The 144179-nt window shown below is 33.9% G+C and overlaps 3 protein-coding genes, 1 long non-coding RNA gene and 1 pseudogene across 6 annotated transcripts; 1 reads left to right on the top strand and 4 right to left on the bottom strand.

Annotated features, from left to right (window-relative positions):
• Window positions 1–14949: 14949 nt before the first annotated feature.
• Window positions 14950–80737, bottom strand: LOC139874877 (S-adenosyl-L-methionine:benzoic acid/salicylic acid carboxyl methyltransferase 3-like). Its single transcript, XM_071862273.1, has 5 exons — window positions 80463–80737; window positions 76963–77109; window positions 60050–60469; window positions 15396–15650; window positions 14950–15309 (listed from the first exon to the last, which is right to left on the bottom strand). The coding sequence occupies exons 2-5, from the start codon at window positions 77035–77037 to the stop codon at window positions 14950–14952; spliced, it is 1110 nt and encodes a 369-aa protein (XP_071718374.1). The 5' UTR covers window positions 77038–77109; window positions 80463–80737.
• On the bottom strand, window positions 41097–41210 carry LOC139886807 (small nucleolar RNA R71; annotated as a pseudogene).
• LOC139839955 (uncharacterized mitochondrial protein AtMg00810-like) lies at window positions 77363–78732 on the bottom strand. Its single transcript, XM_071830173.1, has 4 exons — window positions 78409–78732; window positions 77944–78312; window positions 77563–77862; window positions 77363–77473 (listed from the first exon to the last, which is right to left on the bottom strand). Exons 1-4 carry the CDS (start codon window positions 78730–78732, stop codon window positions 77363–77365), a joined length of 1104 nt encoding a protein of 367 aa, XP_071686274.1.
• Window positions 80738–82744: 2007 nt separating the features above from the next.
• On the bottom strand, window positions 82745–88241 carry LOC139886619 (uncharacterized). Of its 3 annotated transcripts, none has more exons than XR_011772520.1 (3): window positions 87952–88241; window positions 86292–87587; window positions 82745–86167 (listed from the first exon to the last, which is right to left on the bottom strand). It is a non-coding gene; the product is annotated as an uncharacterized lncRNA (long non-coding RNA). The 3 variants fall into 3 exon arrangements; XR_011772521.1 differs by having other exon boundaries at window positions 86292–87269; window positions 87434–88241; XR_011772522.1 differs by having other exon boundaries at window positions 82745–84931; window positions 85431–86167; window positions 86292–88241.
• A 4093-nt stretch (window positions 88242–92334) lies between these two features.
• On the top strand, window positions 92335–92892 carry LOC139839967 (uncharacterized). The gene has a single exon (XM_071830184.1). The coding sequence runs from the start codon at window positions 92335–92337 to the stop codon at window positions 92890–92892; it is 558 nt and encodes a 185-aa protein (XP_071686285.1).
• Window positions 92893–144179: the final 51287 nt, after the last annotated feature.

Here is a 144179-nt window from a genome sequence, read left to right on the forward strand (position 1 = left end):
CCAGCAGCCGTTGACGTTTTCCGAGAATTTTCCGCAGACCTCTTTGAGATAAATAGTCTTTTTTGTGCAATTCCAAATGTGAAGTAAGCCTCCGTATCTTGTTGGTGAAACTTACTACTTGAAATTCAACAGATCCTCTGTTTTCTTTGTTTTCTTCTTGTTCTTGCAAAATAATTGAAATAAATGAATTTTTTACCATAAAAGAATTTCACACTCCCCTTTTTACAGATATTTATTTTATTGATTAGTAATAATAATGTCAGAAATTTTAATGTAGTATGTAGTATATACAATATACAATAATCATAATTTCTTTATACATTCCTAGTTTTAAGTTTTATCAATTAATCAATTAACATTAATAAATCCGATTTTTGAGTTCTTTTGTATAGTGATACAAATTGAATTTGTATGAAGATGGTTGTTCTTTTTAGTGAACAGATACATATATCTTGTGGATGTATAGTTACTGATTATTGAATCAGAATTTGTAGAATGTACGGTGTAACATATTAATGTGAAATCTAAATATTTCTCAGGTATTACCTACCCGTTAAAATATTTTCACAATTAACAGTTTGTACAAAAGAATTACAATCTTTATGAAGATATACGTTCATATATGTATTCTTCAGATAGGTTTAATGAGTAATATAATATTAAACTCATTTAATTTGCTGTTGAAACGAGAGTAAATAATCTCCAAAATCTTAGAGATTTCATAATTGTCGCGAAATATTTCGCTAATGAAGTTATGATTCAATAGTTCATCGTTCATTGTTATAGATATACCTTGGTGTATGATGTTGGTGCTCGTGTAATCCTTGTGAAATTCACAAGACACGAATAATGTTTTTCTAAAAAGTTTCGAGTATATCAAAAATGGAAGTATACAATCAATCTTATATTTGAGTAATACACTTGGTTTATTATGAAACGGAGTTTATTGTGTTGAAGCAGTGATTAACGATTGTTAAGTCGTTAACAAAGGATATATATCATAGCATATTGTGATATGAATTAACCAAGTAGTACATACTAGTTAAGATTCACACGTAATAGCTTAGTACGAAAAGATTTATTATTGTTCCAATCCATATATATAAAGTATACATATATAGTTCTTCAGGAAGAATGAGTCAATACATCTTAACTCATTATTACTAATATTCCTTGGTATCTATCGGGCGTATGATGTTGATGTTCGAGGTACTGAGTGTGATGTTGAGGCGTGGGATGCGGATGTTGTTGTTGGTGAAACTGATGCTGTTGGTGGTGATGCTGATGGTGCTGCTGCTGGTGTTCGTAGGTTTCGCACCATATTCTCCAGAGCCACCACTCGAGCGCGAAGCTCGTTGACTTCTTCTATTATTCCGGGATGATTGGCGGTTCGGACAAGTGGATGAATAAGATCTAGAATTTTAGATATTATATATTCATGACTGGATATCCTGGAAATGAGGGTGAAAATAGTGTTCCGAACGGGTTCGCCGGTAAGTGCTTCAGGTTCTTCACCAAGAGGTGAATTCGGTTGGTGGAAGGGATTACCTTCTTCTTGTCTCCATTGATTAAGTTTACTACGAACCCATCCCCAATTCATCCAAAATAGATGATGGCTGATTGGTTCGTTTGTTCCGGTTACGCTGCCATTGGAGCTCGAGGAATCGGTTGAGAAATCCATATTATGTGATTTGAATTAGGGTTTGATATGAGATTAGTGTTGAATACTGGATGATATATTCATCTCCTTAAATATGTATATGTAGCAAAAAGATTTCCATAATTTACGGAGGAAATTTAGGAAAAGTGTTAGACAAAGATTATTGGGATAGATACGATAAGATATAATAAGATATGATGTGTCTATACTCTAATAATGGTAGTATGACGTGTCTAGATGATAAGTATGTAATTTGATAATCTTTTGATTAAATATTTTCAATTCATAATGTCCTATTCAGGTCCAGGGGCTTGAGCTATAGGATCCTTTAAATTAGTAATCCAAACGCTTTCTATTCTATAGTTTCGTAGACGTCATCCGTCAGGAAAATTCAATGATCAAAACAACAAGAAAGCAAAGAAAGTAATGAATATGAATAGTGATGACATTATAATGTCTTTGAGATTCTCGATAACTCAATAACATTTTCTGGTTCGCAAACTGATGCATAAAGGCATAAGGCATATAGGTACGTGATATAACAGGGAGTTATATACGTTTGAGTATGAATAGTAAAAAATATAGGAGTTTCAAAATTCATGGATAATATTTCATGTAATACATATGTAATACACAAACCATGATAGATGACTTAGGAATATCAAGAATTTCAGAAATTGTAGTGTCGCATTTAAACGCGGTGGCGTAATTGAATAGTACTTAGAAAAGTGAACAGAGTTCTTAAATTGACTTGGCATTCTAAGATAAGTAAAGTTTCTAAAGTATAGTGTAGCATTTAACAATTAAAGGCAACAATTAAAGGCACTATAGTCAAGGAAAGTTGTAGTCCTACATTGCTAAGGTACCTAATTGTATAAGGCACACTTAAAATGCAATCCTGGTTCTCTACAACAGCACTGCTCTGAAACCAATCTGTCACACCCTCCAAAATGGACCAAGGGTAATTGTGACCAATCATATCATAACACAGTTGTATAAATGAGAACGACTCTATATGAGACTTTTTAAATAAAACCTTTTTTAATAAAACAGCGGAAGCAGTAATACATGTTTACATTATTATTAAAACGTAAAATAAATGTTTATGAACTAAAATATAATATGCGATGTGGACTCCATGCAAGCATCAAATCTATCATCACAAAGTTGTAAACAGCTAGCTCAATCATCACCTGAGACAAAACATGCTTAAAGTATCAACCAAAAAGGTTGAGTGAAATTCACAGGTTTATAAATAATATCCAAAGTTTTAGACCACAAGATTTAGTTTAAAGTTGATTGATATAGAAATATCAATCTAAAAGTGTTGCTGCATTTTGTAATATCGCTACTAAACAAGTTTACCCTATGACACCTTGTACTGTCAGTGTCGTGGAATCATTATTATGTAACCAAAGACCAACGGTCGAATGGTTAGAGACGTTACTCTCAATAGGCCTATTCACAATAATTAAGTTTGCATTTAAACGTAGCAATTAATGATATTACGGTAAGGATTTAGCATGAATCAAAGCATGACAGCATAGTTAACAATTTAGTACTCGTGTCTAAGCGTAAAACAGTTATAAAGCAAGCATGTGTCTCACCCCAAAAGTTATAAAACAATTATGAAACAGTAAAAAGTGGGGCTATGAAGTTCACCTTAGTAGAACAAAAGAGTATTCCATGAAAGAATTGAACGGAAGGACGTGACCGAGATCTCAACCTAGAGATAGAATGTATGATCAGACATTGCCTAACAGACAGTAGTATATAATACTATATTGATAGTAATGGTTCACTAAAGAATTTCCATTTTTGGAAGGTTACTATTTATGGAAAGTTTCCACTTATAGTAATTTTCCAATTTTAGAAAGTTCGGGTTAATCTTTAGCAAGACGTTGTATAACTTTACTCAAACTTTGTTGCTATCAAATAAGTCAGGAATGACCAGATGTAACCGGGGGCCCAGGACTCTTGACCAGAATCTAAGTCATGATATTCGAGATCCACAAGCTTACCCATAAATGGCAACCTAGACATCATTCACTTACGACCGTGAGTAGCGATGAAGTTCACATGAATTGTACATTATCTTTGATTAACCTTCACTTTAGGTTTATATATTATTATATATGTTATATTATATTTATTAATGTATTAACAATTTGATTATCTTATATTATATACTATAAGTTATTATTATTAAATTAGTATAGTTATAAAATAAGTGTTTATTAATAATGTATTGTTATTAACTTACATTATAAGCATTATACTTTATTATATAGTATACTTCGTTATTAACCGTAAGTTATAATAATAATATTAATTTAGTATATGTAATATACTTATGTTAATCAAAAATCATACTAATATATGTTAATTCGAATATTAATTCATTAAATATTATTTTTATAATTTTTATAAACTTAGTTAATTATACAATTCAGTAGGATATTTTATAAAAATAATTTTATCAAGTTTTTGTATTTATTTCCCACTTTTCTTTTTATATATACTCGGTTTATATTAATCAAATTTAATTAGGTAATAAATATTAAATCGACCTAAATAAATAATTTTATATTTTTTACAGGTTCTATAATATGTAAAAATGTTATAAAAATTATTAAATCAAATTTTATATCAAAATATTATTTATTTAATGTTTTCTAATTATTTAACCATTGTAATCGACCTATAATTAAATAAATAGGAAAAATAATTTAAAAATAATTTTTATATTTTTTTTAGAATCTAGTGATGCTACTAATCATATAAAAATTTTATAAAAATATTTTAATACACGTTTGTATTTATTTTGTATTTTCTTTATTATTTCTCTCGGTTTAGAATAATGCAAAAGTAAATTCTTTTTAAATACTAATCGTCCTATTTATTTAATTTTTATAATTTTTGCTTGTTTATAAAAGTATAATAATCTCAAAAAAAAATATAATTATTTTTATTACTGTTTAATATTTTATTACGAATTTTATATTTTTTTATGTTTAAATACTACATAATTCATATTTAATTATAAATAATATTCCATAAATTATCAAAATTACTTTTATACATCATAATACTTATAATACTAATTATTACATGTAAAAGTAATTTATATATATTAAATTCGAATTTTTAAAGAATATACAAAAAAAATAAAAGCAATTCGATAAAAAAATATAGAAAATACCTCAAGTACTTTCTCAAGTTTGTGAGAGAGTTTTTCCAAAGATTAGATACAAGTTTTTATGAAATGGAAGTGGGTATTTATAGGAAAAAAATGGTTGATGAAAAGAAAAAATATAAATAAAATAAAGGTGCCAATTTTGACAAAAAATAAAAACATGTTAAAAATGTTTTTAATAAGTTTTTGTTTTTGAAAATATTTAGTCAAAATTCATGGGCTCATTATTTAATTTATAAAAAAAATTCCTTTTTTTTATAAGCTAAAAATATATATACAATGATTAAAATAACTTATCATTTAATTAATAATTATGTTTCATATAGTTTTAAATATAATACACATTAATATTAATATTAACTAAAGTTATTTTATACAATTAGTGTAAACTTTAGTTAACAAAAAGTGTCGACTAAAAATAAATATTTGATCAATGTCAAATTTAATTATATATTACGTATGGATAACAACCCTATAGTCAAATTAGTCAATTCAGGTATGGAAATATGAGGGTTGTTATAATAGGACTCCTAGTTATCTATGATTTCTATCATTACATGTAGCCTAAATATGTAATATGGAAGAGGACATCTTTTTTTTTTACGATCAAAGAATGATTTATATAAATAAAACGATCCCTAGCAAGGCGCTAAGGGATGATTACAAAGGAATAGATAACCATAAGTTCCAATTAGAAACTAAATGGCCTCTATTTTTAATCCAACGAAATGAAAAAAGCCTAATTACATCAAATAAACTACTTTTAGAACAAAATGACTCATGGAAGACAACACCGTTCCTGAAACGCCATAGAACCCATAAAGTAGTAACCGTAACCGCAATAATCCGATTCTTTCACGTGACCGATAATCGAGTACCTTCAAGCCAAACCACAAACGAATCCCATGAAGATAAAACATGCATACCGCAATTGACCCAAACCTGAATTTTATGTCAAACATCTTGAGAAATATTACAATCAAAAAACAAATGCTCGCGAGTTTAACGCCATTGTTGCAAACGGGACAAACTATAGAGTCAATATCAATTCCTTTCGCGGATAGGTTCCAACGAGTAGGAATAGAATCTAACCGAAAACGCCATAAAAAGATGTTAACTTTTCGCGGGATAAATTTAAACCAAACCGTATCAACTTGGGACGAAGGAAGACAATGTCGATCAAAATGTTTCCTAGCGTCTTTCACTGTGAGGATACCATCTTTGTTCAGCCTACATGACCACGTATCAATTCATTCACCAAAAGCCGGCTGGCCCAGGCAATCAAGCATGGCAGATAACTGTTGCATAGTTCGGTCAACCGTAGGATCCCATTTCCACATAAAAGCCCAATTGCCATTGACCATTTTGCTAGCTATGGTTCCATTTGGGTCAGAATCCAAGTGGTAAATTCTATTAAAGTGAGACGAAAGTGGAGAATTACCATTCTATAAATCGTGCCAAAAAAGAATTAGCGTACCATTACCAACCACCATTTTAAACATATCTGCCGGAAGTAAATTCTCTATATAACATTTGTGACAACATGCGACAATGTTATTCCAAATGCTATTGCTAGAAAACTAATTCTTCTCAAAAATATTTCCATGAATGGATTTAATTACTTTCACACAGATGTCATTCGGTTTTATAATATTCTCCATCTCCACTTACAAAGATGAGCTAAATTAAAAGCTTTAAGGCTCCCGACATTAAGCCCACCTTTATCTAACGGAGCAAGAATTTTATCCCACTTAACCCATGATAATTTTTTAACTGAAGTGTTACCACCCCAAACAAATCTAGCCCGAATCGATTCAAGATGTTTGATGAACGTCTCGGGGCATTTAAAAAGGGGAAAAAAATAGATCCCAAGACTTCCCATAACAGATTTAATCAATGTCAATCTACCTCCCGAGGAAATGAGACTTGCCTTCCACGTCGAAAGCTTAGAACGTAACTTGTCACATAATGTATCCTAATTAGGGATTCAATTCATGCTAGACCCAATCGGAATACCAAGATAAGTAGCAGGAAAAGTTCCTACCCGAGCCCCCGCAACATTAGCAAGAGAAACAACATCGTTATCCACCACACCAATACCAAAAACATGAGAATTAGTAACGTTTAGTTTTAATCCGAACACACGATAAAAAAACTTCCAAAATTAAAAGAATTCGATTCAATTCAAGAGCACTCCAATCAGAGAATATAATAACATCATCTGCATAAATAAAATGAGATAAGTGAATATTATCCATACCAACTTTAATCCCACGAATAAAACCAATTTCCATAGTGCGGTGGAAAGCGAGATGAAGTCCTTCCATAACAATAATGAATAAGAAAGGACTTAACGGGTCCCCCTGTCTCAAACCTCTTTTTAACGTAAATTCTTGAGTCGGGCTTCCATTAATTAAAACCGAAGTCTTGGCTGAAAAAAGACATCCTTTAACCCAAGAACACCATGTATCACCAAAACCGAGGGATGAAAGCATAAATAAAATATACTCCCAATTTACTGAATTGTAGGCTTTTCGAAATCAACTTTGAATAGGAGCATCTTCTTGAATCTGTTTTTATACCACGGTAAAATTTCACTAAGCATAAGCGGTCATCAAGAATCTGACGCCCAACAATGAAAGCTGATTGAACCGGGCTAATTATTTACTCAGGTTAGTCACTTTAATAAAAGCTTTTGAGTATGGTTATTACGTTTTACATTAATTAACGTAAGAGTATATGTATGTATTTTGTGATTTACAATACGTTTGTTTTTTAATTATCTTGTTGCGAATAGTGTTTGTCTTCCAACATATTCTTGATCCTCATCAATTGGTACTAGGTAAATCGATCCATCCTATCATTATTCCGATTAGTTAGGTCTCTCCCAAGTTTAGATTTTGATAGTTTATCCCATATATCTTAATTCCGATTAGTTGATCTCTCCCGTTTTGATATTCTATCCCAAAAAAAAATCCAAATTCACTGTTCATTGTATAGTTCATCGGCAATCAGAAAATCACTGTTCATCCGTCAGGAATCACTATTCATCCGCCAGGAATCACTGTTCATCTGAAAAAGTAAAAAAATCTTCTTTCAATGGCTGACGATAAGGGTAATCAAAATCATGATCTCGCTATCGCCCGCAAATGACTCAAGAACACTCTAGATATAGTTAACAAATCCAATGAGAGTGCAAAACAATGATGGATTGAAGGAGAAAACCGAAGAGCTCCTTATGGTATACAACCTTGGGTCGAATCATAACCCTACTATCAACCTGCCATCAACCCTGCTATCAACCACAACTCTACCGGCATAGTCAACCTGTTAATGAGAATCTCGATACGGAAGAGTTCTTTGATACAATGAAAAGTTTAATCTCGAGGATGAAGAAATCCGAATCAGATCATCTGGATAATCGTGATAAAATAGCTAAAGAAGAGAGAGTCAGGTGGAGGTAGAAAATATGTCCTCGAATCCAGAAAAAGAAATTAATATCAAAGAGGTGTTGAGTAATATGAATGTTAGTGTTGAAGAAGGTAACGAGCCTGTAACACAAGATTCAAACTTGTTGGACTTTGCTTTAGAAAAAGAGAATTTATCCATATGTAAAGTAGCCGCGAGTTCTGAATGTATCGTTGCTAAAGGCTTTAATGTTGATGTTGAGAAGGATCAAAGTGTTTCACAGCATAAAAATTTCGCAAGAAGTCGTCACAAACTTATTAAACTTATTTGGGATGACAATGGTTAATTTGTTATTGTTTTGTTTGTCTTTGGTCCGGGCGTATCGTCTTAATGGAGTTGGAACTCGAGGACGAGTTGTTTTTTGGTGGAAAAGACTGATGCGGTAGAAAAATATGACTTCGACCCGGGTTGAGAAGTCAAGATCGGTTTGGCATGGAAGCAACAAAGAAGATTCTTAGTTGTTGTTGTTATTATTATTATTATTATTATTATTATTATTATTATTATTATTATTATTATTATTATTACTATTTAGATACTGAGTATTATTTAGATAATACTAGTTGGACGGCCGAGCTTTGCACCGGTTCTTCACCCTTGATTAACATTAATTACATAGATAATTATTGAAAAAGTAACTATTTATCATCTTTTTTGTTTATTTTTCGTTTTGTCGGGAAAGGACTTAAAATAGTTATGTGATTGATTTGTAATAAGCGTGAAAGTAATTATTCATCATTTTTTGTTTTAGTTTTCATCTTGTCAAGAGAAAAGACCCAAATATTCAATCAATAAAGTGAGACGTACATCAACAATTGGTACAAACTATTTAATAAAATCGGAAAAACTATTTATATAATATATATATATATATATATATATATATATATATATATATATATATATATATATATATATATATATATATATATATATAATAACAATAAAATAGTTATTAGAAAATGAGTTACGTGGTTAATTTGTAATAAGAAAAAAAAGTTAAACAATAATAAAGTGACAATTATGTGATTTAATAATAATAATAATAATAATAATAATAATAATAATAATAATAATAATAATAATAATAATAATAATAATAATAATAATAATAATAATAATAATAATAATAATAATGAATAGTTGTTAGATAGTAAAAATTATGTGGTCGATTTATAATGAATAAGAGGTTTTATGGTTACATTATAAAAAATTATGTGGTATTTATAATGAATGAGAGTTTTATGGTTAAATTATAAAATGTGAAAAGTTTGTGGTAAGTTTATAAAGCTATAAAGTTAACTATTATAAAGGGGTGATTGAATTTTAAAAAATATGATGATGATAATAATAATAATAATAATAATAATAATAATAATAATAATAATAATAATAATAATAATAATAATAGTAATTGTGACGACCCGGAAATTTCCGATCAAATTTAAACTTAATCTTTGAATGTTTCCGACACTATAAGCAAAGTTTGTAATGTTAAGTCTCAAAAATTTTAAACTATTTCATATATTCAATTACCCTTCGACTGTTCTCGACGATTCACGAACAACTATTTGTAAATAGATACATATATATATATTTAAAAATAAATATATATTAATTTGAAATGTAAATTGAAATATTATATTATTTAATTATTAGAATAAATCTTGTAAAATAAAATAATATATGATATAAATAAAATGTATTATTAAATTGAATCCATATGTAGATATAAAAGTTTATTGAATATATTTATTAATTAATTGTAATACTCGGTTGACAATTCGTTATTGTTCATATAGATCTAAAACAAATTTATGAATATTGAAAATAAAAGCTGAACTGTAAATCGATTACGAAGATTATAGGTTTGACGAAAATATTTTTACCTTTGTAGTTTAAATTTTAGTACTCCGTATATAGTACTTGGAATTAAAAACAAATAATGGACAAACATTTTTGATCAGGTTTCAAACAGGTAATGACCAGAATAAATAAATGGACTTAATTTAAAATTTTAGAATTTTTAGGAAGACTTTTAGACATTAACTGTTTAGCAATGGACACGATAGTATTCCGAGAAATAGTTTCGGTAGGAATCATACAATTTAAGTTCACGGGTTGAGTAAATAACTGCTTTTAAAATTGCAAGTAGGAACTTTTTGTTTTAACTCTTTCTCTATATACATACATATTCATAAGTATATAGATATAGATATAATCACATATCATTTCTTCTCCATTCTGTTTTCTTCTTCGTGAACAACCACCGTATACACCACTCCCGGCCACCATCTCCGGCCACCTCTGCTACTGTTCCGGTTGTCCACTGCCACCCGCCACAACCACCATTCATCACCACTCTCTCTCTCTATCTCTCTCTCTTTACCTCCCTTTCACTTTGCTAAATATACTCATCCAACACCATCACCATGTTAACTGCAGTTGCAGCTGCACCATTGCTGCGTTTTCGTCTTCTGTCTCAACTCCACGACCAGCATAACCCACCATAGACATCTTCTTCGCCACCCTATCTCACTCCTCTCTCTCCCTCTCCTTTTATTTCTCTCTTGGACGATAACACTCAAACGTCATCCTCTTTCTTCTTGATAATCGAATATTGAATAACCCTATACCTACTACTCTATACTATCGTTGTTACTGTTACGCTACTTATTATCTTTGTTTCTATCATATCCTTTCAGTTTGAATCAAATGATACCAACCTACAAACTTCTATTCATTGCTACTAAACTGCTGCAACTTCCATTCCTGTTTTTCCCCATCGATTTGTTATAGTTTAAATTGAACCAAGGATCTGCTGCAACTACTACTCACGATTTCTGTTGAAACGATGTTGATAAAGATAAAGATGATGGTATTATTACTTTGAATGAGGATGATGATTCAGTGAATTTAACTATTTAATGTTATTCGATAATGAGGCAACAAAGACTGAGGTATAAAGTGTTCGATGGGATCTAGTTGGGTATAACTGACTGACAGCTTTCTTTTATTCTATTTGCCTGATTTGTTTTTTTTGGGCTTATTCTACTTCCTATTGGGCTTGTGAGGGATTTTTGGGCTGTGATTTGCATTTCATGTTGGGTCACGAAGTTGCAAGAGTTGGTTTCTCTTCTCTAGTTTCTACTCAGAAAACAACACGTGAATAAATATTACAGGATGATGATAATGTCATGTAAGTGAGGAAATGATAATAATGATAATATGAAGTGACGATGATATGTTGAAAATAATGATACGCGAAGATAAAGATAAAATGAATATGAGATGATTATGATGATGAGGTTAAAAAGATTTAAGTTAGATAATATATGTATTAAGATGATCATAATCGTATGATTATGATGTGATCGTAATAAGATAATGATATCGATTAGTTTCTATGAAGAAGAAGCAGGGATATAAGGGTTAAAACCATTTAAGGTTTATAAAAATTCAGAAAGAAATAGATGGAGGAGTGGTTTGGAGCGTTTATGTTTAACCGAGAGGTCTCGGGTTTGAGCCTGAGTTGTAGCATTTTTTTTATGAAAAAGAAGAAGAAGAAGAAGAAGAAGAAGAAGAAGAAGAAGAAGAAGAAGAAGAAGAAGAAGGAACAGTTAATAGGTTAAACAAATTTAAGTGTGGTTATTATCAGAAAATACAAAATAGAGGAGTAGTTTGTGGTATTATTGGGTTAGCGGGACGTCGCGGGTTCAAACCCGGACTTGGGCATTTTTTTAGGACTACTTCCTTGAGGTAGTTTACTTATTACTCTTTATTATTATTATTATTATTATTATTATTATTATTATTATTATTATTATTATTATTATTATTATTACTACTACTAATATTATTATTATTATTAATCTTGATATCATAGTTATTATATTATTAATAACATTAAAACTAATATAATTAAGATTACGAATGTTAAGATAAAAACGATTAGGGTTGTGATCATGAATATAGTTAAGGTAATTACTACCTAAGAGTATAGTTATAAGTACGTTATGAGTAAAGATGAATATAAATACAATTAAGTCATGATTAAATAAAATTATCATTTAAATTACTATTAGTATTATCACTAAAATTATCATTTTTATTAGAAACTATCATTTTTATTAAAGTTATCATTATTAGTAAAATTATCATTTTATACAAAATTTCATTTTTGTTAAACATAGCATTATTATTATTATTATATTTATTATTATTATTATCATTATTAACATTATTTTTATCATTATTATTATTATTATATAAAGATACAACTTTTTATTATTATTTTACCAAATAAATATTAGTTATATAAAAACTTATTTAATACATATAACATAACTATATAACATAACTATATTAATATTTTTATAAATACTAATTATTTATTCAAAGTATATAAGATAAATATATTTAATTTAAATTATTAAACGAAACATATAATTTACTAAAATAACCATTAATAATAATATATAAATTGTTCGATTACAATTATATGTATTAATATATATACCTGATATAGGTTCGTGAATTCGAGGCCAACCCTGCATTGTTCAATATCGTCATATGTATTTTTACTACAAAATACAGTATTGTGAGTTTCATTTGCTCCCTTTTTAAATGCTTTTGCAATATATATTTTTGGGACTGAGAATACATGCGCTTTTTAAATGTTTTACGAAATAGACACAAGTAATCGAAACTACATTATATGGTTGAATGGATCGAAGCCAAATATGCCCTTTTTAGCCTGGTAATCTAAGAATTAGGGAACATCACTAATTTTGAGAATTAGTGCACCCCTAATTGACGCGAATCCTAAAGATAGATCTATCGGGCCCAATAAGCCCCATTCTGGAATTTGGAATGCTTTAGTACTTCGAAATTTATCATATCCGATGGGTGTCCTGGAATGATGGGGATATTCTATATGCATCTTGTTAATGTCGATTATCAGGTGTTCAATCCATATGAATGATTTTTATCTCTATGCAGTTTGCGAAATGCCTGATATGAGAATGATGTTTATGAAAAATGAAATCTTGTGGTCTATTAAAATAATGAAAATGATCGATTATGATAAACTAATGAACTCACCAACCTTTTGGTTGACACTTGAAAGCATGTTTATTCTCAGGTATGAAAGAAATCTTTCGCTGTGCATTTGCTCATTTTAGGGATATTACTTGGAGTCATTCATGACATATTTCAAAAGACGTTGCATTCGAGTCGTCGAGTTCATCAAGATTATTAATAAGTCAATTATAGTTGGATATATTATGAAATGGTATGCATGTCGAGTTCATCAAGATTAGTAGGTTGCTGAATATTTAGTATTACATGGTTACGTGGTTTTCATTTATTGTAGTAGTAGTATTATAAATAGGAGTTTTTTTTTTTTTTTTTTTTTTTTCATTTGTAATTTGCAAATTTTCAAGCAAGTAATATCATAAGAAAATTGCCCCAAGTGTGTGTTATATATTATTTATGTTTATAGTATGTAGCATAGTTACAACACTTGGTAACAAAAGCAAGTATTGTGAACATGTATGTTCCAACAGCCTAGTCATCTTATGATTTCTATCATTATCATTATATAGAGCCTAAATAGGTAATATGGAAGAGGACGTGAACGATTGAATTAATAAAAGCTTCTGAGTTTGAATATTACGTTTACATTAATTAACGTAAGAGTATGCGTATATATTTTTGTGAATTACAACACGTTTGTGTTTTAATTATCTTGTTGCGAAGAGCGTTTGTCTTCCAACACATTCTTGATCCTCATCAATTCATCGACTACTACGAGATATGCTCGTAAAACACGTGTGGAGTCTTCCACTTAATTATCGTATTCGACATAATCCGACAACAAATCCAAACAATCAAGATGAAGTGGGACCTTCACACATTTCCGATAACGAAGATAAAGAAGATCAAGTCGAAGAACAAGAAGATCAAGACGAAGACGAAAAATAGTTTGTTTATATTTTAGTGTAATTTTCAAATTTAATGTAATTTTCAAATTTAATGTAATTTTATTTTTTAGTGTATTTTTTAATTTAATGTACTTTTATTTTTATTTTAGTTTAAATTTAAATTTAATGAAAATATAATTTTAAAGTTTAAATTAAAATATATTGAGTTGAGGAAGTATGTCATTGTTGGTAGTGTTTAATAAAAGTATTAATGTGGCACTGATGTGACAGCTGGTCTTGGGAAGGAAGTATGTCACTGTTGTAAGCACTCTAACAACAATCAAACACAGAGCTACCATTGTTTCTTGTTTAATTTAGCGCAAAATAATGTATCCTCTGAATCAGCGTTTATCAATAACGAAAAAAAAAAAAAAAATGAAATGACACAATCACCCAAAATAAATAGTGTTCATCGACTTTACCAAATGATATACTACGTATTTGGTATGGTATTTAGTAATAAAGTGAAAATCATTTGTCAAATATTGAAATAAATGGACATATTTAAGCATAAATTTTAAGCTTAAAAAGCAACACTCTGAAAACAAATATAGAAATATGAACCCTTAACGGATCATACGTCTGACTGACTCAAAAGAGTTTAGATAAATATGAAATTACTAAGTTACACTATCCAGAGCTCAATTTTTAGTCAATGAAATGACTAAGTTACAGTATCGTGTTTTTTGGTTAGCTAGATGATCAACTACATGCTTCTCATACATCTTAAATAGCTCTTCAATTATGAACTCTCCAAAATGAGAACTCAACAACGGTTCTACAACAGCTCTCACCACTTTTGCTGCATTTTCGCCATGGGATTCATTAAAATCATTCGCATTTGCGTAATCTGCATCGAGTGGGTCCCAGTTGACTTGAAAAGTAGCTAATTTATCAAGAGAAAACGATCCCTCATTTTGAACAATATTCTTAACTTCATCCTTAAATGGAAAATAAATTGGCATATTGAACGAGTGAATATATGATTCTTGAACTAGCCCCTGTGGTATTAATTTGCTATTAGCATATATAATTAAATATTATGTATTTAAACTAACTGAAATAACTAAAGGATCACGAACGATACCATTTTAGCCATGTCTATAAGCGATTGTGCTAGTAGCTCCATGATACTGCAACAATCGTCCCTAGTTGCATCGACAATACTTCGACTAATAAATGTTAAAACCATGCATCCACCACGAACTATTTCCTCATAACGCATTTGCAAAAAGTTCATGAAGTCTATTTGAAATTGTTTTGCATATGCTTGTAACACATTTGGAGGACTTGTTTTCGCCAAGTAAATGTTTAATCCATTGCTTTCAAGGCCTTTGGGTACCTATCACATTTTGTCAAAAAAAAAAGAAGATGTTATTCAAAAATGTGTGTTGTAGATAATAGGCTTATAGTATCAAGTTCCAATTTGTATCTAACTTCACACGTTTTACTATTGTTTTACCATTTTTTTAAATGGGTAAACAGTTAAAGTTTTTTCACTGTTTAGATTACGTGAGATAGTCAAGTATTTGTATTCAAATGCACATAATCTAATTAGGTTATTTTGTGACCGTTCTCACCCTTTTTTCTAAGGGTGTTCATTTTCGGATTCAAATAGAATAATCTAGAAATTGAACCGGATGTCGAGCGGGATTTGAATTCGATATTTGATTAGGTTTCGGTTCGTTTAACAAGTCTAATATGTTTTTTATATTGATTTCAAACCAAAGTTGTTATTAATTATGATTATTTTAGTTAGATTATGATGATTTTATTTTCAATTTTAATCAAAATCAATCCGAGTTTAAATTTAATTTTGAGTTTTGCTCCAAAACTTCAAAACCGAACAAACCAACATGAATAATCAAAGGATACCAAAAACCAAACCGAAAAACACCCTTTTCTGTTCATGGCTACTTCAAGTTTTGGTTGATTACTTTTGAATCTCAAACCCCTTATGAGGTAGTAGGACACTAACAATGAGATTATCTTAGGATGATTTATTATTATTTTATTCTCTCTGTTCCAAACTAAATTTCCATCTTACTATATATGTTTGTCCCATAAAGTTGTCCCTTACTCAAAATAATCATAATTAAAAAATCATCAATGTGCCAATTATACCCTTCTATTATTGTATAGATAATATTAAATATGGAAATTCAACCCATATATATATATATATATATATATATATATATATATATATATATATATATATATATATATATATATATATATATATATCATGCAATCTTCAAGAATCTCCATGATCATCATCACCAACATGCTTGGCTAGTCTTCTTAACTTTATCCTTTCCATGAACAATTAAAATATGTATGATTTCATTCAAGATTATGTGGTTTGTGATGTTTTAATACTTATGGATTATGATATTGTGAACCAAATCAATTGTTGATTAATGCAAGTTCTATATTTTGTTATTACAAGTTAAATTATTGTGATTTAATAGTGTGTTCTTGATCCAACTTAGTGTTAATTAGATTAGGGATAAAGACACAGTGTCTAGGTTACATAGTTTAATCCCGAGATAATAGAAGTAACGAATTTAAGAAGTTTTGTCTATGAGATTTGATCAACATTTGGTAAACATAACACTTGTTTGAATGAATACATGTTAGATTGGAATTGTGAAAGGATAAAGGCTTTACTCTCATTGTTTACATCTCAACACTCTCAATTGCACTTTAGTTTAAGTTTTAAGTTTTAATATTAGTTGATAAATCTTAGTAGCTTTTAGTTAAACAACCAAACCAACCTTGAAATTGCTTGCTAGTTAACCATAACTTCCCGTGGAACGAATCCTGCTTACCCTATCTAAAGTAGAGTAATTAGGCTATTTTTGACCGGCCCTTCGACACCGATCAAATTTTGGCGCCGCTGCCGGGGAAGTGTGCGCTTGAATTGCAAGCTCTTATTTTATTGCTTTCGTGTTAAATTAGAAAAAACCATAAAATTTATAAAACCAATAAAAAAAAACAAAAATAGTTTTTTTGCTTATTTTGTTTTTGTCAGTTTTTACGCTCGGTATTCTTGTTTTTGTTGAAGTGCAGGTTAATGTATGCAAACTCGGAGTTCGGGTGATCAAAATCTTAAGCCTTTAGACCCGGAAATTGAGAAATCCGCAAAAGCTAATCGAAAAGCTACAAGAATCTTAAAGGGCTCGACAGTGGCTTCAGCTTCCACTCAACCACAGTTAGAGTCACATTTGATTGTTCCACCAAACTCTCCTAAATCAGATTCCGATACTGAAGAGGAAGTTTTTATCAACGAAACGAGATGTTTGAACGACAAAGAGGGGTAGACACCTACTACCAATCGGGTGATTATGAGGATCATTCACCCATTTTTTTTTCCGCACGAGCAGGGGGAAACACACGACGATTTGAGGTCCGACCTCAACTCATTTCGATCTTGCCAACCTACCGAGGTATGGCTAATGAGGAACCATATGAACACATTACTGAATTTAATGAGATATGTGTGATGACCCGGGAATTTCCGACCAAATTTAAACTTAATTTTAATAAGTTTCCGACATGATAAGCAAAAGTTGTAATGTTAAAGTCTCATAAACTTTGAACTGTGTTCATGCATTCATTTGACCTTTGAACTATTAATATGAATTCAGTTGCCCTTTGACTGTTCCCGGCGATTCACGAACAAATGTTGTAAGTAAATATGTATATATATGTATATGTAAATATATATAAGAGTATATATAAATATGTATATATATGTATATGTAAATATAAATAAGTGTATATGTAAAGTTTGGATAATAAAATACAATCTAATCATTTGAATTGAATTAGATATTTAAAATAACACATAAAATAATTAAGTTGCTATTCAAATGAATATATACATATATAATGTAATATATCATAAATATTCAAGATATATTATCATAGAATATATTATCAGTATGACATTAATAATAATATATAATAGTAACATATTTAATTTAATTACAAGTATAAACATAATTGGTATATTTTTTTTATTATATACATCATTATTAATAATAATATATGTATTATTAATATTATTATTCCGACATAAAACATATAGGTTTGAAAGTAGTTACATATAATTTGTTATATCTAAATTATTACTTGAAGTAGTATTATAGAGTATTATTATCTTTATCATCAACAATCATTATTTTTATTATTATTTTGATAATTACTATTATAAATATCATTATCTATTATTACTAATATTTGTATTAATATTATTAATGTTATTATTATTATTGTTAGAAAATAATACACTATAATCAATAACAATATCAATTGTTATTAGTATCACTACTATTATCATTACTAATATAATTATTAATTATTAATATTATTAATAATTCTATTACTATTACTATTAACATCTTTATTATTACTTTTGTATTTAAAACTTTTATTACTAATATTATTAGTATTAATAATTTAAAAAAAAAAGAAAAGAAAAGCTGTAAATACATTTATATATTTATAATTATTAAATTAATATTAATATTAATGGTATCTTTATTTATTAATTAATAATGATTATAAAAATTATAAAAGTCAAGGAAAATGTACGATTGCAGCTTCACATAGCTATCCAAACTATTGTAATTTTTTGTTTATGTCGGAGTTTGTTACAAATCATAGTCAAGCAAAAATTCGTGTACATACATATGCAATTGAGGATGAATTAAAGGAGAAAACTCAAGAAAAATAAACCAAAACCTCTGTCCTTCAACTTTTTAGTCAAAAACCGAATTCGAAAGAAATTACAAAATGTAATAATGTAGAAGTGATAGGAATCTCATACTAAAACTACCTGTGAAGTTTCAAATTCCAATTTTTGATATCGAGTACGAATTTTCGAGTCAAAGTTTTGCTTCAAAAAAGTCAAACATTATTCATCCTTCAAATTCGAGTTTTCTGCTACAAATCAAATTAAAATGATGAATTGGGAAGTTTATATGAATCATTTGAAGGGTAGTTTGTGTTGAAATAATTGTCCAAAACGATTGCAATATGGTAATCAATTTTTTTTCCCTCTTGCTCGTCGGACAGCAGCGATGGCTGTATATATATATATATATATATATATATATATATATATATATATATATATATATATATATATATATATATATATATATATATATATATATATATATATATATATATATATATTTTAATTCAAGAACTTATTATTATTTTAGTTCCAAGTTTGTTAATTTATCCTAAAACTAAAAAGTTGATTCGTTACTAGTGGTGTTTGATTTCTGGTTGATTCTTAGAAGTGAAGAAGATGAAGGATAAAAGAAATGAGTTAAATAAAAACGGGTTGAGTGTATAAACAGAAAAACAGCGGACAGTGCAGTGGTTAAGTGTTGTGGCGGGTGTGCAAGAGGTCATGGGTTCGAGTCTTGTGGATGGCAGTTTTTTTTTAAGAAGCCTTTTCATTGAGAGGTAGTTATTATTTTTATTATTATTATTATTATTATTATTATTATTATTATTATTATTATTATTATTATTATTATTATTATTATTATTATTATTATTTGTTGTTGTTGTTATTGTCATTATGATTGCTTTATTATTAAGGATTGTTATTAATTAGTTAATATAGATAATAAGAGTAATATTATTATCACTTTTGTTATTATTAATTAATATCACTAGGTACTATTAGTATTATTATTATTATTAATAGTTGTACAAGTATTATTATTATTATTATTATGATTATCATTATTGATTATTGATATTACTACAAGTATTATAGTTATCAGTACCATTATTATTACTAACATACGTATTATTATGATTTTAAGTATTATTATGATTATAGATACAAATAAGAATATTAGTATTATTATTATTCTTATTACTAGTAGTTGTATTATTATTATTATTATTATTATTATTATTATTATTATTATTATTATTATTATTATTATTATTATTATTATTATTATTATTATTATTATTATTATTAAATCATTAATATCATAACTACCATAAACAGTAAAATTAATACTGTTACATGTACCATTATTAATATCATTGTTATATTCACTAATAGGATTATTATTAACATATGTATATTATTAATGATATTATCATTATTTATTTTTTTTTACTAATATTAACTTAGTATAAAAGAATTACTATTTTGATAAACAATTTAAATACATACATAAATATATATATTTAACACATAAAATATAACAAAATTTAATATTTTTATATATATACAAACATATAAAACCTATACATACATACATATATATATATATATATATATATATATATATGTATGTATATATATTATTAACATAAAAATGATATAACTAATACATTTATATATATATATATATATATATATATATATATATATATATATATATATATATATTATATATATATATATATATATATATATATATAACTATGAATATTAATAAATACACAAATGATATAGGTTCGTGAATCCAAGGCCAATCCTACATTGTTCAGTTGTTTAATGTCGTTATATGTATTTTTACTACAAAATACATAAGGTGAGTTCTTTTGCTCCCTTTTTACTCTTTACGTTTTTGGGCTGAGAATATATGCGCAATTTTTATAAATATTTTACGAAATAGACACAAGTAATTGAAACTACATTATATGGTTGAATGATCGAAATCGAATATGCCCCTTTTTATTTAGTCTGGTAATCTAAGAATTAGGGAACAGACACCCTAATTGACGCGAATCTTAAAGATAGATCTATCGGGCCCAACAAGCCCCATCCAAAGTACCGGATGCTTTAGTACTTCGAAATTTATATCATGTCCGAAGGAGGATCCCGGAATGATGGGGATATTCTTATATGTATATTGTGAATGTCGGTTACCAGGTGTTCAATCCATATGAATGATATTTTTGTCTCTATGCATGGGACGTATATTTATGAGAAATGGAAATCTTGTGGTCTATTAAAATTATGAAATGATTATTTATGTTAAACTAATGAACTCACCAACCTTTTGGTTGACACTTGAAAGCATGTTTATTCTCAGGTACGAAAGAAATCTTCCGCTGTGTATTTGCTCATCTTAGAGATATTACTTGGAGTCATTCATGACATATTTCAAAAGACGTTGCATTCGAGTCGTTGAGTTCATCAAGATTATTATTAAGTCAATTATAGTAAGATATATTACGAAATGGTATGCATGTTGTCAATTTTCGATGTAATGAAAGACTGTCTTTTCAAAAACGAATGCAATGTTTGTAAAAGGTATCATATGGAGGTCAAGAACCTCGCGATGTAATCAACTGTTGTGAATCGTTTATAATCGATATGGACTTTGTCCGGATGGATTAGGACGGGTCCTTTCAGTTGGTATCAGAGCGGTGGTCTTGGTGAACCAGGTCTTGCATTAGTGTATCTAACTGATAGTCGTTAGGATGCCTTATTGAGTCTGGACTTCGACCGTGTCTGCATGTCAAAAGTTTTGCTTATTATTTCTAGTCGGAAATCATCTGCTTATCATTCTTAGTCTAGACACATCTTACTGCATTGATTGCATGAATAGTGTATAGACAAAATTCGTATCTTAGCGTATCTGCTAATTCATATCTTAGCATATCTGTTACAGTAGACTTTGCCTGACAGCTTCCGTAGATTCCTCCGTAACTTATGGGATTTTAGTATTATATATGCATATGTAAACTATGTATTGCAAGGTATTAATCTACATCCTATAATCTATTTCTTATCAAAAATTCTTCATCTGATTGTATGGGATGAATCCTTCAACCAGTTCGAGTCCCTCAAATTCCGATAGCTATTCCGATAGTTATTCCGACAGCTATTCCAACGTGGACGTTCATCTAAGCTCCGAAAGCAGCGTCACCAGAATGAATCAACCAACTAACCATCCTCAATTCATATGATGAGCTCGTAGTCGACTTAATTAATGGAGACGAGAAGAAGACAATCCCTTCCACCAACCGAATTCACCTCTTGACAATGAACCTGAAGCGTTTACCGGCGAACCTGTTCGAGACACCATTTTCAGTCTCATTTCTAGGGTAACTCGACAATATTATATTCTATCCACAATTTTGAACCTTATTCATCCGCTCGTTCCGACCGACAATCGTCCTGGAGTAATGAGTCAACGAACTTCGCGCTCGAATAATCAATTCGGAGAATATGGTACAAAATGTACCAGCTTCAGCAACATCACCGGCACCAACAGTACAATCAATAACAGCACCAGTACTATCAACAATCCATGTTTCAATATCATCATCTGTACTTTGAGTACGATCTTCGTTCTACGTATCGTTCTACCTCATTTATCTTCGTTCGACATGGCGAATATGTAATCTCTAAAGTTTTAGAGATTATTTATTCTAGTTCCAACCGAAAAGCAAATGAGTTCAATATCATATTAACTCATTAAATCCATGAATACATCTGAAGAAAATATATATGTATATATGTTTTCATAAAGTTTGTAATTAAAAATTCTCTTGTACAAACTGTTAATGGTGAAAATATTTTAACGGGTAGGTAATACCCGAAGAATATTTAGATTTCACATTAATAAGTTACATTGTACGTTCTTTGAATCTGTTTCAACAGTCATATACTATCCTACTTACATCCACCGATATACAAATCCGTTCACCACAGAATGACCATATTCATCCAATTTCATATTTGGATTTTGATTTATCAGAATCCAACAAGTGGCATAATGAAGAAAACATTTGACAAAATAAAATTTGTTAGAAACAAACAAATTAACTATGAGTAATTTTGTTAAGAATCCACGCTAACTGTTCCTAGATAATTATTCCTAGCTAACTGATTACATTTTATTTATCGCAATTTACATTCTCTCAATTTTATTTATCGTCATTTAATTTCTGTTATTTATTTTTACGTACTTTAAATATCAGGACACGTATACAAGGTTTTGACATATCATATCGACACATCTATATATATTATTTGGAATCACCATAGACACTCTATATGCAGTAATGATCTAGTCTGAGACGAATACGGGTCACGATACGTTTTAATAATTCGAATATTATATATTAAACTATATATGAATTATTGGACTATCGACTGTGGACTATCGATTGTGGACTAATAACATTGGACAATTAAAATGAATTAAAATATTGATTATAACATATGAAACTAAACAATTCTTCAAGTTGCCACTTGATTTCATCTTAAACCTCATTTGTATCTTGACAATTACAATCTGCGTTCAAACTTTTCATGATTCTTGAAAATACCTCAATCGAGAGGATGAACCAACCACACTTCATCTACAGAAAGAAAGATTGTTGCGTATAATTATGCACCTGAAAACACTCGGAACTTGAGTAAACGTTTAACACGTAGCTGTGCTAATTCCTTTAGCGTTATTATTACCAAAAATAACTTTGCATCTGATGTTCGAGATAGCCAGTTTTGTCACAGCTCCAGCAAGACAACTTCGACTTTTTGTACGAAACAACCTTATTATAACGGGATATATACGCGTGCTCTTTTATTGTTACCAGGGAACCTTTCATATTCCACCATATTACCATCAGCGTTTAATCATCTAAAAACACAATTTTCCTGAAACCACCTCGGATTAATAACCGATGATTCAGATATCATAGCATTAAATGCAGAGGAAACAGAAAAATGGTAGATGGTCTAAACGACCAAAAGTTTGATGATAAAGAAAGGAGTGTTAGGAATGCTCGATAGAAAATTGGGTATTGAAAAATAGATTGAGCTACCCATGAAGGGGACCAAGGACAAATACAAGGACCAAACCCTATATTCAAAGAATCCAGGTAATTCTGAATCCGATGAAATCTTTAGAGATTATCTTGCTCCGAAGTCATGTTAAAATCTTGCAGAAAATCTTTCTCCATCAACCATCGAACTTAGAAATTCCAAAATATCATCATCAATATCTTCGATATTTCTGAGGATATTTTCAAAAATATTCTAGTCCGAAATTATATACCTCTTCGTGCTTCCTGTGTATCATTATATTGAAAACATTCAAGAGAAAATTTAGTACCGAAAATCAGATTATGTGAAACTATGAAGAAAGCCGTGGACAAATCACAAAGAATAAGTTTGACTTCAAAGAATCCAAATGATTCAATGTCTGCTAAAGTCTTTAGTGAATATCTTGCTTCTAACTCTAAACTTTTGCAGACAAATTTTCTTTATCATCCTTCGATATTAGAAATTCCAAGATATGATCGTATCTTTCATTATAAATATCCTCCATATTTCTGAAGATATTTTTATAACTATTCTTATCTGAAATCATTAATCTCTTCATGCTATCAGTGTTACATTATATAGAAACTGTTAGTTTCTATATTTTGTAAACTTTCGAGCTTAAAATATGAATGTTATTGAAGTAATGTTGGGAACTGATGCATGAGTTAGTATAATATAATGACACTTGATCAACATGATTATATTATAGTAAGTCATGCTGAGTTTCTAATAGAACGTGATGATTCACAGATCATAACGTCATCATGCGCCATGTTACATGACTCGTTCATTCTACTTCACCTTCAGACATATCAAGAAAATATATTCTAGTTCTATTCTCAGTGATTCTGATAATTTGAAAAATCAAACCGTGCTATCACGTTCCTTCCTGCTTAGAACATTTTAATCATTCGAAACTCTATATCTACAAATTATGGACTATTATTCGCTTGACTTGAGGTCGGGAAGAGAAAACAAAAGCATAGAGCTTTGAAATATAAGGGAGAATATAAAGCCCGATAACAACACATAAATTACAAACCGTGTATATCAATGTTTAACGCAACATAAAGACACGGGAGAATTAAAAACATTATAATCCCAAGGGCGAAGTAGAAGAAGGCAGATTCCTCTGGTGGGAGTTGGAAAAGGAGAATGATTGTTGCGATAGTAAGAATGAGGATAAGGATCAGAACTGGATTAAGCATTTTCAAAAACTTTTAGATGAATGAAATAAGAAAGAAAGTATATGAATGGTGAGAATAATGGAACGGAAGAGTTTAATTTATAATGGAAATATCAGACAGAGTAATCGAGGCAGATCACTGCATTTAATTATAAGAGATCTTAATTTCCTTATTCACTGAATACTCAAATCTTATAGATTTCGAAGATTTTCTTTAAATCCCTTAAATTCCAGAATTCAACCGCGACTATGTCAAAAGTTATGAAAAATCTTCATTTCTTCATCTCGATCTCTTGTGATAGCTTCATTCATACGCTTCGATTGTAACAACCCAAACCAACCCGCGATTAAACCGTGTAAAATTACAACAACAAAAAAAAAATTTGCTGAACTGCCACCTGGCGCGGCGCGCCAAACCTGACTGTCCGGAAAGTCTTTAAATGCGAAAATGTTTGACTAGTTCCCGACGTATTTAGACAAAACGCTTTTAACCGCATGTTCAATATATGAAAACTAGCGCGTTCCATTAATAAAATTTAGTTTACGAAGCGGGGCCCACATTGACCCAAATTACCCCTTAAGTACCAAAATACAATTTTCGACCATACGACTTTTAATACAAAACAAAGCCGAGCATGGCGATTGGGGATACGCTACCCAATCCTAATAAATCCAAAAGCAAGCCTTCTACGCAAACTATGTAAGTCCTCTAATCCTCGCGCTTACCCGAGCCACCATCCGCATGCAATCTATAAAAAGAGTCAACAACGAGAGGGTAAGCTAACGCTTAGTGAATGATAATATACTACATACATATATGTATAAAATGGACACGCCACAGAATAACAAATACCACATACCGAGGCATCCATATATAAGGCACTACACTAAGCATACCGTACGATCTCTAAGCAACGAGCTAAAGATACAACAACAATATAAGTTCACCAATGACGATGTGAACAACGCCAAATAGCTACACCCGGAGGGTTAGCTACAACACAACAATACATTAATATATATAACAATATAAACGAACAAGGTTAACACCTTAACCCAATACCGTGAACCAAATACCACAATGAAGATTGGCCGAACTACACGAGCCTTAGTAATCCGAAACCACACGAGATTACTATCTTCACAACATCGAGGTTGGCCGAACTACACGAGCCTTAGTAATCCGAAACCACACGAGATTACTACCTCAATAAGATGACCGAACTACACGAGTCACCATGAATCCGAACTACACGAGATTCATTTCCACAATACAATAAGATGACCGAAACCACACGCATCATCGTGAATTCGAATACACACGCGATTCACTTCTCAAAATTATACCCTTCGCCATTGGGGTTATATCAACCACATCACAACCACGTGTGATAATGTACACGCGAACGCGTACTTCGCCAAAGATGGTCAACCAAAACGCACAACCGTGCCAATTGGACTCATACAAAAGTCCATCAAATCCATCTATATGTGAAGTGAGCTCTATAGCCGAGAATCACTTCACCCGACCCGCACCCATCCTATACATACATATGCACATAGGATATTATCACTCACCTTGAAGTCTTGAAGAATGCTTCCAAGTAATCCGCAACTCGCCAATGGAAAGTACCTATTCCATTATCACAATTACAACAATACACTTAGAGTGGATTTACAAATCAACCCAATTCGTCACTTAGTGCAATTTCGACCCAAATGCACTTCCAAGCACAAACCGTGCCCAAAACTAACCAATAATCACTAACACAAGTGAGAATGGTCCTAATACGCCAATTAAACCCGAACTCAAGTGTTAAACACGCGTCATACCCATTTTGACACTAAAACCCTAGTTTTGACCCATTAAGTCAAAATCTCACCATTTACAAGTTTTAACACCAAAACACATTTAACTCGGTTTAATACTTCAACTTAATCCATTTTAAGTTTATAAACCTCATTAAATCCCCAAATGGGTCACAATCACCACCAAACCCTAATTTGACCCAAAGTCAAAGTTAGTCAACAAAATAACCTTAAATGGGTTTCAATACTTCCATAATCACTAACTTAAGTGATTAAACTCAATTTCAAGTCCTAAACATGGCCAATTAGTTCACCAACCCAAAATCCACCAACAATTAACAATAAACCCAATTACTAGCATCACTAAACCCATTTCATCATCTAAAAGGGTTTTTCATCAAACTAACTCAAACCCTAACTTGAATATCAAATCAAATAGATGAAATTCAGAGTTTGAGCTTACCAATACCACCACAACGTAGCTAGGAACGAAAGGAACAACTTTAGAACTCGAGCTTTTGATCAATTTGGCCTCCTTCTTCACCAAAACCCTAAATCTCTCTCTCTCTCTAAAATAGTTTGAGAGTGATGAATGGATGTGAAAAGGATCCAAAACTGATCCAAACCAGCTAACATGGCTCACAAATCCGGCCCCAAGTGAAATTACCCAAATACCCTTCATTTAAACCAATTAAAACAAAGGATTCTGTCAGCGCCAAATGGCGCGGCGCGCCCCAAACCCGCGCGGCGCGCGATCCTACTGAAATAGTTTCTTTTGCATTTTAATTTATATACAATAAAACCCACACCCTTGAACACCATAATACACAAGTAAGTAAGATAATTATTCGGGTCTTACAACTCTTCCCCACTTAAACTCGATCACGTCCTCGTGATCCTCGTCACTTAACCAAACGGACCACACTCCACGGTCCTCAAACATACGTCCCAATCCGACTTTCCTAGGCAACTCTTCCCAATGAATCACCTCTATCAACCAAAATCGTCACACGCGATTTAACAAATCATAATCCGAGCACTAAAACCATGCTCAATCCCTCACATCGGGAAACTCAACCAATCTCGAACCGAGATATCAACCCTCTAGCGTAACATTACCAAGTACAATGCTAAAAGCAACCAAGTTTAAATCCTAAAGTTAACAATCCGAAACGATGAAGACCGAACCAAACGAAACCTTACGGATTACACCAATCACTAAACATCCTTTGTAGTGCGCCATACGACCAATACGCAACCACCGTAACATCATAATCCAACGGCTAGAACCGATAACGCCTAAAATGACTATGGAAACGCAAAACCCAAGGTGTACGAAATCAACTATCGTCACACCCGTAACAAACATGTGAGCGAAACACGGCTATCGCCTCACTAATCCCACAACATGGTCCTCACAACCCCACCATTGACGTATAAAACGACCGATAGTTCCCGCAACATGGTCCTTACGACCCTACCATTGGTGTATCAAACAACCAATAGATCACACGACACGAAGGCTGGCCGAAAACACACGCGCCCTAGTGAATCCGAACTACACGCGACTCACTACCTTCACCACAACAACAATCGGGAATGGCCGAACTACACGCGCCATAGTGAATCCGAACTACACGAGAGTCACTATCCCGAAGGAATGACCGAACTACACGAGTCAATTGTGAATCCGAACTACACGAGACTCACTCCTCAATACAATGACCGAAACCACACGAGTCATTTGTGAATCCGAACTACACGAGATTCACTTCCACAACATCGAGGTTGGCTGAACTACACGAGCCTTAGTAATCCGAAACCACACAAGATTACTACCTCAATAAGATGACCGAACTACACGAGTCACCATGAATCCGAACTACACGAGATTCATTTAGTTAAGATGACCGAAACCACACGCGTCATCGTGAATCCAAAACCACACGCGATTCACAATCTCAACATAGGAATGGTACTCGCATTTCCCACCGGTACTCGCATTTCCTGATAGTGTTACACCATACCGACATAACACTACTCCCTTGATGAAGTCAGCGGACCCTGAAGGTCATGCTCCACCAATCACAACACCGAATGAAGTCAGCGGACCCGAAGATCATGCTTCACCGATATAACACCACGCTCATGATGAAGTCAGCGGACCCCGAAAGTCATGCTCCACCAATCACGTATTCCCATGATGAAGTCAGCGGACCCTAAAGATCATGCTTCATCAAACAACCATACCATAATCGAGCAAGAACCACCTATACCAAACATAGGTACCAAACAATAATTCTCCACAAGAGAACCCGACACACACCTCCCTTAACCGGAGGATTTCACCTTGCTCGCCAAACACGTCCATTATCTCTCAACGAGATTTACCACGTTACCACCTCGGTGATGATTCAAATCCAAACCATAAGTACAATTTATCCGAAATTGTACTCTACCACAAATCGACCAAACCAGGTCTCGACAACATTTTCCGGATCTACCAATAGCATCATCCGAAATCTTACACTAAAACTTCCTCGTGCGGGAGTGTAACTCCCCCACTTAGAACCACGTTCCATATCCACAACTCGTACAACCGCACAATGCTACCACAGGTAGACTTTACCAACAATTGGGCTCACACGACCCATTACCACATCTTGCTCCAACCTTGAGCACACGAAGGATTTTAACCAACCCTTAAACACTTTGTACGAAAAGTGTACCGCAACTCAATCGGAGTCGAACACCACGCTAGTAGGTATAAAAGAGGCACCTAATGTCGCGTCATAAAGACTCCATTACCAACACACATCGAGATTTAAAACACTCTATCTCAAGGGTTCCAACCAACCGACGAACCTCATGATTCGTCACTTCAACATCAAATCGAACACGCGCTTAACAACCAAACACCAAAACCATTTCCGTGGCTTGGTAGAAACGTTTCCCAAATACTAAGGAATGCTTGGTTGCACCAAGTCTTACGCCCTTCGCCCGTCAATCAATCATCAACATAGGGTACTTCCATTAGGAACGTCACCCATAGCATAACATGCACAACAAAGGCACGCTACTCAAACTCAAACGGCATTTAATAAATAATCAAAAGACATATTTATCAAAATTAAACGTACCTTAACGTCTCCTGGCCGCACCCGTCCCCGCTAACTTGGGACATTCCGACTTACGATGTCCTTCTTTTTGGCAATTGAAGCACACCATACCATCACCCTTTGGTACCGAACATTCCCAAGACTTGTGACCCCTCACGCCACAATTGTAACATCTAGCCGCACTAGAATCCGACATACCCGTTCGCGTACCACCCGTGCTCACACTCGGACCCTTAGCCCTCTTACTCGGAGCACCATAAGAAACGACCCTTCGCTCACTTGAAGGTTCACCCTTTTTCGATCGTGAATACGACTCGAAACCTCTAGCCAAGTCGAATAATTCCGAAAACGATTTCGCTTGACCCCGGCTAATTTTACTTTTCAAGTCATCATTCAAGGTCCGATAGAAATCTCCCATCAACAAACGATCATTCCCCAAATACTCCGGACAAAAACGAGCCTTTGCCATAAAGGTCGTCTTGAGAGTACTCAAATCCATAGATCCTTGTCGCAAATTTCGCAACTCATTACGCAATTCGCATAAATCGGCCGAAGTCCGGAACTCCTCGAAGAATTTCTCCTTAAAGTCGTCCCACGATAAAGCCATAAACGTCTCGCCACCGACAAGATCAATCTTACCATCCAACCAATCCCTTGCCCTACTCCGCAACAAACTCATAGCGAGTCTCGTCTTTCTCTCGGGAGGGCAATCAATAGTACGGAAACACCCTTCGACGTCCGAAATCCAAGTTGTGCTTACCAAAGGATCCGGCTTTCCGTCATACATCGGGGGTTTAGTCCTCATGAAGCTCTTAAGATAACGCTCCATTTCACCACTACTTTGAAGTTCGGAATACCTCCTTTCCATTCTTTCTTCTAACGCACCCATTTGCTCCGCAACCCTAGTGTTAAACTCCGCGTCATTCGCATCGGTCTCGTTTCGCGTCGTCATTCTAAAGAATGCAAAACGATTAGTCCACGAACGTGTAAAACCGTACGCACGACACAGCCCCATCTTGCTAAACACTCATCGTACATCACTTGTTAGACATGATTTGCACCCGTAATAAGGTTTGCAAGTTCTTATTACGCACACATGCCGCATCGACTCGTTAGTACAACGACCGTCTCGCTCGATGATATACACAAACACAACCAAAATTCTACGCGGTACAAACACACGCGAGAATTATTATCACAACACAACAACATATTAATAATATCCGCATTACTAATATAAACGTTAGTCAACCTATAGCCAAGGCACTAACCAAACCCATTCCGAACCGTAATCCTACAAGTCCCGCAACAATTTAAGCACACACAAGTCTAAGTCTAGGCACCTATCTCAAGTCACCTAAATCCCTTAGACCATGCTCTGATACCACTTGTAACAACCCAAACCAACCCGCGATTAAACCGTGTAAAATTACAACAACAAAATTTTTTTTTGCTGAACTGCCACCTGGCGCGGCGCGCCATATAGGCCGCGCGGCGCGCCAAACCTGACTGTCCGGAAAGTCTTTAAATGCGAAAATGTTTGACTAGTTCCCGACGTATTTAGACAAAACGTTTTTAACCGCATGTTCAATATATGAAAACTAGCGCGTTCCATTAATAAAATTTATTTTACGAAGCGGGGCCCACATTGACCCAAATTACCCCTTAAGTACCAAAATACAATTTTCGACCATACGACTTTTAATACAATACAAAGCCGAGCATGGCGATTGGGGATACGCTACCCAATCCTAATAAATCCAAAAGCAAGCCTTCTACGCAAACTATGCAAGTCCTCTAATCCTCGCGCTTACCCGAGCCACCATCCGCATGCAATCTATAAAAAGAGTCAACAACGAGAGGGTAAGCTAACGCTTAGTGAATGATAATATACTACATACATATATATGTATAAAATGGACACGCCACAGAATAACAAATACCGCATACCGAGGCATCCATATATAAGGCACTACACTAAGCATACCGTACGATCTCTAAGCAATAAGCTAAAGATACAACAACAATATAAGTTCACCAACGACGATGTAAACAACGCCAAATAGCTACACCCGGAGGGTTAGCTACAACACAACAATACATTAATATATATAACAATATAAACGAACAAGGTTAACACCTTAACCCAATATCGTGAACCAAATACTATAATGAAGATTGGCCGAACTACACGAGCCTTAGTAATCCGAAACCACACGAGATTACTATCTTCACAACATCGAGGTTGGCCGAACTACACGAGCCTTAGTAATCCGAAACCACACGAGATTACTACCTCAATAAGATGACCGAACTACACGAGTCACCATGAATCCGAACTACACGAGATTCATTTCCACAATACAATAAGATGACCGAAACCACACGCGTCATCGTGAATCCGAATACACACGCGATTCACTTCTCAAAATTATACCCTTCGCCATTGGGGTTATATCAACCACATCACAACCACGTGTGATAATGTACACGCGAACGCGTACTTCGCCAAAGATGGTCAACCAAAACGCACAACCGTGCCAATTGGACTCATACAAAAGTCCATCAAATCCATCTATATGTGAAGTGAGCTCTATAGCCGAGAATCACTTCACCCGACCCGCACCCATCCTACACATACATATGCACATAGGATATTATCACTCACCTTGAAGTCTTGAAGAATGCTTCCAAGTAATCCGCAACTCGCCAATGGAAAGTACCTATTCCATTATCACAATTACAACAATACACTTAGAGTGGATTTACAAATCAACCCAATTCGTCACTTAGTGCAATTTCGACCCAAATGCACTTCCAAGCACAAACCGTGCCCAAAACTAACCAATAATCACTAACACAAGTGAGAATGGTCCTAATACGCCAATTAAACCCGAACTCAAGTGTTAAACACGCGTCATACCCATTTTGACACTAAAACCCTAGTTTTGACCCATTAAGTCAAAATCTCACCATTTACAAGTTTTAACACCAAAACACATTTAACTCGGTTTAATACTTCAACTTAATCCATTTTAAGTTTATAAACCTCATTAAATCGCCAAATGGGTCACAATCACCACCAAACCCTAATTTGACCCAAAGTCAAAGTTAGTCAACAAAATAACCTTAAATGGGTTTCAATACTTCCATAATCACTAACTTAAGTGATTAAACTCAATTTCAAGTCCTAAACATGGCCAATTAGTTCACCAACCCAAAATCCACCAACAATTAACAATAAACCCAATTACTAGCATCACTAAACCCATTTCATCATCTAAAAGGGTTTTTCATCAAACTAACTCAAACCCTAACTTGAATATCAAATCAAATAGATGAAATTCGGAGTTTGAGCTTACCAATACCACCACAACGTAGCTAGGAACGAAAGGAACAACTTTAGAACTCGAGCTTTTGATCAATTTGGCCTCCTTCTTCACCAAAACCCTAAATCTCTCTCTAGAATCTCTCTCTCTCTCTCTAAAATAGTTTGAGAGTGATGAATGGATGTGAAAAGGATACAAAACTGATCCAAACCAGCTAACATTGCTCACAAATCCGGCCCCAAGTGAAATTACCCAAATACCCTTCATTTAAACCAATTAAACAAAGGATTCTGTCAGCGCCAAATGGCGCGGCGCGCCCCAAACCCGCGCGGCGCGCGATCCTACTGAAACAGTTTCTTTTGCATTTTAATTTATATACAATAAAACCCACACCCTTGAACACCATAATACACAAGTAAGTAAGATAATTATTCGGGTCTTACATCGATTAATCGAATCATTTTATCCATATTACTCAATGATGATAAAACTCTATTTATCAACTCATATTTTCCATGAAAACATTTTTATTGTTAGCCATGACCACCTCACTCAAATTTCGGGACGAAATTTCTTTAACGGGTAGGAACTGTGATGACCCGGGAATTTCCGACCAAATTTAAACTTAATTTTAATAAGTTTCCGACATGATAAGCAAAAGTTGTAATGTTAAAGTCTCATAAACTTTGAACTGTGTTCATGCATTCATTTGACCTTTGAACTATTAATATGAATTCAGTTGCCCTTTGACTGTTCCCGGCGATTCACGAACAAATGTTGTAAGTAAATATGTATATATATGTATATGTAAATATATATAAGAGTATATATAAATATGTATATATATGTATATGTAAATATAAATAAGAGTATATGTAAAGTTGAGATAATAAAATACAATCTAATCATTTGAATTGAATTAGATATTTAAAATAGCACATAAAATAATTAAGTTGCTATTCAAATGAATATATACATATATAATGTAATATATCATAAATATTCAAGATATATTATCATAGAATATATTATCAGTATGACATTAATAATAATATATAATAGTAACATATTTAATTTAATTACAAGTATAAACATAATTGGTATATTTTTTTATTATATACATCATTATTAATAATAATATATGTATTATTAATATTATTATTCCGACATAAAACATATAGGTTTGAAAGTAGTTACATATAATTTGTTATATCTAAATTATTACTTGAAGTAGTATTATAGAGTATTATTATCTTTATCATCAACAATCATTATTTTTATTATTATTTTGATAATTACTATTATAAATATCATTATCTATTATTACTAATATTTGTATTAATATTATTAATGTTATTATTATTATTGTTAGAAAATAATACACTATAATCAATAACAATATCAATTGTTATTAGTATCACTACTATTATCATTACTAATATAATTATTAATTATTAATATTATTAATAATTCTATTACTATTACTATTAACATCTTTATTATTACTTTTGTATTTAAAATTTTTATTACTAATATTATTAGTATTAATAATTTAAAAAAAAAGAAAGAAAAGAAAAGCTGTAAATACATTTATATATTTATAATTATTAAATTAATATTAATATTAATGGTATCTTTATTTATTTATTAATAATGATTATAAAAATTATAAAAGTCAAGGAAAATGTACGATTGCAGCTTCACATAGCTATCCAAACTGTTGTAATTTTTTGTTTATGTCAGAGTTTGTTACAAATCATAGTCAAGCAAAAATTCGTGTACATACATATGCAATTGAGGATGAATTAAAGGAGAAAACTCAAGAAAAATAAACCAAAACCTCTGTCCTTCAACTTTTTAGTCAAAAACAGAATTCGAAAGAAATTACAAAATGTAATAATGTAGAAGTGATAGGAATCTCATACTAAAACTACCTGTGAAGTTTCAAATTCCAATTTTTGATATCGAGTACGAATTTTCGAGTCAAAGTTTTGCTTCAAAAAAGTCAAACATTATTCATCCTTCAAATTCGAGTTTTCTGCTACAAATCAAATTAAAATGATGAATTGGGAAGTTTATATGAATCATTTGAAGGGTAGTTTGTGTTGAAATAATTGTCCAAAACGATTGCAATATGGTAATCAATTTTTTTTCCCTCTTGCTCGTCGGACAGCAGCGATGGCTGTATATATATATATATATATATATATTTTTTAATTCAAGAACTTATTATTATTTTAGTTCCAAGTTTGTTAATTTATCCTAAAACTAAAAAGTTGATTCGTTACTAGTGGTGTTTGATCTCTGGTTGATTCTTAGAAGTGAAGAAGATGAAGGATAAAAGAAATGAGTTAAATAAAAACGGGTTGAGCGTATAAACAGAAAAACAGCGGACAGTGCAGTGGTTAAGTGTTGTGGCGGGTGTGCAAGAGGTCATGGGTTCGAGTCTTGTGGATGGCAGTTTTTTTTTTTTTTAAGAAGCCTTTTGATTGAGAAGTAGTTATTATTATTATTATTATTATTATTATTATTATTATTATTATTATTATTATTATTATTATTATTATTATTATTATTATTATTTGTTGTTGTTGTTATTGTCATTATGATTGCTTTATTATTAAGGATTGTTATTAATTAGTTAATATAGATAATAAGAGTAATATTATTATCACTTTTGTTATTATTAATTAATATCACTAGGTATTATTAGTATTATTATTATTATTAATAGTTGTACAAGTATTATTATTATTATTATTATGATTATCATTATTGATTATTGATATTACTACAAGTATTATAGTTATCAGTACCATTATTATTACTAACATACGTATTATTATGATTTTAAGTATTATTATGATTATAGATACAAATAAGAATATTAGTATTATTATTATTCTTATTACTAGTAGTTGTATTCTTATTATTATTATTATTATTATTATTATTATTATTATTATTATTATTATTATTATTATTATTATTATTATTATTATTATTATTATTAAATCATTAATATCATAAATATCATAAACAGTAAAATTAATAATGTTACATGTACCATTATTAATATCATTGTTATATTCACTAATAGGATTATTATTAACATATGTATATTATTAATGATATTATCATTATTTATTTATTTTTTACTAATATTAACTTAGTATAAAAGAATTACTATTTTGATAAACAATTTAAATACATACATAAATATATATATTTAACACATAAAATATAACAAAATTTAATATTTTTATATATATACAAACATATAAAACCTATACATATATATATATATATATATATATATATATATATATATATATATATATATATATATATATATATATATATATATATATATATATATATATATATATATATATATATATATATGATGTGGAACGCAACGTGAAATGAGCCTGAAGACTCGTTGGATTACTTGGAGACAAAGATTGCTAGTTTATTTTATTAAGATTATTAGATTATTATTATATATCTATATCTATCTATTAATTTAAATTATTTAATCACTTAAATTAGGTGTAGACTCATAGTAGATTAGAATTCTTAATCGGTTACAGTTTATAGTTTATTTTATTATATATACACCATATGTAAATGTTTCAACATAGCTATCTTTTGGAATTAATTAGAGCTTGAGTTTTATACTCGTTTTCATGTGTACGTGAGCCTTCGTACGTAACTTTTTTATAGGTTAATTCACGTTTGTGATTTAATCATCTGTTGCGAAGAGCGTTTGTCTTCCAACGGGTCCTTTGATCTTCATCAATTGGTATCAGAGCAATCGATCCAATCTATCATAATTCCAATTAGTTGGGTTTCTCCCACGTTTAGATTTTGATAGTTTATCTCACATATCTTAATTCGATTACTTGGGTCTCTCCCACGTTTGGGTTTTGACATCCTATCTCAAAAAAAAAAAAAGTTACTGTTCATCATCGAAACACTGTTCATCTCGTAAGATTTACTGTTCATCGTCGTAATTACTGTTCACGACTTGGCACTGTTCATCGCAAAAAAATTTTCATTTTTTTTTCTTGTTTCAATGGCCGACGATAAGGGTAATCAAAGTCGCGATCTCGCTATCGCCTTCAAAGAACTCAAGAACACGCTAGATATAGTTAATAAATCCAACGAGCGTGCAAAACGATGATGGCTTGAAGAAGAAGCCCGAAGAGCTACTTATGATGCTTGGGTTGAATTACAACAATACTATCAATATGAACTCCTAGAATACCATCCACCATATTATCAACACACCATCTTCTACCAACAACAACCACCCCGACGAATCCGACAACCAAAACATCATCATCGTCGCTTATATGATGATTATTCATACTCAAACTATGAATTTCAAGATATTTACAACGAGGATCGCATCCCTTATGAGCCGGAAGTATCATCACCATTGTACAATTTAAATGATGATGATGAATCATCTTCAAATGATGTGCTTCTAGGAGTTTCGGAGGAAGAACTAAAAGTTGAACAATTATTGAATGTGGATGTTCCTACTCCAGTAACACAAGATGGAGATTTAAACCCGATTTCTAATGAGCATGAACAATTACACGAATCACAATTTGTCAATGAAGATGAGTTGTCGCCACTACAACTAACTTCAGTTGGCAATATAGTTGATGAATTGAATATTATCGCTCAAGATGAAGTCAAGGAGGTGGAGAGTGATGAAGTTGTTATTAGTGTTAACGAAGGTAAAAAAGAGGAGAATTTAGCCATATGTAAAGTAGTCGCGAGTTCCGAATGTATCGTTGCTAAAAGTGACGATGTAACAATTTCCAAAGATAACGGAGGAAATAAGATTTTAATTGCTTCTATAAATAGCTCCTTGGATGCAAGCAAGAGGAATAATAAAGAAGATTTGCTTGTGTTTAGCATTGAGAACTCGAGGTCGAGTTCTTTTCAAGAAGGGGAGAATGGTCAAAGGGGTTTTGTGCATGAGATTTTTACAAGAGGTCGTCGCAAACTTACTAGGAATGACAATGATGAATTTGTAATTGGTGTGTTTGTATTTGACCCGGGCATATCATTTTATTTGAGTTACACTATTCTCTGAGTTGTCATTGATTGGTTTGTCTTTAACCCCGGCATATCGTTTTACTTGAGTTGGAACTCGAGGGCGAGTTCTTTTCAGGTGGGGAAGACTGATGTGGAACGCAACGTAAAATGAGCCTGAAGACTTGTTGGATTACTTGGAGACAAAGATTGCTAGTTTATTTTATTAAGATTATTAGATTATTATTATATATCTATATCTATCTATTAATTTAAATTATTTAATCACTTAAATTAGGTGTAGACTCATAGTAGATTAGAATTCTTAATCGGTTACAGTTTATAGTTTATTTTATTATATATACACCACATGTAAACGTTTCAACATAGCTATCTTTTGGAATTATTTAGAGCTTGAGTTTTATACTCGTTTTCATGTGTACGTGAGCCTTCGTACGTAACTTTTTTATAGGTTAATTCACGTTTGTGATTTAATCATCTGTTGCGAAGAGCGTTTAATGGTCAAAGGGGTTTTGTGCATGAGATTTTTACAAGAGGTCGTCGCAAACTTACTACGAATGACAATGATGAATTTGTAATTGGTGTGTTTGTATTTGACCCGGGCATATCATTTTATTTGAGTTACACTATTCTCTGAGTTGTCATTGATTGGTTTGTCTTTAACCCAGGCATATCGTTTTACTTGAGTTGGAACTCGAGGGCGAGTTCTTTTCAGGTGGGGAAGACTGATGTGGAACGCAACGTGAAATGAGCCTGAAGACTCGTTGGATTACTTGGAGACAAAGATTGCTAGTTTATTTTATTAAGATTATTAGATTATTATTATATATCTATATCTATCTATTTATTTAAATTATTTAATCACTTAAATTAGGTGTAGACTCATAATAGATTAGAATTCTTAATCGGTTACAGTTTATAGTTTATTTTATTATATATACACCACATGTAAACGTTTCAACATAGCTATCTTTTGGAATTAATTAGAGCTTGAGTTTTATACTCGTTTTCATGTGTACGTGAGCCTTCGTACGTAACTTTTTTATAGGTTAATTCACGTTTGTGATTTAATCATCTGTTGCGAAGAGCGTTTGTCTTCCAACGGGTCCTTTGATTTTCATCAATATATATATATATATATATATATATATATATATATATATATATATATATATATATATATATATATATATATATATATATATATATATATATAACATAAAAATGATATAACTAATACATATATATATATATATATATATATATATATATGTATGTATATATATATATATATATGTATGTATATATATGTACTCAAGTATAACTATGAATATTAATAAATACACAAATGATATAGGTTCGTGAATCCAAGGCCAATCCTGCATTGTTCAGTTGTTTAATGTCGTTATATGTATTTTTACTACAAAATACATAAGGTGAGTTCTTTTGCTCCCTTTTTACTCTTTACGTTTTTGGGCTGAGAATACATGCGCAATTTTTATAAATGTTTTACGAAATAGACACAAGTAATTGAAACTACATTATATGGTTGAATGATTGAAATCGAATATGCCCCTTTTTATTTAGTCTGGTAATCTAAGAATTAGGGAACAGACACCCTAATTGACGCGAATCCTAAAGATAGATCTATCGGGCCCAACAAGCCCCATCCAAAGTACCGGATACTTTAGTACTTCGAAATTTATATCATGTCCGAAGGAGGATCCCGGAATGATGGGGATATTCTTATATGTATATTGTGAATGTCGGTTACCAGGTGTTCAATCCATATGAATGATATTTTTGTCTCTATGCATGGGACGTATATTTATGAGAAATGGAAATCTTGTGATCTATTAAAATTATGAAATGATTATTTATGTTAAACTAATGAACTCACTAACCTTTTGGTTGACACTTGAAAGCATGTTTATTCTCAGGTACGAAAGAAATCTTCCGCTGTGTATTTGCTCATTTAGAGATATTACTTGGAGTCATTCATGACATATTTCAAAAGACGTTGCATTCGAGTCGTTGAGTTCATCAAGATTATTATTAAGTCAATTATAGTAAGATATATTATGAAATGGTATGCTTGTTGTCAATTTTCGATGTAATGAAAGACTGTCTTTTCAAAAACGAATGTAATGTTTGTAAAAGGTATCATATAGAGGTCAAGAACCTCGCGATGTAATCAACTATTGTGAATCATTTATAATCGATATGGACTTTGTCCGAATGGATTAGGACGGGTCCTTTCAATATGTGCTACTAATCAGGTAAACGGTTTCACCAATGATGAGGTACGTCTGCGATTATTTCCTTATTCACTTAAAGATAAGGCAAAACGATGGTTTCTCTCTTTGCCCGCCCGGAGTATTAATACTTGGGCGGAGATGAAAAAACGGCTTTTAGAGGAGTTTTATCCTATAAGTAAAACTTCAGACATGCGTACGCAAATAAAATCTTTTAGACAAATACCCGGTGAATTATTTCATGAAGCGTACGAGCGTCTGAAGGAGTTACTTAGAGCATGCCCGCACCATGAGATACCAAAGTGGGAATTGGTTAAAGTTTTCTATGATAGTTTGGATTCCCAAAATAGGCAATTTCTTTTGGCGGCTAGTGGTGGGGCATTTTTAACTCGATCTAGTGAGGACGAATGGACCTTCTTTGAGCAGTTAAGCAAGGGTTCGATAACCCAAGCTTCAGTTAATCGTAAACAACCTAGTACCTCCCGAGTGAATCATGTTTCCGACTCGGGTGGTTCATCTAGGAACTTAGAGCAATAATTAGATGATTTGAAAATGCTTATATTTAACAACCCAAACCAGGGTCTTGCTTGTAATGTATCGCAGGTTCAGGAGGTTTGTGAGATTTGTGGAGATCCTTCTCACTTTTCATATGGATGTAGAAATGGGATTCCACCGGTGAGTCAACAAATAGTGGAGGAACAAGTTAATGAAGTGCAGGGACGGAGATTTGATCCATACTCCAACACGTATAATCCGGTTTGGAGAAACCATCCTAATTTTAGTTGGAGCAATAATAATGCTCTAAATGCTACCCAAGGTAACCAACAAAGATCGCAAAAAAAAATTCAAAACCAAGGCAACTATCAAAGAAACTATCAAAATCCTTATCCCAACAACCGAAACCAAAACCAAAACCAAAATCAAGGCCAAAATCAAAACCAAAATCAAAACAATGCTCCACCCAATCAGCCATCTAGCTCGGATGCCAAGATGGATGCGTTTATCTCTGAAATGCGGAAAATAGTGGAAGTGAAAAACAAGTCAATTGGTGCATTGGCTAAGGAGATTGGTAATGTAGCGAAAAGTAAAGGAAATCGGGAGCCAGGTACAATTCCAAGTTACACGGTTCTAAATCCAAATCATAAGGACCAAGGAAGAGGACATGAAGTGAACATGGTGGGCACTTTAAGGAGTGGAAAGACATATGATAATAAGGTAAAAATGCCCAAGAAATCAGAAATCAAGTATGGTCCAGGTAAGTCTCCCATTTTAAATGATTTGAGTAATGATGCTAATGAGGTTCCCGTGGATTTTGGGGTTGGGTTAAATGTGGAAAAACCGGAAGTTGAAAAGTTTGAGGAAATGGATATGACTAATACTATTCCATTCCCCGAGGCTTTGGAGGCCCCAAACCAATTCTCTTATGGGAAAAAGGGATAAAAAACAGATGATATGTGGAAAACGTTTAAACAAGTAAAAATCAATATCCCACTTATTGATGCAATCAAACAAATCCCTGCATATGCTAAATTTTTAAAAGATTTGTGTGTTCAAAAACGGAAACTAAATGCACCATTGCCCAAAAAGGTAAAATCAACTGAAAAAGTGAGTACGGTCATTTCTGGTTCACTTCCACCGAAGTTTAAGGACCCGGGGACACCATTAATTTCGGTTACGGTGGGTAATGTTAATGTCAAAAAGGCTTTATTGGATTTGGGGGCTAGTATTAACATACTTCCATCAAGTTTTGTTGACCGGTACGAGTTGGGAACTTTAAAACGAACTGATATTTTCATCCAACTTGCAGACCGGTCAATGAGAACTCCAAGGGGTATGTTGGAAAATGTGATTGTGAAAGTGGAAGACTTTTATTACCCGGTAGATTTTATTGTTATGGACATTGAGACCACTTTTAGGGAGACCCAACCGATGATCATTCTTGGTCGTCCATTTTTGGCCACAACTGATGCTCTTATCAATTGTAGAACCGGGGTTATGGATATTTCCTTTGATAATAAGAGATCACGGATTAATATTTTTAATTCATTACATACACCGGATGTCCAGGATTGTTTTTTGTTGGATACTAACCATGAACAGGTTCAAAAGTATGCACCGGATGTGAAAGAGAAAGAGGATGTAAGGAAATTTAGTGAAGAGGGTATGACGAGTGAATTCATGGAATCTCAAATAAGAACTAATGCAGAAATTTTGATGAGTCAACAAGAATCGATCCAAAATCTTGAGCGCGAGTTGAAAAATCCGAGTCGAGTTCTTAAAACCAAGTTGAGTTCGTCTATTACCACCACTTGTTCATTGCCGGTGAAGGAAACCGTGATGGCAGTATCCACATTTGTTGGGGCAGAAGAAAAAGTTTCTAAATGCGAAGAGGACGAACAATTGGTAACTCCGAAGACGATTGAGCATGTATCTAGTGATAAAATGGCGAATATGTGTGTTCGGAATGTGTCTGATGCTACACTTGAAAAATCTGAACAATCCGATGGAAAGGTAGTCGAAGTAACGGGGGGAACCGTAGAAAAACTTGTTGAAAGGTTTGGAGGTCACAAGATCAACGTGAATAAGAATGTAAAGTTGAATTCTCAAGTTAATTATGAGGTGTCTTCAAATTTAGAGGATCTTGAGGGGCCTAAGTGTGGGAGAGACGAGGAAAATCCACCACGTATTTTTGTGAGATCGCATGATAAGGTAGAGGAAGATAACGATAACCCGGTGATTAATCGCTCCATGAGAAAATTACATAGACGGGTCCATGATGCTAGGAGTAGAGGAGATGAAAGTTTGAGTAACTGTCTTGTGTGTAACTTGTCTCCTAAAGAAAAAGATAAATTATTTGAGTTAATGCAAGTCACCAAGGAAGATGATGCATGGTTGGAGTCTAAGTTGTGAAAAATTAGAGTTAATGAAGATTCTCACAAAGCGAGAGAAGGAGGAATCTTCTACAGTCCCGGAATTAGCTGAAGTAGAGAACGAGTCGTGTGCACGACTCAGAAATAAAAACTTCACGAACTATGTGTAGAGTTTGTAAGTCTTCTTTAATTTATTTATATATTATTTTTCTTTATTTATTAGATAAATGAACTTTGTGGGTATGTTCACTGCAAGTTCTCACGAGACAAAACTCGTCCACCTGAGGGAATTGGGTGGTTTAAAGGCTTATTGCACATGCTAAGTGCAATCGTGTTCCCTACGAAAGTGGGCTAGTTAGATTTTATGTTTCTTTTGTTTTTGTTTTGTAAGAATAAAAAGGATGGAAGGAACATGTTGAAATGTCCCGTTCTTATTGATTAAAAACGTTCCATATTAATTGATTTCGTTGCGAGGTTTTGACCTCTATATGAGACGTTTGTCAAAGACTGCATTCATTTTAAAACAAACCATAACCTTTATTTCATCAATAAAGGTTTAAAAAGCTTTACGTAGATTATCAAATAATGATAATCTAAAATATCATGTTTACACACGACCATTACATAATGGTTTATAATACAAATATGTTACAACAAAATAAGTTTCTTGAATGCAGTTTTTACACAATATCATACAAGCATGGACTCCAAATCTCGTCCTTATTTAAGTATGCGACAGCGGAAGCTCTTAATAATCACCTGAGAATAAACATGCTTAAAACGTCAACAAAAATGTTGGTGAGCTATAGGTTTAACCTATATATTATCAAATCATAATAATAGACCACAAGATTTCATATTTCAATACACATCCCATACATAGAGATAAAAATTATTCATATGGTGAACACCTGGTAATCGACATTAACAATATGCATATATGAATATCCCCATCATTCCGGGATCCTCCTTCGGACATGATATAAATTTCGAAGTACTAAAGCATCCGGTACTTTGGATGGGGCTTGTTGGGCCCGATAGATCTATCTTTAGGATTCGCGTCAATTAGGGTGTATGTTCCATAATTCTTAGATTACCAGACTTAATAAAAAAGGGGCATATTCGATTTCGATAATTCAACCATAGAATGTAGTTTCACGTACTTGTGTCTATTTTGTAAATCATTTATAAAACCTGCATGTATTCTCATCGCAAAAATATTAGATTTTAAAAGTGGGACTACAACTCACTTTTACAGATTTTTACTTCGTCGGGAAGTAAGACTTGGTCACTGGTTGATTCACGAACCTATAACAATATATACATATATATCAAAGTATGTTCAAAATATATTTACAACACTTTTAATATATTTTGATGTTTTAAGTTTATTAAGTCAGCTGTCCTCGTTAGTAACCTACAACTAGTTGTCCACAGTTAGATGTACAAAAATAAATCGATAAATATTATCTTGAATCAATCCACGACCCAGTGTATACGTATCTCAGTATTGATCACAACTCAAACTATATATATTTCGGAATCAACCTCAACCCTGTATAGCTAACTCCAACATTCACATATAGAGTGTCTATGGTTGTTCCGAAATATATATAGATGTGTCGACATGATAGGTCGAAACATTGTATACGTGTCTATGGTATCTCAAGATTACATAATATACAATACAAGTTGATTAAGTTATGGTTGGAATAGATTTGTTACCAATTTTCACGTAGCTAAAATGAGAAAAATTATCCAATCTTGTTTTACCCATAACTTCTTCATTTTAAATCCGTTTTGAGTGAATCAAATTGCTATGGTTTCATATTGAACTCTATTTTATGAATCTAAACAGAAAAAGTATAGGTTTATAGTCGGAAAAATAAGTTACAAGTCGTTTTTGTAAAGGTAGTCATTTCAGTCGAAAGAACGACGTCTAGATGACCATTTTAGAAAACATACTTCCACTTTGAGTTTAACCATAATTTTTGGATATAGTTTCATGTTCATAATAAAAATCATTTTCCCAGAATAACAACTTTTAAATCAAAGTTTATCATAGTTTTTAATTAACTAACCCAAAACAGCCCGCGGTGTTACTACGACGGCGTAAATCCGGTTTTACGGTGTTTTTCGTGTTTCCATGTTTTAAATCATTAAGTTAGCATATCATATAGATATAGAACATGTGTTTAGTTGATTTTAAAAGTCAAGTTAGAAGGATTAACTTTTATTTGCGAACAAATTTAGAATTAACTAAACTATGTTCTAGTGATTACAAGTTTAAACCTTCGAATAAGATAGCTTTATATGTATGAATCGAATGATGTTATGAACATCATTACTACCTCAAGTTCCTTGGATAAACCTACTGGAAATGAGAAAAATAGATCTTTCTTCAAAGGATCCTTGGATGGCTTGAAAGTTCTTGAAGCAGAATCATGACACGAAAACAATTTCAAGTAAGATTTCCACTCGAAATAAAATTGTTATAGTTATAGAAATTGAATTAAAGTTTGAATATGATTATTACTTTGTATTAGAAAGATAACCTACTGTAAGTAACCAAGGTTTCTTGATCTTGGATGATTACTTGGAATGGATTTAGAAAACTTGGAAGTAAACTTGCAATCTTGGAAGTATTCTTGATTTTATGAAACTAGAACTTTTGGAATTTATGAAGAACACTTAGAACTTGAAGATAGAACTTGAGAGAGATCAATTAGATGAAGAAAATTGAAGAATGAAAGTGTTTGTAGGTGTTTTTGGTCGTTGGTGTATGGATTAGATATAAAGGATATGTAATTTTGTTTTCATGTAAATAAGTCATGAATGATTACTCATATTTTTGTAATTTTATGAGATATTTCATGCTAGTTGCCAAATGATGGTTCCCACATGTGTTAGGTGACTCACATGGGCTGCTAAGAGCTGATCATTGGAGTGTATATACTAATAGTATATACATCTAAAAGCTGTGTATTGTACGAGTACGAATACGGGTGCATACGAGTAGAATTGTTGATGAAACTGAACGAGGATGTAATTGTAAGTATTTTTGTTAAGTAGAAGTATTTTGATAAGTGTCTTGAAGTCTTTCAAAAGTGTATGAATACATATTAAAACACTACATGTATATACATTTTAACTGAGTCGTTAAGTCATCGTTAGTCGTTACATGTAAATGTTGTTTTGAAACCTTTAGGTTAACGATCTTGTTGAATGTTCTTAACCCATTGTTTATTATAACAAATGAGATGTTAAATTGTTATATTATCATGATATTATGATATATAATATATCTTATTATGATATATATACAGTTAAATGTCGTTACAACGATAATCGTTACATATATGTCTCGTTTCGAAATCATTAAGTTAGTAGTCTTATTTTTACATATGTATTTCATTGTTAATACACTTAATAATATATTTACTTATCATTTAACATAATTAACCAAGTGTATCAATATCTTAATATGATTCATATGTACCTAGTAAGACGTTGTTATAACGATAATCGTTATATATATCGTTTTCGAGTTTCTTAAATTAATAGTCTCATTTTTGTGTATATAACTCATTGTTAAAATACCTAATGAGATACATACTTATAATAAAATCATGTTACCTATATATATAACCATATATATGTCATCGTATAGTTTTTACAATTTTTAACGTTCGTGAATCACCGGTCAACTTGGGTGGTCAATTGTCTATATGAAACCTATTTCAATTAATCAAGTCTTAACAAGTTTGATTGCTTAACATGTTGGAAACATTTAATCATGTAAATATCAATCTCAATTAATATATATAAACATGGAAAAGTTCGGGTCACTACAGTACCTACCCGTTAAATAAATTCCGTCCCGAAATTTTAAGATGTTGAAGGTGTTGACGAATCTTCTGGAAATAGATGCGGGTATTTCTTCTTCATCTGATCTTCACGCTCCCAGGTGAACTCGGGTCCTCTACGAGCATTCCATCGAACCTTAACAATTGGTATCTTGTTTTGCTTAAGTCTTTTAACCTCACGATCCATTATTTCGACGGGTTCTTCGATGAATTGAAGTTTTTCGTTAATTTGGATTTCATCTAACGGAATAGTGAGATCTTCTTTAGCAAAACATTTCTTCAAATTCGAGACGTGGAAAGTGTTATGTACAGCAGCGAGTTGTTGAGGTAACTCAAGTCGGTAAGCTACTGGTCCGACACGATCAATAATCTTGAATGGTCCAATATACCTTGGATTTAATTTCCCTCGTTTACCAAATCGAACAACGCCTTTCCAAGGTGCAACTTTAAGCATGACCATCTCTCCAATTTCAAATTCTATATCTTTTCTTTTAATGTCAGCGTAGCTCTTTTGTCGACTTTGGGCGGTTTTCAATCGTTGTTGAATTTGGATGATCTTCTCGGTAGTTTCTTGTATTATCTCCGGACCCGTAATATGTCTATCCCCCACTTCACTCCAACAAATCGGAGACCTGTACTTTCTACCATAAAGTGCTTCAAACGGCGCCATCTCAATGCTTGAATGGTAGCTGTTGTTGTAGAAAAATTCTGCTAACGATAGATGTCGATCCCAAATGTTTCCGAAATCAATAACACATGCTCGTAGCATGTCTTCAAGCGTTTGTATCGTCCTTTCGCTCTGCCCATCAGTTTGTGGATGATAGGCAGTACTCATGTCTAGACGAGTTCCTAATGCTTGCTGTAATATCTGCCAGAATCTTGAAATAAATCTACCATCCCTATCAGAGATAATAGAGATTGGTATTCCATGTCTGGAGACGACTTCCTTCAAATACATTCGTGCTAACTTCTCCATCTTGTCATCTTCTCTTATTGGCAGGAAGTGTGCTGATTTGGTGAGACGATCAACTATTACCCAAATAGTATCAAAACCACTTGCAGTCCTTGGCAATTTAGTGATGAAATCCATGGTAATGTTTTCTCATTTCCATTCCGGTATTTCGGGTTGTTGAAGTAGACCTGATGGTTTTTTATGCTCAGCTTTGACCTTAGAACACGTCAAACATTCTCCTACGTATTTAGCAACATCGGCTTTCATACCCGGCCACCAAAAATGTTTCTTGAGATCCTTGTACATCTTCCCCGTTCCAGGATGTATTGAGTATCTGGTTTTATGAGCTTCTCTAAGTACCATTTCTCTCATATCTCCAAATTTTGGTACCCAAATCCTTTCAGCCCTATACCGGGTTCCGGCTTCCCGAATATTAAGATGCTTCTCCGATCCTTTGGGTATTTCATCCTTTAAATTTCCCTCTTTTAAAACTCCTTGTTGCGCCTCCTTTATTTGAGTAGTAAGGTTATTATGAATCATTATATTCATAGATTTTACTCGAATGGGTTCTCTGTCCTTCCTGCTCAAGGCATCGGCTACCATATTTGCCTTCCCCGGGTGGTAACGAATCTCAAAGTCGTAATCATTCAACAATTCAATCCACCTACGCTGCCTCATATTCAGTTGTTTCTGATTAAATATGTGTTGAAGACTTTTGTGGTCGGTATATATAATACTTTTGACCCCATATAAGTAGTGCCTCCAAGTCTTTAATGCAAAAACAACCGCGCCTAATTCCAAATCATGCGTCGTATAATTTTGCTCGTGAATATTCAATTGTCTAGATGCATAAGCAATCACCTTCGTCCGTTGCATTAATACACAACCGAGACCTTGCTTTGATGCGTCACAATAAATCACAAAATCATCATTCCCTTCAGGCAATGACAATATAGGTGCCGTAGTTAGTTTTTTCTTCAATAAGTGAAACGCCTTCTCTTGTTCATCCTTCCATTCAAATTTCTTCCCTTTATGCGTTAATGCAGTCAAGGGTTTTGCTATTTTGGAGAAATCTTGGATGAAACTTCTGTAGTAACCAGCCAATCCTAAAAATTGACGTATATGCTTCGGAGTTTTTGGGGTTTCCCAATTTTCAACGGTTTCGATCTTTGCCGGGTCCACCTGGATACCTTCTTTGTTCACTATGTGACCGAGGAATTGAACTTCTTCCAACCAAAATGCACACTTTGAAAACTTAGCGTACAGTTTTTCTTTCCTCAATACTTCTAGCACTTTTCTCAAATGTTCTTCGTGCTCTTAATCATTCTTTGAGTAAATAAGTATGTCATTGATGAAAACAATGACAAACTTGTCAAGATATGGCCCACACACTCGGTTCATAAGGTCCATGAACATAGCTGGTGCATTAGTTAAACCAAACGGCATGACCATAAACTCGTAATGACCGTAACATGTTCTGAAAGCAGTCTTTGAAATATCATCTTCTTTCAGCCGCATTTGATGATACCCGGAACGTAAGTCAATCTTTGAATAAACAGACGAGCCTTGTAGTTGATCAAATAAGTCGTCGATTCTCGGTAGTGGGTACCGGTTCTTGATGGTAAGTTTGTTCAACTCTCGGTAGTCGATACACAACCTGAATGTACCATCTTTCTTCTTGACAAACAAAACAGGAGCTCCCCACGGTGATATGCATGGTCGAATGAAACCACGCTCTAAAAGTTCTTGTAATTGGCTTTGCAGTTCTTTCATCTCGCTGGGTGCGAGTCTGTAAGGAGCACGAGCTATTGGTGCCGCTCCTGGTACAAGATCTATTTGAAATTCAACGGATCGATGTGGGGGTAATCCCGGTAATTCTTTCGGAAATACATCGGGAAATTCTTTTGCAATGGGAACATCATTGATGCTCTTTTCTTCAGTTTGTACTTTCTCGACGTGTGCTAGAACAGCATAGCAACCTTTTCTTATTAGTTTTTGTGCCTTCAAATTACTAATAAGATGTAGCTTCGTGTTGCCCTTTTCTCCGTACACCATTAAGGGTTTTCCTTTTTCTCGTATAATGCGAATTGTATTTTTGTAACAAACGATCTCTGCTTTCACTTCTTTCAACCAGTCCATACCGATTATCACATCAAAACTCCCTAACTCTACTGGTATCAAATCAATCTTAAATGTTTCGCTAACCAGTTTAATTTCTTGATTCCGACATATATTATCTGATGAAATTAATTTACCATTTGCTAATTCGAGTAAAAATTTACTATCCAAAGGCGTCAATGGACAACTTAATTTAGCACAAAAATCTTTACTCATATAGCTTCTATCTGCACCTGAATCAAATAAAACGTAAGCAGATTTATTGTCAATAAGAAACGTACCAGTAACAAGCTCCGGGTCTTCCTGTGCCTCTGCCGCATTAATATTGAAAACTCTTCCGCGGCCTTGTCCATTCGTGTTCTCCTGGTTCGGGCAATTTCTAATAATGTGGCCCGGTTTTCCACATTTATAACAAACTACATTGGCATAACTTGCTCCGTCACGACTTGCTCCGCCATTACTCGTTCCGACACCATTTGTTCCTTTCGTTCTATTAACCCCTGGTCCGTAGACCTCACACTTCGCCGCGCTATGACCATTTCTTTTACACTTGTTGCAAAATTTGGTACAGAACCCCGAGTGATACTTTTCACACCTTTGGCATAGCTGCTTCTGATTATTGTTGTTGTTGCGGTTATTATTGTTGTTGGGATGATTGTTGTAGTTGCTGTTGTTGTTGTTGTTGTTGTTGTTGTTGTTGTTGTTGTTGTTGTTGTTGTTGTTGTTGTTGTTGTTGTTGTTGGGATGATTGTTGCGATTATTGTTGTAATTGCTGTTGTTGTTGTATTGGTGATTCTTATCACCGTTTTCCTCCCACTTTCTTTTGACTTGCTTCACATTGGCCTCTTCAGCAGTCTGTTCTTTAATTCTTTCTTCAATCTGGTTCACTAGTTTGTGAGCCATTCTACATGCCTGTTGTATGGAGGCGGGCTCGTGTGAACTTATATCTTCTTGGATTCTTTCCGGTAATCCTTTCACAAACGCGTCGATCTTCTCTTCCTCATCTTCGAACGCTCCCGGACACAATAGGCACAATTCTGTGAATCGTCTTTCGTACGTGGTAATATCAAATTCTTGGGTTCGTAACCCTCTAAGTTCTGTCTTGAGCTTATTGACCTCGGTTCTGGGACGGTACTTCTCGTTCATCAAGTGCTTGAATGCTGACCACGGTAGTGCGTACGCATCGTCTTGTCCCACTTGCTCTAGATAGGTATTCCACCATGTTAACGCAGAACCTGTGAAGGTATGCGTAGCGTACTTCACTTTGTCCTCTTCAGTACACTTACTTATGGCAAACACCGATTCGACCTTCTCGGTCCATCGTTTCAATCCGATCGGTCCTTCGGTTCCATCAAATTCCAAAGGTTTGCAGGCAGTGAATTCTTTGTAGGTGCATCCTACACGATTTCCTGTACTGCTAGATCCAAGGTTATTGTTGGTATGTAGCGCAGCCTGTACTGCAGCTATGTTTGAAGCAAGAAATGCACGAAATTCCTCTTCGCTCATATTCAAGGTTTATCGAGTAGTCGGTGCCATTTCCTTCAAATAGTCAAATGAAACAAGTTAATCATACAGAATATTAAGAGCAGTCAATAGTATCTCATAGCATAATATGAACTCATTTATAAAAGCTTTTTCTTCATATTAGCGTTTTATAAGTTTAAATTCGGGTAGTACCTACCCGTTAAGTTCATACTTAGTAGCTAATATACAATTCAACTACTACAATTCTATATGAAAAATTGATTATAATAATATTTCGCGTTCAAACTTTTATACAATATTTTACAAACTTACAATACCGCTTATTTTACATATAGCATGAAATATAGCACACAATAACTTTGATACAAGATAGTTGTGAAGATAATTCTAGCTAGTACACAAGTCGTTCAGCAAAGGCAATAAAGACACGTAATTCATACGTCCAGAAACAAGTCATGCATTCTGGTTTTACTAGGACTACTTCCCATCCTTGGTCTTGTGGAACATAACCGTTATGGCCGTTGATAAGACAGCGTGTTGTAACGTCGTCAAAGGGATGAGGGTTACGTAATGACCAACAGTCTCGTAATAACCTAAAAACCTCATTTCTTACCCCAATTACCGACTCTGTCACTTGTGGGAATGTTTTGTTTAATAGTTGTATCCCGATGTTCTTTTTCTCACTTTGGTGAGAAGCGAACATTACTAACCCGTAAGCATAGCATGCTTCTTTATGTTGCATGTTAGCCGCTTTTTCTAAATCACGAAGTCCAATATTCGGATATATTGAGTCAAAATAATTTCTTAACCCATTGCGTAAAATAGCATTTGGGTTCCCCGCAATGTATGCGTCAAAGTAAACACATCGTAACTTATGGATTTTCCAATGTGATATCCCCCATCTTTCGAACGAAAGCCTTTTATAAACCAAGGCATTCTTGAAACGTTCTTCGAATGTCTTACAAACTGATCTCGCCTTAAATAGTTGTGCCGAAGAATTCTGACCGACTCTAGACAAGATTTCATCAATCATGTCTCCGGGTAGGTCTCTTAAAATATTGGGTTGTCTATCCATTTTGTGTTTTTATACTGTAAAATAGACAAGAGTTAGATTCATAAAAAAAAATACTTATTAATACAAGCAATTTTTACATATATCATAAAGCATAAGCACACTATATTACATATATTACACCACACGAATACAACTATCTTATTCCGACTCGCTTGTTTCTTCTTCTTCTTCGGTTTTGGTTCGTTTTACCAAGTTTCTAGGGATATATGATGTTCCCCTAATACGAGCCGTCGTTTTTCACATTGGTTTAGAAAAACCTGGTGGTTTAGAGGTTCCCGGGTCATTGTTACAACTTAAGGGCTTCGGGGGTTGACGATACATATAAAGTTCATCGGGGTTGGAATTAGATTTCTCTATTTTTATGCCCTTTCCCTTATTATTTTCTTTTGCCTTTTTAAATTCAGTTAGGGTAATTTCTATAACATCATCGGAATTCTCGTCGGAATCCGATTCATCGGAGAATTGGTAATCCTCCCAATATTTTGCTTCCTTGGCGGAAACACCATTGACCATAATTAACCTTGGTCGGTTGGTTGAGGATTTTCTTTTACTTAACCGTTTTATTATTTCCCCCACCGGTTCTATTTCCTCCTCCGGTTCCTCCTCTTCCGGTTCTGATTCTTCTTCCGGTTCTGATTCTTCTTCTGGTTCTTCTTCGGGAACTTGTGAATCAGTCCAATATATATTCGACTCTTTGTTATTATTAGGTGAGTCAATGGGATTTGTGCTAGAGGTAGACATCTATCACATAATATCAAACATGTTAAGAGATTAATATATCACATAATATATACATGTTAATAATATATAGTTTTCAACAAAAATGTTAAGCAATCATTTTTAAAGAAAACACGGTCGAAGTCCAGACTCACTAATGCATCCTAACAAACTCGATAAGACACACTAATGCAAATTTTTTGGTTCTCTAAGACCAACGCTCGGATACCAACTGAAATGTCCCGTTCTTATTGATTAAAAACGTTCCATATTAATTGATTTCGTTGCGAGGTTTTGACCTCTATATGAGACGTTTTTCAAAGACTGCATTCATTTTAAAACAAACCATAACCTTTATTTCATCAATAAAGGTTTAAAAAGCTTTACGTAGATTATCAAATAATGATAATCTAAAATATCTTGTTTACACACGACCATTACATAATGGTTTACAATACAAATATGTTACAACAAAATAAGTTTCTTGAATGCAGTTTTTATACAATATCATACAAGCATGGACTCCAAATCTCGTCCTTATTTAAGTATGCGACAGCGGAAGCTCTTAATAATCACCTAAGAATAAACATGCTTAAAACGTCAACAAAAATGTTGGTGAGCTATAGGTTTAACCTATATATTATCAAATCATAATAATAGAAGACAAGATTTCATATTTCAATACACATCCCATACATAGAGATAAAAATTATTCATATGGTGAACACCTGGTAATCGACATTAACAATATGCATATATGAATATCCCCATCATTCCGGGATCCTCCTTCGGACATGATATAAATTTCGAAGTACTAAAGCATCCGGTACTTTGGATGGGGCTTGTTGGGCCCGATAGATCTATCTTTAGGATTCGCGTCAATTAGAGTGTCTGTTCCCTAATTCTTAGATTACCAGACTTAATAAAAAAAGGGGCATATTCAATTTCGATAATTCAACCATAGAATGTAGTTTCACGTACTTGTGTCTATTTTGTAAATCATTTATAAAACCTGCATGTATTCTCATCCCAAAAATATTAGATTTTAAAAGTGGGACTATAACTCACTTTCACAGATTTTTACTTCGTCGGGAAGTAAGACTTGGCCACTGGTTGATTCACGAACCTATAACAATATATACATATATATCAAAGTATGTTCAAAATATGTTCAAAATATATTTACAACACTTTTAATATATTTTGATGTTTTAAGTTTATTAAGTCAGCTGTCCTCGTTAGTAACCTACAACTAGTTGTCCACAGTTAGATGTACAGAAATAAATCGATAAATATTATCTTGAATCAATCCACGACCCAGTGTATACGTATCTCAGTATTGATCACAACTCAAACTATATATATTTTGGAATCAACCTCAACCCTGTATAACTAACTCCAACATTCACATATAGAGTGTCTATGGTTGTTCCGAAATATATATAGATGTGTCGACATGATAGGTCAAAACATTGTATACGTGTCTATGGTATCTCAAGATTACATAATATACAATACAAGTTGATTAAGTTATGGTTGGAATAGATTTGTTACCAATTTTCACGTAGCTAAAATGAAAAAAATTATCCAATCTTGTTTTACCCATAACTTCTTCATTTTAAATCCGTTTTGAGTGAATCAAATTGTTATGGTTTCATATTGAACTCTATTTTATGAATCTAAACAGAAAAAGTATAGGTTTATAGTCGGAAAAATAAGTTACAAGTCGTTTTTGTAAAGGTAGTCATTTCAGTCGAAAGAACGACGTCTAGATGACCATTTTAGAAAACATACTTCCACTTTGAGTTTAACCATAATTTTTGGATATAGTTTCATGTTCATAATAAAAATCATTTTCCCAGAATAACAACTTTTAAATCAAAGTTTATCATAGTTTTTAATTAACTAACCCAAAACAGCCCGCGGTGTTACTACGACGGCGTAAATCCGGTTTTACGGTGTTTTTCGTGTTTCCAGGTTTTAAATCATTAAGTTAGCATATCATATAGATATAGAACATGTGTTTAGTTGATTTTAAAAGTCAAGTTAGAAGGATTAACTTTTATTTGCGAACAAGTTTAGAATTAACTAAACTATGTTCTAGTGATTACAAGTTTAAACCTTCGAATAAGATAGCTTTATATGTATGAATCGAATGATGTTATGAACATCATTACTACCTCAAGTTCCTTGGATAAACCTACTGGAAATGAGAAAAATAGATCTAGCTTCAAAGGATCCTTGGATGGCTTGAAAGTTCTTGAAGCAGAATCATGACACGAAAACAATTTCAAGTAAGATTTCCACTCGAAATAAGATTGTTATAGTTATAGAAATTGAATTAAAGTTTGAATATGATTATTACCTTGTATTAGAACGATAACCTACTGTAAGTAACAAAGGTTTCTTGATCTTGGATGATTACTTGGAATGGATTTAGAAAACTTGGAAGTAAACTTGCAATCTTGGAAGTATTCTTGATTTTATGAAACTAGAACTTTTGGAATTTATGAAGAACACTTAGAACTTGAAGATAGAACTTGAGAGAGATCAATTAGATGAAGAAAATTGAAGAATGAAAGTGTTTGTAGGTGTTTTTGGTCGTTGGTGTATGGATTAGATATAAAGGATATGTAATTTTGTTTTCATGTAAATAAGTCATGAATGATTACTCATATTTTTGTAATTTTATGAGATATTTCATGCTAGTTGCCAAATGATGGTTCTCACATGTGTTAGGTGACTCACATGGGCTGCTAAGAGCTGATCATTGGAGTGTATATACCAATAGTACATACATCTAAAAGCTGTGTATTGTACGAGTACGAATACGGGTGCATACGAGTAGAATTGTTGATGAAACTGAACGAGGATGTAATTGTAAGCATTTTTGTTAAGTAGAAGTATTTTGATAAGTGTCTTGAAGTCTTTCAAAAGTATATGAATACATATTAAAACACTACATGCATATACATTTTAACTGAGTCGTTAAGTCATCGTTAGTCGTTACATGTAAATGTTGTTTCGAAACCTTTAGGTTAACGATCTTGTTGAATGTTGTTAAACCATTGTTTATTATAACAACTGAGATGTTAAATTGTTATATTATCTTGATATTATGATATATAATATATCTTAGTATGATATATATACAGTTAAATGCCGTTACAACGATAATCGTTACATATATGTCTCGTTTCGAAATCATTAAGTTAGTAGTCTTATTTTTACATATGTATTTCATTGTTAATACACTTAATAATATATTTACTTATCATTTAACATAATTAACCAAGTGTATCAATATCTTAATATGATTCATATGTACCTAGTAAGACGTTGTTATAACGATAATCGTTATATATATCTTTTTCGAGTTTCTTAAATTAATAGTCTCATTTTTATGTATATAACTCATTGTTAAAATACCTAATGAGATACATACTTATAATAAAATCATGTTAACTATATATATAACCATATATATGTCATCGTATAGTTTTTACAAGTTTTAACGTTCGTGAATCACCGGTCAACTTGGGTGGTCAATTGTCTATATGAAACCTATTTCAATTAATCAAGTCTTAACAAGTTTGATTGCTTAACATGTTGAAAACACTTAATCATGTAAATAAAAATTTCATTTAATATATATATAAACATGAAAAAGTTCGGGTCACTACACAATGTAACCAAAATCCACTTCACCGAGCTTGTGGTATGGGGTATTTCTAATTAGACTTAGGGGGTTCATTGATGTCGGGACTTAGAAGCTATGCACTTAGTACTAGTGTAGACAAGGGCATGAGTTTGGCTAGTTAAAAAGTTAAAGAGGAAAAAAACACAAACATATGCATGATTCTAGTTATGGTTGACATTCGGATTTAAATATATTTATCTGTACGAATGAGGGTCACGTTAAAATTTCCAAACCTTATAAAGTTTGATTGGTTCGACATTCGTAACCGTTTTACACTAATTTTTATCCGAGTCATGGCTAACCCAATAAACCCATCCCGGATGTAATTTCACCCATTTTGTGTTTCTTTTGACATGCTACCTAGATACATTTGTATTTGTTGTTAAAAGATTAAGTATGGATCATGAAAAAGTTGTGAAGGATATTTGTTTCACTTAGTCCTAAGTGTTGATCCATTTGTTAATTGGGAAAATGATTGAGGCTCATAATGTTATGCATAGTGTTAGAATTAGTAAATTAAGGAAGTGTGTTATGAGATGCATTTTGTGGTTTGATGTAGTTAAGGTGAAAAATTGTTAGAGGTGTTGAATGATTGACCTAAGTTGCCTTTACATCTCAATTCATAGTTAAAATTGTTTTGCAAAAAGTTATTTGAATCAATGCCACTTCGGTATAGTTGTTTTATAGTCAAAAACAGATTTGCTTGAGGACAAAAAAAAGCCAAGTGTGGGGGGTTTGATCGGTCCCTATTTGACACGATCGTTTGTGCTTAATTACGTGAAATTAATCATGTGTGAGTGAAAAAGGAGATACTTTGATATGGTTTTGTGTTTTACAGGCAAGAAAAGATATTGGTGTGAAACGTGGTAGAAAATAACGGTTAAAGGCGGATTGCGGGCAAGATTGAAGAGATCGAAAAATGACCCAGGAATTAACATTGCGTAAAATACGCCAGTTGGGGCGTAAAATACACCACATCTCAGGTCTGGCCAGAGCAAAACCCACTTTCTGGCGTAAAAATACGCCCAAGCTGAAACAACACTGGCGTAAAATACGCCAGGTATGGCGTAAAATACACCAACACAAAAAAGCTGATGCCGGGAAATACGAATTTTAGCTTTGGGACCAAGTTATCCAACCCCTATATAAGGAGACCATTAGGGTTACGAAAGGAACACTTTTTCCATCAGTTTTTGCAGCAGAGATCACGCCCAAATACACCAAAACATTCTCAAATCATCATTGCTCAAGGATTCAAGCTAGGATTAAAGTGTTGTTCATCATGCAATCTTCAAGAATCTCCATAATCATCATCACCAACATGCTTGGCTAGTCTTCTTAACTTTATCCTTTCCATGAACAAATAAAATATGTATGATTTCATTCAAGATTATGTGGTTTGTGATGTTTCAATACTTATGGATTATGATATTGTGAACCAAATCAATTGTTGATTAATGCAAGTTCTATGTTTAGTTATTGCAAGTTAAATTATAGTGATTTAACAGTGTGTTCTTGATCCAACTTAGTGTTAATTAGATTAGGGATAAAGACACAGTGTCTAGGTTTCATAGTTTAATCCCAAGATAATAGAAGTAACGAATTTAAGAAGTCTTGTCTATGAGATTTGATCAACATTTGGTAAACATAACACTTGTTTGAATGAATACATGTTAGATTGGGATTGTGAAAGGATAAAGGCTTTACTCTCATTGTTTACATCTCAACACTCTCAATTGCACTTTAGTTTAAGTTTTAATATTAGTTGATAAATCTTAGTAACTTTTAGTTAAACAACCAAACTAACCTTGAAATTGCTTGCTAGTTAACCATAACTTTCCGTGAAACGAATCTTGCTTACCTTATCTAAAGTAGAGTAATAAGGCTATTTTTGACCGGCCCATCGACACCGATCACACCCAGAGTGAAAACACTCTCAAAAGTAGAAAAAGTCATCTCTCTCTCTTTATTCGACGGATAGAGAGATTGTTTTCGAGTAAACCTCCGGTCAATAAGTAAAAATTTTTTAAATAAATAAAATTGAGACGTCATGAAAATGGTAAAATCAAATTTTCATGGGTTTTAAATCATGTCTGATTATATAAAAGAGTTTTGTTAACACGTGCTCGTACAGAGTACTAACTAATCATAAATTTTCTTTACGTAAAAAATATTAGTACATTAATTACATACAGAGTATTTCTTTTAGAAACTTTCAATTTTATTCAATGCATTTTAGACCTTGAATACATTAAAAAAAATTCCAAGTTGGACACACACTAGCAATCAACATCATGTAAAACCTTCAATAGTTGTAGGATGAACCAGTAGACTTGGTATGATTATACAAACCTGAGAAAGCCAATGTAGACTATAAGAAGAGTGAACAAAGTGCAAACTTCTATCAGGGAAGAGTCGACCATAAAACGAACCAGGAACAGCCGAAACAAAACAATGGCCAAACCAATCCTTTTCGCGCTTCTCCTTTTTAAGTTTTGCATAAAATTCAGGTAACAACTGAAATAATTGATTGAAGTCATTTCCAAATAGGTCATTCAAGGATACTTGAAATTGTGGTGTTTTAAGATTATATGCTTCGCACGCGTCACTGACTGTATGTATTATGGTAGATGCAACCAATAGTGTATTTTTGCTAGATAAGCATCCCATATCTACTATCTTAAAACAATGACCGAAGACATTATGATAATTAGCAATGCATTTTATAATTGCAAGCTTTAGAATTGGTTGCACTTTTCGTATCACGATTTCCTGGAGAAACATAGCATTTCAATCATCATAGTTAAGTGCAAAACCTTTCGATTGATATGTGTAATAAGTAAGACTGGAAAACCGGTCGGGTTGGATCGAGACCCAAATGGGTTTGGGTCAAACCGGGTCATGGGTCGAACGGGTCTCAAAATTAAATTTTTTAAAAATTTTATTTTGTTATAAAATATCTAGATTGTGTTATAAAATATCTAGATTGGATGTTAATTTTATTATTATTATATTTCTTGCATAGTAATATTTTATACTATAAATAGACATGTATGGTAACCATTTAAGGTGCACCATTTTTCTCTTGAAATATCAATATCAATATTTCTTCTCTCCTTCTTCTCTCTTTTTCTCTCTTTGTTCTTATAACCATTAAAGGTAGTTATAAGCCTACTGAATTATAACACGTTATCAGCACGAAAAGCTTAGTGTAATTAAAAGATATCTCAAACGAACACGAATCACTAATCAAGGTATGAAATTATTAATAATTTTCAGACTCGAATATATCAAATTTTGGACTACTAACATTTATATTTATGTTATTTAAGTTATATATGGTCGGTTATACCACCTGAATTATATTTCTGTAATCTAACTTTTACTAACTTCACTAACATTTATATTTATGTTATTTAAGTTATATATGGTCGGTTATACCACCTGAATTATATTTCTGTAATCTAACTTTTACTAACTTCACTAACATTTATATTTATGTTATTTAAGTTATATATGGTCGGTTATACCACCTGAATTATATTTTCTGTAATCTAACTCTTATTAACTTCACTAACATTTATATTTATATTAATAAGACCTCATGATTGTACGCAACACGTCATTTGACAACACGGTACTTTATGTACGCAACACGTCATTTGACAACACGGTACCATGGGTCGAGATTAATTCCGATCAATACGAATACGACGGGGTCTTTATATGTTATCTAACATTTATGATTACTTATGCAATTAATCATTATTTATTTCATGCATACTAATGTTTATTCTTAAATTTATAATTTTAAAAGTTAAAATAAAAAAATAGTTTGTATTTTTATTAAAAGTAAATCTTAAAAGTTAAAATAAGAAAAAGTAGTTTGTACTTTTATTAAAAGTAAATCTTAAAAGTTAAAATACAAAAAGTAGTTTGTATTTTTATTAAAAGTAAATCTTAAAAGTTAAAATAAGAAAAAGTAGTTTGTATTTTTATTAAAAGTATATCTTAAAAGTTAAAGTAAGAAAAAAAAGGGGATGGTAAAATGGAATAGTTTTTTGTCAAAAATGAAGTATTGAAAATGAAGTGGTCTCCTTCTATAACTAAAAAAAAATATATACTTTTATCAAATGAATTTTTTTGTGGCCGACAATTTCAAACACGAGTCCGTGTTTAGTTTATCAAGAATATCTCTTGCTTTGGTGAAAGGTCACGATCACGATATCAGGTGTTGTGAAAGAATTAAAAAATTGGTCAAGTGGCCTTTTAAAAACTAGAAAAAAATTTAAACAAAAAGTTTTTTTTATATATTTATAATTTACGGGTAACGTAAAAAAAGGAAATTTTTAAAAAAAAAAAACAAAGAAAGTGTTTAAATGAGTTTTACAGAAAGGGGGAAAGCAAAGTAAAAAAAAACTTTTTTCCAAACAAAGGTAAATGAAAGTAGGACTTAATACAAGAAAAAAGTAAACATCTCCTAGACGTGATAAAATCTATCAATGATAAGTATTAGACTTGATGAGCTAAATGTGACAAAAATATTTCAACATGTCTTATGTTAATTTTCTAAAATAAGTTATTATTATTCCGAGTTTAACACATATACATATGTTAATTAAAAACAACCTTTTTGTTCTTATGTAGTGTTGGTTGCAATTTTGGTTGTATGCCATAATTCCATCCAGTAGAGTGACAATAGAAAACTTTTGATGATAATCAATAAAAAACTTTTTTCCAAACTTGTCAAATGTTTTGTTAAAAACGTGACCGTTGAAAAAAGGAGGTTGAATAATAAAACTTAAAAAACAAATTATTTTTTTTAAGAGTGTGCATCAAAATGGCCCGTTTAATAATGGGGAGTAAAAATATAGTCAAATTGTTTCAACGAACAAGGGTTCAATTGGATGTCTCTTAAAAAAAATCCGCGGGTACGGGTGATGGATCCAATGGATCCGCATCCACGACCCGCGGGTGCTATCCCTAATTGTGACAAGTACAAATCAACTAAAAGTCTAAAAAATAAATGCTCTTATAGGGACCAAATGTTCACAATAATTGCCTAAGCTAGATATGAAACAAATAGTTCATAAAAAAAAAAGGTCGTTGTGCGTTTTCGGGATGATAGCCGAAATATACTTACAAAAGTAGGTCAGCCGTCAATTCTTTATGGCCGTATCAACGTAGATCAATAAAATCATTTATGGTTTTGATAAAAGATTAATTAAAAAATTAATTGTTTTTTGGTCTTGGATTCTCGGTAACAAAAGCAAAGGTTGTTTTTGGTTGCCACAACAAACAAGACAGAGGTTGTTGACTTTTGTTGTTAAACATGGCACAAGTGAACAATAACAATAGATTATTGTTTTTGAAAAGAATAATGATGCGTTAATTTTATTGTATAAAATAAAATTAAAGAAAATGGTTTTCATTGATGACTATGAACAAACGCAAACAAAGTGTTTGTGGTATTTGGTGATTAAAAAAAAAGTGCATCTAAAGCTTCTACTGAAAATAATATGCATCTAAAGCTTCTACTGAAAATTAATGTGCAAGGTACAACGTATAACTATATGGTCAAATTCATTTGAGCCTTCGGAGTCACAAGTATATGATGTATATATATATTACTCAATTAACAAAATAGTAAATCTAAATTAATTCATATGAATAGTAAAACGAAATTAATTAATTTACTATTCACATAAAAAAGCGCATATGATAAAAAGCGCATCGCATATGATAAGCGCATATGATAAAAAGCGAATATGATGAAAAGCACAACGCATATGATGAAAATCGCATATGATTAAAAGCGCATATGGTGAAAAACACAGCGCATATGATTAAAAGCGTATATGGTGAAAAGGATATATGATAAAAAAAAAAAAACACATATGGTGATTTATAAAAAAAAAAAAAAAAAAAAAAAAAAAAAAAAAAAAACACATATGGTGATTAATGGAAAGCACATATGGTGATTAATGAAAAGTATATTGTGAAAAAGAATCACAAATGTTTCTTGAAAGAATTCAAGGTAAGATATATGAACCAATTCATCCATCATGTGAACCATTTTGATATTTCATGGTTCTAATAGACGCATCTAGCGGATGGTCTCATATTTGTATGTTATCAAGCCGTAATATGGCATTTGCAAAGTTTCTTGCACAAATTATTAAATTGAGAACACATTATTCTGATTACACCATTAAAAGGATGAGACTTGATAATGCTGGTGAGTTAACATCTCAAGCATTTAATGATCATTTTATATCTACAGGGATTGTTGTTGAACATCCAGTTGCTCATGTGCATACACAAAATTGGTTTAGCTGAATCAATAGATAAACGCTTACAGCTAATAACTAGACAATTGATAATGAGTACAAATCTCTCAATATTTATATGTGGACATGTAAATTTACATGCTGCGACATTAATTCGCATTATACCATGTGGAAGTCGTAAATATTTTCACTTAATACTTGATTTTGGCCAAGAGCCAAATATTTTCTACCTTAAAACATTGGTTGTGCAGTGTATGTTCCAATTGTATCACCACAACACAATAAAATGGTTCTTCAAAGAAAGATGATAATATATTTTGGATATAAAACATCTTCAATCATAAGATATATTGAACCCATGATGGGTGATGTTTTTACAGCACGTTTTGCTGATTGTCATTTTAATAAAACATTGTTCCCTAGATTAGGGGGAGAAATAAAAATAAAAAATAAAATGATGCTTCATGATGTGAACATCAATTAAGGTATATTGAACTCGCACAAAAGAATGTGAAACGAAAGTTCAAAAATAATGCATATGCAAGAACTTGCAAATTAATTACTTTATGCATTTACAGATATAAAAAAGTGACTAAATCATATATACCAGCGATAAATGCTCCAGCTCGAACTGAAATTCCAAAAGCTGGCAATAATGTCACTGTTGAGTCTTTGCCACGCATCAAACGTGGAAGATCAATTGGTTCTGAAGATAAAAATCCTCGAAAAAGAAAATCAGCTGATAATGAGGTAAGAGAAAGTGTTCAAGAAGAACCACAAATCAATATTCCTTCTGCAGAGGATATTGATAAATGTAAATACTAAAATTGCGATAAATTATGCAATATTATGGAACCGAAATGAAACTAAAATCTCTATGAGATATTTTCATATAATGTTACAATGACATCATGAATAAAGATGATGATCTGGAACTAAAATCTGTCATTGAATATACAAAATGGACATGATTGAGCTCAATGGAAAGGAGCAATAAGAGCTGAATTAGAATCGCTCGATAAAAGAAAAGTTTTCGGATCAATCGTTATCACTTTTAAAGATGTGAAACGTATGGGATACAAATGAATTTTTATCCGAAAAGAAATGTGCAAATGAAGTTACAAGGCAAAACTAGACTTGTAACTCAATATTTCCCACAAAGACCAGAAATGAATTAGGAGGAAAAATTATCCTCCTGTAATGGATACAATTACTTATTAGATACTTAATCAACCTGGTAGTTATTTAAATGCATCTCATGAATGTTGTTACTACTTATCTGTATGGATCACTTAATAGTGATATATATGAATATACCTAAAGGGTTAAGGTATCATAAGCATCTAATGTAAAACCCAAGGGAATATATTCCATTAAATCACAAAGATTTCTAAGTGGGTTTATACAAACGGGACGTATGTGGCATAACCGATTAAATGACTACTTGATAAAAAAAAGGGTATAAATATAAACTTATTTTGCACGTATGTTTTATAAAAACAATGTTCGGATATGAGATCGTAGTTGTTTATGTCAATGTTCTTAACATCATATGAACAAATAAAGAGATCTATGAAATCATTCAACTTCTAAAGAATTATTTTGAAATGAAAGATCTTGAAAAAACCAAGTATTACCTTGGATTGCAAATTGAGCATATGCCTAATGGTTTACTTGTACATCAAACAACTTATACCGAAAAGATTTTAAAACATTTTTTTTTAAAGACAAACTCATTGTTGTTAGATCACTCAATATTGACACTGATCTATTTCATCCCTGCGAAGATCATGAAAATTTTAACAGATCAGAAGTTCTATATTTTAGTGCAATTGAGGTTCTTATGTATCTTATAGATTATACAAGATCTGACATTTCTTTTGCAGTTAATTTGTTGACAAGGTTCAGCTCAGCCCCTACCAAAAGACATTGGAATGGGATCAAACAAATAGTTTGATACCTTCGGGGAACTACTGATTTATAATTATTTTATTCTAACAACTCGAAACAAGATTTGTTTGGTTATACAGATGCAGATTATTTATCCGATCTACATAAAGCTAAATCTCAAACTGGATATGTATTCCTAAATGGAGGCACCGCAATATCATGACGTTCTCAAAACAAACACTTGTTGCAACATCATCAAATCATGCCGAAGTGATTGCATTACATGAAGCTACTCGGGAATGATTTTAGTTAAGATCAATGATACAAATCATTATTGATTCTTGTGGACTAGAACGCTATAAAAGCGTAACAACTATCTATGAAGATAATACAGCTTACATAATACAAATGAAAGAAGAGTATCAAAAATGACAGAACAAAACATAAATTGTAACATCCCGCCTTTTTCCGTCAACTTTTCCGTTTAACTATTTATGTTCCGTTATATGTTTATAACACGTCTCGTTGATACGTGTTTGAATTATCTTGTTTAGATAATTCCCACACCCGTTTTAAAGTTAAGGGACCAAACTTGCCAAGGGTTGAAACTTTTGACTAGGTCAAAGAGTCAACCCTCATCCTCATCCATTCAATCTCATCTCTTTCACTCTTACTACTTCAACTTTTCTCTCAACTTCCATACAAAGATTCATCATCCAAAATCGAGCTAGCGGTCATCTTGCCAAACAAATTACATATTTGAACTCCTCGTGATCTCCTCTTCGATTCCATACCGACCTCATCAAATTTGGGTAACTTTCTAAAATCACTAATTTTATGTGTTCTTGAGATTTTTGAATTAAAAGGTTGTTAATTAGTGTCTATGGCTCAAGTCTAGTTTGATTATGTGTTTTGTATGCTTGTTCTTGCTATTTTAATGTAACTAGTTCACATTGAAAGTTCACATGCTTAATCTTGAATTTTAAGTGGTTATATGTTGTTTGATGTTAAGAGTTCATGTTTTAATCTTGTTCCTAGTGTTACTAGCTTCATTTGGATGTAAAGATTTATCAAAGAAACCTCTTAAACTTGATTATGAAATTTGGTGATTTTTGGTTAGGGTTTCATGAACTAGGAATGGATTTTTGATGCTTTAAATGCTTGAAAATGTCGATTGTAAGTGTTAGGTTGTGTTGTATGCTTAATTACCTTCGCTACGGCATATCGTTCGTGTAATTTGATTGCCAAATCATTAAATTGCATTTATGACTTGTATGCATTGAATGGGGAACATTAATTGTGGTTTTTGGTTGTTATAAGTGGAAGTTTGATTGATGATATGTGTTTAGTCGCATTCCTCGTCAAAATACCTTTCCAACGATGTATGATAGGCGTTATAAGTGTTTGCGGGTCAAGAGTTGTGTTAGAATTGGTTTTGGCTCGTGCATAGTTTGAAAGACAGAAAAATAGCTGAACTACAGGTCGCGCGGCGTGCACCCTACCCCGCGCGGCGCGCCAAATGGCCTGGACAGATTCTGACCTCCATGTCCCTTTTAACGTGAAATGTTTGACTAGCTACCGACCTCCGATTCACATGAAACTTGTTTTAATATACTTGTATATGAATAATTAGCATGGAAAATTTGTCCGGGACCCGACCCGAACATGTTGACTTTTTCGTTGACTTTGACCCGACCAAGTTTGACTTTTTTGTCAAACTTAACCAATTAATTATGCAATCTTCCTAACATGCTTTTATACTTGTATCTTGCATGAAACTTGACAATTTGCTTCACATGCTATATTAATCGAGTCGTATTGAGCCATAGGACTAATTAAACATCTTTGACCCTTCGTGACTATCGTTATTGATACAACCTAATTGTTTAGGTCGAGACTAGCATTGTTCTTTGCACGTTTACTTGTTGAAGTACTATTTCACTCTTGCAATCAAAGGTGAGATCATAGTCCCACTTTTACTCTTTTTGAACTTATATTTGGGATGAGAAAACATAAACGATTCTTTTGAACTAAGTGAACACAAGAACGGGAAAACAAACATTCTACATACGAGTTTAGAACAAAAAGCCTCAATTCGATTATCATTAGTTACACTTGACGGGTGTAAGCGAGAACTTATGTTATATGGCCATATGGGTTGACAACCCTCATCTTTGACGGTTCGCTACCGTCTACGGATGAAATATATTTTCGAGAATCAGTGTTTGTTCTAGCACTATGGATGGGGTATACAATGGATGGAATGTTAAGCTTTGATAATTGGGTGCTCGTGAATATTAACTTTTTGAATGATTTACTATTATTTCAACTTTGCAAACCTTGTGGTTCGACTTACTTACTTTTGCTCACTTACTTACTTAAACCTATGATTTCACCAACATTTTCGTTGACAGATTCTCTATGTTTTTCTCAGGTCCTTGAACTTAGGTGATACATGCTTCCGCTCATACTTTTTGATACTTGCTTTGGATGTCGAGTATAATTGCATACGTGGAGCGTCTTTTTGGCTTCTTTAAACTATGTCGCACGTGTTTCATATGAACTATAACTTTGTTGTGTACTTGTCTTGGGAATTACTTTGTAAACGTTGAAACATCCTTTTATGAAATGAATGCGACATATTTTCAGTCAAACCTTGTTATAAATACTTATAACCATGTAATGGGACCGTAGGTAGCTGACGCCGTCATTTGACGATTTGTCGGGGTCGCTACAAGTGGTATCAGAGCCTTGGTTGTAGGGATTTAGAGTTCATTGGTGTCAACCCCGAGTCATAGGGTACATTGGTGAGTCTAGACTACAACCGGCATATAGACTTGACATAGGAATTACTTGACTACTTGTGCATTTATATTCGAACTCTCTCACTCATATCTACTCTTATTCTATCTAAATCTTGCGTTGTATAATTTAATTGACACGCCACCTTGACTATATGATGTAATGTCGAATGCACATATGAATTAGGGTAATATAATTCCCGAAAATTATATTACGGTGACTCATATGAACATACCGACATTATGACATAAAGAATTTAAGGCAAGTCAAGGATAATTTTCTCTTTATCTTTATTCCATATCACGGTTAGTATTATTTAGAATACTAACCAACGGTATTCTTGTGTTTTGAAGGAACATGGCTCGTCGACGCGCCCCTCCCGAAACTCCCGAACAAGCTTTGCAACGCATGATAGCCACCGCCGTGGATGCGGCCATGGCCGGTCACTCGTCCAACAACAACAATAATAACAACAACAACAACCAAGGAGCCGGTAACTCTAGCGAAGGGTGCTCCTACAAAGCTTTCATGGGGTGCAAACCTCACTCTTATGATGGGACCGGTGGACCGGTTGTGCTTACTCGTTGGTTTGAACAAACCGAGGCCGTCTTTAGCATAAGCGGTTGTCGGGATCAAGACAAGGTCAAATACTCCACCCACACTTTCTCCGGGATTGCTCTAACATGGTGGAACACCTATGTTCAATCGGTGGGTACCGATGAAGCTCATGCCCTCTCTTGGGCCGATCTAAGGGAAAAGATGATTGTTGAATATTTTCCGCGCGAGGAAACCCGAAAGCTTGAGGAAGAACTAAGAGCTTTGAAAGCGGTCGGAAACGATCTTAAAGCTTATAATCAACGCTTCGCCGAACTATCCTTAATGTGTCCTAATCTTGTTAACCCCGAATCTCAAAGGATTGAGCTCTACATGCTCGGTCTTCCAAAAAGCATCAAACAAGGGGTGATGTCATCCAAACCCACTACTCATCAAGCCGCTATGAACATGGCTCGCCAATTAATTGAAACGGTTGACGAAATCGTAGTGCCGGCTCCTAAGGCCGAGGACAAGTCGGGTGGCAACAAAAGGAAATGGGAAGCCACTCCATCAACCAACTACAACAACACCTTCACCAAAAAGCCTTTCAACAACGACGGCAAGAAGGGTTATGTCGGAAACTTACCTCTTTGCAACAAATGCCACAAGCATCATTACAGCGAATGTAACAAGCTAGTTTGTCACCGTTGCCAAGGAGTTGGTCATAGGTCCAACAATTGCACAAGCGCCGCCCCCGTCGCTCGAAAGGGGCCCAATCCTCCAAGAACGGCCACTTGTTATGAATGTTGTCAACCGGGTCACTATAGGAACGAATGCCCGAAGAAGAAAGCCAACCCCAACAACCGAGGCCGAGCCTTTAACATCAACACCGAGGAAGCCCGAGATGACAACGAATTAGTCACGGGTACGTTTCTTCTCAACAACACTTATGTTACATGCTTATTCGATTCGGGTGCCGATAAATGTTTTGTGTCTAAGACTTTGGCTCCTACTCTTTGCACTCCACCACACCCTTTAGATACTACTTACTCCATCGAAGTGGCCGATGGAAAACTCTTAAGTGCCGACACATATTACCGGGGGTGTACTTTGAACATTTTGGGTAATGAATTTGAAATTGACTTGATACCCATAGAACTAGGGAGTTTTGATGTAATAATCGGTATGAATTGGATGGTCAAAAATAAATCTCACATTCTTTGCGATCTTCACGCAATCCGAATTCCTATCGAGAATGGTGAACCATTGATTGTCTATGGCGACAAAAATTGCACCGGACTCAATCTCGTTTCGTGCCTTAAAGTTCGAAAGCTACTTCGCAAGGGTTGTTTCGCGATTCTTGCCCACGTTAAGAAAGTCGAGGCCGACGAGAAACGCATCGATGATGTGCCGATTGTTAGTGACTTTTCCGATGTGTTTCCCGACGAACTACCGGGTCTTCCACCTCATCGACCGGTTGAATTTCAAATCGATCTTATTCCAGGGGCTGCACCCGTAGCGCGTGCACCATATAGACTCGCTCCATCCGAATTGCAAGAATTGCAAAGTCAAATCCAAGAGTTACTCGACCGTGGTTTCATTCAACCTAGCCATTCACCATGGGGCGCTCCGATTTTGTTCGTCAAGAAGAAAGACGGATCCCTACGAATGTGCATTGATTATCGTGAACTAAACAAATTGACGGTTAAGAACCGATATCCTCTTCCTCGCATCGATGACCTCTTTGATCAACTACAAGGTTCTCGTGTATATTCAAAAATCGATCTCCGTTCGGGTTATCATCAACTAAGGGTTAAGGGGGAAGATATCTCCAAAACCGCTTTCCGGACTCGCTATGGTAGTTATGAATTCCTTGTCATGCCTTTCGGTCTCACTAACGCACCGGCGGTGTTCATGGATCTCATGAACCGCGTGTGCAAACCTTACCTCGACAAATTCGTTATCGTGTTCATCGATGATATTTTGGTCTATTCTAAAAACGAAGAGGAACACAAAGAACATCTCCGACTCGTGCTTGAACTCTTGAGAAAAGAACAACTCTATGCCAAGTTCTCCAAGTGTGAATTTTGGTTGAAGGAAGTTCAATTCCTCGGTCATGTTGTAAGTGATCAAGGCATTAAAGTCGATCCCGCGAAAATCGAAGCCATTAGTAAATGGGAGACTCCTACTACTCCTACTCAAATTCGTCAATTCTTGGGTCTCGCCGGATACTATCGTAAATTCATCAACGACTTTTCCTTAATCGCTCGCCCTTTAACCGCGTTAACTCACAAGGACCGAAAGTTCATTTGGTCATCCGAACAAGAAACCGCTTTTCAAATCTTGAAAACCAAGCTAACCACCGCTCCTATCTTGTCACTTCCCGAAGGCAATGATGATTTTGTTGTATATTGTGATGCCTCGAAAAACGGTTATGGGTGTGTACTAATGCAACGAAAGAAAGTCATTGCTTATGCCTCTTGACAACTCAAAGTTCACGAACGAAACTACACGACACATGATCTTGAACTCGGTGCCGTCATCTTTGCACTTAAGCTATGGAGACATCATCTTCTTGGTACCAAGAGTACTATCTTTACCGATCACAAAAGTCTCCAACATATCTTCGATCAAAAGCAACTAAACATGAGACAACGAAGGTGGATTGAGACCTTGAACGATTATAATTGCGAGCTTCGTTATCACCCCGGAAAGGCAAATGTAGTGGCCGATGCCTTAAGTCGAAAGGAAAGAGCGGTGCCTCTTCGCGTCCGAGCATTAAACATCACCATCCACTCAAACCTTAGTAGCCAAATTCGTGTAGCCCAAGAGGAGGCTCTTAAAGACAACCACATCGGACGTGAACTTTTAAACATCCTCGTCTCTCGATTCGAAGTTAAGGAGAACGGACTTCGATATTACGCCGGAAGAATTTGGGTGCCTAGATATGGCGACTTACGAAACCTCATCCTAGACGAAGCCCACAAATCACGATATTCGATTCATCCCGGCGCCAATAAGATGTACCATGACCTTAAAGAACAATATTGGTGGCCGAATATTAAAAAGGAGGTTGCTAGATACGTTGCCAAATGTTTGACTTGCGCTAAAGTCAAAGCCGAACACCAAAGACCGTCCGGGTTACTTCAACAACCCGAGATCCCACAATGGAAGTGGGAAAGGATCACGATGGATTTTATCACCAAATTACCGAAAACGTCGGGCGGTTATGATACTATTTGGGTCATTGTCGATCGCCTCACCAAATCCGCGCACTTTCTCGCCATGAAAGAGACCGACAAAATGGAGAAACTTGCACAACTTTACATCAAGGAGATCGTAGCCCGTCACGGTGTACCTTTATCGATTATCTCCGACCGAGATGGTAATTTCGTTTCTAGATTTTGGCGTACTTTACAAGAAGCGTTGGGAACGCGTTTAGACATGAGCACCGCATATCATCCTCAAACCGATGGGCAAAGTGAACGTACGATACAAACCTTGGAGGACATGCTACGAGCTTGTGTTGTTGATTTTGGAAAAGCTTGGGACAAGCACTTACCTCTCGCCGAATTCTCTTACAACAATAGTTATCATGCGAGTATCCAGGCCGCACCTTTTGAAGCGTTGTATGGTCGAAAATGTCGCTCTCCTCTTTGTTGGGCCGAAGTGGGTGACGTGCAAATTTCCGGGCCCGAACTCATTCACGAAACAACCGAGAAGATTCTTCAAATCCGAGATAAGCTTCAGACGGCCCGGAGTCGTCAAAAATGCTATACCGACAAAAGACGGAAAGACCTCGAATTTCAAGTCGGTGACCGCGTCATGTTAAAAGTCGCACCTTGGAAGGGTGTCATTCGTTTTGGGAAACGTGGGAAACTAAATCCGCGGTATGTTGGCCCTTTCGAAATCTTAGAGCGTGTTGGAACCGTTGCGTATCGTTTGGATCTTCCGCCGCAACTAAGCTCCGTCCACCCTACATTTCACGTATCTAACTTGAAGAAATGTCTTGCCGAGCCCGATATCGTCGTTCCTCTTGAGGAACTCACTATTAACGACAAACTCCATTTTGTGGAGGAACCGGTTGAAATTGTGGACTACGTCGAGAAGGAATTAAAACAAAGCCGGATCCCGATTGTTAAGGTTCGTTGGAACGCCAAAAGAGGACCCGAGTTTACTTGGGAAAGAGAAGATCAAATGCGAAAGAAACACCCTCATCTATTCCAGGTTCCGGAAACGTCAGATTCCGAGGAAGAAACAACGACTACTACGCCTACCTAAATTTCGGGACGAAATTTCTTTTAAGGTGTAGGTAATGTAACATCCCGCCTTTTTCCGTCAACTTTTCCGTTTAACTATTTATGTTCCGTTATATGTTTATAACACGTCTCGTTGATACGTGTTTGAATTATCTTGTTTAGGTAATTCCCACACCCGTTTTAAAGTTAAGGGACCAAACTTGCCAAGGGTTGAAACTTTTGACTAGGTCAAAGAGTCAACCCTCATCCTCATCCATTCAATCTCATCTCTTTCACTCTTACTACTTCAACTTTTCTCTCAACTTCCATACAAAGATTCATCATCCAAAATCGAGCTAGCGGTCATCTTGCCAAACAAATTACATATTTGAACTCCTCGTGATCTCCTCTTCGATTCCATACCGACCTCATCAAATTTGGGTAACTTTCTAAAATCACTAATTTTATGTGTTCTTGAGATTTTTGAATTAAAAGGTTGTTAATTAGTGTCTATGGCTCAAGTCTAGTTTGATTATGTGTTTTGTATGCTTGTTCTTGCTATTTTAATGTAACTAGTTCACATTGAAAGTTCACATGCTTAATCTTGAATTTTAAGTGGTTATATGTTGTTTGATGTTAAGAGTTCATGTTTTAATCTTGTTCCTAGTGTTACTAGCTTCATTTGGATGTAAAGATTTATCAAAGAAACCTCTTAAACTTGATTATGAAATTTGGTGATTTTTGGTTAGGGTTTCATGAACTAGGAATGGATTTTTGATGCTTTAAATGCTTGAAAATGTCGATTGTAAGTGTTAGGTTGTGTTGTATGCTTAATTACCTTCGCTACGGCATATCGTTCGTGTAATTTGATTGCCAAATCATTAAATTGCATTTATGACTTGTATGCATTGAATGGGGAACATTAATTGTGGTTTTTGGTTGTTATAAGTGGAAGTTTGATTGATGATATGTGTTTAGTCGCATTCCTCGTCAAAATACCTTTCCAACGATGTATGATAGGCGTTATAAGTGTTTGCGGGTCAAGAGTTGTGTTAGAATTGGTTTTGGCTCGTGCATAGTTTGAAAGACAGAAAAATAGCTGAACTACAGGTCGCGCGGCGCGCACCCTACCCCGCGCGGCGCGCCAAATGGCCTGGACAGATTCTGACCTCCATGTCCCTTTTAACGTGAAATGTTTGACTAGCTACCGACCTCCGATTCACATGAAACTTGTTTTAATATACTTGTATATGAATAATTAGCATGGAAAATTTGTCCGGGACCCGACCCGAACATGTTGACTTTTTCGTTGACTTTGACCCGACCAAGTTTGACTTTTTTGTCAAACTTAACCAATTAATTATGCAATCTTCCTAACATGCTTTTATACTTGTATCTTGCATGAAACTTGACAATTTGCTTCACATGCTATATTAATCGAGTCGTATTGAGCCATAGGACTAATTGAACATCTTTGACCCTTCGTGACTATCGTTATTGATACAACCTAATTGTTTAGGTCGAGACTAGCATTGTTCTTTGCACGTTTACTTGTTGAAGTACTATTTCACTCTTGCAATCAAAGGTGAGATCATAGTCCCACTTTTACTCTTTTTGAACTTATATTTGGGATGAGAAAACATAAACGATTCTTTTGAACTAAGTGAACACAAGAACGGGAAAACAAACATTCTACATACGAGTTTAGAACAAAAAGCCTCAATTCGATTATCATTAGTTACACTTGACGGGTGTAAGCGAGAACTTATGTTATATGGCCATATGGGTTGACAACCCTCATCTTTGACGGTTCGCTACCGTCTACGGATGAAATATATTTTCGAGAATCAGTGTTTGTTCTAGCACTATGGATGGGGTATACAATGGATGGAATGTTAAGCTTTGATAATTGGGTGCTCGTGAATATTAACTTTTTGAATGATTTACTATTATTTCAACTTTGCAAACCTTGTGGTTCGACTTACTTACTTTTGCTCACTTACTTACTTAAACCTATGATTTCACCAACGTTTTCGTTGACAGATTCTCTATGTTTTTCTCAGGTCCTTGAACTTAGGTGATACATGCTTCCGCTCATACTTTTTGATACTTGCTTTGGATGTCGAGTATAATTGCATACGTGGAGCGTCTTTTTGGCTTCTTTAAACTATGTCGCACGTGTTTCATATGAACTATAACTTTGTTGTGTACTTGTCTTGGGAATTACTTTGTAAACGTTGAAACATCCTTTTATGAAATGAATGCGACATATTTTCAGTCAAACCTTGTTATAAATACTTATAACCATGTAATGGGACCGTAGGTAGCTGACGCCGTCATTTGACGATTTGTCGGGGTCGCTACATAAATGCTGACGAGGCGCTAAAGCTATAAACGGTCTTAACGGTCATAAGTTTGATGGAAAAGAATGGTATATTGGTAAGGCTCAGAAAAAGACTGAAAGGGAATGGGAACTGAAACAACGGTTTGAACAAACCATGAAGGAGACTGTAGACAAATCACAAGGGCCAAACTTGTACATAAAAGATTTAGATGATACAGTTTCAGATGAAAACCTCAGATTTTTCTCATATACTCAAGATATCGTAAAAGACAACCAGATTAAAATGAGATACGTTCAATCAACAACTCTGCTGATCTTTATACCAAAGCACTGCTAACTGCTATTTTCAGAACACACGTTCATAATATTGGCATGAGGCATGTTCAGAAGATGTAACAACTCAGGCGTTGCCTACTTGAGGGGGAGTCAACTTTATGCTGCACTCTTTTTCCCTTAGCTAAAGTTTTATCCCAATGAGTTTTCTTTAGCAAGGTTTTTAACGAGGCAGTACTAGTTATTCTCTAATAAAATTGTCATCCAAGGGGGAGTGTTATAAAATATCTAGATTGTGTTATAAAATATCTAGATTGGATGTTAATTTTATTATTATTATATTTCTTGCATAGTAATATTTTATACTATAAATAGACATGTATGGTAACCATTTAAGGTGCACCATTTTTCTCTTGAAATATCAATATCAATATTTCTTCTCTCCTTCTTCTCTCTTTTTCTCTCTTTGTTCTTATAACCATTAAAGGTAGTTATAAGCCTACTGAATTATAACATATTTATCTTTTTAAAGAAGGTTTATTATTATTTTTGTTTTTTTTTTAAATTTATTAATATTTTTTTAAACAAAAAATAATTTTTTAAAATAATATATATATTTTTTGTTTTTATTAAGTTTTTATTTTTTTTCTTTCAAATTTTTATTTTTTTTTATTTTTTTAATTGAAATGGGTTGGAAACGAGTTTCAACGAGTCTAGATGGACCTTCTAATAGATTAACGGACTAAAGATGAGTCCATTTTAGATTCATTCCCTTTATTATCTCGAGACCCATTGAACCCAAATGGTTGACCCAATGGACCCATTTTTTGTCTTGATTGCCAGGTTTAGTAATAAGCTATACTAAAAAAATAGTAATATTGTAATTAGAGAAACCTGAAGCACTGAATTGTTTGCATAGCCTAACTCTCCATCACCAATATTCATATGTAGGATGTTTTCTAGTTTCATGGCTTTATTTTCTTTGTCTTCGTTTGGTTGTAGTATTGCCTGATAATTGCTTTGAAATGGGTCTTCCACAAGCTTAAATATACAACCATAAAGATGAGTTATGTTTAAGAAAAAAATGAACTATGTGTTAAATAATACAGTAATTGATTGATATGATATTATTGATTGTCTGATTCGTAGCATACAAGAGAGTGACTAATATAGCCAATAACCCTAGGAATGATAAACGGGCTAAGCCCAATATACATGAAAGATGGGCTAACAAATATGAGAACATAATATGTCTAACATTCCCCCGCAGTTGGAGCGGGAGTACTCCGGACGCTCAAACTGGATCTGAACTCGTCAAACAATGCAAACGGTAGACCTTTAGTGAAGATGTCGGCAAACTGATATCTGGACGGCACGTGTAGGACCCGTACTTGTCCCTGAGCAACTAGATCACGAACAAAGTGAATATCAATCTCAATGTGCTTGGTCCGTTGGTGCTGAACTGGATTAGTGGCGAGATAGATAAGAGCTGACATTGTCACAGTAGACAAGAGTAGCCGACGTGAGAGGACAGTGTAACTCTCGAAGTAGATTACGAACCCAACAAGTCTCGGCAACTGCATTGGCAACCCCAGGATACTCTGCTTCGGCACTGGAGCGAGAGGGCGTTAGTTGCCGCTTAGATGACCAGGATAGGAGGTTATTGCCGAGAAAAACGCAGTAACCAGATGTGGATCGCCTAGTAGTGGGGCAGCCTGCCCAATCAGCGTCAGAATAAGCAACGAGTGAGGTGGGAGAAGATGCATATAACTGAAGACCAAGGTCAGTGGTTCCCTAAATGTACCGAATGATCCTTTTGAGGGCATGCATATGCTGCTCTCGAGGATCGTGCATGAAGAGAAATACCTGCTAAACTGCGTAAGAAATATCTGGTCTAGTAAACGTGAGATACTGTAATGCTCCGGCAAGACTCCGATAAAGAGTGGGGTCCTTGACAGGAGGACCATGGCAAGTAAACTTGGCACCCGGTTCAACCGGGGTCCGACAAGGGTGACAAGTGGGCATACCGGCCCGCTCGATAACCTCAGTGGCATACTGTTTCTGTGAGAGGAAAAGACCAGAAGCAGTACGAGTGGCGTGAACCCCAAGAAAGTAGTTCAATGGGCCCAAATCAGTCATAGCAAATTCCTTATGTAAGGAAGAAATAATCTGCTGAAGTAAACCTGTGGAAGAGGCAGTCAAGATAATATCAACATATAATAGTAGGTACGCAGTGGCGGATCCCTGGTGATAAATAAAAATAGAGGTGTCACATCGACTTTGATGAAAGCCGAGCCTCTGAGCATAACCTGCAAAGCGCTGAAATCAAGCGCGAGGGGCCTGTTTAAGGCCATATAAAGATTTCTGCAATAAGCAGACGTGATCCGGGTATCTGGGATCCCGAAACCCTGGTGGCTGATGCATATACACAGTCTCTGAGAGCTGTCCGTGAAGAAAGGCGTTCTTAACATCTAGCTGATGAATATGCCAGTGTCTAGAGACCGCAAGACTGAGGACAGTGCGTATCAATGCCGGTTTAACAACCGGGCTAAAAGTCTCATCACAATCAATGCCAACCTGTTGGCTGCGGCCGTTAGCAACCAGTCGAGCCTTGTACCTTCTCAAATTACCTTCTGCATCATACTTGTGCTTAAAGAGCCACATGGAGCGAACTATGTTCGTGTCCGATGGGCGAGGCACAAGAGTCCAAGTACAGTTGTTAATTAAAGCATTATATTCATCAGTCATAGCTTGTTTCCAGTTAGGGACGTGAAGAGCGTCAAGGTAAGTGCGTGGGATAGGAGATATGACAGTGGTGTGAAGGTTAAGTCGTTGCACCGGTTTGGTGGTGCCAAGGCGTGTGCGTGTGATCATAGGATGAGTAGAAGTGAAGGAGGATGTAGCCTCTGAAGGAGGAGGCTGTGTCTCCGGAAGGTGGTGCTGGGTGGTGGTTGTGACGGTAGCCTCAGTAGGAGGAGGCTGAGTCTCCGGTAAGGAATCAGTATGTGATGTGGTATCTGTAGCCTCCGTAAGAGGAGGCTGAGTCTCCGGGGATGGATCGGGAGTAGGAGTGGATAAGGAAAAAGATCAGAAAAATAAGCTTGGCGGAGGATCCAGAAAGTCATATGGCGGTGGCTGAGTGGGTGTCATGGAACCAAACGGAAATGAATTCTCATCGAAGGTGACATGACGGGAGAGAATGATTCGGTTGGTGGTGAGATCCAGACAGCGGTAACCCCGATGATTGGAAGGGTACCCGAGAAAGATACATGGAGTGGAGCGAGGAGCAAGTTTGTGTGTGGTGGGAAGGTGAGGGTAGTAAAGGCAACCGAAGACTCGAAGAGTGGCATAGTTAGGTTTTTGTTTGTAGAGACGGAAGTGCGGGATATCATGATTGATGACAGAAGAAGGAAGAATGTTAAGTAGGTAGGCTGCCATGTGAAGAGCTTCCACCCAGTAAGTGGGCGGGAGATGAGCTTGAAACAATAAGGTGCGAATTAGATTGTTAATGGTGCGGAGCATGAGTTCGGACTTTCCATTTTGCTGAGAGGTGTGAGGGCAGGAGAATCGGAATTGGATACCATTGGTTTGAAGAAGTTGATGGAAAGCGGTGTTATTGAATTCACCCCCATTATCACATTGAAAGGCTTTGATTTCTTTGTTAAATTGAGTGCGAACAAATGTACGAAATTGTATGAATGTGCTAAGTGCGTCAGATTTATTGCGTAGCAGAAAGACCCATACATAGTGCGAAAAATGATCAAGGAAGATAATATAATATTTTAAACCACTGAGGCTAGAAACAGGAGATGCCCATAAATCAGAATGGATAATATCAAAAGTAGCATTAACATTAACATTAGAACTAGAAACAGAAAAAGGGAGTCACACGTGTTTGCCAAGCTGACAGGCATGACAAAGAACGGGAGACGACGTTTTATTACAAATAATATCTTTATTAGAAAGGAGTCTTCGGAAAACATCATGTTCGGGATGTCCGAGACGCTGATGCCATGTAACCGGACTGGTGAGAAGAGCCTGCTGAGAAAAGTGAGAATTTGGTGATGTAAGTGGGTAAAGATCTCCGGTGCTATCACATCGGAGAAGCAGACGCTGTGTCAAATAATCTTTCACAGAAAAACCAAAAGGATCAAATTCAACCGAAACGAGATTATCACGAGTAAATTGACGAACATATATGAGGTTTTTAACGATGTTAGGGGTTACAAGTACATTATTTAGATGTAATGGTCGGTGGTCATTGGGTAACAAGCTATGGCCGGTGTTAGTGACGGGAATGGTGTTTCCGTTACCAACGAAAACTGATGAATATTTGCAATTATTAAAAACAGTACTAAGATTATTGATACTAGAGGTAAGATGTAAAGACGCACCCGTGTCCATGTGCCACTCGGCACGACCGTAATCGGGCTGAGATGTGTAAAGACATTGAGCTTGCTGTTGAGCCTGCTGTTGGGCTTGAATAATTTTCAAAAGTTGAGCATTAGTATCGTTATCCATAGCTAGAGGCTTTTTTTTTTCTTTTCGGAATCAGATCAGTCAGAATAGCTAATTAAAATGTAGACAAAAATAATGAATGAAAGTGAAACCTATTTCTACTCCTTTTTCTTTTCTTTGTTCGATGCAGTAAAGAGAGAATGGTCCACCCTTTATTTCATACACCAACTACCACAATCTTTTATTCTCCTTTTTTGACTTCCAGTAAAAAAGAAACACACACACCTACTCAAGAACTTCACAATCCTTATCTTGTTCTTTTTCTTCTTGTTCTATTCTTGAAAGACGATAATTTCCCCTTTTTTTTATCTTGTTCTACAGCCGTGCAAAAATAAGAAATAAAAAAAAAAAAAAACAGCTTTTTTTTTTACAGACCTGAAAAAAAATAAAACGCGGAGTTCACGGCGATAGTGGCGGCGGTTCACGGCGACGGTGGCGGTGATTCAGGGCGGCGGTTCTAGGTGTTTACAGCGAAGATGAACAAATTAAAAATGGGTTTTTGGTCGGAATGTTCCCACGATGCGAATTGTGCTGGAGGTGAGTTTAAATGCGCCCGATTAAAAATTGATTTCCGCGAAAATAGAAGCTACTGGCAGCCGACTGTGGCGGCACGTGAAGGCTGATTTACAGGTAACCGGAGTTGTGCCGGATTTTGAGCCCCAAATTGTGTCGTGTTTAGATTCTATTTAACCTAGCTCGATACCATGTTCAATAATACAGTAATTGATTGATATGATATTATTGATTGTCTGATTCGTAGCATACAAGAGAGTGACTAATATAGCCACTAACCCTAGGAATGATAAACGGGCCAAGCCCAATATACATGAAACATGGGCTAACAAATATGAGAACATAATATGTCTAACACTATGAGGTTATGGAAGTGTTGAGATGAATAAATAAATAAATAAATAAATATGTATATATTCGTGATGGGTAATGGATGTGAGAGTATTTGCCAAGTGCACAGGTCATTGGATACATATCATACCGAGGCTTCTAGAATTAGTTCAATAATAATACAGTATGTCGGTATGATATGGGCAATCTCTGCTGTACATGTATGGGCAATTTGTATTTGCAGATCCACAATCATTCATTGTTACACATATCTATATTGATGTTGTACATATTAATATGTAGAGTATTTATTGTTTTGCACAAGATAGTTTAGTGGTTGGTGAAATGGTATTACATTAGAGTAATATTTAGTGTTTATTGTCTGGTACAAGTGTACAACATAGTTTAGTGATTGGTGAAATGGTATTTTTATGTTTAGAGGTGATCATAAAAATGGGTCAGAAATATCACCGAATATCCAGTTAGAACGTGTGTATATATTTGTATAAGGATACTCACCTCACCAAGTAACATGTATAACTGTGTATAAGGAAACACTTCTTCTTTTCTTTTAAGATAATTATTAATAACAATTAGTTTAGTGACCCGTAAATTTATGAGTTTGATAAAAAAAAAATCAACATTATAATATTACATTCATTGACGCGTGAATTAATACATGTAATTTGTTCAGAAATTCGAAGATCCATTTTTAATCAATTTCAATGTCCATTTTTAACCTTGAAATGGACACCGGAAAGAAGACACGCACTACAAAAAAATCCCTCTTTTGTGACGAGGAAACTCGCCGCATTAAATAGGGTACTCGCCGCAGTAGGTGTTTTGCCGCGAGGTCTCGCCGTATTATACCTCGTCACCGTAGGTTCGCTGTCTTAAGTCTTTTGCGGCGAAGGAAAGTGGGACCCACATTTATTAAGAAAAAGAAAAATGAAAAGAGAAATTATTTATTGCGGCGATTCTTTTGCGACGAGATGGTGGCGCCAAGATTTTTCCGTCAAAACAAATACGGCGACTAATTGCGGCGAGTAAGTGTATCTGACAGGTAAACTGTCATGTTTCTTTTGCGGCGACCCTCGACGCTAAAGGTACCTGCACCAGGAAGCAGGATTCTGCTGTATTTGCAGCATCCCACCCGAAATTTTGAGCGTTTTCCGAAAGCTGTTTCATACCATTTTATAGCAGCTATAACAACATAAACACCAACAATACTAAAATAGATAAACATTTACGCAAAGTTGTACTAACAATTATACAAACTACAAATCTTGAAGTTCAAAAGCATCAATTCGGCGTTTTTACACAAACTACACAAACTATCCGCCTCCTTTTTAGATTTCGTCCATCCATGCATCATCATTATTATTGTCATCCAACTCATCAAGTCCCGGATCATCCGACTCTTCATCCACCAACTTGCATTGTTTCCTTTACTCTTATCCTTCTTTTTCTTTGACCTACTAGAACTTCCACCACCCATATTTAAGAACATTTTCATCACATTTTGCATTGATTGTTTCATGGTTTGTGTGATGGACTTTTGTACACTTTCCATGACTTCATTGGTCAAATTTGCTTTTACCTCAGCTTTCAATCTCTCACGTTCATCCTCTCACCTTTGATTTAATTCTTCCTCGGTGTAAAAGAAGACACGTACGGACACCTCGTACTCTTATTATTATTATTATTATTATTATTATTATTACTACTACTAGCTTAAGGCCCGCGATTTCGCGGGCACTTTTGTATGGGTGTTATCGAAATTATAATGGTTCCAATAAAGTAGCTTTATATATAAACACACATTGATAAAGACAAACCTCTTCTTGATTATAAGATAGTAGCTTGACAAAACTTTAATCAAATAAGCTCAGACATAAAACTATAAAGACTATTCAGCTAAAACCATTTGACATGATAAGGGGGTCAAACGGCATCCAAATAAATTTATATGCACAAACTTCTTGTTAGTAATGATCATTTTACCTTTGCAGATTTGAGAAAGCACTAACAACTATTCTACTGAAATGGTGAAGTAATAGATAGACGTACGGGTTCACGAAATTAAACAACAAAATACGCTCGATTTGAATTGTTAGAAAATATAATCCCACACCTAACAAATTTGACTTCCATGACTCAATTTCTAAATTGCTAATACATGATAAAAATGCATAACAGATTAAGGCCCGCGATTTCACGGGCTTTTTTATGGGTCTAATCGGTATTTAAGAAGTTCAAGCAATAGGATTTAATAAAGTACTAATGTAGATTCGCAAGATTTTTTTAAGGGTCAAATCAAATTTTTATTTGTCATAGTAATATATACTACGTATTTTTTAAATATTTGTTAAGTTGATTAGACCAACCCCAACCATGACGCCGTCATGGGCATTTCCTTAGCGCCACCAGCTTTCTCTCTCCACATTTCTCACCACTTCCTCCCATAACACTCATATAACACACCACTACCAACCATAACATATTCCATCCTCATCACATACCCACGAAATTAATTAAATAAATTAAGGTACAAATATGTTAGTTGTAAGTACAAGCAAACACTGCACAAATATATGAAGAAAGAGAAAAGCCCGTGCTCAAATGTGCGTGGGGATGAAAAATTTCAGGACGGAGGAGGTGAGGGAGGCCGAGGGCATGTTGAGGGCAGGAGAATGCCAACGGCTTCCTCGCGTGACATACATGATGACATAGTCTATAACATGTCATTAGGAATGGTCTTAGAAAGCAAAATAATATTAGAAGTAATAATATTTCAAAACCCAAAGCTTATGTTGTTTAGAGGTTGGAAACAAACGTGTCGCATGTTGAATAATTTAGTATTCACCGCTTAACTATTCAAACAAACACACATAATCACACTAAATGACTAGACTGTTAAGTTTCAATTAAAAAAATTAGTAAAGTATTACAAATGCAAATATGAAGACTATAATCATCCACTTCAACTTTTTTCCAAATATATACAAGCTAACTTAACGTACTAACAGTACAAAATCCAAAAGGAGCAGCTATAATAGAACGAATAAAGCAATGCCATTGAAAATCAGAATATTGTATGTTAATCCGTTTGACCAAATATGCAACCCATTTAACTAATTGAAACTGTATTTCAAGTTCCCCTTAAGTCAAAGTTTGTTTATTTGACTATATTTTAGATACACGATACCCAAACTTCCATTCATAGATAAAATGGATTAGAATTGCCACCTCTTAATAGGCAATTAAGAATGTGAAAGATGGATTTGTATATACCTCTTTTAACAGGCTTGTTGTTATCGTTTTGAAGAAGAATAAGCCAGAATCTATTGTTAATGACATAACTGATGATGTGAAACATGGAACTAAGAAACTGATGTATATTGTTGGTACCTTTTGTCGCCATGGATATGGAAGTTACAATGATGCCTTTAAAGAATGACCTGAATCAAATCCCGCTCCAAATGAACATTCACTACACTATCTGAATATGTAAATAATTAGGAACAGGCAAGATAATTACGAAGCAGCTTGATATAAGGTGAGCTAAATCTTGTGACCAAACTAATTCGGAGAAAACTTAGTAACACTTATTTCATTATTGTTACGGACGGAGATTTTTTTAGTGTAATTATGACACTGATTCTTCGCAAAAATAATTCTAAATCTAAATTCTCTTTAGAGCTAACTACTTTAATGACTTTAGTGAAGAACGGGTAATCGATACTTTCTAACTAAATTTGTTTATCTCCTGAAAGCCGGATTGCCCCGGGGATGTTTTACCGACCCGTATTCAGGACCCAGGTCCGACCCGCCTGCCCCTTGGGATGGTTTAAGGTGATTTCCGCCCGAAAGCGCGTGCGTGTGTGGCAAATGATAGTATTTGATGCCAACAACTTGCCTTTCAAAAAAAAAAAATTTGTCCCATACAGGCCGACCCGGCCATTTTATTACCACTAAAATATAAAGATTAAAACATGAACCTGACATTGTGTGTGTTAAATCAAGAGACTGACAAAGAGGTGCTTTCCTTCACTCACAAACAGACATGACCAGCTTGGGGATCGAGCTCATATTCAGCAATCTATGGAGCAAGTTGAAAGTAGCTGTAACTTTTTATAGGTGTCTCGTTGTTAGAATTTGATCTCTCAAATTCTTGTCTGACTTCTCGAGTCGGTGGTCAAGCTCGGTGATGTTTAAAAGTAGAGCATCTATAATTGGATTGTTATATAAAGATAAATTGAAACATAGAATCGAGATTAATATTTAGAACATATTATATACAAATAATATGTGACATATGCATAGTTCAGAAGCATTCCTTTTGATTACTTGTTTCAGTACTTAAAACATACATAATCACCATCATTATATTTAGAACAGCTCCTAGCCGGTTACAACTCCAAATTAATCTATAATATCAATGTACATAAAAAAGGTAGCAAGATGCATAATATTTTCCACAGCAAACTAATGTAATCCAAGATATAATAAGCCAACACATACACCAATTTAGTCTATATGTAGAAAGCAGAGTATATAAGAAAAAAGTTGATTTGTAATAGGCTAAACAAAATATAATAATGAGAAAAGAATGAGCCTTCTTACAGTTTTGATACAGTGTCTATGCATAAATAATACTCCGTATGTAAAATCCAAAGCTAACTCATAAGCGTTTTGAGTATCCTGAACCCTGCACACTTCTTGCAGAGTATTAATCCTACAAAAGCACAAGTAAATATCAAAACTCACAAGTGAAAGATATGTGGGTTCCATATATAAAAATATTTATATCAACAAATTGCGAGTGATAAACAAAATGAATTATAAAAAATGAGTGTCACCTAATCGAAACTAAATAAGATTAGACTAAGATGCGTCTTTGTGACCTGCACCCTAGCATACTTTACAGTCTACCGAGCTGGTTTCCAGTTTCATCTTACCGTCACTACATAAACACATTTCGTGCCACCTATATATTTATCAAACCTGTCAAAACTCAAAACACAAATTTTCATATACACTTTTACTTGCTTTTCCTAAAAAATGCTATTTCTAATCAGATTTTCATATCACTAATGTAACAAATGGCGGTTCTTTTCATATGTTACAAAATAAATGACATCAAGAAAACATAAAAGCATGATAATTTAAAAAGATTACACAATGAATTCAGAAAAAATACCATTGCCAAAATACCCTACTAAAAGAGTACCCATTTTAACATCTTATTTAATCCTACTAAAAGACTATCCATTTTAACTTATTCTACCCTAATAAAAGACTACTCAATTTGACACCTTATTTAACCCTATTAAAAGACTACCCATTTTTTATCTACTTTTTGCATAATGCTATTTTACCCTAATAAATGTATATTTCAGTTTCACCAAATAAGTATACTGCAATTTAGCCTAATAATTGCAATCAAATGTATGCTACAAATGTACCAAGTCTTAAGTACAGTTGCAAATACATAGAAAATATATACTTTGGTTTAGCAAATGTATACTTTAGATGCACTAAAGTCTTTACCGCAGTTCCAAATGTATACTTTCGATTAGCAAATACAAATACATAGAAAATAGGTGCCATTTGATCAATCTGAGTTTTATAATGCGTATCAGATAACCAGTTTGGTCATATTGACCAGAAAATGACTATCTTACTTGACTTATGCTACAAATTTTACATCTTGTAGTATGTACCTGGACAGTGGGACCCATACGATCAGCGGTAGTGAGGCAAACAAATTTCAAACTCGACTATAGCTTTCTTTTTAGTGAAAAGGAAACTAAAAAGAGCTTACCTATATGGCTTGTCTGTTACATATCAAAGTAACCGTAATAAGAATCATAATCACTGTAACATAATCATTATCATAATAAATAAAAATAAAATAATTGTGTGGCTGTATAATGACAGATTGGCAAAAAGTAATGAAGCAACTCTATAATGGTTAAAGAGTAAAATATTAAGCACATACCCTCGTTATGATAAGATTCTATGCACGATCTTGAAAACATTCATGTTTTGACCCATAACGCAACATGTATGACCAACCCATTTTTGACACCTCAACTATGAAATGCATCAAACTACCCAAAACTTAAAAGAACCTGCTTTTTCGTACTTAAAACCTGAAAAGTAATTAAAAAAATACTAAAAGTATTAGTGTTACATTTATTCAAATGGGATACTCAGAAAGCAGGATGAGATTAAGTATCTTCCAGTGAGTCAAGATATTTATTTTCTTTTGGTTAATGGTCACAATCACATAAAAACACACTTCCACTAACATTTTGAGTCAAGATATGCATCATTTGGCAATCAAAAATATAAAAAATCAAAATAGAAATCCGTTTTGACCTTCACCAGACCCGTTTTAACCCATGTGCATATAATAATATATAATTGAATATAAATACAATTAGATGCAACTATATGAGCCATTACGAACATATGGCGTAATTCTACATAGCATATGAAATAAGAACTGATTACCTGATTTCATAGACATTAGGGTTCGTTTGTAAACCATAATCTTCAACGTTCACCGGATTTACCTCTTTGATTTGATTCGTAGTCGGTTGCTCTAAATTTGATTCATCTTCAATAGAAATTAGGGTTCATAAAAATTAGGATTCGGTTGCTCTAAATCCGTTTCTCTTCCATTCATTATCATCTTCAATATTTGTTTGTTTGTTTCAAAATTGATTTTGATTTTACTTGACGATTTTGGGAGAAAAGTAGGTTTTCTTTTTGTCAAGTGAATGCTATTTTCTGGAACCCTAATTTAGTATTCTCTCCGGTGTCTTTTAGCCATAGGAGGGGTAATTTAGTCACCAAACAATCAATCAAGGTGATTGAGGTTATAATTTTGATTAGAAAATTTGAATGATTTAGATTATAGATATTAATGATAATGGAAGGCTAGAATTAATGATTTGAATTTTAGATGATCTATTTTAAGTTTTGTTATTATAATATAAAGAGATTATTATTATTATTATTATTATTACTATAACTATACTATTACTATTAATTATTATTATTATTATTATTATTAGTATTAACATAATAATAATTATTATTATTTGTACCAATTGTTGACGTGATATAGAGCGAAAACATCTGTCATAGCCTCTTTAAAAATAGGTTACGTATAATTACTTTCAACATTATTTTTATGAACTTTAAATGGAGTCCATATGTAACTTTTTACTTTTCATTTAATAGTTTTTATCAATCGACCATGTGTGAATTGTAATTAATTAAGATATGAAGCGAAACGATTTTTCGCAACAACGCTCAACTATTTCTCCCTCTTGTTTTTTTTTGTTTTTTTGAACACCAACGATAATTTTATTAACATTGCCAAGAGATACATGTTCATAGCAATGAGTCTATGAATACATTACAAACTGCATACACGAAAATGAGAAAGAAACATACACGAGCGCAACTTAACAAACGCGAGAGACTAACTACTATGCATAACACTGATTTGTTGCTAAGAAAGCAACTACATAATGCTAACTAAGGTAAGGAAAGATAAATAGACGGGCTTGAGATTCATGTGAGCCAATCGAACTTTCTTCCCCGAGCTCTATTAGATATCCACTCGAAGGATATAGCTTGTATCTCATTGAGAACAACCGGGGCATTTTTATTTTTACCTTGAAACACTTAATTTTTTATTGCGATTTTTCCAAATGAGATATGCACTAATCCATAACACGGATTGCCATATCTTTTGGCCAATACCCGACATCACATTACGCCCAATACCATTAAATATTTCGAAGAGGCTGAAGTTACAGAAATTGCCCGCGCCCCACCAATTGAAGACCCACTCCCATACGTCCAACGCACGCTTACAAAAAATAAAAGAGTGCACTACGGATTCTAAATCATCATCGCATAAAGGACAACGAACACTATGGAGATCTATACCCCTTTTGTCTAATGCAAGCATAACGGGGAGCCTTTTTTTTAGCGCCCGCCATGCAAAAATTTCGACTTTTTTAGGGGTGAGGTTGTTACGAATGGTACCTTGATGCGAGTTGCTGTCGACCAGGAGATTAGAGTCAATTTCAGAAGCCAAAGTTCGAACACTGAACACGTCATTTGGAGCAAAACAGCAGCTCCACTTATCCCGACTGTTGAGATCGAATTCGAATGATGCTAACAAAGCTGTCAGCGAGTTTAATTCATCTTGTACCCGGCCTGATGGTGGTCTTTTCCAATGCCAAACCGCTACACCGTTGTTCATACGATCCTTGATGGTGATATCGGGGAACTGATCCAGACGAAACAGCCTTGGGAAACGAATTTTTAGTACATTGTCCCCGATCCAATGCTCATGCCAAAAAGAAGTTGAGTCTCCACCGCCAATTGATTTGATGAACGAGCTCTTGAAGTGCACATTAGAATCTTCTATAGAGTTACCTGCACGAATAATATTTTCCAAATACCTTTTGTCGATAAGTGATTTTGGTCACTTCCCGACAATAGGCCGCCACAAGAACCATGTAAACTTCGAATGATTTTGACCCAACGTGAATCAGTTTCGATTTTGAAACTCCACCACCACTTCCCCAATAAAGCAAGATTTTTGCCTTTCAAAGACCCGATATTTAACCCCCCGTTCTCAAAAGAATTAATGACACAGTCTCATTTAACCCAAGACATTTTTGAACCCGAACCCAACCCACCTCAAAAGAAATTTCTCCTCACACTTTCAAGATGTTTAAGAACACAAGGCGGAGCACGTCATAAGTTGCAAACTAAATAAAATGAATAGTGATAAGTTCACTTGTGTAATTGATAAATTCACTCATATCATACATGAGTAACTTGTATGATACTTGTATAATTATATATTAAGAATGATTATAAGTGAATTTGTCATAAGTATGATATTAATTATTTTTGTGTTTATGTTAACGGAATCTGGTCCACAAATCCCAAAGATATGAAAGCCGAGGCCCAATCGTTCTTCAAATATTTATACACCAAGCAGCAATCGGCGGTCTTGAATTAAACAGCTGGAACGGTTTCAAATTAGATAGTTCAAAGGCGAATTTTCTAGAAGCAAATTTCACCGAGCAGGAAGTTTTTGAAGCTGTCAAAAGTTGTGGAAAAAAATAAAGCACCGGGTCCGGACGGTTTCAACCTATTGTTTTTTTTCTTCAAAATACTGGGACATTATCAAGGACGACCTTATGATTGCGATCAATTGGTTATGGGAATCGGAAACAATCTCCAATGGATGCAATGCCTCCTTCATCTCTCTTATCCCCAAGGTAAAAGACCCTCAAAACTTTTTTAATTATCGACCAATTAGCCTCATTAACAGTTACTATAAGATCCTCGCGAAAACTTTGGCTAATAGAATTAGGAAAATATCCCGAGGTTAATAGGTATTGAACAATCTGCTTTTTTAAGTGACAAGTATATCCTAGACGGTGTATTAATTGCCCTTGAAACCATTGACGACCTTTAAATCTAAAAAACAAAAATTTTTATCGTTAAAGCGGATTTTGAAAAAGCCTTCGATTGTATTGTTTGGGATTTCTTGCCTAAAATAATAGGTTTCGGACATAAATGGATCAAGTGGATTCAAGCCTGTCTTGGCTCGACCTCCATTTCAATTCTCATAAACGGCTCTTCAACTGACCAATTCTTTCCGGGAAGAGAGGGGGGTGTAAGACAGGGTGACCCACTTTCTCCTTTGTTGTTCATTATAGCAAGTGAAGGTCTAAACTATCTCCTTAACACGGCTCTAAAAGAAAAATTAATTAAAGGAGTTAACAAATCGGAAGTAAGGAACATCTTAAAAAATCTCAAATGTTTTGAAGATCTCTCGGGTTTAAAAATCTATCTTAATAAAAGTTGTGTCTACGGGATTGGAACCTCAAAAAATGAATCGCAACTTATAGCTTCTTGGTTCGGTTGCAAAGAGGGTTCTTTCCCGTTTAATTACCTCGGATTACCAATTGGGGAAAATTTGATGTTATACAAAAATTAGTCACCCATCTTCGAAAAGTTCAAAAAAAGACTCGCAGATTTGAAAGCTAAATCCATTTCATATGGAGGTCATCTAACCCTTATCAAGTCGGTGTTGAGTAGCATTCCTCTTTACTATTTTTCTCTTTTCAAAGCACCAATTGGGGTTCTAAAAGACCTCGAAGGTATGCGTCGTAACTTCTTTTGGGGCGGGGCAAATGATTGCAAAAAGATGGCTTGGGTAAGTTGGAATCAAATTCGGTTACCTTACGATTGTGGTGGCTTAAATGTAGATTCTTTAAAATTAAAACCTTGGCCTTCTTACTAAATGGTGGTGGCGTTTTTAAAAAATAAGGACTCTTTTTGGGCTAAAATCATAACAAGTATTTATGGTCAACATGGGGGTTTGGGTTGTCTCTCTAACTCTAATGTTTCAAACTTGAAAAAATTCTCGGATAGAACTTGGTTTAACATTATCAATGGTGAAAGCACCCTAAACAAGTTAGGATGTGATACTTCTAATGCTTTTGTTAAAGTTGTAGGTGATGGCCCGGACACTCTTTTTTGGTAATATAAATGGTGCGAAGATGCTCCTCTAAAAGATGTTTTTCCTAGGCTCTTTCGGCTTGAATCTCAAAAATAAGTCAAGGTATCAGATCGTGTGTCACATGGAAACAACTCCATCAGTTTCAGCTGGGCACCTGGGCCTGGTCCTCGGTTCCGAAATGGCGTGCAGCTTCTGAGTTGAATGACCTCCTGTCCAAAGTTAAAAACCATTCCTTTGCAGTTAACAAAAAAGACGAGTGGTCTTGGAAATTTAGTAGCAATGACCAGTACTCTTCGAAATCCCTGGTGTCTCTCCTAACTGATTTATCCATGGCTAATATTAATCTTCCGGATCCAACCGAATCTAATCCATTTGTCCCTCAAAAACTTGCTATCTTTGTGTGGTGGGCAAAGCTAAATAGGCTCCCCGTTAGATCCGAATTAGACAATCGAGGTATTGACCTTCATTCGACTAGGTGTCCGGTGTGCGATGATGATGTTGAAACTTTAAACCACTCGCTCTTAACTTGTAAGATCGCGATAGACATTTGGACTAGAATTCGTAAGTGGTGGAATATTCATAATCCAAATATCACAAATCTAGCGGATATCTCAAAGCCACAAAATCCGTATCTCTACTCAATTACCGGATCACTCATGTGGCAAGCAGTGGTGTGGATCACTTCTTATTATATTTGGAAGAATAGCAACGAACATACTTTTGGGCACTTGGCACTTAGTAGCCCGAAGATTATTTCCGAGATCCAAACAAAAAGTTTCGAATGGATTCAGTCCCGTTGGAAGCGTGGCAACTTAGCTTGGCAAAATTGGTTACTCAATCCAAAAATATTCGATGTTGATCCGGTGGCAAAAGTTGGAATTGGTTAAATCAATGGATTTTTTTCACTCTGTCTGAAATGCCCCGTTCATACCGATTATAAACGATTCACAATAGTTGATTTCATTACGAGGTGTTTGACCTCTATATGATATATTTTACAAACATTGCATTGGTTTTGAAAAGACAAACTTTCATTTCATCGTAAGTTGACAGGCATGCATACCATTTCATAATATCCAAACTATAAATGACTTAATCTGTCATTTATTTAATAATAATCTTTATTGAACTCAATGACTTGAATGCAACGTCTTTTGAAATATGCCATGAATGACTCCAAGTAATATCTTTAAAATGAGCAAATGTACAGCGGAAGATTTCTTTCATACCTGAGAATAAACATGCTTTAAAGTGTCAACCAAAAGGTTGGTGAGTTCATAGGTTTATCGTAATCAATCATTTCAATATTTTAATAGACCACAAGATTTTCATTTCCATTTCTCATAAATATACATTCCATACATAGAGATAAAAATCATTCATATGGTGAACACCCGGTAATCGACCTTAACAAGATGCATATAGAATATCCCCATCATTCCGGGACTCCCTTCGGACATGATAAATTTGAAGTACTAAAGCAGTTTAAATTCTCTGACTGGGGCTTGTTAGTGCCCATAGATCTATCTTTAGGATTCGCGTCAATTAGGGGCCAGTTCCCTAATTCTTAGATTACCAGACTAAAAAGGGGCATATTCGATTTCGATAATTCAACCATAGAATGTAGTTTCAATTACTTGTGTATATTTTGTAAATCATTTATAAAAGCAACGCATGTATTCTCAGTCCCAACAATATATATTGCAAAAGCATTTAAAAAGTGAGCAAATGAAACTCACTCTACAATATTTTATAGTAAAAATATTCATACGACGATACTGAACAATGCAGGGTTGACCTCAGATTCACGAACCTATATCATTCATATATATTAAAACATATAATGAACATATAATGGTATTCAACCCAGTTTATATATATTAATTATATAATATATTATTTATTTAAATAGTAATGTATTTATTATTCCAAATGTTATATATATCTATATATGTTATTTTTATATTAAAATAGTATATTAGATATACTTATGATATATGTAATAATTTTATTGTTATATAAGTATCTTTTGTTTGTAAAAATAATAATTATAATAGTACTAAAATAATGATAATAATAATAATAATATAGTTGTTATAGTAATAATAATGATACTAGTAATAATAAAAATGATACTAATAATAATAATGTTAAATTAATAATCTTAGTGTTAAAATAATAATTTTATATATCTTTATACTGATCTTTATGACTTATAAAATTTGTAGTAGTAATTAATATCTTACTTCATTTTTATTTTAATATCAGGATTTATATTATGTTTATAATCTAACTATAATTTTATTAACCTCTAGCTAATGTTTTTTTAAATTCTAAGATCAACGTATTAATATTAAAACTAACTTACTTAATAATAATAATAATAATAATAATAATAATAATAATAATAATAATAATAATAATAATAATAATAATAATAATAATACTGATAGATATAATAACGATAATGGTTTTACTCATAATGATACTACTAATAATAACCTAAATGATAATGATAATAATAATACTTATAATAATAATAATAATAATGATAATCATAGTAATAATAATCATACTTGGAACTATAATCATAATAGTATTAATAATGATAGTTAATACTTATATTAGTTAATAATAATAATAATGATTATACTAATAACACTTAATGATATTACTTAATAATAACTAAAATGATAATAATAATAATAATAATTTATCTATATATAACTAAATTTTGACTCCCATTGCCATAAATTAGGTCATTAATGAAATGTCCCGTTCTTATTGATTAAAAACGTTCCATATTAATTGATTTCGTTGCGAGGTTTTGACCTCTATATGAGACGTTTTTCAAAGACTGCATTCATTTTAAAACAAACCATAACCTTTATTTCATCAATAAAGGTTTAAAAAGCTTTACGTAGATTATCAAATAATGATAATCTAAAATATCCTGTTTACACACGACCATTACAAAATGGTTTACAATACAAATATGTTACAACAAAATAAGTTTCTTGAATGCAGTTTTTACACAATATCATACAAGCATGGACTCCAAATCTCGTCCTTATTTAAGTATGCGACAGTGGAAGCTCTTAATAATCACCTGAGAATAAACATGCTTAAAACGTCAACAAAAATGTTGGTGAGTTATAGGTTTAACCTATATATATCAAATCATAATAATAGACCACAAGATTTCATATTTCAATACACATCCCATACATAGAGATAAAAATCATTCATATGGTGAACACCTGGTAACCAACATTAACAAGATGCATATATAAGAATATCCCCATCATTCCGGGACACCCTTCGGATATGATATAAATTTCAAAGTACTAAAGCATCCGGTACTTTGGATGGGGTTTGTTAGGCCCAATAGATCTATCTTTAGGATTCCCGTCAATTAGGGTGTCTGTTCCCTAATTCTTAGATTACCAGACTTAATAAAAAGGGGCATATTCGATTTCGATAATTCAACCAAAAAATGTAGTTTCACGTACTTGTGTCTATTTTGTAAATCATTTATAAAACCTGCATGTATTCTCATCCCAAAAATATTAGATTTTAAAAGTGGGACTATAACTCACTTTCACAGATTTTTACTTCATCGGGAAGTAAGACTTGGCCACTGGTTGATTCACGAACCTATAACAATATATACATATATATCAGAGTATGTTCAAAATATATTTACAACACTTTTAATATATTTTGATGTTTTAAGTTTATTAAGTCAGCTGTCATCGTTAGTAACCTACAACTAGTTGTCCACAGTTAGATGTACAGAAATAAATTGATAAATATTATCTTGAATCAATCCACGACCCAGTGTATACGTATCTCAGTATTGATCACAACTCAAACTATATATATTTTGGAATCAACCTCAACCTTGTATAGCTAACTCCAACATTCACATATAGAGTGTCTATGGTTGTTCCGAAATATATATAGATGTGTCGACATGATAGGTCGAAACATTGTATACGTGTCTATGATATCTCAAGATTACATAATATACAATACAAGTTGATTAAGTTATGGTTGGAATAGATTTGTTACCGATTTTCACGTAGCTAAAATGAGAAAAATTATCCAATCTTGTTTTACCCATAACTTCTTCATTTTAAATCCGTTTTGAGTGAATCAAATTGCTATGGTTTCATATTGAACTCTATTTTATGAATCTAAACAGAAAAAGTATAGGTTTATAGTCGGAAAAATAAGTTACAAGTCGTTTTTGTAAAGGTAGTCATTTCAGTCGAAAGAACGACGTCTAGATGACCATTTTAGAAAACATACTTCCACTTTGAGTTTAACCATAATTTTTGGATATAGTTTCATGTTCATAATAAAAATCATTTTCTCAGAATAACAACTTTTAAATCAAAGTTTATCATAGTTTTTAATTAACTAACCCAAAAAAGCCCTCGGTGTTACTACGACGGCGTAAATCCGGTTTTACGGTGTTTTTCGTGTTTCCAGGTTTTAAATCATTAAGTTAGCATATCATATAGATATAGAACATGTGTTAAGTTGATTTTAAAAGTCAAGTTAGAAGGATTAACTTTTGTTTGCGAACAAGTTTAGAATTAACTAAACTATGTTCTAGTGATTACAAGTTTAAACCTTCGAATAAGATAGCTTTATATTTATGAATCAAATGATGTTATGAACATCATTACTACCTTAAGTTCCTTGGATAAACCTACTGGAAAATAGAAAAATGGATCTAGCTTCAACGGATCCTTGGATGGCTCGAAGTTCTTGAAGCAGAATCATGACACGAAAACAAGTTCAAGTAAGATCATCACTTGAAATAAGATTATTATAGTTATAGAAATTGAATCAAAGTTTGAATATGATTATTACCTTGTATTAGAATGATAACCTACTGTAAGAAACAAAGATTTCTTGAGGTTGGATGATCACCTTACAAGATTGGAAGTGAGCTAGCAAACTTGAAAGTATTCTTGAGTTTATGTAACTAGAACTTGTAGAATATATGAAGAACACTTAGAACTTGAAGATAGAACTTGAGAGAGATCAATTAGATGAAGAAAATTGAAGAATGAAAGTGTTTGTAGGCGTTTTTGGTCGTTGGTGTATGGATTAGATATAAAGGATATGTAATTTTGTTTTCATGTAAATAAGTCATGAATGATTACTCATATTTTTGTAATTTTATGAGATATTTCATGCTAGTTGCCAAATGATAGTTCCCACATGTGTTAGGTGACTCACATAGGCTACTAAGAGCTGATCATTGGAGTGTATATACCAATAGTACATACATCTAAAAGCTGTGTATTATACGAGTACGAATACGGGTGCATACGAGTAGAATTGTTGATGAAACTGAACGAGGATGTAATTGTAAGCATTTTTGTTAAGTAGAAGTATTTTGATAAGTGTATTGAAGTCTTTAAAAAGTGTATAAATACATATTAAAACACTACATGTATATACATTTTAACGGAGTCGTTAAGTCATCGTTAGTCGTTACATGTAAGTGTTGTTTTGAAACCTTTTGGTTAACGATCTTGTTAAATGTTGTTAACCCAATGTTTATAATATCAAATGAGATTTTAAATTATTATATTATCATGATATTATCATGTATGAATATCTCTTAATATGATATATATACATTAAATGTCTTTACAACGATAATCGTTACATATATGTCTCGTTTAAAAATCATTAAGTTAGTAGTCTTGTTTTTACATATGTAGTTCATTGTTAATATACTTAATGATATGTTTACTTGTCATAGTATCATGTTAACTATATATATATCCATATATATTTCATCATATAGTTTTTACAAGTTTTAACGTTCGTGAATCACCGGTCAACTTGGGTGGTCAATTGTCTATATGAAACATATTTCAATTAATCAAGTCTTAACAAGTTTGATTGCTTAACATGTTGGAAACATTTAATCATGTAAATATCAATCTCAATTAATATATATAAACATGGAAAAATTCGGGTCACTACAGTACCTACCCGTTAAATAAATTTCGTCCCGAAATTTTAAGCTGTTGAAGGTGTTGAGGAATCTTCTGGAAATAGATGCGGGTATTTCTTCTTCATCTGATCTTCACGCTCCCAGGTGAACTCGGGTCCTCTACGAGCATTCCATCGAACCTTAACAATTGGTATCTTGTTTTGCTTAAGTCTTTTAACCTCACGATCCATTATTTCGACGGGTTCTTCGATGAATTGAAGTTTTTCGTTGATTTGGATTTCATCTAACGGAATAGTGAGATCTTCTTTAGCAAAACATTTTGTGATGACCCGGAAATTTCGACTAAATTTAAACTTAATCTTAAATGATTAATGATTTTGACACGATAAGTAAAGTCTGTAAAACTGAATCTCAAAAATTTTAAACTATTCAAATACCCTTCAGTTGTTCTCAACGATTCGCGAACCATTATATGTAAATAGATACATATATATACTATAACTTGAACACGTAACAAAGTTTTAATTGCATGTTACCGTACATTAAACTTATTGGTTTATATATCTATTTGAATATATATGATTTCAAGTTATTTAGTAAACGATAGTAACATTCGATTATTGATTCGATTGATATTTAGATAAGTTAACTAAAACGTTTAAGATGAACAAGTAAAACACTAATTTGCTACAGTATTTTCACATTGCTACAGTACCCAAAATGCTACAGTGTTTTCGAAAATCACTATTTGCTACAGTAAAATTTACTTTGCTACAGTGAATTGCTACAGTAAAAATTGACTTTGCTACAGTAACTTTGCTACATTAAAACACTATTTTAAAAATGTATTTTAACAAATAGTGAGACGATGATTTATAGAAGTAAATGACCAAAACACTCTAAAGTTTAAGATATACTTTGAGTGGTATAGTTTATGGATAACTTAAGGCTATATTTTGACAAAGGTACGTGACACGAAACGTAAAATGCAAGTTTTCTAAAGGTACGAAAGGACATTCGAAAAACTGGAATCGGGACATAAGTCAAGTGATGACGTACGACTTATCGGAACAAAAATTACAAATCAACTATGCACGGGAATAAAATATAAAATATAATTAATTAATTTAAATTATATATTATATATATATATATTATTTAATTATGTCGACAAGCATTAGGACAAAATTATGTGAGCTGGAAAAATGGGCCATGCGATCGCATGGCCAATGGCCTTCAGAACCATGCGATCGTATGGGGTCTGGGGACAGGCCACACCTATAAAAACTCGATCATTCTGCTTCTATTTTAACATATATTACTCCGTATTTATTTTATTTATTATTATTATTATTATTATTATTATTATTATTATTATTATTAATAAGATTATTATTAATCTTATTATTTTTATTATTAATGTTATTATTTTTGCGATACAAAAATAATAATGTACATAAAATATTAAGACGGAGTGCTGTCCAAGTAATTTTCAAAACGAGTTTCTGAGCGAGCTAGAGCTAAGGAAAATATGGGTTATTACCAAGGAGGTTATGGGTAATGTTCGGGGGTATTTTTTGTGAATCAATCCTCGTGTTTATCATCTCCGATGCGTCTACGTGCTTTCCTGCAATATTGTATATCAATATAAAACAGTGAGTTTCATTGATCCCTTTTTATACATATTTTTGGGCTGAGAATACATGCTCTGTTTTATAAAATGAATACAAAAACTAAAACTGATTTGAGTGAGTTTCATATGATCCCTTTTACTCTCTACATTTTAGGGCTGAGAATACATGCAAATGCTTTATTAACTGATTTACAATATTTATATGTGTGAGTTTCATTTGCTCCCTTTTTAATTGCTTTTGCAATATATATTTTTGGGCTGAGAATACATGCACTTTATTTTAAACGCAATGGATACAAGTACATACTAAATTCTACACTGAGTTTGAACCGAAAATCCCTTAGCTTTGGTAACTAGTAACTGCCAGTTATAAGAACTGGTGGGCGCGAGTAGTAGTATATGGATCCATAGGGCTTGATATCCCCGTCCGAGCTAGAGCGCTAGCCTTTTAACGGACGTATTCTATTTGAGAAGCGTACACGTTGGTTTGCGTGTATTATTAAGATGATTATACAAAGGGTACAAATTATATAAACGTTAAAGTTTAGTTACCAGGGTGCTCAATTTTGTAGAACCGATTGATAAACGTTTCGGATGAAACAACTGAAATCTTGTGATCCACCTTTTATGTAAAACCTATTGATAAACGTTTTGAATAAAACAACTGAACTTTTGTAATCCACATTGATATACGGATTATGTGTAATATTAAAACTATGAACTCACCAACATTTGTGTTGACACTTGAAGCATGTTTATTCTCAGGTTTCTAGAAGTCTTCCGCTGTTTGCTTATACGTGATACAAGATATGTGCTTGGAGTCATACATGCTATATACCAGAAACTTGCATTCACCAAACCATTACCATGTATCTTATTTTGACTGTATTGTCAACAGATGTATTATTGTAAACCATTTAAATGGTGATTGTCTATACGTAGGAATCATCAGATGTTAAAAACCTGGAATTTATATATTCATTTATGAAATACCTTTTCAAACGAATACAATGTTACAAAATGTATCACATAGAGGTCAAATACCTCACAATGAAATCAATGAATGACGTGTTCGTCCATATGGATTTGGAGCGATCGTCACACATTTCTTCAAATTTGAGACATGGAAAGTGTTATGTACAGCAGCGAGTTGTTGAGGTAACTCTAGTCGGTAAGCTACTGGTCCGACACGATCAATAATCTTGAATGGTCCAATATACCTTGGATTTAATTTCCCTCGTTTACCAAATCGAACAACGCCTTTCCAAGGTGAAACTTTAAGCATGACCATCTCTCCAATTTCAAATTCTATATCTTTTCTTTTAATGTCAGCGTAGCTCTTTTGTCGACTTTGGGCGGTTTTCAACCGTTGTTGAATTTGGATGATCTTCTCGGTAGTTTCTTGTATAATCTCCGGACCCGTAATCTGTCTATCCCCCACTTCACTCCAACAAATCGGAGACCTGCACTTTCTACCATAAAGTGCTTCAAACGGCGCCATCTCAATGCTTGAATGGTAGCTGTTGTTGTAGGAAAATTCTGCTAACGGTAGATGTCGATCCCAACTGTTTCCGAAATCAATAACACATGCTCGTAGCATGTATTCAAGCGTTTGTATCGTCCTTTCGCTCTGCCCATCAGTTTGTGGATGATAGGCAGTACTCATGTCTAGACGAGTTCCTAATGCTTGCTGTAATGTCTGCCAGAATCTTGAAATAAATCTGCCATCCCTATCAGAGATAATAGAGATTGGTATTCCATGTATGGAGATGACTTCCTTCAAATACAGTCGTGCTAACTTCTCCATCTTGTCATCTTCTCTTATTGGCAGGAAGTGTGCTGATTTGGTGAGACGATCAACTATTAGCCAAATAGTATCAAAACCACTTGCAGTCCTTGGCAATTTAGTGATGAAATCCATGGTAATGTTTTCCCATTTCCATTCTGGGATTTCGGGTTGTTGAAGTAGACCTGATGGTTTTTGATGCTCAGCTTTGACCTTAGAACACGTCAAACATTCTCCTACGTATTTAGCAACATCGGCTTTCATACCCAGCCATCAAAAATGTTTCTTGAGATCCTTGTACATCTTCCCCGTTCCAGGATGTATTGAGTATCTGGTTTTATGAGCTTCTCTAAGTACCATTTCTCTCATATCTCCAAATTTTGGTACCCAAATCCTTTCAGCCCTATACCGGGTTCCGTCTTCCCGAATATTAAGATGCTTCTCCGATCCTTTGGGTATTTCATCCTTTAAATTTCCCTCTTTTAAAACTCCTTGTTGCGCCTCCTTTATTTGAGTAGTATGGTTATTATGAATCATTATATTCATAGATTTTACTCGAATGGGTTCTCTGTCCTTCCTGCTCAAGGCATCGGCTACCACATTTGCCTTCCCCGGGTGGTAACGAATCTCAAAGTCGTAATCATTCAATAATTCAATCCACCTACGCTGCCTCATATTCAGTTGTTTCTGATTAAATATGTGTTGAAGACTTTTGTGGTCGGTATATATAATACTTTTGACCCCATATAAGTAGTGCCTCCAAGTCTTTAATGCAAAAACAACCACGCCTAATTCCAAATCATGCGTCGTATAATTTTGTTCGTGAATCTTCAATTGTCTAGACGCATAAGCAATTACCTTCGTTCGTTGCATTAATACACAACCGAGACCTTGCTTTGATGCGTCACAATAAATCACAAAATCATCATTCCCTTCAGGCAATGACAATATAGGTGCCGTAGTTAGCTTTTTCTTCAATAACCGAAATGCTTTCTCTTGTTCATCATTCCATTCAAATTTCTTCCCTTTATGCGTTAATGCAGTCAAGGGTTTTGCTATTCTGGAAAAGTCTTGGATGAACCTTCTGTAGTAACAAGCTAGTCCTAAAAACTGGCGTATGTGTTTTGGAGTTTTCGGGGTTTCCCACTTTTCAATAGTTTCTATCTTTGCCGGATCCACCTTAATACCTTCTTTGTTCAATATGTGACCGAGGAATTGAATTTCTTCCAACCAAAATGCACACTTTGAAAACTTAGCGTACAATTCTTCCTTCCTCAATACTTCTAACACCTTTCTCAAATGTTCACCGTGTTCTTGGTCATTCTTTGAGTAAATAAGTATGTCATCAATGAAAACAATGACAAACTTGTCAAGGTATGGTCCACACACTCAGTTCATAAGGTCCATGAACACAGCTGGTGCATTAGTTAAACTAAACGGCATGACTATAAACTCGTAATGACCGTAACGTGTTCTGAAAGCAGTCTTTGGAATATCATCTTCTTTCACCCGCATTTGATGATACCCGGAACGTAAGTCAATCTTTGAATAAACAGACGAGCCTTGTAGTTGATCAAATAAGTCGTCGATTCTCGGTAGTGGGTAGCGGTTCTTGATGGTAAGTTTGTTCAACTCTCGGTAGTCGATACACAACCTGAATGTACCATCTTTCTTCTTGACAAACAAAACAGGAGCTCCCCACGGTGATGTGCTTGGTCGAATGAAACCACGCTCTAAAAGTTCTTGTAATTGGCTTTGCAGTTCTTTCATCTCGCTGGGTGTGAGTCTGTAAGGAGCACGAGCTATTGGTGCAGCTCCTGGTACAAGATCTATTTGAAATTCAACGGATCGATGTGGGGGTAATCCCGGTAATTCTTTCGGAAATACATCGGGAAATTCTTTTGCAATGGGAACATCATTGATGCTCTTTTCTTCAGTTTGTACTTTCTCGACGTGTGCTAGAACAGCATAGCAACCTTTTCTTATTAGTTTTTGTGCCTTCAAATTACTAATAAGATGTAGCTTCGTGTTGCCCTTTTCTCCGTACACCATTAAGGGTTTTCCTTTTTCTCGTATAATGCGAATTGCATTTTTGTAACAAACGATATCTGCTTTCACTTCTTTCAACCAGTCCATACCGATTATCACATCAAAACTCCCTAACTCTACTGGTATCAAATCAATCTTAAATGTTTCGCTAACCAGTTTAATTTCTCGATTCCGACATATGTTATCTGCTGAAATTAATTTACCATTTGCTAATTCGAGTAAAAATTTACTATCCAAAGGCGTCAATGGACAACTTAATTTAGCACAAAAATCTCTACTCATATAGCTTCTATCCGCACCCGAATCAAATAAAACGTAAGCAGATTTATTGTCAATAAGAAAGGTACCCGTAACAAGCTTCGGGTCTTCCTGTGCCTCTGCCGCATTAATATTGAAAACTCTTCTGCGGCCTTGTCCATTCATGTTCTCCTGGTTCGGGCAATTTCTAATAATGTGGCCCGGTTTCCCACATTTATAACAAACTACATTGGCATAACTTGCTCCGACACTACTTGCTCCGCCATTACTCGTTCCGACACCATTTGTTCCTTTCGTTCTATTAACCCCTGGTCCGTAGGCCTCACACCTTGCCGCGCTATGACCATTTCTTTTACACTTGTTGCAAATTTTGGTGCAGAACCCCGAGTGATACTTTTCACACCTTTGGCATAGCTGCTTCTGATTGTTGTTGTTGTTGCGGTTATTATTGTTGTTGGGATGATTGTTGTAGTTGCTGTTGTTGTTGTTGTTGTTGTTGGGCCGTTTGTTGTAGTTGCGATTGATGTTGCGATTGTTGGGATAATTGTTGTGATTATTGTTGTAATTGCTGTTGTTGTTGTATTGGTGATTCTTATCACCATTTTCCTCCCACTTTCTTTTGACTTGCTTCACATTGGCCTCTTTAGCAGTCTGTTCTTTAATTCTTTCTTCAATCTGGTTCACTAGTTTGTGAGCCATTCTACATGCCTGTTGTATGGAGGCGGGCTCGTGTGAACTTATATCTTCTTGGATTCTTTTCGGTAATCCTTTCACAAATGCGTCGATCTTCTCTTCCTCATCTTCGAATGCTCCCGGACACAATAGGCACAATTCTGTGAATCGTCTTTCGTACGTGGTAATATCAAATCCTTGGGTTCGTAACCCTCTAAGTTCTGTCTTGAGCTTATTGACCTCGGTTCTGGGACGGTACTTATCGTTCATCAAGTGCTTGAATGCTGACCATGGTAGTGCGTACGCATCGTCTTGTCCCACTTGCTCTAGATAGGTATTCCACCATGTTAACGCAGAACCTGTGAAGGTATGCGTAGCGTACTTCACTTTGTCCTCTTCAGTACACTTACTTATGGCAAACACCGATTCGACCTTCTCGGTCCACCGTTTCAATCCGATTGGTCCTTCGGTTCCATCAAATTCCAAAGGTTTGCAGGCAGTGAATTCTTTGTAGGTGCATCCTACACGATTTCCTGTATTGCTAGATCCAAGGTTATTGTTGGTATGTAGCGCAGCCTGTACTGCGGCTATGTTTGAAGCTAGAAAAGTACGGAATTCCTCTTCATTCATATTCACGGTGTGTCGAGTAGTCGGTGCTATTTCCTTCAAAATAGTCAAATGGAACAAGTTAATCATACAGAATATTAAGAGTAGTTAATAGTATTTCGTAGCATAATATGAACTCATTTATAAAAGCTTTTTCTTCATATTAGCGTTTTATAAGTTTAAATTCGGGTAGTACCTACCCGTTAAGTTCATACTTAGTAGCTAATATACAATTCAACTACTACAATTCTATATGAAAAACTGATTATAATAATATTTCGCGTTCAAACTTTTACACAATATTTTACAAACTTACAATACCGCTTATTTTACATATAGCATGAAATATAGCACACAATAAATTTGATACAAGATGGTTGTGAAGATAATTCTAGCTAGTACACAAGTCGTTCAGCAAAGGCAATAAAGACACGTAATTCATACGTCCAGAAACAAGTCATGCATTCTGGTTTTACTAGGATTACTTCCCATCCTTGGTCTTGTGGAACATAACCGTTATGGCCATTGATAAGACAGCGTGTTGTAACGTCGTCAAAGGGACGAGGGTTACGTAATGTCCAACAGTCCCGTAACAATCTAAAAACCTCATTTCTTACCCCAATTACCGACTCCGTCACTTGTGGGAACGTTTTGTTTAATAGTTGTAGCCCGATGTTCTTGTTCTCACTTTGGTGAGAAGCGAACATTACTAATCCGTAAGCATAACATGCTTCTTTATGTTGCATATTACCCGCTTTTTCTAAATCACGAAGTCCAATATTCGGATATATTGAGTCAAAATAATTTCTTAACCCATTGCGTAAAATAGCATTTGGGTTCCCCGCAATATATGCGTCAAAGTAAACACATCGTAACTTATGGATTTCCCAATGTGATATCCCCCATCTTTCGAACGAAAGCCTTTTATAAACCAAGGCATTCTTGGAACGTTCTTCGAATGTCTTACAAACTGATCTCGCCTTAAATAGTTGGGCCGAAGAATTCTGACCGACTCTAGACAAGATTTCATCAATCATGTCTCCGGGTAGGTCTCTTAAAATATTGGGTTGTCTATCCATTTTGTGTTTTTATACTGTAAAATAGACGAGTTAGATTCATAAAAAAAATACTTATTAATACAAGCAATTTTTACATATATCATAAAGCATAAGCACACTATATTACATATATTACACCACACAAATACAACTATCTTATTCCGACTCGCTTGTTTCTTCTTCTTCGGTTTTGGTTCGTTTTGCCAAGTTTCTAGGGATATATGATGTTCCCCTAATACGAGCCGTCGTTTTCCACATTGGTTTAGAAAAACCTGGTGGTTTAGAGGTTCCCGGGTCATTGTTACAACTTAAGGACTTCAGGGGTTGACGATACATATAAAGTTCATCGGAGTTGGAATTAGATTTCTCAATTTTTATGCCCTTTCCCTTATTATTTTCTTTTGCCTTTTTAAATTCAGTTGGGGTAATTTCTATAACATCATCGGAATTCTCGTCGGAATCCGATTCATCGGAGAATTGGTAATCCTCCCAATATTTTGCTTCCTTGGCGGAAACACCATTGACCATAATTAACCTTGGTCGGTTGGTTGAGGATTTTCTTTTACTTAACCGTTTTATTATTTCCCCCACCGGTTCTATTTCTTCATCCGGTTCCGATTCTTCTTCCGGTTCCGATTCTTCTTCCGGTTCCGACTCTTCTTCCGGTTCCTCTTCGGGAACTTGTGAATCAGTCCACGAATCATTCCAATTTACATTTGACTCTTCATTATTATTAGGTGAGTCAATGGGACTTGTTCTAGAGGTAGACATCTATCACATAATATCAAACGCGTTAAGAGATTAATATATCACATAATATTCACATGTTAAAAATATATAGTTTCCAACAAAATTTGTTAAGCAAACATTTTTCAAGTAAACACGGTCGAAGTTCAGACTCACTAATGCATCCTAACAAACTCGATAAGACACACTAATGCAAAATTCTGGTTCTCTAAGACCAACGCTCGGATACCAACTGAAATGTCCCGTTCTTATTGATTAAAAACGTTCCATATTAATTGATTTCGTTGCGAGGTTTTGACCTCTATATGAGACGTTTTTCAAAGACTGCATTAATTTTAAAACAAACCATAACCTTTATTTCATCAATAAAGGTTTAAAAAGCTTTACGTAGATTATCAAATAATGATAATCTAAAATATCCTGTTTACACACGACCATTACAAAATGGTTTACAATACAAATATGTTACAACAAAATAAGTTTCTTGAATGCAGTTTTTACACAATATCATACAAGCATGGACTCCAAATCTTGTCCTTATTTAAGTATGCGACAGCGGAAGCTCTTAATAATCACCTGAGAATAAACATGCTTAAAACGTCAACAAAAATGTTGGTGAGTTATAGGTTTAACCTATATATATCAAATCATAATAATAGACCACAAGATTTCATATTTCAATACACATCCCATACATAGAGATAAAAATCATTCATATGGTGAACACCTGGTAACCGACATTAACAAGATGCATATATAAGAATATCCCCATCATTCCGGGACACCCTTCGGATATGATATAAATTTCGAAGTACTAAAGCATCCGGTACTTTGGATGGGGTTTGTTAGGTCCAATAGATCTATCTTTAGGATTCGCGTCAATTAGGGTGTCTGTTCCCTAATTCTTAGATTACCAGACTTAATAAAAAGGGGCATATTCGATTTCGATAATTCAACCATAGAATGTAGTTTCACGTACTTGTGTCTATTTTGTAAATCATTTATAAAACCTGCATGTATTCTCATCCCAAAAATATTAGATTTTAAAAGTGGGACTATAACTCACTTTCACAGATTTTTACTTTGTCGGGAAGTAAGACTTGGCCACTGGTTGATTCACGAACCTATAACAATATATACATATATACCAAAGTATGTTCAAAATATATTTACAACACTTTTAATATATTTTGATGTTTTAAGTTTATTAAGTCAGATGTCCTCGTTAGTAACCTACAACTAGTTGTCCACAGTTAGATGTACAGAAATAAATCGATAAATATTATCTTGAATCAATCCACGACCCAGTATATACGTATCTCAGTATTGATCACAACTCAAACTATATATATTTTGGAATCAACCTCAACCTGTATAGCTAACTCCAACATTCACATATAGAGTGTCTTTGGTTGTTCCGAAATATATATAGATGTGTTGACATGATAGGTCGAAACATTGTATACGTGTCTATGGTATCTCAAGATTACATAATATACAATATAAGTTGATTAAGTTATGATTGGAATAGATTTGTTACCAATTTTCACGTAGCTAAAATGAGAAAAATTATCCAATCTTGTTTTACCCATAACTTCTTCATTTTAAATCCGTTTTGAGTGAATCAAATTGCTATGGTTTCATATTGAACTCTATTTTATGAATCTAAACAGAAAAAGTATAGGTTTATAGTCGGAAAAATAAGTTACAAGTCGTTTTTCTAAAGGTAGTCATTTTAGTCTAAAGAACGACGTCTAGATGACCATTTTAGAAAACATACTTCCACTTTGAGTTTAACGATAATTTTTGGATATAGTTTCATGTTCATAATAAAAATCATTTTCTCAGAATAACAACTTTTAAATCAAAGTTTATCATAGTTTTTAATTAACTAACCCAAAACAGCCCGCGGTGTTACTACGACGGCGTAAATCCGGTTTTACGGTGTTTTTCGTGTTTCCAGGTTTTAAATCATTAAGTTAGCATATCATATAGATATAGAACATGTGTTTAGTTGATTTTAAAAGTCAAGTTAGAAGGATTAACTTTTGTTTGCGAACAAGTTTAGAATTAACTAAACTATGTTCTAGTGATTACAAGTTTAAACCTTCGAATAAGATAGCTTTATATGTATGAATCGAATGATGTTATGAACATCATTACTATCTTAAGTTCCTTGGATAAACCTACTGGAAAAGAGAAAAATGGATCTAGCTTCAACGGATCCTTGGATGGCTCGAAGTTCTTGAAGCAGAATCATGACACGAAAACAAGTTCAAGTAAGATCATCACTTGAAATAAGATTGTTATAGTTATAGAAATTGAACCAAAGTTTGAATATGATTATTACCTTGTATTAGAATGATAACCTACTGTAAGAAACAAAGATTTCTTGAGGTTGGATGATCACCTTACAAGATTGGAAGTGAGCTAGCAAACTTGAAAGTATTCTTGATTTTATGTAACTAGAACTTGTAGAATATATGAAGAACACTTAGAACTTGAAGATAGAACTTGAGAGAGATCAATTAGATGAAGAAAATTGAAGAATGAAAGTTTTTGTAGGTGTTTTTGGTAATTGGTGTATGGATTAGATATAAAGGATATGTAATTTTGTTTTCATGTAAATAAGTCATGAATGATTACTCATATTTTTGTAATTTTATGAGATATTTCATGCTAGTTGCCAAATTATGGTTCCCACATGTGTTAGGTGACTCACATGGGCTACTAAGAGCTGATCATTGGAGTGTATATACCAATAGTACATACATCTAAAAGCTGTGTATTGTACGAGTACGAATACGGGTGCATACGAGTAGAATTGTTGATGAAACTGAACGAGGATGTAATTGTAAGCATTTTTGTTAAGTAGAAGTATTTTGATAAGTGTATTGAAGTCTTTCAAAAGTGTATAAATACATATTAAAACACTACATGTATATACATTTTAACTAAGTCGTTAAGTCATCGTTAGTCGTTACATGTAAGTGTTGTTTTGAAACCTTTAGGTTAACGATCTTGTTAAATGTTGTTAACCCAATGTTTATAATATCAAATGAGATTTTAAATTATTATATTATCATGATATTATCATGTATGAATATCTCTTAATATGATATATATACATTAAATGTCTTTACAACGATAATCGTTACATATATGTCTCGTTTAAAAATCATTAAGTTAGTAGTCTTGTTTTTACATATGTAGTTCATTGTTAATATACTTAATGATATGTTTACTTATCATAGTATCATGTTAACTATATATATATCCATATATATGTCATCATATAGTTTTTACAAGTTTTAACGTTCGTGAATCACCGGTCAACTTGGGTGGTCAATTGTCTATATGAAACATATTTCAATTAATCAAGTCTTAACAAGTTTGATTGCTTAACATGTTGGAAACATTTAATCATGTAAATATCAATCTCAATTAATATATATAAACATGGAAAAATTCGGATCACTACAATTAATCCCATTCATCTACTTATGATTTTTTACCCACCATAAACAATTAATCACATGGTAAATCTATTTTATTAAAAAAAGGTTGATTATTGCTTACATTTAATAATGTTTAACCTTTAATAATGTTTAATGTATAATATATATACATATATATACAATATTTACTTCCGATTGTTTTTAGAAAGAACACCGCCCCCAAACCAACTGAACTACCAGGCCTTCAAAAAACCCATCAGCCCCTAATCTTCAACATATGATCAGAAGCGACATGTTTGGGAGTCGCCGGAAGTTGCAGCAACAGTGGGCCGACCACCCTGAAATCGTTTGGCGCAGACATGAGTCCATGACCTACATCTCAGGTCAATTTCCCGTTAAAGTCTATTCAGATTCCTCATCAATATGATAGTAGAGATCATTAATTCGATATGTTAGATAACATTAAAGTGTAATATGTAACTCCCTAAATTAAATATGCAGAATTCGTTCAGTTGCCCCATTGGCATCCCTTATTGGCATCGTATCCTCACCAATCAGCCCATTCATTAGTTTTAAGTTGTTTATAGTTCTGCTCTAATTTTGATTTAGGATTTTGTATATGAAGCTTCTAATTTTTTTTTTTAGTTATTGTAATGTGATTACAGGCTTGCTTGAACTGTTTTCTGGGGGTTGTAGCTGTATTACAAGCCAACTTTGATCAATAGGAAATTTATATGGTAGGTTTCTTTTCGATTACAACATTGGTATTTTTTATACATATTTATACTTAGATATTTTATGATAAATACTCTAATCATTGTTTACGTTTGGTACTATTGTGTCAGATGTGAGAAGTCATATTAGTTAGAAATCTGTAGGTGTTGGCAACATGATTTTGGAAATTTCTACTATGTAAAGAGTTTCTAACTTTTAAAAAGTTCTGATACAGGCATGTAGGTGTCAATTAAATGTTATTCAAGTGGACGAAAGGTGTTAGATGAAATGTTTGAAAGTAATAGAGTTACATGGTCTGTTATCCGTTGCAACTACTTTCATTTACTATGTAGAGGTGTAGAGCCATGATTATTTCAGGTAAGACTCTTATAGTCTTTTTTATGCACTGATTTTCTAATTGAGTCTTATGATGCTTGATTTATAATTCTGACCCGACTATAAAAGACGAGTCAAGAAAGTTTTTTGAGGTTCTTCCAATGAGCATCATAATTAGTGGATGTGGCAGAAAGTATTGATGATAAAAAAAAAAATATGTACCAATGTGGATGGTGTTGAGTTGGGCATCTTTTAAACTACAATGATGGAGTGAATTGAATAAACAATGGTTATTAACATTGAGACTCATTGTTGGTATTAAAGACAATGTATATATTTATATGTATTCATTTCACTAATAGAGTCAATAATTCGTTTTCTTAGGTGTCAAGTTCCGTTCTTTGAATCTCTTTCAAGTATAACCCTATATTTTTTATTTTGATTTATGCTTCTGTTCATTTTAGATACTAAGAAATGGCCAGACCCTTATTGTTGCACGGAGTAATATTTACGAGGTTGGTAATTGTGTAACATATGTAGTATATAATAATCTATTTTTCATATGAGAATATACGTAACTATGCAGCAACTATTTTCTGATGGACATACCAGTCTCTACATTTACTCCCTATCTTGATTTATGTTTGTATAATTATTCTTTGATCCATATGCATCTTCACTTTAATAAATCAGAAAGCTTTTTTGCGTTAAAAAATCCAGCTCTTAAATCTGTAATATTAATTCTGCTATATATGCTATTAATTAAAGTTTATTTTACTACTGCTATATATGCTATTAATTAAAGTTTATTTTACTAAATGTTATTATTAGATGCAAGCATTATCGAAATAGATTTATGATTTGAGCTCCCTGTTGCAATGAGGTCTTTAGGTGTCGCCATTATCATAACAAAACTATGGTATTAATCTCATTTTTGAATTTTCTTTGAATCAAGTTATATTATTAAATTACAGAGTATTAATTATTTTTAATGCTTAAAAATTTGTGTAAATCTTCACAATTCTGCTTATAGGCTTTTTTAGTTTCATGTTGATGTTTTTTAGTGGCCAGGTATTAAAGAGTTGTAGCCTTACATCTCTAAATATTATTAATTTCTTTTTTCTCACGGTTCGTATATTTCACAAGAAAAATCATGAGGTACATTGTTTCTCCAATTTTACCATATGATCTTTTTTTATTTTTTATTTTGTTAGTTGATTATACAATGAGTTTTTCATCTTTATAGGACAATGATATTGCATAATTTGTAATAATGACGTGTTTTATACTTTGGGTAAGTTTTGCCACATTTAGGCATTTAGCATGATTTAGTGTTTAGCAATTAAAATTAGACTTTGACATCTTACTTGCTGGGTTTGGCGTTGACATCCCAAGATATATAGAGCAACAATACACCTACGGTATTTATGGCTAATGATAAATCCAACACATGTTGATAAATCCACTGATTTTATTGACGAATTGTATGTATTATGTTGATGAATTGGTTATCGTTTATATTATCTTTATGTCTGTATTGTATACAAGCTCTTATATATCTACTATCCGAGTTGTTAGTTAGTACATAATAGTGAACTGTTTTGTTATATGCAGTAGATTAATCTTGGTGATTCAAGTGGATTATGAGCAGAGTTTTTAAGCACAGCAGATATAACTGTATGAGATGGTTTGATATTTAGCACTAATCCATGTTAATTGAAACATTATTCATTCCTTCATCATTGTAAGTCAATACATGTGCCCCCTTCAATCAGTTATATGTTATTAGTGTAACCTGCATATTTTACTTTCATTTAGCTCCTATCACAATAACTTGCAATCACATGTTCACTCTCTCCACGTAGGTACAACTAATTATCTTCAGGTGGAATAACATCTGTTCTGACCAAAAAGCAGTTAAAACTAATTATAGGTGCTACTATTCATATAGAAGAATAGTGCAGTTATGTCCAGCAACCATGTTTTCTTAATTACTTATACATGCCCTGCTATGTGGCTTTTAAGCTAAGTAAAATGATTGTAAATTAAGTTATATCTGTTCAACGTCCAGTTACGGTAGATCTTTGTAGTTGACAATTGCTATCTGTCGTTGTTTGTAGGTTAAATTTATGCACACCCTTCATTGATGAATCAAGGTGTCGATATCTATGAGCTTCAGGTTTCTTTCACTTTTACTCAACATCATATGCTACATAAGTTACTCTTCAACCAAGGCTACTGATTGCCATGTGCAACACATTGATGTATCAGGATTGTTATGCAGTGAACAACATATGTTATTAGGCATCTACTACTATCTACTGTTAATCTCCAGTTGTGTTTTATTGATATCAAAACTTTTATGCTTATGTTTACGCTAAACCACGAGATAATTTGTCATATTTGTTAAATACAAAAGTTTTTTGGATCTCATTTTTTACAGTGCTAAAGTATAGCTTATAGATACTGTAAATAATCTAATGGGATACAACCCATCCTGCATTATCTGGTTAATATATGTATTACTACTACTGGGATACAACCCATGATGCATTCACGTCATTACTGGTAAGTGGTTCAATCCAAACCCCCAATGAAAATTGTTACTCTTGCCAACGATCAAACTACATACAACAAAGGTAAAATACTACGTGCAACGCACGGACATTGGCCACTAGTTACTACCTAAATATTGAAACCCTGTGTCATAAACCAGCATAATTAATTCCATGGTATTCATTCCTACAATTGCAATTTTAATTTTAATAAGTTTTTCCATCCTATTTCCAATTTAAATACGTTTACTATATTAATATATATATAAAAATTCAATATTTATATATTCAATATTTAAAACTGATAAATTTATTTAATTAACTCCTTTTATCCCACTACTGGCCACATTCTCCACCATTTCTTCTCCCCATCGACTTTAATTGCAGATTCATCTTGGACGGTCATGCAATGGCATCTGCTGCATGAACCCTATCTTCCCCGTAAATCAATCGTCCACCTCCCTTCATCCCAGATCTGTATCCGGCAAATCCCAATTCTACCATGGCGAACCCAATTGACATCCTATATTACAGGTTAGTTTAATTAAAGATATTTTGTTTGCTAAATAATTGGACGGTTACTCTGTTTCCTATTACTCCAATTCAATATCTGAATTGAATGTGCCTGTTGCAGAGCCCTTCGTTTGTCCAATTGAATCTTTTAATTCAATTCGTCTGTTGAAAAGCTCATTGGTTTCCTGCATTACCAGATAGATGTTTGGGATGGGTATAAATTGCAAGGTCACTCAGTATTGTCTACAATATCACCTGCAACAGAATATTAAGTTAATAATACTACAATGGCACATGCTAAAGAAACACCCGCCGGTAGTGTTGAGACAAAAACATACGCCTTTCTTAGCCAGCTCGAAATTGGCAAGGAAGCTGAGGTGAAACTCATGATATGTAGAAGTTGGGATACGTATACCGCCTACGGCACGTATCTGAGCACAGACTTCATCGCTTCCGATGAACAGGTCTTGAAATTAACTTTTGATTTGCATTTACATTGGCTAATTTTGTTGCATTATTATCTGCTTAGTTCTAAATGAATATCTAATTATCGGCTGAGCTTCAAATAGGTGAATGATTTTTATACACTATTGGTCAAAATTATATCCTATTAGAGGTTATATTTATAAACAGAAGTTAAATGTATTTTTGAAAAAATTATATTGTTTCACAATGCACTATTCCTCATACTTATTCAGTCCTTTACTTTCGACCGTGTTTATTGTTAGACCGTTTTAACCTACATAAAGGTCATAGATATTGGTTTTTAGGTTGTGTGTCACACTTTGGTAATCTTTGTATTTAGAAGGTATTTAGCCACAAATAAAGGTTATCAACCTTGGTTTTTAGTGTGTGTGCAACATTTAGGCTAAAATTGTATTTAAAAGGCCTCTCAGACTTATGTTTCCTATTTGCCTGTAATGATAAGTAGCCATCTAAATAGGAGCAACATTCTATGCAATTTACGACTTACACTTTCGTTAACCCTTTAGAGCTTATACACACACACACACACACACACACACACACACACACACATATATATATATATATATATATATATATATATATATATATATATATATATATATATATATATATATATATATCTTGAGTGTTATTTTTACGTCAATTATAGATCTTCGTCAATAATGTATTAGCCTACTATGTACCGTGCCTTTGTACCGGGTAAACCAATGAATTACCTTTCATGTGATGCAGGGATGTAATCCAGTTGACCGCTAAGAGCAATGTTGCTCACCATTTCATCCCTCGATTGAAGGAGGGATCTGTCTACTTGCTCAACCACTTTTATGTGGTCCGCAATAAAGACGAGTACCGTATTATGAAGGACAACAAGCTGCTCATTCAGCTCACCGGTTCCACATTCCTTAGAAAACAGCCTGCACGTGACAAAGCTTTGTTTGTCCGTCATCCCTTCAGTTGCGTTGAAATGGAAGACATGGAACTCACTTCGGGCAAATATGTCATCGGTATAACTTAATTTCCCCTGTCCAGTTTTTTCCCTACAATTTATTGTTCTTTTAACTTACTGAAAAAGTGGAATCTGAATGCTATAGACGTGGTTGGACGTGTCCTGAACGTCGGGGAGCCTCAAACACAGAAATCAGGGGCGGTCATTCTAGAATTTGACCTTGGTAATGAAAGGTGTTCAACACTCTAAACTTTAAAACTCTAACCTACTCCCATCTCTCAATAGCTATATGTATGTTTGTTTCTAATCCTTCTACTTTTGCATAGGGGCCGAAGAATGAAAACCACACTTTGGGGAACCTCGGGTCCGTATTTTGTGGAGAGGATGCCTGCTGCTAATGCTTTGTATTGCATCATTCTAACCTCCGTATCAGTCAAAAAGACCTTCAACGGTACCCTCTGAACATAGCGTTTATCAATTAATTCGGTCACTAAATGCCCTGATTGTATCACTGACCTTTTGGTATTTGCAGGCAACCTATCTCTCTCGAGCACCTCCGCCACCCAAATTATCAATGACATTCAGATTCCAGCACTTGCGAAGTTCCTAGAGAAAATGAGGTTCGGTCTACACTAATACTAAGATGTAATATTCACATTATTCATTGTTTTCTTCCAAAAAAATTTCCCCTGTTCTTTTTGCAGTGGCGTAGAACTCCTAAGCAACGTGGAAGATTCTGCTGCAGTGTGGCAGCTCCCACCACCAAAAGAAGGAACGCTTTCTGATCTGATTGCAATGGTACGAAAGGGGAAAAAACACATCGTAAGTATCACTGCGCCTACGACCTGACCTTCTCTTATCAATTGCACTGCACAGCTAATTTTGTTTGGTTTCCACCTTTTAATTGTAGTCAGACGATGTGTTCAAGTGCAGAGTCGAGATCACAAACATCCGCCTAAAAAACAGCTGGTACTACAACACTTGCAGTGTCTGCAAGGCACAGAAGGGACTCTCACGAAAGTATAACCAACACTGGTGCGAGTCGTGCAGCGATGTTGTTCCAGAACCACTATCAAGGTATTCACTCTGACGATAGCAGCCTTCACAAATGTGATGCTTAACCACTTGAGCTGCCTTTCTAACAAAGGGTTTGTCACACGCGTTATGATGTTTCAGGTTTCGTGTCCAATGTGATGTCACAGACGGAACTGCGTCAACGGTTATTGTGCTTTTCGACGAGACCGCTGAGGAACTGACCAACACCACTGCAGCGAGACTGTTGCTCGAGCTAGACGCGGTAAGCCTCTCATTTTAATAAACTACACACGTTAATAGGTGTTTAGTTTGCTAACGTGTTGCGGGTTAGGAGACTTGCAACACGGTGTTGCCGAATGCGCTCGCTAATCTCTTGAATACCAAGCAAGTAGTTTTGTTGAAGACAATATCCTATTTTGAGCACGGGCCATATGAAAGTTTCAACTGTGTTAAAGTGTACCCTCATGAAATTGCTCCCGAGAACCCACCGACTAAAGATTCAGGAAATGATTTAGGGCCTGCAACCGTTGACAAAGCTTTGAAACTGGTCAGCCCTACGCCCTCAGCAGCAAAGGCCGCAAAGAGAACCGTAGAAGTTCCTACCCCTTCGAAGGTTGCAGAGCGTGTCACCCGTCGTAAGTAAGATGTTAATTATATTTGTATTCAGACAGTACACTTACATTTGTTGCACCCGACCTGCACGAACAACTAAAATTCGTTTCTTTTGCGTTTGTGACCTTCAACCCCCATCGTTATTCTTATATATACCATTATGCTCTCCCCGCAGGTTTGTTGTTACAAGCTACACTAAAGATGAGGATGGGATAGCTGGAGATGACACAAATCCCAAGAATAGCGTTTGTACCGATGCATAGGTTGTTTTTTAGTGATAAATAAAAAGGGTCAGCCTGTTGACTTTTTAAATTTCCATGTTGGTTTTCTGAGACAATTTTGGGTTTTCATGTGCTTTTGTTTAGTTTCCTTGCTACTTAAAAGAATAAACTGCCTCAATAAAGGGAATTTTTGCTTATAGATCAGCAGCCCTCATTTTCATTATGTTTGTATTGTGGTGGTTGATTTTTAAATGCATTACACTCACATCATTTATCTATGGTATTCTGAACTGAAGTGCTATGCCTTTTTTCGTATAGCGTGCCATTGCCATATTGCCCTTTTACAAGTCCGTGACCTTTCACCTTATTAATTGACTCAGGGTGTCGTTAGAAATATATCTAACGATAACAATATCGTCATTCTAAAATACACTTTGTTACTGTGTGATTTCATCTCAGCTATAAAGTGCAGGTTCTTACCGAGGGTTTTTTAAATGTGCAGGTTTGCACACTGCATATCTTGGATGATTAGAAAACGTATGTAACTGTGAATAAAATCGTGGCCGATGCTGAGTTTTTTACAATGGTACAATGTGAGTAGTAAACGAATTGTATACGTTGCATGCGAATTGTTTTCATTTTTCATTATACGTTTTAGGCATTTTGGGATAGAACTGAGCAAACCTCCATTGTATATATATATATAAGTGTTGTATGGGTTTATTGTTTGATATATATTGTTTTGATGAGCTAGAGTCCTTTACTGTGTGCAGGGACTTTCACTACAAAAACCTGGGAGGACACAACCGACCCTTTGTAAACACCCCAGCCAAGTCGTCAGGTAATGACACGAGGTTCTTCATTTTGAAACGGGTCAATAGAATATAATATAACTTAGCAATTATACATAGCTGAGCAATTGAGATAATTTGCGGTAGATTTAATGAAGATTGTTTATTCCTTTTCATGTATAATAGGCTAAACTGATTTCCATTTATGCTTGAGTAAGTGTTATGTTTAAATGTTTACATTGGCAGTGGACATATTTCTATATGCTTTATCTTAGATGTGGTAAATTAGAACTTACTCAGCACATTAAGCAAACTAATTAGATAGCAGGGTGGTTTCATCATTCATTTATCAATTGATAGGTTGATTCTGGATGTTTGATTTGCTTTTAATTAGACAACCTAATTAGAATGGAAGATGTCGTCATGTATCATTTATCAAATCATGGGTTGGCTTGGTCAATTTCACCCTGCCTCCCATCCAATTCAGTTTGGTTTTCATTTTAACTATCCCTTCCTGTTATCAGTATGTTTAGGTTTTTGCTTGGCTATTGTGACTCTTGGCACCATAAATAAGCACAATTATATGCATCTAAATATTTATGATTTAGTTGTGTTTAAATGAAAGATTATTATTATAAAATATAAATAAATATAAACAAATTTAATTGTGTATAAAAGTCATCTGTTTTTTTTTATATAACTTCTTATTAAATACATAACCAAATTCTATTCAGAAATGTATTTCGATGTTAATAGATTTTAAACAACTTTTCATGTATTTTTATTTGGTTTTTCTTTTATGTCAAATGTAATTGACCATGGTGACTTGGATGTCACGCAGGGTAACGTCATTCAAATGACTGCCAAGAATAACGTCACCCACCATTTCATCCCGAGACTGAAGGAGGGATATGTGTACTTGCTGAATCATTTTGAGGTGATACCGAACAGAAAGGAGTATCGTATATTTCAGGACAACAAGCTCATGATTCAGCTTAATGGTTTGACTTTCTTGAAAAAATAGGCCGGGGCTGATCTAAATTCGTTTATCCGTCATCCCTTTACCTGCTTAAGGTAAAGAAATTTAAAGTTGTGTCTATAGTATTAGATATGATGCAAAAAAGAAAAAAAATTACTCATGTTCTTCTACTCTTTAGGCTCATTGTTACGAGTGACTCCGAGGATGAGAAGGAGATTGCTGAGCATTGAGCAAACCATGGATGACTAGGGTAGCATGTGAGTTGGAAAATAAGTTTCGATTTCGCATTAGTAAATATGTTATGTTATTGAACTATATTTTTGTCGTGTCTTTCGTCAGGAAAAATTTGGGGTTTTGATGTTTTCCTTTGGTCTTTTGTTGCAACTTAAAATAATAAAACACGTGGTTTTGCAATTTCCAATTGGACTACAATAGTAGTCATTTGATTATCTCTTTCCCATTTTGGTTATTTTGATTTATGATAGTAGCGTGTTTGGTAGTTTCTTATGCTCAATGGTTTTTCCCTGCCGTATGTTATAACCATGTTGAATTTCATAGACCCTTTAAAAGCTGATAGCATATGAATTTTCCGGTGTTCGGCCTTTATTAGTATTGTAAATTTATGAAATTCTTATTCCTCCATTCATTTCCCTTACTTTCTTTCATGTGACAAATTGAACGGGTCATCTCGATGATAAAGTGTCAAAATAGGTATGTTTTTCCCTAACTTAAATGTGATTATTCGTGTGGAATCCTGGGTATGAGAATTGGTTATGTATCTACCAGGATATTGTAGACAGTCACAACAACCACCCAGAATTTCTCAGGTAACAACTTAAAGGTTACCAGTTTCCAGCTTACTTTCTGTTAATGTTTAGATTTTTTTTTATCATGAATTTGATTCTGCTAACAGGCCAGTTTGTCCTAATTAGTGAAGATTAATGGCGAATCTTTCCCACTTTTTATTTGGCAAGGAGAGCGGCTTCGAGGGAACATTTGGTATAATTTAGCACTCTAATTACACGCCTCATATGGGTTTGTCTTTTGTCTCAAATGTTTCCAAAGGGCCGGGTCTACTGGGTTGAGAGTTAAGTTTATTAATGACGGAACCCTTTCATGTTACCCCTTCCCAATTACTACTCTTAAACTCTATAACTTATATGCAATACTATTAATTAGCATGGAAAAGTTAACACCCCTCTGAATGCAAACAGTCCCAGCTGTTACTTCCTTGAACACCCCTATAAGTATACTATAAACATTCTAGCAGCTCCTCATCTCACATGGCTTCAACTACATTGCCCTCCCCCTCTGCCCATATTTCCAAAGGAATGTTCAGTGTTGTCTTCCCCATTTAAACTTAAATTATTTTCCCATTCACTCCTTGATCAATTTTTTTTTACAGGTATTTGGAAGCATCTGCAGCTCATAGATTTACTCAATGGACCCATATCAATTCACACTTCAACAGCAACTGGACCAAACGGGCGAACGCAGGTGTTTTGTGGTATGATAATATGTGACCCACCATACTTTCATCCAGGTTTATCATCGACTCTCCTAAAATTTGATACCTAATAGAATATACATTTGTTTCCTTTGGTGTTCCAAAGTTTCATGGTAGAACCAGTTCAACCAGAGGGTTAATAATTGTTGATATGAATTTTGTTCATTAGCTTTGTAAAGCTATAACAACCTAAACTCATTTAATACCAAACTTTGGCTATGGTTTAAAAAAAAAAAAAATCTTAAACTCGGGCTACTAATTTTCTAGGTTGTCGTCATGTTAGGTTGTGATTAGTTAACGGGCATGATACCATTATTGCTTTGTTTATACTTATACAAAACACGTTGACATGATATGACCTTCGATTCGTCTAGGTATAATTTAAAAAAAAACAGGCAATAAAAAAATGACTTATTTATGAACCGTGCATTACACTCTCACTGTCAGCTTTCACCATAATCGGTATACTCAACTATCACCAATTTGTCCAGGAAGCACAAGTGTTGAGGAACAGGCGTACAATAACCCCGCCAACAATATCACCCAGCTGGACTCAGGTAATAACACCCTGTACAAAAAATAGGTGCATTTTACTTTACGCCCTCGACACCCATCAGCCTGCAACTGTAGTTGAAAACTGAGGTGGCTGATGCTGGTCATTTTCTTTTCGGCCCCTACCTTTATCGTCCTATGTCGTCCGACTTCCGTTTTTTGCACTTCCCATATATATAGAGATGTACAAATATGTCTATGGTTATAAATATATACACGGACATAAACGTATCTATGAATATATAGGTAACAATATATATATGAATAAAAATATATGTTTTGATATGTGTATACCTGAATATATATATATATATATATATATATATATATATATATATATATATATATATATATACACCCACACACCCACACACACCCACACACCCACACATGGATGGTTTTCAATATTTTTCCAGTTACCTTAAATCGGTTATCGAAGGTGGGTTCAAAAAAAAAAAATTATAATCATGTGCGTGTGTGTATACATATACATATACATATATATATATATATATATATATATATATATATATATATATGTATATATATATACATCTATATATATATATATATATGTATACATACATACATACACAGACACACACACACACACACACATGGATGGTTTTTAATATTTTTTCGGTTAACAGGTCATTTAGAGCAGATTCAACTCTCGGATTTCCTAAAGGGCCCGATGACAATTTACATAACAACAAAACCATCAGGCTGCGGGGGAATACTTTTGTTCGGTGGCCTGCTCTTAAATTCCCGACATTACGCACACCAAAGTGCATGTGCCAGCATAGCAACTACAACAGTCGACAGTTTCACAATTTTTACTACGAACCATCCAGGTACCCATGCACTATGCATACAAATACCCTCTATCCCCTTTTTCAGTGTATCTCTGCGTTTTTTGCGTTTTTCTGAATTTAGTGTCAAACGTGCAGGTAGTTTCAACCCGCATGACAACATACACACCGGTACAATTGTAAACGCCACACCCAAGTCAATAGGTAATTACATCAATACGGCTGCTGAAGAGTCCTTAAATCTGGTTTCCAAATCTGTCAACTCCTAACAGTTTCTATTGACTTTCCTGCTTGACCCCAGATTACTCTCTGCCGCCTCCATGGAATTTGTTAGCTGGTAACCTATCCATCTACTCATCAACAATGAAGACACACGATGGAAAAAGCCAGAAATACTATGGTCTTAAATTGACTGCCCCTTCCGAGACGAACATAGCTACACGTGACCCATCATATACTTACAGAGCTCAAGTACTTACCTGAGAGCCGGGCTGTTCCCCAGGTAACTTGAAAATTATACTCCATCTTCAAAATATTCCACTCTTTAAGGTAACAACGCCTATTTACTCCGTTTATTTATATTGGCCCAGCTGCGTTCACTATGGACCCAAGAGTTTGTACGAAACGTCCAACAACACCCGCATCCACCTAGGCAGGTAATCATTCCCACATTAAATTATTTACAAGTGTTGTTGTTTATTTAAAAATGCCAACAGTTAATGCTAAGTAGCAGTTACGTTTACGAAAATTTGTGTTTGCGACTAAATGTTGAAAAAAGTAATGTTGCCTAAAGTTATCCATACGCAATTAGCCAGTTACAATAATAGAAAACACGTATTAAAAAACATAGTTATTTGTAATTGTATAGTACGGAAACGTGTACACGATATTTCCTACGCATATGATAGTTTATGGGAATTTGCTATAAATGTGTATATACTGTTTCATTAGTAATCTGAATAAATTAATATCTTTAGTACTGAAAAGTGTTTTGCTAAATTTGTATATGTTGTGCATACGATGTTTGCTGTGTATATGGTTTACGTTAATTTGTGTATCCCATTAATTGTTGAAAAATAGTAATGTCGAATAAAGTTATCGATACCCAATTAGCCATCACCAATAATAGGAAAAAAGTGGTAAATCACAGATTTATTTGTAATTGTATGGTACAGAAATGTGATTATAAAATTGCATATGCATGTGATAGTTTATAGGTATTTGATGTGGTTGTGTATATGTTGTTTCATTAATATTCTTAATAAATAAATATCTTTAGTACTAAAAAGTGTTTTGATAAATTTGTATACACTATTTTGAATAATCTAATTTGAAAAACCCCTGTTACTTTAATCCACCAGGCACACATGTTTCTTACCGTTCTCATGGACCTCCTTCGTTTAAGTGCCAGAACTGTTACGCAATAATGTGGTACGAAGAACGAAACAACAAGCCAAAAAACACTTCCAGACCGTCCTTCTCGATGTGCTGTCAAAATGGAAAAGTATTACTCCCACAACTCATGCCGTCTCCTCCGTTGTTGCAAACATTGCTTGATTACAATGATTCTACATCATCTAAATTCCGAGAACAAATACGCATATATAACAGCATGTTTTGTTTTACATCTTTTGGGGCTAAAATATACCATTCTGTTAACCGTGGCCGAGGTCCGTATACATTTAGGATAAGCGGGCAAACCTATCATAAAATTGGTTCACTTATACCAGAAGCTACAGGGACACCAAAATATGCACAACTCTACTTTTATGATACACAAAACGAAGTGAGAAATCGTATGTCCGCTTTCTTAGGCCATGATTCTAAAGAGACAGTTGATGAAACCTTAACCAAGAATCTCATTAGCATGCTAGATGAGTACAGCACCGTAGCAAAGGCATTTCGTATGGCAAGGGATTGGTCAAGTAATAACCCAACATTAGATTGTGAACTACATTTAGTTGCTAAGATTACTGGCTCACGACAATATAATGCACCCAATGTTGGTGAAATAGCTGCATTAGTCACTAGCGACTTTGGCCACTGCAATTCTTCACGCGATATCATTGTGCAAAAAAAGAATTGTGCCCCGAAAAGAATATTAGAGCTACATCAACTTTATATGGCGTTGCAATACCCTTTACTATTTCCATATGGTGAAACCGGATATCACAAAGCGATACCATATAATAATAATAGCGGGAAAAGGCAGACTGCCAGAGGTTACGTCACAATGCGAGAGTACTATTGCTATAGAATTCAGCATCGTGAAAATGAGGGCACAACTCTCCTAAGAGGTGGTCGATTATTCCAACAATTCTTGGTCGACTCATATACATCCGTTGAAGAACAAAGATTGCAGTGGGTAAGACATCACCAAAATGAATTGCGGACCGACCTATACAATAATGTTTGTGATGCTGTTACAAGAGGCGACACGTCAGTGACATCAATCGGAAAGAGAATTATTTTGCCAGCTTCCCATACAGGGAGTCCACGATATATGGTCCAAAATTACCAAGATGCAATGGCTTTATGTCGGGAATTTGATAACCCTGATTTATTCATCACCTTCACTTTTAACCCAAAGTGGCCCGAAATAGATGCAATGCTCTCCTATGTCGATGGTCAAAAGGCCCCAGACCGCCCTGAGATTGTTGCCCGAGTATTCAAACAGAAACTAGATGCTCTTACAAATGATATCATGAAAGAACACATATTTGGCACGTTTCAAGCAGGTAATATGAACACTTACTTAAGCATTTGCAATCACTCATAATGCCATGTTTTTTACTTTCATAATTTACCGTTTTAAAAACTCTTAAAAATGATATCATGCAAGATCACATATTTTCCACATGTCAAGCAGGTACTATGAACGCCTACTTAAGCATTTGCAATCACGCATAATGCCATGTTTTTTTACTTTGACAATTTACCGTTTTAAAAACCACCTACTAGGTTACATATATGTTAACAATCCCTTTAATCCCATATGTTGTTTTAGGACTGTACATTATCGAATTCCAAAAGCGCGGCTTACCTCATGTACATATGTTAATATGGTTGACACGTGATTACAAGTGCAAGAGACCAGCTGACATCGATGATCTCATATCAGTAGAGATCCCCTCTCAAATACACGATCCTGAAGGGTTTAAAGCAGTCACTGAATACATGTTGCACGGACCTTGCGGTGGTGCGCATATGGATTGTAACGACCTTGGAATTTCCAACGTTTATTTATTAATAATTATTATTATTAATACGTGTGATAAAACGAATGTATGTCATTACATTTACATGTTGCCATGATTGCCCGAACTTGACTTTTAAGTGCCCGAAACATTTTTGTGACACACGAAACTTGCACGAATAATATTTTCAAGTATTATTTACATTCATGATTAGTTTTATTAATCATTTTAATTAACTAAGGTTGTTGATTAATTACTTGGGCTTTAAATAGATTAATTTGTTAATTAAGTGAACTTGGGCTTTAGTAGTAAAATGGACTTATGACTTTGGACTTACAAGCCCACCCTACACTTTAAGTGTACTAATTAGCCCACTCTTCCACTAGTAAGTATTACTTGAACATGGAAACTAGTTAGTTACTTCATTGAGAATCTAGTTACCTTATAATCCCCATGAGACCACATCTAATACCCATCTTTTGTAAGCTTTTCATGCTAATAACCAACAAACACTCCCCATCTCCCTCCCATGCTGCTGACCGCCAGCTTAGTGGCCCTTTAGGGGTATTTTTGTTTCAAATTTTCCATTATCTTATTCACTAGAACACTCTCATTTCACACACACACAATTACTTGTAATTTCTCTCAACTTTTTCTCTCTTTTCTCTCTAGTTTTGGTAAGTAACTTGAGCATCTCTTCCTTCTTTTTTCTTGCCAAAACCGTGGCCCAACAACCCACAATCATCATCATCTTTTGTTACTTGTTGTTGTTAGTTGTTACATGTAATTGTTAGTTGTTCTTTACTAGTTACAAGATCAAACTTACTAGTTTGATTCTTCATAATATCTTGTATTTATCAAGAATACTCAAGAACATAACTTACTAGTTATGGTTCTACATATACTTTCTTAAAAGATTGCAAGTTCATGTGTTGATTAAACTCATACTTGAAGTTCATGAAGTAAACTTTAAAGTTTACTTTCTAAAGATCAAACTTTGGTTTGAATCTTTAAAGTATGAACAACCATGAACAAATTACATGTTTACTTAGTTTACTTCTTCTTGCACTTTAATTTCATGTAATTAGTTTAAATGGTCAAGTACTACAAGTTAGTCTTGATCTCATTAATCTTGAACTAAAAGTTAACCTTGAAAGTTCAAGAACACACAAATAAGTTTTCTTTAAATATAACTTTGTATACTTATGCTTGATCTAGACTTTTGAGTCTTGGATCTTCAAGATCTAACTAAGAACTATGTTCTACATTTTAAGATCTTGATTAGTTAGCTTACTTTCAAGTTTAGAGTTCAATATTTCTATTATAGTTCATGTAAGTGTCAAACCTAAGACTTTGGTGTAACTTTGGTTCATCAAACTACATGCAACTCTTAAGTGAGTTGTGCTTCGTGTCTTAGAATTGCACTAGGGTTATGATGGTCAAGACTTGGTTAAGATGATGTAGATACATCAATGAGTTGTACACTTGAAGCTATATACATCAAGGATGAGAACCATGATGAACATCAAGCACCAAGACCACCGGAACTCACTTAAACTTACTGTTTCTGTCCAAACCCTACTGACCTGCTATTTCTGTAATAGACCAGTAGACCTGGGCTGCTGTGGCTATGATTTTCAAATATATATTTTTGAGTAGATATCTTTTCATATAGGACTCACCTTAATCCGAGTTACGGTTTAGGATTTATGGCCCTCCGATCGTCACTAGGTCCTTTTAACGTTGTGCAGAAATTTCAGACCTACTCGCACTTAAACCGTCACCACGGTTAAACGAAGACGAGTTTGCTTCTGTAAATATTACCACACTTAAAGGACTCATAGACAGAGCCATGGCCACTGGTCTCACCTTAATTCAGTAAGGGTAGAGGCCGTGGTGACTGATCAAAGTCAGCTTTTGTTTTAAACTACTTTCATAAACGAAACTCACTTTACGCCTTTTGTTTGATGATGAATGATGATGACCCTTAAGACCTTATTTACATACTTTTAAACCTTTTCGGACGATTTACTGACTTAGTACTATTTGACTTAGGTTTAGGACCTTCGGACCGATTACTTGCACACTTTTCCCGACTCGACTTTACGACTACATTATCATTGTGAGTTATAGCATTCCCTTTTTACTTTAACTATTTTGGGAACTGAGAATACATGCGCATTTTATGTTTTACATACTAGGCACGAGTACTTAAACTTTATATATGTGTGGGTTATACAACGGCATAAACATTCCCTTTAGCTCGGTAACGTTTAATCTTTGGTTTTTGAAACGTGAACGCGAATCTTAGATATGGATCCATAGGGTTTGACATCCCCACTCGGGCTAGTAGCGCTAGCATTTAACGAGTGTTTAATACTTCGTAGACATACGCACTTTCCAAGTGTACTTTCAGGGGGTATAAACGTTAAGTTAGTTACTAAGTGCCCACGGTTAACATATACTTTATCATACTGTTTTGAAACGCTCTTTGTAGCACTGAAATCTCGTGGCCTACCTTACATACTGTTATACTTAAACTATAGCTCACCAACCTTTGTGTTGACGTTTTAAAACATGTTTTTCTCAGGTGCTTGAGGTTAGCTTCCGCTGTGTACTAGTCGTGCTGTAGACACCCGCTGCTTAGAGTTGTCGTCGCATGAACTACTTTACCTTGCATTCAAACTTTAGTACTTTTGAACTATGACTTGTAACGACCATTGTGGTCACATACACTTATTATTTGCTTCTACTTAGTGAAGCATGCTTTTGAAATGTAAAACATTTGATGTCGGTTATGACATCACCTTTTTATCGTGAATGCAACTTCTTTAATTACTGCATATAGTACTTAACCTTGTAATGATCCTGTTGTTGATGATTCGTACACGATGGTTTTGTACGGGGCATCACATGGATGCTCCTTGCATTATTGATAGGAAATGTTCAAAACACTTTCCTAAACCATATTATGTAGAAACCACTATTGACGAAGACGGGTACGCCAATTATAGGCGTCGCAACAACGGAGTTAAATTCCGTAAGAACAACACTAACCTTGATAATAGTTTTGTTGTCCCCTACAACAGATATTTGTTGCTCAAGTACAACACCCATATTAATGTCGAATGGTGCAACTGATCACGCGCAATCAAGTACTTATTCAAATACTTAAACAAAGGTCCTGATCAAGCAACAATAGTCATACAAGAAAACATGATCCCCAACGAAAACTCAACAGTACAAACTGTTATTGACATTGATGAAATTAAGAATTATTTGGATTGTCAATATTTATCACCGTGTGAGGCTGTCTGGCGATTGTTTTCGTTTGACATCCATTATTCAAGACCATCGGTTATCAAATTGTCATACCATTTGCCTAATCAACAATCAGTGACCTTACGCGATTCCCAGCAACTTCCTCCCCTTCTACACAGAGAGAGCATTAAAGAGAAAGTGTTCACATAGTGGTTTGAACTTAACAAACAGGATGAACATGCGCGCTCCCTAACTTACGCAAAAATCCCCAAAGATTATGTGTGGAACCAAGACGCAAAAATATGGACCCAGAGAAAACTAAGAACATGCATCGGACGAATTGTGTATTCAAATCCTGCATCAGGTGAACGTTACTACTTGCGGATGTTGTTGAACATAGTTAAAGGTCCCCGTAATTTTGAGGAAATCCGAACTGTAGATGGTACATTGCACCCCACGTTTAAAGATGCATGCTTCGCACATGGTTTGTTGAACGATGATAAAGAATGGACAGAAGCCATCTCTGAAGCAAGGGTATGGGCAACAGGTTCACAACTTCGGGACTTATTTGTAACCATGTTACTCTTTTGCAATGTAAGTAAACCACTCACACTATGGGAACTAAATTGGGAAGCTTTATCAGAGGAAATTCTTTATAAAAAAAGAAAAATATTCAACTTCCCAGATTTGATCCTAACCGAGGCTCAGCTTAAAAATTATTGCTTAGTAGATATACAAGGCATTTTAAATAAAAATGGCAAATCTTTAGCTGACTTCCCCGAGCTTCCGCAGCCAGACCAATCAATGCAAACCCAAATGGACAATCGTCTAATACGAGATGAATTAAACTACAATATAAAAGAAATGACTACCTTGCATAACACCCTTTTCAGCTCACTCAAACCAGAGCAGCTAGAAATATATCTCCAGGTCGTTAACGCTATTCATAAACAACAAGGTGGTCTTTTTTTTATATGGTCCCGGCGGCACCGGGAAAACATTCTTATACAACGCCGTCCTCGCAAAATTAAGATCAGAAAGGCTGATTGTGCTCGCAGTTCTATCTTCAGGTGTTTTTACCTTTGACTATATATGATTGCCAACTCATATTACCATTAACATATTACCTACTACACGAAAAAAAATTCATATATTATACCCCTAAAAACACTAACAAACCTAAACTACAGGTATCGCATCATTGCTTTTACCCGGAGGCCGGACAGCACACAGCCGATTTGTCATCCCCCTGGAATTAATGGAAAACAGCACATGCGGAATAAAATAGCAAACACACTTAGCATCACTTATTCAAGAAGTCCGTTTAATAATTTTGGATGAGGCGCCAATGACTCAAAGGTTCGCTTTCGAGGCCCTAGATAAAACTTTGCGAGACATTTTAGGGGCGAAGGATGACAGAAACAGATCAAAGATTTTCGGAGGTATGCCTGTCTTACTAGGGGGCAACTTTATATAAATACTTTCAGTGATACCAAAGGGCAAAAGACAAGAAATAGTTCATGCATGCATTAACAGGTCAGAATTATGGCAACATTGTAACCTGCACACATTATCCCGCATTATACGTGTGAACAAATACACTCCAGACGGACATATTGATACACGAAAACAAAACTTCAATAAATGGGTACTAGATATAGGGGAAGGTAAAGTTCCTGCAATTGCTAAAGATGGGGAGGATGAGCCAACATGGATAAAAATTCCCGAATAATTCATTATATCTTCAAGCAAGCCCCCGATTGAAACGATCGTTGACACGATATTTCCAGATTTCCCCGTGAGACAGGAAGATGAAGATTACTTGCGAGAGAGGGCTATTTTGACACCAAGAAATGACGACGCGGATGAGATTAATAAACATATGTTCAAAAAATTACAAGGAGCAACAATGACATACAAAAGCTCTGATGAGATTTGCAAGGGATCCACCGACAGCATGGAACAACAACAAACATATCCCGTGGAATACTTAAATACATTAAATTTCCCTGGTGTTCCTCCTCATAAACTTAAGCTAAAATTAGGTCAACCAGTTATGTTGTTACGAAACCTATGCCCAAGCGCAGGTCTGTGCAAAGGCACACGTCTCATCCAAACAGATTTCCAAAAGTTTGTTCTACAAGCCCGGATTATAACAGGCTCGCATATAGGAAAAACAGTCATCATTCCACGGATTGTTCTTACGTCAGCCCAAAAAAAATGGCCCTTTGTGATGCAACGAATTCAATTCCCAGTCAAGCCCTGTTATGCAATGACAATAAACAAAAGCCAGGGACAATCTTTAAAATCTGTCGGTCTTTACCTGCCGAAACCAATTTTTAGCCACGGACAACTATACGTTGTCCTGTCACGAGTAACCGACCCAGCTAGTTTAAAAATAGTCATGATAAATGATAGAGACGAACGTTTAAAGGGTCACACACGAAATGTTGTGTACAGGGAAACTTTCTTTAACTTGAAACATGATTCATAGAGGTATGCTTACTACTAATTTCAATCATTTAATTATTTCATCTCAAACAACTTGAATTAATGTTATTATTCCACAATGCAGATTACACACATTTTGGCACCCCCGCACCAGCCTTCCCGAGGTATTTTATTAGCATTTTACTTTCATATACTCATTAACTTTATTAGTTGTGCACATAATGCCATTCATTGATTTGAATTCCTACATTACCATAGATATATTACACGAAAAACGGCATCGTATTTGTTGCAAAACATCAGCTACTACTCAAGTCGAAGGTACCTCAACAGTGGACTAACTATGTCCATCAATCCCTTTCTCATCCTTAATAATACAAGTGTTATAGTTTTTTTTGTATAATCATTTGTATGGTTGTAGATAAATAAATTAAACTTCATGTGTCGTTCATATATTTTTAACTACATACTAACTCAATATGATTGTCGTTAAACCAATTACCAAAGGAATTACCCCCTTTAGCCGATTGCTATACGACCCACCCCACTAACCGTAGACCATACACCTGTTCGTGCAACGCACGGGCACTGCAACTAGTAATACTCATATAATCAATACTAACATAATAATACCAATAATTAATATTACTAATAACAACAATAATAATAACAATAACTACCTTTGAAGCTTTTCACAAAAAAAAAATGCCTAAGACAAGGCTCGAACCCGCGACCTCTTGCTCAACTACTAACATCCCAAACCACTCATCCCTTTCTGTCTTCCCAATATTTTATGAAACCCAATTATATTTAACCCATACTCTTCGGCCCAACAGAGAAACCGATCCAAACTAGTTAACTGGCCCAATAGGAAAGAATATTGGGTCACGGCCCAACTGAAACAATAAACTTCGGCCCAACAAAAGTATTTGGAATTCGGCCCACGTACTAAGTCCAAAGAATCACGGTCCAATAATTAATCAATTGTCACGGCCCAATTAAGAATTTAGAAAATGTCAGCCCACTTCAGGCCCAAGATTTAAAATAGTTTCGGTGTCCAGGGAATAGTCACAAAGCATAAGTCGACAAACACAAAAGAATGAAAGGGTTTCGGTTTAGATATCCTTGAGCAGAAAAATTAAACGAATAGCAGCAGTTCCCAACGTCCCTTTCTTTCATTTTTTTTATACAACCTACAGCTGGAAAGGTTCAAACACGCATACAGCCTGTTCCCAAAAGTAGTTAAATTGAACCAAGTTGCATTATACAAAATAAAGGTTTCGGTTACAGCAACTTTCACGAAGTAAAAGCAGTCAACAAAATAAAACAAATGGGTTTATATTGATTGACAATAGCAGTTTAACAACAGGGTGTTGGTTGAATCGAATAACAAGAAGTAAGGAGGTCAGTGAATATTGGAATAAATCAAGTAGGAGCATATAAGAATTAAGGTGTTCGAATAATTAGAAAGTAAAAGCTGTAGCAGGTGGCGATGATGATTTGTTTTGCAAAGAATATTAGAAGGTGGTGAAGGGTAGTGGTTTGAACGAGCACACAAGAACAGCAGCATGTTTTCGGTGATGATGCTCTTCAATTAACAGCAGCAATAGTAGTTCGATCACAGTGGTGGTGTGTGGTTGTTCATGACGTAAACAGAAAAAGAAATAGAAGATGCGTGAGATTGGGATGATGAGAGAGAGAGGATGGATGGTGGTGGTGATAGTTGTGGTTTGCTACGGTGATCAGCAAGAACAGGAGTAACCGTTAATGGTTGATGGTGGTGGATAGATGGTGGCTGCTCAGGTTGATCGAATTGAGGTGGTGATGGTTCACATGTAGTATTGTGGTTGTAGAGGGTGGTGAGGGTGATGACCGTGAGATGGCTCAATGGGTCTTGAAACCGAATACGGAAGTTGATGCAATGGTAATGAAAATGGTGACTTCACAAACTTTAGAGACATTGTGTTTCATAATGATGATTGATGATTGTTTTGTTGTAATTGTGAATGAATGTGATTATGGTACGAATGAAAGAAGAAGATATATAAGTGGTAGTGGTAGAGAAGGTGGGAGACTTTGTTTGTTCCAAATAAGAAACAGATACATGGATAGTTGATATATGATTGAATTATAAATTTCCTAGTTGTACATATAATATAATATACTATATCTAGAATTCAAAGATTTAACAGTAATCACAAATCAAAAACAGTAATTGGAATAGGATAGCAGCCAGTCCTTTGTACCGACATCAAAAATTGGGAGTATTATTTCGTCCTCCATTGTTAATCAGTGACGGATAAAAGTCCATAGAAAAATCCCAAATTTTTACAGTAATTATCTTTATTTATTTCAGTCATTATGGTATAAAATTCGATCATTAATTTATTAAATAAAAATTACATCAACTGTCCCGCTCAATTCTGGGTAAAATATAAAAAGTGTTAAAATTTAATAACTAGTTCCTAAATACATTTTTAGTAAGCCTAAAATTTATAGAACTCATTTTCAGATCACCGTTTATTTTAAAATCATATAAGTTCGCATTAAACTGGTTTTATATCCATCGAAAAGGCAATTGAGTGTTACTGTGGTTTACTATTTAGATTCAAAATCACAAAATATATATTTAATATACTTTATTTATATATATAGATATGCTTTAAATAATAATTATCATAATATCATATTTTTATTTTATTTTGCATAAATAAATTTTAATATCAACAACATATAATATTTCAAATTATATTTTCAATTATTATTTATATATATATATACACACATATCTATTTACAAATAGTTGTTCGTGAATCGTCGGGAATGGTCAAGGTCAATTGAATATATGAAACAGTTCAAAATTTTCGAAACTCAATATTACAGACTTTGCTTATCGTGTCGGAAACATATAAAGATTAAGTTTAAATTTGGTCGGAAATTTTCGGGTCGTCACAGTACCTACCCGTTAAAGAATTTTCGTCCCAAAATTTGAATGTGGTTGTCATGGCTAACAATAAAAATGTTTTCATGACGGTTATGAGTTGTTAAATAGAGTTTTATCATCATTGAGTAATATGGATAAAACAAATTGATTTTGTGAAGAATACGAGTGAAGCTATCACAAAAGATTGAGATAGAGATTTAACTATTGACGTAGTCATGGTGAATTTCCGGAATTCAAGGGATTTAGAGAAAATCTTCGTAATAAGATTTGATTCTTCAGTAATTAAGGAAATTAGAATCTTCTTTGATTAAATGCGATAATCTGGTTCGTTGCCTTGTCGGATATTTCACTATAAATTCATCCCCTTCATTTCCTTTATATTTTGGAGTTCCATACTTTTGTTTTCTCTTCTCGACTTTAAGTCAAGCAAATAATGGTCCAGAATTCGTAGGTATGAAGTTTCGAATGAACATGACTATGTTCTAAGAGAGAGATTGTAATAACACGATCTTGATTGGTTATGTTATCAGAATCTATGAGAACAGATAGAACTATCAAGAAAATATGTTCTTGATATGTTTAGAGATTAGATAGAATGTAAGAGTCTTGTAACATGGCACATGATGACGCTATGTCTGTGAATCATCACGTTTCATTAGAAACTCAGCATGACTTACTGTAATATAATCACGTTGATCAAGTGTCATTATATTATACTAACTCATGATTCAGTTCCCAACACTACTTCAATAACATTCATATTTTAAATTCGAATTTTTCAGAATTTAGAAACTAAAACAGTTTCCTTCTTGATGTAACACTGATATCGTGAAGAGATAAATGATTTCAGATAAGAATAGTTATGAAAATACCTTCAGAAATATCGAGGATATTTATAATGAAAGATATGATGATATCTTAGAATCTCTAATATCGAAAGATGATGAAGAAGATTTGTTCGTAAAAGTGTAGAGGCAGGAGTTAGGTATTCGTTAATGACTTTAGCGGATACTGAATCATTTGAATTCTTTGAAGGCTGGTTTAGTCTTTGTGATTTATCCACAACCTCCTTCATGGTTTGCTCAATCCGTTTTCCAGTTCCAAACCTTCTCTTTTTCTGAGCTTTGCCGACACACTATTCTTTATCATCAAACTTTTGGCTATTAAGGTCGTTTACAGTTGTCTACAGTTCTGCTGCTTCATTCAGCTTTTTCAAAGTTTGTAGTATTGATTCGTAGACTGGGTGCTTTTCAGAATTTCAGAATGGAAGATCATAATCCTAAGAGATAAATGTTATATGTATACATATAACTGTTAATGTAGAAATGCTTCGAGATTTAAAATACTGATTGCTGATTCTCGGTAATTAGTATGGCAATTCTCGTTACAAGTTGTGGATGAGTATATGATAAGGTTGTAACGAATATAATGATTTTTCTGAAAATCAAAGATCAACACAGTTGTTGGTAAGTTTACTGCTAATGTGGTGGGGTATAAAAGGTTCCCCGGTAACGATGATGAAAGGGCAAACGTATATATCAAGGTTATAATAAGGCAAATTCGAATGAAAATTCGAAATTGATTTTGCTGGAGGTGTGAAAAAATTGGCTAATTTGAAAAAGAATTGCAATGTTATTTTTGGTAATAACAATGCCAAAGTAGCTAGCACAGATACGTGTTAAACGTTTACTCAAGTACGAGTGTTTTCAGGTGCATAACTATATGCATAAATCTTTCCTTCCGTAGATGAAGTGCGGTTGGTTCATCCTCTCGATTGAGGTGTTTTCAAGAATCATGAAAGGTTTGAATGCAGATTGTAATCGTCAAGATACAAACGAGGTTTAAGATGAAATCAAATGGCAAACTTGAAGAAATGTTTAGTTTCATATGTTATAATCAATATTTTAATTCATTTTAATTGTCCAATGTTTGTAGTCTACAGTTAGTAGTTCAATAATTCATATATAGTTTAATATATATTATTCGAATTAATTAATACGTATCGTGACCCATTGTATACATGTCTCAGACTCAATCACAACTCAAAGTATATATATTATTGTAGAATTAACCTCAACCCTGTATAGCTAACTCGAGCATTACTGCATATAGAGTGTCTATGGTTATTCCAAATAATATATATAGATGTGTCGATATGATATGTCAAAACCTTGTATACGTGTCCCGATATTTAAAGTGCGTAAAATAAATAACAGAAATTAAATGACGATAAATAAAATTGCGAGAATTAAAATTGCGATAATTAAATTGCGATAATTAAATGTAATAAGGAATTAACAGTTAGCTAGGAACAGTTAGCTAGGATTTTGTTAGCGTGGTTTCTTAACAAAATTTCTCATAGTTAATTTATTTGTTTCTAACAAATTTTATTTTTGTCCAATGTTTTCTTCATTATGCCACTTGTTGGATTCTGGTAAGTCAAAATCTAAATATGAAATTGAATGAAAATGGTTATTTTGTGGTGAACGGATTCGTATATCTTGTGGATGTAAGTAGGATAGTAAATGACTGTTGAATCAGATTCGAAGAATGTACAATGTAACTTATTAATGTGAAATCTAAATATTCCTCGGGTATTACCTACCCGTTAAAATATTTTCACCATTAACAGTTTGTACGAAAGAATTTTTAATTATAATCTTTATGAAAATATACTTACATATATATTTTCTTCAGATGTAATCATAGATTTAATGAGTTAATATAATATTAATCTCATTTGATTTACCGTTAGAACTAGAATACATAATCTCTAAAACATTAGAGATTACATAATCGCCATGAAGAACGAAGATAATTGATGTAGAACGATACATAGAACGATGATTATACTCGACGTACCGAATGAGATGTTGAGGCATGGATTATTGATGGTACGGGTGCTGTTACTGATGGTACTGTTAGTGCCGGTGATGTGGCCGAAGCTGGTATGTTTTGCACCATATTTTCCAAGGCTACAACTCGGGCGCGAAGCTCGTTGACTTCTTACATTATTCTGAGATGATTGTCGATCGGAACGAGCGGATGAATAACGTTTAAAATTTTAGATAGAATATAATCGTGGTGAGATATTCGGGAAATGAGGGTGAAAATGGTGTTTCGGACTGGTTCACCAGTAAGTGCTTCAGGTGTGACGACCCAGAAATTTTTGACCAAATTTAAACTTGATCTTTATATGTTTCCGACACGATAAGCAAAGTCTATAATGTTGAGTCTCAAAAATTTTGAAACTATGTTCATATATTCAATTGACCTTCGACTGCTCTAGACGATTCACGAACAATTAATTGTAAATAGATATGTGTGTATGTATATATAAATAATAATTCGAAATATAATTTAAAGTATTATATGTTGTTGTTATTAAAAATTAATAAAATAAAAATAGGATATTATAATAATTATTATTTAAAATATATTTCTATATATAAATAAAGTATATTAAAAATAAATATTAAATGTTTGTAATACTCGTTTGATGTTTCGATTGATATTTAGCAAGTTAAATTCAAACTTATGTAATTTTAGAATAAACTGTGATCCGAAAATGAGCTATATAAATTTTAGACTTATTAAAAATATATTTAAAAGCTAATTAATAAATTTCAACACTTTTTATATTTTACCCATAAATGAAAGGGACAGTTGATGTAATTTTTATTTATTAAACTAATGATTGAATTTTATACCATAATGACCAAAATAAATAAATATAGCTAATTTAAAAATATGGGATTTTTCTGAACACTTTTATTCGCCACTGATTTCGCACGATACACAGTCCGTGAAAACTGTCGGCAGATATTATTGGATTTGATAAATTGGGCATGTTCTTATGACAACACAATATGATAAAGTAGGAATAATTTAACAAGCTCACTGTTTTTGCCTTGCTGTAATATCTTAACTTATATATCCCTCATACATGCATGTGTAGATTCTTATATCCAAATAGTTCCCGGTTTTTATTATTACAACTTGATAAGCCTCAACTCACTGATAATGCTAAAAACGAACATATATTTCATAGCATTATTCCTCAAGAAAGACAAGCTTTTAGTTGCAATTGTTCTATTTACAAGTGATATTCGTTTAAATAATAAAAGGTGAAGACAAAAGACAGATTCGACGAATTGAAGACGCAAACGACCTAAAAGCTCAAAAGTACAAAAGACAATCAAAGAGGTTCCAATTATTGATAAGAAACGTCTCGAAATTACAAGAGTACAAGATTCAAAACGCAAAGTACAAGATATTAAATTGTACGCATGGACGTTCGAAAATCCGGAACCGGGACCAGAGTCAACTCTCAACGCTCGACGCAACGGACTAAAAATTACAAGTCAACTATGCACATAAATATAATATAATATTTAAATAATTCTTATAATTATTTAATATATTATATTTATTTATAAAACCGTCGGTAAACAAAGAGCCAAACTCGTGTGAGCTGTAAAAGCAAACTCCGCGACTCGCGGAGTTTGAAGGCCAAAAATGCCGCGAGTCGCGGAGCCCTAAGTTTTGAAACTCCCTATAAAGCAAACCGAATTCTGATCATTTTCATCATCTTTTTTTCCTTCTTCTCTCAATATATACGTAATATATATTTATAATTTATATTTATAATTTTAATTTTAATTTTAAATCCTAATAATAAGGGTATGTTAGCGAATATTGTAAGGGTGTAAGTCGAAATTCTGTCCGTGTAACGCTACGCTATTTTTAATCATTGTAAGTTATGTTCGACCTTTTTACATTAATGTCTCGTAGCTAAGTTATTATTATGCTTATTTAATCCGAAGTAATCATGATGTTGGGCTAATTACTAAAATTGGGTAATTGGGCTTTGTACCATAATTGGGGTTTGGACAAAAGAACGACACTTGTGGAAATTAGACTATGAGCTATTAATGGGCTTTATATTTGTTTAACTAAATGATAGTTTGTTAATGTTAATATAAAGATTTACAATTAGGCGTCCCTATAAATTACCATATACACTCGATCGGATACGATGGGCGGGGTATTTATATGTACGAATAATCGTTCATTTAACCGGACACGGGAATGGATTAATAGCCACTAGAATAATTAAAACAGGGGTGAAATTATGTACAAGGACACTTGGTATAATTGATAACAAAATATTAAAACCTTGGATTACACTCAGTCGACATCCTGGTGTAATTATTAAACAAAGTATTAAAATCTTGTTACAGTTTAAGTCCCCAATTAGTTGGAATATTTAACTTCGGGTATAAGGATAATTTGACGAGGATACTCGCACTTTATATTTATGACTGATGGACTGTTATGGACAAAACCCAGACGGACATATTAAATAATCCAGGACAAAGGACAATTAACCCATGGGCATAAAACTAAAATCAACACGTCAAACATCATGATTACGGAAGTTTAAATAAGCATAATTCTTTTATTTCATATTTAATTTCCTTTATTTTATATTTAATTGCACTTCTAATTATCGCATTTTTATTATTATTGTATTTAATTGCACTTTTAATTATCGTACTTTTTAATTATCGCAAGTTTATTTTATCGCACTTTTATTATTCGCAATTTCATTATCGTTATTTACTTTATGCTTTAATTTAAGTCTTGTATTTATTTTTAATATTTTACATTTGGTTTTAACTGCGACTAAAGTTTTAAAATCGACAAACCGGTCATTAAACGGTAAAAACCCCCCTTTATAATAATAATATTACTTATATATATATATTTGTATTTTTATAAAAGTAAACTAATATAGCGTTAAGCTTTGTTTAAAAAGATTCCTTGTGGAACGAACCGGACTTACTAAAAACTACACTACTGTACGATTAGGTACACTGCCTATAAGTGTTGTAGCAAGGTTTAAGTATATCCATTCTATAAATAAATAAATATCTTGTGTAAAAATGTATCGTATTTAATAGTATTTCCTGTAAAAATATAAGCTATTTTATATACTACTCTGCTCCCACATCAAGTATTTTTGGCGCCGCTGCCGGGGAATCTCTTAAAAGCCGGAAGCGCGACGCTAATATAAAAAACAAAAAAAAGATTTTTAGTTTACTTTTATTAAAATTCGTTTTTATAAAAATACGTTTTAATTATTCAAAAATATAAAAAGAAAAACAGAAAATTTGTATATTTTTAAGATTTTGTTAAATATTTAAGTTTTATAAAGTGTCTTTATTTTTATTTTATAAAAATATAAGTTTTATTTAAGTATTTTGTTTTTATTTAAAAACATATAAAAAATATATATATATATATATATAAATCTAGTTTTAAGATTTTTATTCATAAAATTATAAAGTAATTCTATTTTTATTTAAGTTTTAAATATAAGTTTTTATTATACACATATTTTTTTTATATAAACAGAAAAATTAAAAACAGAAAAAAAGAAAAAGAAAAACGCGTCGAATTTTAAATAACCTGTCAGTTGAATTCTGGAACCCCGCGACTCGCGGGGTTTGCTGCATCGATTACCGCGACTCGCGGAGGGGACCTGACACCGACAGAAACCCTAAACAGCATTTAATACGGAGTAATAATTATTATTATTAATTAATTAAGATTTAGGTTTTAATTAAATTAATATTTAATTTTAATTATTTAGTTATATTAAGTTTAATTAGTTTTATTTATATATTTAAATTAATACTTTTATAAAATAATATAAAAATAATATTTTTATAAAAATTGTACTTTTTACAACTTTTTGTATATTTTTATATTTTATCCCTTTTTAATTGTTTTAGCGCAATATTTGTATTTTTAGCTCATATTTAGTTTTAAACTTAGTTTTTGCCATAGTTATTTTTATTTCTAGATTTTTAGGCTTTGCCGTAGAATTCCTTAAGTGCTTTTTCTTTAGACTAAGATTTAGGTGCTTTAGAATTTTGCGACGCCTTTTTAAGTTTTAGTTTCTTTTTAAGTTATTTCCATTTGGGATTTAGTTTTTCCTGTAAGCTTTAATATTTTTAGACGACTTTTACCTATGTATCAATTATCATTCCAATTAGTAATCTCAATTTGCGATTATAATTTTAAGTTAGTTGTAGTAATAAGGTTAGGTTAGTCAAGTATTTTTAAGTTTTATAAGTTTCTTTTATTTTTCCGTCACCTTTTATTTTTCAACCATTTTTCTTTTTCGACCTTTTTCGACGAACTCTTTTTCTTTCTTATTTCTCGCTATTCTAGTTTTAGGACATAGATTTTTATTCTACTTCTTATCTAAATTTCTTAAAATTACGAAAATTTATTTTAAGTGGTTAAATTAATAGACATCAAAATTTTCTGGTTCGTAGTAATAGTTGGATTTGTACGTGGACCGGGTTATTGGAGCCAAATAGTCCTCAATTATATTGAGACCAAACGAATCCTGCCCCTCTGCTGCATCTTTTGGCTATTCGAAACGTGGGCAAAATCAGAAAAGTCTATTGATTGGATAACTTATTATAATTTTCTTTCCTTTTAAAAACTAATAGGATATTCAGTGAATGCACCGAGCAAGACGTTCACCACCTTTTGTACGTTCACCACCTGTAACTAGATCAAGACATTTAGCAAATATTACTGCCGTTGATTTTTCTTTAGAATCGTCATCCAGTCAACCAAGTACTCCAGTTCAAATTTCCGATAATCCATTTTTTTGAACCCGACCTCACAATTGAGAATCCGGAGAATATTCAGGAACGATTCGTAGATCCTGAACCACTAAACTTTCCTCGGAACCACCAATCATTCAAACAGAGATTGTTGAGGAACGAACCATTAAATCAGAATCCTCTAGTGATTCCGATTCAACAAATTCAATTATGGAGAATCTGGAACCTTTAAGTATGGAAGACCGAATGAGAGCTAAACGCACTGGCCAAGGTCACGCAATTACTCATCCAGACATTAATGCGCCAGATTATGAAATCAAAGGACAAATTCTACACATGGTGATTAATCAATGCCAATTTAGTGGTGCGTCGAAGGAAGATCCAAATGAACATCTACGTACCTTTAATAGGATCTGCACACTATTTAAAATCCGAGAAGTGGAGGATGAACAGATATATCTCATGTTATTTCCCTGGACTTTAAAGGGAGAAGCCAAAGATTGGTTGGAATCGTTACCTGAAGGGGCGATTGATACATGGGATGTTTTAGTTGACAAATTTCTTAAACAATTCTTTCCTGCATCTAAAGCCGTAAGACTTCAAGCAGAAATTGTTACGTTTACACAGAAGCCGAATGAAACTCTATATGAGGCATGGACTAGATATGGAAAGTTATTAAGAGGATGTCCGCAACATGGTTTAGACACCTGTCAAATAGTACAAATATTCTACCAAGGATGCGACATCACTACAAGGAAAGACATAGATATAGCAGCTGGTGGTTCTATTATGAAGAAAACCGAAACTGATGCTTACAAAATTATTGATAACACTGCTTCCCACTCACATGAGCGGCACCAAGAAAAAGATATCGTTAGATCATCTAAAGCAGCTAGAGCCGATTCTAGCCATGACTTAGATTCCATTTCCGCAAAGATAGATGCTGTCGAGAGACGAATGGAAAAGATGACTAAAGATATTCACTCAATACGAATTAGTTGTGAGCAGTGTGGAGGACCACATTTGACAAAAGATTGTCTCAGTATTGAATTAACAATGGAACAAAGAGAGAATATTTCATACATAAACCAAAGGCCTGGAAATAATTATCAGAATAATTATCAACCGCCAAGACCGATTTACAATCAAAACCAGAACTATAACCGAAATATTCCATACAACAACCAACAAGGTCCTAGCAATCAACAAGTATCCAATAATACTTACAGTCAGCAAAGACCTAATTTTCAAAACAAACCACCGCAACAAACCGATGATAAAAAGCCGAATTTAGAAGACATGATGACGAAGCTAGTTGAAACTCAAACGCAGTTTTTCACATCTCAAAAACAAACTAATGAATAAAATGCTCAAGCATTTAGAAATCAACAAGCTTCTATTCAAAATTTGGAACAAGAAGTAAGTAACCTAGCAAGGTTAATAGGTGAAAGAAAACCGGGAAGTCTACCTAGTGATACAAATGCTAACCCCCGGAATGAAACAGCTAAAGCTATTACCACAAGAAGTGGTACAACACTTAAACCACCTGAAATACCTGTAACTTCTGATGAAGCTATTCCTACTCCACAAGAACCACAACCTGATCAAGATAAGGAAAAAGAACCGGTAGTTGAAAAGGTTAATGAAGATAACACAGTTAAGGCTAAACCTTATGTTAAACCATACCAACCACCACTTCCTTATCCGAGTAAAATGAAGAAAGAGAAACTTGAAGCCGAGCAATCCAAATTCTTGGATATGTTTAAACAGATAAATGTAAATCTTCCTTTCATTGATGTGATTTCAGGAATGCCTAGATATGCTAAATTCTTGAAAGATCTAATTTCAAATAGAAAGAAAATGGAAGAACTCTCGGCTGTTACCATGAATGCTAATTGTTCAGCAGTGCTGTTGAATAAGATACCAGAAAAACTATCTGATCCAGGAAGTTTCACAATTCCATGTTTTCTGGGTAGTCTTAGTTCAATAGAAGCATTAGCAGACTTAGGTGCTAGTATAAATTTAATGCCGTATTCACTATACGCTAAACTAGACCTTGGAGAATTGAAACCAACCAGAATAAGCATACAACTAGCCGATAGATCAATAAAATATCCTAGAGGGATAATGGAGAACATGCTAGTTAAAGTTGGTACTTTAGTATTTCCAGTAGATTTTGTTGTTTTGGACATGGAAGAAGATTCTCAAGTTCCTCTCATATTAGGAAGACCATTCTTAAACACGGCTAAAGCAATGATAGACGTGTTCGGTAAGAAACTGACCCTAAGTATAGAGGATGAGAGTGTTACCTTTTCAGTTGATAGAGCAATGCAACAACCGCAATCTGCAGATGATAC

The sequence above is a fragment of the Rutidosis leptorrhynchoides genome, chromosome 1, assembly GCF_046630445.1.
Source record: "Rutidosis leptorrhynchoides isolate AG116_Rl617_1_P2 chromosome 1, CSIRO_AGI_Rlap_v1, whole genome shotgun sequence".
Classification (NCBI taxonomy): Eukaryota; Viridiplantae; Streptophyta; class Magnoliopsida; order Asterales; family Asteraceae; genus Rutidosis; species Rutidosis leptorrhynchoides.

Bases quoted from the DNA above. Each gene is read 5' to 3' on its own strand.
- LOC139874877 (XM_071862273.1), bottom strand. From the start codon at position 77,037: ATGAAACTAGAAAACATCCTACATATGAATATTGGTGATGGAGAGTTA. The intron at 60,470-76,962 runs GTTTCTCTAATT...ATGTTTCTCCAG, and splicing joins CAAACAATTCAGTGCTTCAG to GAAATCGTGATACGAAAAGT. The intron at 15,310-15,395 runs GTATCGTTCGTG...TTAATACCACAG, and splicing joins TTATAGACATGGCTAAAATG to GGGCTAGTTCAAGAATCATA.
- LOC139839955 (XM_071830173.1), bottom strand. From the start codon at position 78,732: ATGTGGCTCTTTAAGCACAAGTATGATGCAGAAGGTAATTTGAGAAGG. The intron at 78,313-78,408 runs GCCCCTCGCGCT...ATTTATCACCAG, and splicing joins CTTTATATGGCCTTAAACAG to GGATCCGCCACTGCGTACCT. The intron at 77,474-77,562 runs GTCAGCTCTTAT...TTCGTGATCTAG, and splicing joins CTCTTGTCTACTGTGACAAT to TTGCTCAGGGACAAGTACGG.
- LOC139839967 (XM_071830184.1), top strand. From the start codon at position 92,335: ATGGCTAATATTAATCTTCCGGATCCAACCGAATCTAATCCATTTGTC.